This window comes from Anoplopoma fimbria, chromosome 11 (genome assembly GCF_027596085.1).
Source record: "Anoplopoma fimbria isolate UVic2021 breed Golden Eagle Sablefish chromosome 11, Afim_UVic_2022, whole genome shotgun sequence".
In the NCBI taxonomy this organism is placed as follows: Eukaryota; Metazoa; Chordata; class Actinopteri; order Perciformes; family Anoplopomatidae; genus Anoplopoma; species Anoplopoma fimbria.
In genome coordinates this window covers 13,632,932-13,750,934 of record NC_072459.1, presented here as the reverse complement: position 1 = coordinate 13,750,934, position 118,003 = coordinate 13,632,932, and the positions used below count along the sequence as shown (strand labels likewise).

Sequence of the window (118,003 nt, the reverse complement as noted above, 5' to 3'; positions counted from 1 at the left end):
GCCAAATCAGACCGCTGAGTTAGAAACAAAAAAAAAAAATCAACTGCAACAGTGAGACAAAGAAGTGCAAGTCAGACAGAGGAGCGTGACCAGTCTGAGAACCTCAAGCTCTTGTCTTTTTTGGTGGCTGAATGTCATACTCTCCTCCTCTGGTAATGGGATGATCTGGTGTCCTCCTGTATGAAAACGATACACTGTAAAAGGGCCTTCTTTTTAGAACGCAATATACACCCACAAATTGTGTATGAACAGTGTCTGCAGGTCAGGCATGAGTCTTTCACTGCCATAAGACCAGTTTAAATTTCATTATCCTTTTCAAAGGCCAAATGGGATCCAGAGCTTCATCTGCTTATATGAAAGAAGCTGAGGTTTAATGACATGTTTAATGACTCCTTACATTGGCAAATGGGCTTTATTTGAAATCTCCAGCACCGTCAGAAAAAAGCCTTTTTCTGTTCCAATTAGAGGCATCCTTTGGAAGACAGACTCGCTGCTCTAAACGAGGATAATTTTTTCAAAGATTGAGAAAGAAGAGCTGTTGACGCCTGGTCCCTCGCTAATGTCAGGCTCGAACAGGCTGGAAACACATTAAACTATAAAGGTGGGAACATATTCTCGACGGTGGCAGGCAGCGACCGAAGCCTTGTGGGATGTGACAGTTCATGAAAAAGAGAGTTAAATGCGTCTGCTGGATTTAACTCAATCTCCCCACTGTACTTTATGGATGGTATCTTCAATTCACTTTTCATTGGTGTGAATATATTTCCAGTTCCTTTTTTTCGTTGCATAGTCAAATTTGCTTACAGCAAGGGTTAACGGTGTACATAAATGCTGCACTGAAAAAGTTGCATACTTGCAGATGTGTTGCTCTGCATTAGGGCGAATTGTTGTGTTGAAAGTAGCACATTCTTGCTCTGAGCGTATTTTGCCTCAGTGAACCAAATTATTAATATCTTAATTAACAACTACAATATGAAAAGTGTGAGACACGTAACCGAAAATGAAAGAGGCTTGTTTTTTTTTTTCAGAGGCTGAGGCATGCAGCTCAATTTGACTGACTCAAAAAGCTAATTCCCCTCCAGCATTGACTTGCATAGAAACATTTGCATAGTAAAGGGTTGGAAGCTGGAAGTTTTTCAGGGCAAAAATATGTGAAACGTGTGAAGACACAAGTACACAATAAGATACAACGTCTTCAAGACTTTTTAATATGAAATAGCTGGATCAAAGATCAAAGACATTTCTTTAAACCCTAACATTTTAAAGGGGTACTGTTTTTCTACAAAGTTGGGGAACGCAAAAGAGACAGGTAAAATGAAGACTTGTTAAATCTGAAGCAGCAAATGTCGAGGTTTCCTGAGTATTACTGGGTCGTTCATACACACGGACTGAAGCGCCAGAGGCGTTCAATAAATGGGGTGATAATAAATTGACAATAGAATCGACAGATTCAAAGACTAATCATTAAGATCAGCGTAAGATATGATATGACTACATTTACTCAAAAGAGGTGCTCATCTGTGTATTTTTAAACTGCAGTGTCATTAACTTTAACTAAAGTAGATTCAGAGACAGAAAGGACACTGGCTGTCTTTCAAGGCTTTGACACTCTTGGCTCCATTTCAAACGTGTTGCACCATTACTCCATTTCTAATTCAGGAGATAAACAAGGACATGAAACAAAATGCCAAAAAGTCACAGCATGAAGAACAAACCGAACAGCTTTCTATCAACAGACACTCCATTTGTCATTTAATTTAACCACTTCATCTCTGTTCTTATGGGGTATCCTTAAGGGGCTTCATCTGTTAGATAAAATCTAATGCTCCCTGACCAGCAGCCGAAGCACAGTACAAAACAGCCTTATCGGTCTTCCAAACACAGCTGGGGCATAATGACCTCGTGCCACAGGTCGAAACATTTTTCTGTTCTCCATTCCCCAAATGAGGCTGCCTCTGCTCATTAGGGAGCCAGCGTTTTAAAAACACAGAAAAACAACCAGTGCCGTGGCCATTAAGGATGCCATCGACTTTTAAATTAAGTCTCATAAAGGGCCTATCAGTGTGAGGGCAGTAATGTACGATGGCGTAAAGCCAATCCTATCCCATTTCTGTGTTCTTTGAGGCTTTAACAGATCTGTTCTCATTTCACGCTATTAGAGAGGGTCTAAGACTAACACTTAACATCTCAGCAGTCCCGGGCCTAATTTGTCATCATGTGCCATAATCCAATTCCACCATTTCATATTATTTTAATCCCCAACCAACATGGGAAGGATGGTTTATTTTATAGAGCACCTTTAAAACACACCAGCAGGTTAAATGGCTTCACATGGCTGCTCATAGTGACAATAATTATCTCCAAAAAGATCAAGTTATTTCCTCAGGAGAAAGAGATTGTGTTCTGTCTAGATTTAAATGAGTTGGGTCAGGCTATATCCTTTAATAAGCTGCCTCCAAATGTTTTTTTGTGATTCTTTGCAATACTAAGAAAACTAGCCCCAGACAACCTGAGATGTCTGGATGTTTTGTAGCACGGAAGCAGGTCACAGATGAATATTTTGGCCCTTAATCTTTCATTACTTTACAAGCAGGAAATACACATAATATTTTACAGTGAAATAACTCCTTAGGTATACAGGTAGCCTGTGCAGAGGTCAGTTATCTGAGGATTGTAGCCTTGTGCTTTTGCTCTCTTAATCTGAGTAAATACTCCGCTGTCTGGTTGCTGTTTTTCAGAGAGAGTTGTGAAGACACCGTTACACTTCCACATCCAACAGAAAGTAAATCCGTTAATGGAAGTTTTCCTAGTTTTACTGAAATTAAATAAATCCTTTGAACCATGCTTGGTTTTCATGGTGATATTCTAAATGTTGTTGTTAAAGTCTGGGTTTGAGTCAATTACTGTTTCGAACTTTGTGACTTGTTTTTAAGCATTCAGTCTATTTAGATTTACAGCATGGTACAGTTGATAAGTTGTATCTTTTTTGCAGAAAATGTTTGTGTCAGAGACACATGAGTGAGAGTTTTAAAAAAAGAGAGATCAAGACAAAAAATGCATGACCTGGATTGATTACTTCAGACTCCGTGCCACCAAACAGACTTTGAATCCTTCCTCATGGTTCCCTCTGTGGAGGGATCATCCAGAGGGGAGGTGATGTTGGAGAACGTTCACTCACCTCCACATGGGGCAGGTCACAGTGACCTCAAAGCTCCACAAATAAAGTTCTTAAGAGCACTGGGGCTACCAGGGAGTAGTCACAAAAATGACCTCCTTATCTCCAGTCGACACAAGACGCCATATCAAATTCTACATCCCAAAAATGTTGGGAAGTCAGAAAGTCCAACTTTCTACATGGGGACAGTGTTGTGGGACGATGCTGCTGCAAGGAAGTCCATATATTAAACTGGGTCAGGTTCACTGTGAGATTTCCAGGATGCAATTGTCAGATATCATCTCGGCCTGCCAGCGTATACTATCATGTATAACTTTAAAAGTTGTTTCAAGTACTGATAGCCAAGAAAGTAATATGAATTCATATTTAACATAATATCAATCATATTCATCTGATACAGATTGCTAGTACTGTTGATCCCACTGAGAATCAACAACCAGCTCAGCTCATTGTTCTGGTTTGGAGTCATTCGAGCTCTCACTGAACATCCATAACTTCTCAATGATACATAAGCTGAGTAGCAGGTGACAAAAGCTGAATATATTAATCGTTTTCTGCATAGTTTTCAGCCCAAACCATTGTCTAAAACCCAAACGAGTACTGCACTAATATTTGAAGAGAAAGATTTGTCATTAAACTCTACTCAGGCACCTATTTTGCTCTGTCTTCTGCTGGATGTGGAAGTTACGTTAGCAAGAGTTAGCACACATTAGTTGTAACGAGTAGAGAGTCTCTCTCCACCCATATATATTGTTGTCTGGTTTGCAGGATATAATGCTTGTTGGTATAAATTCAGAATCTCGGTCATGATGTTTGACCTCTGCAACTCATTAAAAGATTTTTTTTTTTAGAATGTAAATAAATGTACAGTGCTTTGATGAACACATGCTGGTACGCTCTTTGAACCAGGCATAACAAGTGAGTCAAACTTGTGTTTTGCTTCCATATATTAAAAAAAAAAAAAGAGTATGGAGATTATTCTCAACACATTGTGCTGCTCCACTAGTCAAAGACTTTGACTATGGTCCAGGACATTATCTTCAACCAATTGCATAAAAGCAGGAGAAAGAAGGTAATGAGGTTGGCAATATAAATCAGTGCACAAGAACTCTATTATTGGTAAAGTAATAGGGACCGACGTTGTTTGTAAGCTTCAGCTGTTTGCTTAATTGCAGATTTACGAGCAACATTGGCTCTCATTTACATATGTAAATTCTAGGCAGGCCAGCAGAGCTGTTCTTGGCAATGCTTCTGTTTGCCTGCAGGAGAGGAAAAAAGGGGGCTGTGTGGCAAGAGAAAGAGGGGAGAGAGAGAGATAGACAAGCAGATGGAAAAGAAAATAGAAAAAGGAGATGGAAGGGATTGTTTAAGAAGTGATGAGCAGAAACAGAGGCACGGCTCTGGGGTGAAGTGATGGGCTTGCAGAGGTGGTTGTTGGATGACGAGGAGGTCTTTGTCAACACAAGAAACTCAATGTTTCACCTGAGCACACAGCGACTGTCTCCACTTTCCCCTACATATGGCAGCAGTCAGGACGAGTATATAAAAGGACGTGTGGCTCTTTCCTGTGGGTCAAACCAGAGGGCGCCCCTACAGGTTGTCTGAGGGTCCTCAGGGCGAATTCCCCACTTCGTTCAAGGACTCTCAGACTCACACTGATGTACTCAGATGTGCCCAGATGTTGCGGTGACTGAGACTGTGATCTGCTAGCATTAGTGGCACTGTGTGTTACTAATTCATATAGACAGCTTGGGACAGTAGGAGCAGGTCCCCAGTGCTTTACGTGCCTCCAGACAGCATGCCATCAGCTAATATAGCCGGGGCAAGTGCGTGTGTGTGTGTGTGTCTGTGTGTGTATGTATAGTACAACTGAGGCCATAAATGAGAGAGCAGAACTTTGCAGCAAGACACACTTTGAGCCTCATTATTAAGGATTCGCCCCTTCTTCACTGAGGAGACGGCGCAGGTGCTCATCTCCCGCCTGGACTACTGCAACTCACTACTTGCCGGAGCCCCGGCGTCGGCCATCAGACCTCTGGAGCTTGTCCAGAAAGCTGCAGCACATCTGGTGTTCAATCGCCCCAAGTTCTCCCACACAACTTCCCTTCTCCGTTCTCTACACTGGCTCCCTGTAAGAGCTCGCATCCAGTTTAAGACTCTGGTGCTAGCCTACAGGGCAGTGAAAGGAACAGCTCCTTCCTATCTCCAGGCCATGGTCAAGCCCTACACCCCCGCCCGACCACTTCGCTCTGCTGCCTCGGGGCGATTGGTTGCCCCGTCGCTCAGAGGTCCCTGCGGCCGATCCACCCGGTCACAGCTTTTCTCTGTCCTGGCCCCTCAGTGGTGGAATGAACTCCCCACTGACGTCAGGACAGCAGAGTCGCTGCCCATCTTCATGAAGTACTACCCTGAGCCTTCCTCGTAGCACTTATTGCATTCGTATTAGTTCGCTGCACTCACTGTATTCGTATCAGTTCGCTGCACTTATTGAATTCGTATCCGTTTACTGCACTTATGCTATTCGTAATAGTTTGTAGCACTTATTATATTCGTATTAGTCTGTTGCAATTATTGTTTTCGTTGTAATTTGCTTCTGCACTATACTTTTGCTCTGGTTTATGCTTTTAGATGCTATTTAAGAAAGGAGATGCACTTATGACTTCTGGTGACTAGTAGTTCTCTTGAATACCTATGTTGAATACACTTCCTGTAAGTCGCTTTGGATAAAAGCGTCTGCTAAATGACTGTAATGTTAATGTAATGTAATTATTCTAGGGAAACATCCGTAAATAGGGAGAACAAGCCAACTATGGGAACGTGCACAAAGAAAAGAGTTCAGGTTTCAAACGTACCCATCTGAGAGTAAAACATCAGCTTTGTTTAAAGGACATCTTGGCAACATGTCACAGAAACAAATACTCATCTTTTCTCGTCTCGTCCCTGATTATGAGTAGCAATTTCCATGCCTGATTATATCAATCAGCAACAGAGATGATATAACATAAAAGTGATTCAACCTATTCCCACTTCATGAATACACATTTACTCATTCAACCATCCACTGTCTGGTTAGTGGGAAAACCCTAGTGTGCAGGAACTTAAGCATTTTACATTTACTGTACAGCTTGACTGAAATATAATCTAAGCAGAAATGGATCCAGTCCTGACCACAATATCTAAGTATATCTAATTAAGTGATTACCACCAAAGAAGGATACCATTTTAATTGCAAGGTATTTTTAATTAAACTAAGTTAAAACGAGTAAACATGATGAGTTGGATGCCCGTCTCAGAGGCCTTTCTTAAATAACCATGGTGCTACTTGAAGCAGCATCAAGATACACTGCAGACCCGGGGAATGAAAGCCAGTTACTCATATGCAATTAATGTGACTTGGCAGCAGAGCAGGCCTGTGTCTCTGGTCAATCTCTCTCAATCTTTCCCTCTTTCACACATGCATGCACATGTACACAGACACAAAAGGCAGGAGAAACATCAATAGAATTCATTGCCACGTATTCTCACGTTGCTCTCCTCCTGTTGACAGACTCCTCCTCTCTCACTCTGCTGATCTACAAGCTGTCCTAATTCATAGATCCTCCTGAGAAATCATCAAAGTGCCTATTGTACTATCATTATCTTTCTTCTGCTCTACTCGCTCATTTTAACCCCTTTGTGCACAATTTTACACATTTGGTGCAAGGAATGCACATAATAGTGGAGGTTTAACAACTGTCCAGAAATTAATCCTACTCCCAGATGGTGAAGAGTATAAAGTGCATTTTTTTTTCTCACCATCTCTTCTCTTCAGCGTAGATAAACTTTGTTTTGTTTGGACCTCTGTGTGGGGAAAATTACCCACGAGTAGGTTACACAAGATAATGATATGTTTGGAGCTGAGACGAAGGAGCTTCACTGCATGTTTGGTAAAGGGGAACTCTATAAATTTTACACATTAGAGTTTGTTTTCAGGTCTTAAGAAATACTACTGCATAAATGAAAAAGTTGTATACAAAGCCAGCGTCAGTTGGAGCTAAGTCTGAAAATGAAAAAAATCTCGACGTGTAGAATTAGAAAGCAGTGAGTTTACCAGAACTCTGTAGTCTGCAGGCTGCATTAGCTGCTAGTAGATCACACTCAGACTGAACTGTCTGTAGTCAAATTGCACTGTGGTTAATGTATGCATGCTTAAGACTGAAGAAGAACACGTGGAATATAAAAGTCGATATCTTTGGTTCTGATGAATCGATTTTGATCCATTTGAGTCCAACAATCTTATAGGAGTGTAATATTAAATTGGTGTTGTTCTCTTTTAAGGCTAAAATTAAAGCGCTTTTCCTCCTTGCTGCTTTCAATCTGAAATGGAAATAATATCAGATTCAGCACCACGGACAGCTCCAGTCTGGAAATAGTCAAATGCCAGCATACAAAGAAAATTCTGTGCATTTTATTGGGTTGCAGTTAGGCTGCAATGGGCATGTTAGGCTTTTACAGACAAACGTTGGTCTTTGAAGGGCCTACAATAACACATTCCCTCTTCGAATCAATAATCCAATATGTTCAGTCAGAGATAACAGATGATCAGAAGATAGGTACTACGCGGTGCCAAGGGGAGCCTCCGCTTGGCTCACACATTTCAAGTGAAGAGAGAGCCCGCCAAAAAGCATCTCCTGGGACTGCCAATCACCTCCAGTAATGATAATACCGGAGATAAATGAAGGCAATAACTAGCAATGGGATTAGACCTCTTATAAAAGTGTGAAAGAGGGAGATTTGGGTCATTTGTCTCCTCCACTACAGTGCAAATATGACAGTGCAGTGCAGTGACAGCAAGGGTGAGACTGTTTTTAATGGGCCATATGCAGCTGACATTATCATGGTACATTTGTCGTAAATAGTATGTGCACAAACTTAAAGCAGACTGAAAATTCTAAATTTCATCGAACATTTGGAATCTCAATAAAAACTTGATTACCGTCAGTTACTGTCTATAGGATGTCTGTAAAGAATCATTGATGTTTAACATATTCCAACCAAACATTTTAGCAATCCTGACACAAGATTTGTCCATACGAGCCTCCAGTGTTTATAAACGTATCAGCTGTTGGCTAACAGTAGCCTAGTTATAACATACAGTATATCTGTCTTATCAGAAATGTTCTCAGGTTTCGGAAGCAAACCTTCCTCTCTGATAGACAGCCTATTTTCCAGCCATGTAATTTGTCCTTTGTGTGCTTGCTGTTACCTGCAGGAGAGATCAGATGCTTTAGAACATCTATAGTAGTACCATGTGCCCATACAGGTGTGTTATCACACCTGGGAATACTTATTTCCACCTCATTTGACTTCCACTGATCTTAGGGTATGGGAATCGGCCACATAACAATTATCACTGCAGTGAACATTTTCCAAGGTTTTTGAAAACCTTATGGTTAATTGTTAGAGTGAACAAAATAATCAGCCTGTTTTTGAGCCATTGGTTTCTTTACGATACATGCGATAGGTGCATGTACTCGTCACACACAGTGCTATCGACATTTACTTTCCACTTTTTTAACTGTTGCTATAAATAAGGTCTATAAGTCTTATTACACCAAATTGCAGTGAAAAATGAGCGGTGATGAATTAATGAATACATTCTTTATATGAGGAGTGCATACACACCTTCTGGTCCTTCTGCACAGCCTTTGAGTCCTCATGGAAGGAAACCAATTTATTGCATCTTAATGCATTTAATAAAAAAAATTTATTAAGGATTTGTCAACAAACAACCCGGGTCATCAAACAGGAACCAACAGCACATCTATTAAGGCTAATCATTGTGAATAGATGGACATTGGGGTCCATGGAGAGTTGAAATTAAACCCAGCAGGCACCAGAGATAAACAATTTGTGACACTGGAGCTAATATGCAGACAAAAACAAAACAGAAGCAATATCTTTTTGCACTGATCACTCGTTTGTCTCTTTACGTGACCAGTGATGTTTTCAGATGATGAATTTACATTATATTACACAACTGGCACACTTTGGCACAAGCAACAAAGAACACTATGTCTTCACTCGAAATAAAAAAGTTAAGCGTGTCTTGTCAACTTTTTCTTAAAATTACAGTTGCGTTATGGAAGCAAGTTTGCTTTTAACATGAAGGCATTACAGTATAAAGGACGTCAATTGCATGTTATATTTTGGTAAGCCATTCACCAACTGCTGTTCCCTTTAAAACTCATTCAAAGATTACAGGAAATATAGAGCAAGCTTTTAAATTTGAATCTTCTTCTTTTGAAGGGAACTCAAGGGATGATAGTTACCAGCAAAGACGTGGTAAAGACTATAAAAATGTGTTCATTAGAATACATTCAAGAGGAACAAGTCGTGTCAGTTCAGGAATAATAAGCAAGATTTCAACCAAATTGATACATACATACACAGATCCTGCATTGTTTAGTTCTGTTTTTAAAATGTCAGCATGCAGGGTGGGTAGTGTAACCAAGAATATTAAATTCAGTTAATCTACTGTTTCACCTTGGACTTTAAAACCTTATATAAGTCATTACTGTTTGTCTGTTTGTGGCAGAGCTTGTAAAGAGTAATGTTTCTCTACTACACCTCAACCATTTCATATTTGCACATTAGTTTGTAAGCAAGTGGCTACATCACCATTCAGTAAAGATTTTAGGCCTTTATGTAAGATGAGACATAACAATAAAAAAGAAATGATCTTATGTTATGACGTTCAATGAAATAATAGACTTACAAGCTTTATTTTGCCCTTTTGGTTTTATTGTTTGTCTGCTCTTGAAAAGAACGTTAAATCTGACACGAATCTGATTAAATGTTACAGTGTGGGCATAATTACATTACGGGGCTGACGAAAAGCTCTCCAGTAGGCTAATGTGCCTGCGGTTGCTGCCCGCTCGACTTCAGATGGGAGCCAGTAGGCCTAATTGGCTACATACAGCCTAATCAGACTTGCTGGATTGTCTTGCTTAACATTTTATCCCCATCCTTGTATCAATTTTCAACTAAATTAGCCCGGTCCACCAGAGATGTAGCAGAATTAGGCAGGGGGGGAGAGGAGGGGCTGCTATCACAGCACTTTGCCATCACAGTATTCAGTCTGCCACAGTGAAGGCTGCATACTGTGCCTGATGTCATTCAGAGGCAAAGGAGTAAACACTGAGGCCATATGTCCGGTGTTACATGTCGTTAATGTGTCAAAAGGGCACTGTGGTTTTGCATTACTTCAAAGAGGTTATACCGCCCCCTGTAGGCCCGGCCCATTGTGATGTACAGTACATCCTAATGCCGGTACTAGAGTGTTGGGGTCCCTAGGTGGCTCCCTCTCCATATTATGTGTGCGTGGGAGGGCGTCACCCAGACTTGGTGCCCTGTAAAGTTCTACAGTGAAGTAAGCTATGACATTTTGAAGTTCCTTGTTAGCAAAAGCTGGGGAAATGAAACCCAGAGGGCCTTAATTATCTTTTAAATTGTCTTTCAAAGAAGATTCAATAACACGTGGGTGAAAACAAGGTGAAGATACACTTCCAAAGAGTGAATTTTACAAAAACAGTGTTGATCTCTTCTAAATCATTCTTTTAAAAAAAATAATACAAAAAATAATATATGTTCCCAATATTTGATCTGCTAGTTCACAGAGGGCTTTGGCATTGGTTTCAATTTTTCAAGAATATGATCTTATTCCACATTACGACAAAATTGTTTTTGCATTTCCATCTCAGTCAATCGTCAATTTTGTTCAAAAATGAGCCCCAACCGTGAATAAAGGAATAGAATTAGCATGAAATCTTTTTACAAACCACGGAAAATGAACAGCAACAGATAAGTGGCGATGCATGAAAACATGCTCAAAAACAGGCTTTTTGTCCGAGGCACTAAACATTGCCTGGCTGGGGACTTTTATTTCATGTTATTCTCTATTTTACTCTCCTTATTTAGGGCCGCCTCTCTAACATTGTCTCTCTAATAAAAGGCATTAAATGCCCCAAAATAAAAATACTTTTGAAAATAAATAAAAGCCCCAATATGCAGTTGTCTAGGAACACATCTGTGTCATCTGCATCTGTGCTATTGATCAGATTTATATCTCTGCCTGTATGCATTTTATATCTGTCTAACTTAACTTGCAGCCTTTTTTCACAATTCACGACTTCATATTTGCTCTCATTTATTTAGTTTTGAATCATGAAACTGCAGACTGAAGACGGCAACAGCAGTAAAAGAACAATACTGAAGTAAAATCTTTGATCAAATTTGATTGTAATTTTGCTGGGCCAGACTATACCAGCATATTCAAGGAGTGTGAAAGGTGGAGGGATGAGTGATGGAGAAAGGAGGCTGTGAGCTGTCTGATCCGTGATGACGAGGAGAAAGGAAAGTTGCCTTGGCTGTGGGCAGATGCTGGTTGCAGTGCCAGCTGGTGGGAGGTGGGCCCACCTGTCCCTGGCTTTCCCCGTCTCCCTCTTCTCCACTGTGGAGAAAAGCGACAGATGGGGTCTGAAGGTTCTGCTCCGGGTTCCAGCGCTGCTTCTTCGCTCCGTCCAGCTCTCTCCCGCCCCGACATGAGGGCACCGTGCCAGGGGAGACCGATACCGAACCCTCAGACCGCTACAGGGGTCAACTGCTTACAGAGAGGGGTCGCCCCTAAGCCTCTTTCTCCCACAAACACTGTGCTGCCTCCCCATGGACATAAGCAACAACTACAACTTTGCTAGGAAGCCCTGGCTGAGCAGAAGCATTTCTTTATACAGACAAAACATGCCATCTCAGGGTCTCTCAACAATGCTAGCTTTGAGATGATCACAACTGGAGGCTTCACGTAAGCGGTTCATTTTTCAATAGGACAGAGACGTATGGTGATGCATGTGGACTGTGTGGCAGCAGGTTAAGAAGAGCATCGTGATGCATGGTGGAGGTCAAAAAGGTTGAGTCAAAACCCCTGAAGTACTGAAGTCCATCACCGGGTGGTTTGGTGACCTTTGTGTCACTGCTTTTGTGATAAATCAATGCATGGTCTCGGAATAAGCGCAGACAGCTCATTAGGGATCCTTTAAGACGCGAGCCACCCACACCAGTTGTTCTACTGGACCGCCTATAAACCTGCCGCTCATTTGTTTGTAATGAAGCACAGGGCTCTCCTTAAAAAGAAGTCGTCCACACGAAAGAGAAAGCAGAAAATGTGTTATAGTAGCTCCTTCAGACCTTGTAGCTGTTCCCTATTATCTCTCTGCAAATTAATAAATTCTTCCCTGTTTGGGTTTTACCAGAATTAGCCTTGATATTTGAGCGTCTGTTTCATTATCAGTAGAGCTGAATTATGACTAAGGTCCTCTCTCCAAAGCATCATAACGGGTCTGTCTCTCCTCCCAGCAGCCCACGCTGCTCCCAGAGGAGCCTTTAGAGCACATTAATGGATTATCTGCCATTCAGGAAGAAAGTTATGGTTGAAGCAAAAGCTCCCTTTCAACGATAAACAAATCGGACCAAATCCCAAGGTAGTTATCGATATTTAAATAGGCTTCTCAGATCCGGTGTTTTAATGTAAGGGAGTCTCCTTCGGCCTGTTGCTCTAGAGAGTGACAGAGTGGACGATACAAAGACGACCCAGAGCCAAAAGGGAGGGACAAAATTCCTCGAGAGCTCTCTGATGAACTGCAGGGTATCGTGGGAGATCAATTTATACTCACAAGATAATATAGATTTACAGGTTTCTAGCAAAGCCTTACTCTATTGTGATACATTGATTCAAAGGAAATTATCTGGAGATTTTCCCATTGCACGAAAAAAAAAAGAAATGAGTTTTCCACTGGCCCAAAGAATTGACTGAGGGATGTGTAAAGAAAGTCAGTCCAATGGTTTGATATAATCCAGACGGACACAGCTTCTCAATTATCACCGAACATGAAATGAATCTAAAGAGACCAATTTTTGCCAAATAATCAAGCCATTATCATTCATGACTCAATCACATTGGAAATTACCAAGTCTCTGCCTGTGCCCAGCAGTGGGGAAGAAAAAAAGAACAGACATGCGAGGAAACAAAAAGGATGATAATGGAGCTCGAACCAGTTTGTGGCTCCAGTGGGACCAGTGTTGATGTGCGTCACTGAGGTTTGGAGAGATATTGGCGCTCTGCCATACCTGAACCTGATTAAGTGCAAATTAAATTTTGTTTCATCATTGCAGGCAAAGAATGAGCGAAAATGGCCAACAATCTATTTGGAGGCAATATCTGTAAAGAAAGTCAAATCAAAAGAACATTCAGGGACCATTTTCCCTCTGAGCTGAAAGCTTTTGGTGAGTAAATTCTAATATTTTTCTCCCTAATAGGATGTCGATTAAGGCTGATTTGGAAGTTTTAGGGAAGAATTATATTATATGTTTTTGTGAACTGATGCCCCCTGACAGTGACATTTGCAAAAACGTGGATAACGTTGCGGAGCTGGTCGAGGACATAGAGATCATGGTGATCAGCTTATGGAGAATTTAGACAAAATTTTGGAAAAGTTCCTGCATGTTATTCCAATCCAGCAATCTATCCGCCAATTTTCAGGAAGCAAAGGGTTCAGTTTCCCTAAATGTCAATTTAGAATTTTGGGAAACTAGTGCAGTGCCCATTTCAAAATTGCTTGGCCTCCGGTGTTGCTGCATGCAGCTTTCTCAAGAACCATTCATCTTAACAACTTTACACTCAACACAGGTTGATCGGGGATTCCTCTGAATACACTACATAGTGTGTACATAATGTACTAATAAATCTTGTAGATGGATTTAACACTGCACCTCCTTTGCTTCTCCTCAGTAATTTAAACGCCGAGTGTCAAGTCGATTGGTTGTTGAGAAAGACAGACTTTTCATTCTTGTTGGATTTCGTATTTGCTTTCTTGCAAAAGAGTTGGATGAAAATACAGATAGCACTTTCATACTGTTAAGCTAGCGATTAGCTTAGTTTAGCACAAAGACAGCAACAGGGGAAAACAGAAAATCCTCAAGTTGGAAAACAGTTATGTATTTTCTCAAGTCTTGTCATCAGACTTTAGAAAGTGATTGCTTCAAGTCAAGAAATGTTTAGCACATGGGTGCAAACCCTTGTAAACACTACAAAATTAGTTTTTTACTCCTTGGTTTTAAAAAGAAACCAAACAAACAAGATATAACGTTTTAATTAGTGCGTTTTAGAGGTGTTGCTTGGTGAATTTTGTTACCTTTGAACAGAGCCAGGCGTTCTGTTCTCAGTCTTTGTGCTAAGCTACTTGATCTTCTAAAACTCTCTCTAACTTGAAACATTTCCTCTCATTATCCATTAAAAGCACATTTTTGCTATTTGAGTATCAAACGTTTTGTTTTCTGTTGCATAGCATGAACATGGAAGCTTTTGATTATTATTTTGACAGTTTTAGTTATACCATGTCACCAAACATGTCTTCATACAGAAGCACATTAAGTTTAAATACAATAAGGATAATGTTCATGTCGAGCAAAACTGTCAAATTGAAATGGTTCTCAATGGTGTGTGTCAAGATGTTTCTGGAGGCCTGTGGGACACACGGTCACCGGTTTGTCCTCAGAGGTTGATGTTTGGATGCTGTTTGGATTGTTTGTGGTTGTGGTTGGTGGTGTGTGGATATGCTGTTTGGATAGCGTGTGGATGGAGTCTGGTTGCTGGTGTCAGCGTGGCTCTAATCAGCTGTTGGCAGGCGGATGAGCGGGCGGTCTCTCCCCGCGGCGGCACCCTGGGTCGAAAGCCGGTTTGAAGTTTAATGATGCCAGCTGCCAGCTCCACCAGGCTGTGAGCGCTAACGAGCTGGCACTGGTGGCGGACCGGGCCGCGGCGGCAGCACCTGGAAATGTAGCACACGTTTCAGAGGGGCGGGGCTCCACCGGGGCTGTTGAGGGGCCTGCTGGAGACCCAGGACGGCACCCAGAGGCCCGTGTCTCTTTGAAGAGCGCCCCAATTTCCATATTTCATTACGCACTGCTGACTGACAAGGCCCAGCCAGATGTTCTATTTTCAGCTATTTAAATTCTGACCTGCTTTCCTACCATGGATGCAGAAAGAAAAAAGACAGATTTCATCCAAACGCAGATGCCAATGATGATGGGAACTTGCATCTGGTGTGTCTGCTAGTTTTTGTTACCATTCTTCATGTCTTTCCACCCAAAGGAGAATAACAACACATTAGATGTTGCTCTTTAACTTATAAATCCCTTTTCATTTGGTTGACAATCTATCCTGAAGCATTCCCTGTCTTGATCAAGGACACTTTAACAAGAGACACACTGTTGTTTTAGGGATCAAACCTGAGACCTTGTATTTATGAGACAATCTCTAACCATCCAGCCTGCCCGGCGCAATATTGGCTCCAAAGTGAGTGATGCATGTTCTCAAACACCACATAAAGCATGCTCGCACAGCTTCTCTGTCCCTGAGATATCGGAGAGGATTAATTCCTGTGGTATTCCTGTTGAAATGGCTGTTAAATTGCACTGTCCTTACTCAATCCCTCATGCAAAAATACATCGACAACCCTGACCTTTTTGCTCATCTGCTGCAAATGCCACTTTGTCATCCTGAGTGAGCAAGCTCAAGGATCAATGGGATTTTGTCGGAATGAAACTTCTACGGCGCAGAAGACAAAGAAGTGTGTGACCATGTCTGGGCTTCATGAAACTGGACACTCTTGAAAGAGGAGGAATGACGAAGAGATAAAAACAAAGGACAAAGCAGCGGTGAAGCACAGCGATGACGAGTGGAGAGCTTTTCACTCATTACTCCACACATCTCACAGCAGGGGAGTGTAAGCAGTTTATTCCCTCAGTAATGCATCTGAGAATGTGTATGTCTGTGTATATCTATGACTGAGGGAAAATAGAGAGGTAATCGAGAGGTAACCAAGGCATTACAGAGGCAATATTGACACTGAGATTAAAGTGGATGAAAGCTAGAACTGTTTTTTTTTTTCTCTTTGATTCAGAATACCAGTAAAATAATAAACTGAAGAGGGTGACTTCCTTTGTGGCCATTGTGTTGGACTTTTTCTACACTGTATGTCTAATTGAGACATCATGTGCTAAAGAACGTTTTCCATCAGCAGATCTGAAGTTCACAGCAAGTCGAGAAAGGAGTTAGAAAGATCATCATCTTTTAGTGTTTTGCGACAAGAAGAGCTGTAAAGTGGAGGAGATATCACTAACGGCCCAGACTGTGTGATAAAATGATGCAAAGTGTTTTGTGTACAGCACAAAACAGCAGACGGACAAAGTTAGCGACTAGCAGCTGAACATAGTGGAGCATTTTTTCACCTAAGAGACAGACATTTCCCTCATGAGTTGGTGGAGAGCAAAACAGAGCAAAATAAAAAGTGAATATTGGACTTACATTCACCAGATGGTCAGAAACATGACTCATAATTAATGATTATGTTATGCCCCGTATCTGTTGGATGCATAAATAGGCAACTATTTTCTAACACATTGACCACAACAATTTCACAAGGTGATAGTATGTGAATTTAGTTGCAGATTGTTGTGCTGCCCTCAAGTGGGCGAGAAAATAATAAATACAGGTTTAAAGCAGAAAAACTTGAGGGTAAAGTCGGTAAAAAAATAATAATAAAAAGCAGTAATTTCAGTGAGATAAATGTCCTTTTATTTTTTGCATAATCTTCACAGCGGAACTTTCCTGATCAGGAGTGATAAAATTAAAGAATACTTGAAAAGATGTCCTCACACATAAGACTAGTTGCCACTGGTCCTATAAGCTGAAATTGCACTTCAACATAGAAGAGAAAGTCTGATCTGCCATATAGTGCATTACAATTCTAGCGTGTTAACTTGAGTTATATAATATGGCTTTTTATAAGTGAACAATATTACTGAACAGCCAAGACATCTGTGCATGGATGTGGGTGGAAGATGACACAAGTGTATTTATCACTCCTTCTCTTGCACACACTTTGAAACTCACACAGGCGCTGTGAAGATGCTTTAGTAAGGACTTTGTTAGAATGAATGGTGCGGGATCCGCTGCACTCCCCTCTGTTTCTGGACTGCCTGACCTTTGGCATGACCTTTAGAAGACAATTTGCAGCAGCAATCGCCCTGCGCCTCACCTCGCCTCACATTATTTTCCCTCATTATTTTTTCAATGTTACCTTTGCAGCGTGACAGAAAGGGCTGGATTCAACAGAGGGGTCAGGGGTCAGGAGGAGAAGGGTAAAGATGCAGGTCATATTGGCTCTACAGTTGTGTTCAGCCGATGTCCACAGAGAATTCACCGCCACCAAGTCATTTGAACTCTGAACCCTCTGGCTGGCTCTCAAAAGCTGACCCTCAGTGTTGACTATTGACTGTAGAAAAGCTTCTCGGCCAGCGGTAATGGGCCTCACAATGGCTACAGAGTTTTAATGTGGGGCAACAAAACACAGAACTTGAGCAAGGACAATCTATTTCCTCAGTGCTGCGTCACAATCTTGAATCAACATCTCAGGTCAGCTGTTAAAACAAATAAATGCAGTTCTCATGACTCCACTAATTCATTTTAACCACCAAAACAAAACAATGTTAATCAAATTACCGCTCCAATTATGAGATCTTATGGATTGATATTAAATTTCCTTCAGACTTTCATGGATGAATTCTGCTGACTTCGGTGATCCTCATACTTTTCCTCTAGTGCCATTCAAATTTAGATTTTTGGTTTTGAATTAAATGTCTTTGACAACCACTGGATAGATTGGCAAAAAAAGATGGTAGTGAGATTACGCTCCCGTCTTGGTGATCCCTTTAAAGTTCCATCTAGTGCCAAAGCCTTTGGTTTATGGCCAAGTACTTGCTTAAGTCTCTTATCAGGGGTAGCATTAAATAAGGCAAAGCCACAGCATGTCACTTACTTTTATTTAGCTTTCTTTAAGATGAAAACCACAGGTTACATCAAAAAATAAATGAGCTCAGGAAAATAAAGGCACGTTGTGTTATTTCCATTTTTCAAGAATAGCTGACCTGACAGTGCTAGAACAATTCAAAGGCTGTTCCGATATGAAGCACGGTTACATGCTGTGTCTGAAGTTAATTCTCACTTCCTCAGGTGAAGAAAAAGAGACACGCGAGCGCTCCAGCCGTTGAAAGGGTGGGTGAAGATTTAGACGTGGGCTTCTATTCAAATATGAAGGTGTCCTTGACATTTTCTGCACTGCGCTGGCTGCTCATCCTTGTCGCATTTTCCCCGAGATGCATATAGGGCAGCACGACCTGTTGACATTTACAATCTCATCTGGCTGAGAGAGCGATGGCATTCTATAAGGAACACCTCCACGTGTCCTGCAACTGTTCAGTGTTACACGGGAGCATGTTATTGCTTTAAACAAATAGAAGTCAACCTTTTAAAAAGGGAGAGCGCCACGCTGTCTCACTCTTCCCTTTACAAAGATTTCTTCTGAAAGCTTGGAGACTTCTGCATCAGAAGCTCTGGACAGGCCTCATAAACTGGACTAAATACCAATGAGGTTCCATCACCACATCCTCTGGACTGCCACAGCGACCACCAGAGGGAGCTAACACCTCAGATGCAAGTAAAGGTTAAAGTCTGCCAATGCCATACCAATGAAGCTCTGGACGGCGGCCAAGAACAGTGTGGCAGTTAACTCGCCCGCAGTTGGTTAGGGCAGGACAAGGTGAAATGAGGTGAAAGCACAGCCCATATAGTAACAGCAAAGCATGACGTAATTGTAAACAGAGCGTGGAGCGTGGCGATGCAATTATGTATTTATAATTATACTTTAAAGTGACAATACAAATAAAAACATGACCGAAAGCAGAAGGACATGGAAAACAAAGTTCCCAAAAATGGAGTCAGACTGAATGAGACAGGTTCTTTTCTCTGTATGGAGGAGAAAAGACTCCACTTTATTGACAACAATTGAAAATGAGAAATAAGAGACATGTCTTTCAAATGCCAATTGGATGCAATGAGAAAACTTAAATATGATTCAATGTGCGGGTTTAGCCTCTGCATTGCTGGGGCTCCCAGAGGAAGCTCCAAACGGGACTGTGCGGATCAGCTCATCTTTGTGCTTTTGTTCCAGCAGCTGGGATCTTTAGAAATCAGGGCCTTCCTTCTTCAGCTTGCTGTAGTCCAAGTTAACTGCGTAGAACTGAAAATACAAAATGGCAATAAAAAAAAAGTTTGAGGACTTATAGTTTGTTTTAGGAGGTGTGGCACAGCACAATGCTATGCTCCCCTCCATGTTATAGAATCATTTAAAAAGGTGAATTATGAAATCGTCTTGTAACAAAGTAAAATACTTGTTCCTGAATACAATCAGCGTTCTTCTTGTCTTCAGAAAACTCCTACAATTACTTTTGATTTAGTGTGCAGAGTTAATGACTTAATCAGATTTGTTCCTACAAATCAACGTTAACCAGATTATGTAATTCGATTAATCCAATTCAATGAATAATCCAAGGCTCAGCCACAGGTCTGGCAATGATCCCTACAATGATCCCTGAATATAACGACCAACAGTCTTCAGCGCAGAAAAAAGGTCCGCAACAAAGCACGATTATTAAGATTTCGGAAGAAAAGACGGAGGCACACCTTGTACTGATGAGTTGGGGCCAATTTGTTCCAGGGCTCTGGGTTGTTCTTGCGATCCCAGCTGCAGAGGAGGATCAGGTACACATCGTTAAAGATTAATAAAAGAGGAGCTGTAACTTGACACAGACATTTGTAGGCGTCTGCTACTGCTACTACTCATGCAAATGACATGCGAACAACCCCTCCCATTTATCAAAATAATAAAAGACACAAGAATTGTCCTGTGTCATAACAGGAGTCCTCACCACACATCAGGGTTTCTCAAGGCCAGACGAGCCAGGTACATCATGGACATGGCTGCTCCTCCACCGATGAAGAAGAAAAGGGGGATCAGCTGTGGGTGACAGATAGGAAGATCATGAACCTTCATCCACATAAAGGCTAAATGTTAACCGCTCAGTAAACTCACCAAACCTGCTGACAGCTTGTGTAAACACTAATCATTTCCTGGTACGGCTAGTCAGGGCAAAACGTCTTTGAATTTCACTGTTACGTCCAAAATATAACCTTGAATGAGTCTCTTTGTTTTGCCCTGACAGACTGACACCATAGTTTAGTAGAATTGCTTTACTTGTTTACAACTATATATATATATATATATATATATATATATATATATATATATATATATATATATATATATATATATATCAGTCACCACAAAATAACAAGGTGTACATAAATAGCATGTGTGTGGTTTGGAAAAACTTAAAAGTTCTAGTGAGAGTAAACACCTTGGAAGGCTACATGCTAATGCTAACTAGCCAGCTAACTCGCTAACTAGTAGCTATTTTCAGCCAGGCAGACCCTCCTCTTGGCTAACACTCAGGTGACCTGATTTGACTCCAAACCACCTACTGCCAAAAGCCTTATCACCTGCCACATAAGGAAACTGCGTCTTTATGACTGTATGACTCTATTTGTTACAGCAAACAACACACATGTCTTCATATTCAACATAACTTCTCAAAGTCAGCGGGGTCAAAGTCAGACTACTAGCTTAGCTAAAGCTAACTAGTTTAGCTAAGCTAGGTTAGCAACACACGTTCACAGAATCACAGATGAGCAAGTTTAAAGACAAAACATCCAACACGGATCTTCTTTGTTTGTAAAGGTTGGTATACGTACAGCTGGGTGGCTCTTAAGCTGCTTCCGCACTACGGCGAGCATTGTTTCAGGTTAGTGAAGGCTGTGCAGAAATAATCGGATTTGCGGCTAGTTGTGCCAAAACGGTGCGCGAGTTAATGCTCAAGATCGGGCGGAAGAGGGGACGAGGGAGGCCGGACGTAGTGCCTGAGAGACGGGGCGGAAACACGCCGTGTATTAATAATGACGTGTGCCATGCAGATCCTTTATGTCACACTGGATGTGGTGAATACAGAGACTTTCTCTCGGGTTTCATCAAGAGGCTGCTGGGTCGCTTTAGTTTGTTTTTCCACACTGCTTTTTATTCTGGCTGGATTCTCAACCCCAAAACGAAATCAAATACATAGTTACATCTGTGTTAAGCCTGTATTGTTTTCTCTATTGGGATGAAGTTTCACCCTAAAATGTAAATAATGTGTATAATGTGTCAATTTAATCCTGTTTCAGCTGTTTTTTTTATTCCTGTTATCTTCCTGTGTTTGATCATTGTATTTATTAACTCTACCTTGTGCATTGGTTTACTCCTCGTTAGATGAGTGAAATGCCAGCATTTAACGAACAAATAAATAACAGGTCGATTAAATGAATGGATGTCAGTGACATGATGGAGATCACAGGAGGACACATTGCTCCTGTGTGAGGTGAACTGCATGTGTCATGATGTGACAGTAGGGGGCGCTGTTGATCTCCTTCAGACGAGAAGGACAGTTTTCAAGTAAATCGGTTAGTTTTAATCCTCAGCTAAATTATAGTCATTATTCCAATTTTTCTTTTTCTATTTTGAGGGGACTCATGTAGGAGTTTGCTGTTCTTTCACTCTGGTGATAACAGGAATTCTGATTCCCTGCAATTTTGGGCAAAGATTAACCTTCTAAATCCAGTGTGCTTTGGTGCATCCCTGGTCCCTCATATCAGTTTAAATACTATTAGCAGCCAACACAGACATGGATCTTTTAAAGGAGATCAAAACATTGTTTGAGCCAAATGTTAGTTTCTGTTTTTTCTTCTCAAAAATATAATTAGTTTAAATTGAATTGTGGGAGAAGAAATCAGATCTTTTACTTTGGTAAAAGTAGTAATAACAGTGTAAAAATACTTTGTTAAAAATGTAAGTCCTGCAAAAACATATTTCTTTAAGTAAATGTACATTTTAGCATTACATTATACTTAAAGTACCAATAGTAAAAGTACTCAAATGACTTATTTTATTGTATATAACTGTCTAATAATAATTGATGTATTATGTTTATCACTTTTTATGTTTCAGCTGGTAAAGTTGGAGCTAGTTTTAATAAATTGATATTCTGCTGGATAGCTTGATATATAAAAATACATCAGATTGTATTTGTTCATTTGATTTTGTTTTCATCTGAATCCACTAGTGGAGTAAAGAGAACAATATTTAGCAGAAAATGGAAAGTACAACGACCTCAAAATTGTACTTAAGTATAGTACTAGAGTAAATGTTACTTTCCCCCATAAATTAAGTGATATGGGGTAAAACAAGATAGTAACATCAGTTTTTATTTGTTGGCAAAGAGATACATAAATTGCTGCTGGTAATGGCTTTAAGAGTTTTTGGCTATTTTACAGCCATTTTCCAACAAGCAGAGGTGAGTATCTCAACTGACTGATGTGAACCAATCAAGTGAGGTCTGCATTATAGACAAATAAAGTAACCATGAAATATCACAATTTCCCTTTTATGGCAAGTTATTTTCAACTTGTAAAAAATAACAAAAACAATTCAATAGTAAGATTGGACATAACACAACAGGCTACATACAACCATTTATATTTTATAAATGAAATGATTCTTGTTTGCCAAGAAATAAAATACATATGTGATGATTACACATATTCAAGCAACAATTTGTAAACCAAGCCTTACTTGTTGGCAAGTTCAAATGTTAAATGCTGGAAACATATGTTTTAGGCCTTGTTTGGTTTCAATAACCTTGCAAGGGAGGTGAGCTGGTTTCAGAAACGTAAAAGATTTGTCGAAATACAGTATTTTCCACCTTACGTCTTTCAGCCAGTCCAAATCCTCCACGAAAGTGTGGTAAAAAAAAATGTTAATGGCTTGTCATAGTTCAGTCAGGACTTGATCCCAAGTAAAACGTCACTCTTTGATACATCAACCGTATGTTACAGAAGCTGGACTCTCTTTTATGTACAGTTTGGATAAATATCTGACCATACTTAAACAAATCATAGGCACATACAGTGTGCCTGTACTGGACGTCTTATGATAATAAGATACTGGCTATAGAGTGTTTCCATTTGCAATCTTCTTGTCTTTTTCTTGTGCGCTCCTGATGTTTTAGTGCGTCGTCTTCTTGGGGGTTTTGCCAAATTTAGCATCAAACCCGAGACCTAAAGAGAGAAAAAGCAAAAATGTGTTTAAGGAGCAAAGAAAAGCCTCAGCAGCTAAACAGAAATTACTTTACACTCTCAATTCAACCATTCAAATATTAAACTATTTGAGCATTCCTGCTTCTTCCCCAACTATGTCTTATTATATTCACTGACTCCCCTTCAGCTGTGCTCTCAATGCATAATTTACCACTCAACCAAATGGTTTGCGTGGAAAGCCTAAGCATTCCCCAATTGGACCTAATTGTTTGTTATAACAAACACATACAGTAACAGGGCGACAGAGTGTTCAACCAGAATTTACTCTCACCGAGGAACACCAGGATGGTGCCTAACCACTGCATCGTACTCATGACGTTGCCAAACAGAATAACAGAGCCGAGGATGGTGAAGAACTTCCTCGTGGTGGTGACGATGGAGCAGGTCAGAGGCCCAAAGTACACTACCGTCATGAAGATGAAGGTCTGGGAAGGGAGTTTAAAAAACACACACATTAAAAGGATGTTATTTGTAGCGTTTATAGCAAAACTTTGACTAAAGTAAAGGATTTTGTCCAGCGGTGCAACAACACAACATTACCCATCATCTCATACAAGTGTCCACCCACCTGGCCTAAAGCGCTGGTCAGTCCAAACAGAAGAATGCTATAGACGATGCTCGGGTGGCGTTCGGTAAAACTCAGGAACTCCCATATCTCCCCCGTCGTCAAAACCGCTGAGGGCAAAGAGGAACTGCATGAAAACTTTGTCATTTCAAATACATCTTGGTCATTAAACATAAACTGAGAAAATCTGATCGTGTTCATAGTGTGGGCGTACGACACCACCATGTGGCGTAATACAGTAACAGCATGTAGATGAAGCCTTGGTGTGGGGGTTTTCATTTGTAGTAGTAGTAGTAGTAGAGGTATAAGAATACTGTTATATCTTGGGAAATACCAGCACTTTAATGTCCTGTAATATGAAAGCGTGAAGCATATGTGCAGGAGAGATAGCAGACACTGCCAATTAGTTTAGTAGGAATGATAACAGTCCCTCAGTTCTCCTACTGGCTTTGACCTTTTGATCTTTATATTGCAGCCCATTTGTGCCTCAATTTAGAAAGCATTTTATTGTGTTGTATTTGTTTCATGTGCCTTACTCTTCAGCATATTACAGCAGCCTTCCTCGCAGAACTGCGGGCTTTGAGGTGCAGGATTCCTTATCTATACAGATAACACCGAACACTTCGCCTCGACTGAATAAATGAGTTTTGGCTCCTGCGTGAATAGTGTTTTATCCCAGCAGCTATCCGTCCTGAATGTGTTGTGACTACAAAATCAACACAGCTAACAATGACATTTTACAGCACATTATACAAACAGTAATGATATAATTGAGCTGTTGATACTAAAACTTGTTAAAACGACATGACATGTAGCTGCTGTTTGATAAACTGCTGAGTGGACAAGCAGCTCATGGAGACCAGTGTGGTAATAAAAGACCTGTTTTTAAGGCAAGTTAATTAATGAGTCTTCAGTTCGGATCAGATCATTTCAGACCATTTTTAGTCTTGTAAGGCATTTTGCAGTATATGTGCAGAACTACAGAAAAGTCAATTATCCTGTATAATGTGGCAATGGTGAGCATGTAAACACAATATATGACAAGTTTTAGCTCAAGGACAAGCAGCCATGTGCCTTTGAGTGCCGGTATATACAAACACTATACCAGTTCTATATAAAGACAACAAGCTAATTGTTTCTGGTTGGATCATTTTGTGTAGTTAAAATGTATAAATTACCATTACAGTTTTACAAAAAGCCATTAATGTACCAACAAATACTTAAAACCTTTGCTTTCATCCTTCTCTGACAATTTGCAATTGCTTTGCAGCAGGGCGTTCAGTGCACCAGTGTTTCTGTTTCATTCTGGCATTTTTTGGCAGCACTCGACCACATCAAGGTGATTTTGCTCATTAGTTTCTCCTCCCTGGCTGCAGGTGGGCCAACCGCCTGGCGTAGTTTTGGTTGGACTGAAACCCTCCACGCTCGAGTCTTGGCACTCAACGCCACCTATTCGGTTAGAGAACAGTTTGGCAGAACGCATGGTGGACTCACCGAGCCCCAGCACCAGGGTGGACCACAAGTTGATGTTCAGCATCATGTAGTTGGCACTCGTCTGGAAGCGAGACCTCATGTGGTCCTGGGCCACGCCAGTCAACCCGTCCAATGTCAGAGAGACCAGCTGCGACACAGAGAAACACACCACCAAGCCGTGAGACTAAAGTCATAGAAATGTCACAGTGTGGCTGCAGCAGGGAGACGCAGATAGATACATGGTATATCGGTGAAATGAATGGAACATAAAGCTTTTTTTAAACTCACCAACAGAATCTCTCCAAACCCAAAAACATGGTCATCTGCAACAGCTGAGCTCTTGTTGGGTTTGTAGAGGAACAGCGCTACACCGCTCACAATAAGCAGCACACACAGATACTTAGCCAGCGGGTACTTCTTCCGCAGTATTGTCACACCGAGGATCATCACTGCAACAACACAACAACAGCATGATGGACGTTTTTTTAAGCCATGGGTGACATATCTTGTTGTTTTTGTGCTAATCCTACGCTGGATACAATAATGTCAGGCCTTCACCCCTGAGAGTGGAAAATATGGATTGTGAAAGAGTGTGTGCGCCTGTATTTCTGTATATGTAACGAGATAACCAATCAGTGAGCAGCGAGATACAACCTTCATGTACAAACAGAACATTACGTGAGCTGCCATATGTCGTTAGCTCCACCCATGTGAAAAGTAGTTGCTTGATCAGTTTAGAAAGATTTTAGAATGTTTCTGGTTTGTCAAGTACCACAAACACACTATATAAATATATAAATATGAACATCGGCACAATATATTATGAGACCTGGCAGCTTCTGAGTTGGTCAATATTGAGTTTGAATTTTTACTAACTCAGGGCTCTTTCGGATTTTGTAGGGTTAAGTATACAAACCCAATATTCAGGCATGGTCATTACATGTTACTAGCTTCAAGGAATTGTTTTTACTATGATAATATAATTCCTTTTGTAAAAAAACAAATGATGTATCTGACATTCATGTAACTAGGTGATATGAAGGTGGAAGGCAGAAGGCTAACTATCAGACATTTACCTGGTATGGGCTTGCAGGATTTACCCAACACCTATCACAAAAAAAAGGCACAGCTTTAGGGTATGATGGCAACAAGCAGTAATACATTCAAAATAATCATGTTAACCAACTAACTTTGCCCCATCCAAAAGGGCCGACTCACCTGGGTGGGGTAGTTGACATACTGAAGGGCAGAGTTACTGGACACCATGGCTCCAAGATAGGAGAGCGAGCAAAGCCCATAGAGCCAGTTCTTGGTGTGATCCGGCTTGGAGCCCTCAAAAAAATGGATCACTGATGATTAAGAGGAAGATTTGGCTTTAGAAATAAATTCAGGAGGTATTTTGTTTTCATATTAACCATATGTATTAGTTTTTTATGTCTCGTATGTACAGCGCATACTCACAGATCTTAGCAAACAGAGCACTGACAACGCACTGGATGAAGACCAATGTCCGGGCGAATCTGAACTTCTCCTTTTGGTCTCCCTGACCATAATCACCTCGAGTGCTGGAAGAGTCAAAGTGACAACACTGTGTTATTGAGTGCAACAGATCACAGACAATCTGAATTTAAGACCGAAGAGAAGAGACACAAAAGAGTATTGGGCTTTCATGAGTCTGACAACGCCCCACAGAAAGGAGAGACCACAGTGATTTGAATAATAACTGACAGGGTGAGCTAATGGTGGTGACATTTCCTCAGGGACTAATTATGTTTAGCAGCAGTGTTGCCCGCTTGTTGGTTTCTATGGGCAATATTGCCAATATTCTATAATAACTATATATAAAAGGAGGTCGATCATTCAGGGTTGTAAAAGGGCTGCTGCTGGGGTGCAACACCAGTTTCGAGTCATCATTTTGTAACTGGATATGATCCCTGTCCCCTTTAGTCTCTCGGGCGACAACATACCATCAGTGTCATGCCTCAGTATGTGACATGCAATAGAAACTGGTCTCCACTTACTTCATCTCCTTTTTCTACAGAACCACAAATAACCACTTTGGGTTGTTGTTGTTGTCGTCTTTATTTGTTCACGGACATGTAATCAAAGTGAGAATAATAACCAATCTATAAAGAACAATTGCTTCAGAGAACTAGAAAAAAGGTGACAGCCTGCTCAATGGTATGGGGCTCAATACTTGGCATATGCTAAAAATGAACAGAATGCCAAACTGCATTCCCAAACCTGATGACTTACTGTGAGACTTGCCTTCCTCATTGGTAAAGACAATATGTAAAGATTGCACAACATATAGAAAAAAAACATATGCTCTACTTTGTTGTGCTTTTTTTTTTTTTTTATAGCTGTGTCAAATTTAAACAATAGCTGGTATTGATCCGTGAGCTGTGGACATGCAAGCACACATTAAACCGGAGTCTGGTACAGAAACACACATGTTACATAAACCACACAGGCTGTCTTAGTGTGAGTGACTTACATGGTCTCTTGTAGTATTCCGTAGTAAAAGTAACACACGAAGACTCCGAGGAAGCAAACGATGAACCGTATCCGCATATTGTCCCACATCGAGGCGGGCTTCCCAGATCCCTTCCCAGCGGCCATGGTATCCTCCAGCAGCCCGGGTATGCTGACCGCCACCGCTCCGCTGCTCGCGCTCCTCACGCCGACGTCTCGCTCCACTATACCAGCTGTGACGAGCCCGGAAGTGGCGCTCGCACTCTAAACTTAAGAGTGGTGTCTGTGGCGGGTAGCGTTAAAGGTTTCACTTCTGACCTTCTTGTGCACATTAACTGTCAATTTGCCAAAGCTTGCTAACGTTACCTCGGATGTCCTGCAGCTGCAGTCGGATATCATGTCATTTGTTTGTTTTGTATCATTCTGATATATCTGGATGTTTCCTCAATCACGAGATCATAAACATGCCGTCCCCTCCTGGCTATCTGTAACGGCAGAGAACTGTTCGTGTTTTCATTGAGAAATTAAAGCACACCTATCATTAGGGGGAAAAGCGGATGCGTCCGGGAAATAGGTTTTATGAAAGGACCTCAGTGGTGTCCACAGCTATGCCTGAACTATTAGATTATTTGTTTACTAACCTAAATGTTGAGCACAAACACCTGATGGTGTGTTAAATTGAACTGCAGCAATAAAAATTAATGATAAACATATATATACTACTAAAATTGTAGTATATATATATATATATATATATATATATATATATATATATATATATATATATATATATATATATATATATATATAGTACCAGTCAAAAGTTTGGACACACCTTCTCATTCAATGGTTTTTCTTTATTTCTATTTTTTTCTTCATTGTAGATTAATATTGAAGACATCCAAACTATGAAGGAACACATATGGAATTATGTGGTAAACAAACAAACGCTCAACAAACCAGAATATGTTTTATATTTTAGATTCTTCAAAGTATTTGAATAAGAAGGTGTGTCCAAACTTTTGACTGGTACTATATATATACACTACTAGAAATTTTGTGGTAGGAGAAGTATTCAGAGTATAAATACTCTGTTGGACATCCTAATTCTACTCAGTGAAAGTACAACAGTGTTAGAAACAAAATGCATTCAAAGTACCGAAAAGTGAAAGCCCTGATTATGCAGGATGGCCCATTTTAGATTCCTATATTATACTGCTGGGTTATATTTATTGATGCATTATCATGTTTATCACTTTAATGTTGCAGCTAGTAAAGATTGATCTCTTTGAATTGCTTTATACCCCCCATCCATTAAGTTATTCTCAATTATACATCAGCCTGCAGTATAATTGCACATTATAATTTACATAGGTGCCACAGCATTGTACTTAAGTAAATCATTTGAGTAAATCTACTTAGTTACATCTCATCAGTTCAGAAACGCATATTGTTCTTGTTACATTGTAATACACTTTCATTGGCTGTGGAATGTTGTACGGCAGTTGCTTAGGCAACTATCACAAATATATGAGGTCCTTTTTTGAAAACGTCGCCTGCCTTTTTGTCGTCCTAGGATGTGGATTAACTTCATTGGTCAATGTAAAGCATTAGAGATTCTTTTTTCCTCTCCGACCAATCACAAAGCGGATTGGGATTAAAGGGCGGTGCTTCGATTTAAAAAGCGCAAATCCACGTGTCAAAGGCAGGCAACAACAACAACAACCACCACAGTAATTATAAAAAGCTATTGAAGGCATTTACATGCCGACAAATATGATTATTTAATTATCCTCGCAATGCACACTAAACATTTAAAGTAATAAAAAGGGTGGATATTCAGTTCAGAAAAAAATACAATGTCAACAAATCATACCTATCTGTAGGTTTTTTGGTTTTTTTTATTATTCAGTGTTGCATATGATCATGCTGACAAAGACAGTGTTTCATCAATTTAATTCAAGGAGAGGGAATCAACCTCTTCTGTATCCCGAGTTAATATTGAGGCTTTCTGGCCAGAACCTCATGGGGCAAGAGGTTCAGATTGGACCAAGAACTCCGCTTTGCCCACTGAAATTCTTAAAAAGTTGACAAAATTGCAACAATTTGGTTAGAACAATGCCTGCTGTGGGCAAGTAAAGCTATTAAAACATCCATTCCTGGTTACAGATACAGAAAATATATATCTTCCTTGAAATACATCTGTAAAAAAGTAGGCCATCATTAAACCTTGGGCCAAAAATATTTCTTTCCAACAAACACATATTCAGAAATATAAGGAACAAACACCTTAACTTCTCAAATTAAACTGAAATTTCATCAGAACAGTCGTAGTAGGTAGTAAGAAAGTAATACTCATGTGTTGTAAGTGCTTGGATTTTTGACTCTGAGTTCACTTATTTGGATATTAAAAATGAAAACATCCCTAGTAGGCTTTAGTCTTTGTTTGAGCCACTGACGCACGACTAAAACAAAATTCAGTTTTATAAAAAAGAACAAAATCAAAAATGCATTCAGCTGTAAAACCTTTCCAGCATTTGCCAACATTTCCAGGACTTCAGTCCTGTTTTTAATCCATATTCCATATGGAAGCATACTAAGTGCTGATGATGTAAATATCAGCTAAATGGTTTCCTGGCAGTGGAAATAATCAGTAAAGCAGCCAGATTTTAGGCCAAAATTAATCTAAAGTATGAGTCACAAAGTCTCTTGTTTTTATCACAGTGATTATGGCACAATGCAGCAGTGATGAGCCATGTGACCACATGTATCTGAAGGCATATGAAACATATCCAGTTTCTGTAGGTTCTGGCAGTTCAGTGTGGTTGTGTCCTGAGATTAGGCCCTGCTCAGACATCCACCTACTGCATGCCCAGGTGCCTGGTGGGAGAGGCCTGACCTGGGCAGCCGGTGACCGGAGAGACTGACAGGCCGCGGAAGAGGAGGTCCATGGAGGGCAGCAGGGGCTTCAGAAGGCTGACGGGGCAGAAAGCGGAGCCTCCATGGGGGGTGAAGTTGACTTTATTGGGGTCAGGGCAGGAAGGCTGGAGGACAGGCTCATCCTGACCGGCAGATCTGGAGATAGAGAGATGCAGAGAGAAGATGGTATGAACCGCAAGGTACTGGGTCATCAAGGGCTCCAAAAGATAGACTTTGCACATTTATAACATCATAATAACAATTAAGTCTGCAACTAAAAATATTTATTATCATTCTATGATGATTCATTTGAGTTATGAAATGTCAGAATATAGTGAAAAATGTAGTTCACAAGTTCCCATAACCTGAGAACGTGGCCCACAAGACTATTAAGAGGAGCTTCCACCGATACTGTGACTGGAGAAAAGTATTTGCATATTTTTTCATCTTTTACTATTTACGAATTTATTGGTCTATAATATTTGAAAAATATTGTCTTTAAATGTCTTGTTTGGTACGACCAACAGTTCAAAGCCCAAAAAGATTAATTGGAGAATAATTCGGGAAAAAAAGACAGAACAGCAGCAAATCCTTTTTTCAGAAGCTGGAACCAGTGAATGTGTGATATTTTAAACTAGATAACAGTGATCTTCAAACAACCAATGATATACAACTGGTTAAATAGAGGTTAAAAATGTGTGTGAAGTTTTGATTTGATATGATCTTGATTAAGGGATTTAACGATATGCTCTTTTGATCTGTTGGTACATGGGGCGGGGTCCCATCATAACTTTTTTGCCCTAAGGCCCTCTAGTGGCTTATTCCGACTTGGTAATACATGAGTATACGATCAATGCATGATGCCTTGTTCTAAAAAGGAGTTCACTTACATTCCGTCCTCGCACACTCGTACTCGCTCGCAGCCTTCTGGCGGCTCGCGCTGGAAGGAGTAGGTTTTGTTGGGACGAGTAGCGGAGGAGCAGGGCTGCAACAGAGGAGGATCCAAAGCAAATGAAGGGAGGGACGTCGATGGAGCCGGACACGCCGTCTCACAGTCCACCGGCTCTGCAAGAAAGGACACAAATATCCCTTCTTTTATTAGTAATACAAAAATTATAAATTGCGGTTTAAAAAAAACTCAGCATACAGCTTTAAAGTACACCACAAAATTATTAAGAGCTGTCTCACCTGGCTCGCCCATGGGACAGGGAGACTGTGACGGAGACAAAAGAGATGGGTTCAATGGAGAAGGGGAATTTGATGGAGACAGAAGCGATGGATCTAGAGGACAGGGGGACTGAGAAGGAGAGAGGAGGGAAGGATCCAGATCCAAGGGGCCGGGGGAGGACTCACTCTGAGAGCCACTGCTGCATCGCTGGACAGGGACAGGGGCCCTGTGGCCGTCTGGGATATCCAAAATCTGCAATATTCAGAAGGAAACAAGTGAAGGAGTCAGAGTAGCTAGAGAAACAATGCAGAGTGAGGAATGCTTTCCTTTCATGGAGCCAGGGTTTAATACCAAACTGCTAGAATGGATGTGGTTAAAGATGACTTTTTGGACTCAATTTCCTCACGATTATAATAAAAGTTGTTTCATGACAACAAGCTTGTTATCTTATGATTGCCAATCTGTGCTTTGCAGCTGCTTAGACATTAGGTCAAAATTGTTTTAGTTAGAAAATTAACCGTGTTACTATTGGCGCTTAACAGATGTGACGCTCGATTTGCTCTGTCAGCACTTGCAGGGAATTTCAACAACAGACCAAAGTATATCTTTTTTTCCCTGAGGCCCCTAGAGTGTTATGAAAACAATCTCAGTATCAAAACTCGAGTTAAAAAAAAAGAATGATTTTGTTATTATGACAGAACTGAACTTGATAGTGTTACAAGGGAAAAGGCATTTGTTAGTTTACTAATCCTAACCCCCAGTGGTTGTAACTGTCGCTCGGTGGCCTAACCTCATGCTGATCGTCAGGTTTCTCGGAAACAAACACCTCCTCCAGCTCTAAGTTGAGGCCTTCAACACTGCGTCGCAGCCGGGGGTTCAGTCTGTTCAGAGGCAGCGTCTGGAGAAAAACAAGGCAAATACAGTTAAATAAAGAGGGAGTGAACCTAAAGCAACAGCTCTGTCACTTCTACACTGCTTGGGTTTGATTTGTACAGTACAGGTGAGTAACTGCCACAGGGGACAATATATTGAAAATGGAAATTACCCATCACAATATTTGAAATTACCATTGATCAAATGCCCCAAAAGAAAGCTAATCACCCTCCCATCTGCTATAAAGTTGCCATCAGTGCAGATGTTAAGGATTGTAAAACAAATACTGTAACCTGTGAAAAATACATCTGTGTCTGTGTCTATTATCTTATTCTAATCCTATTTAAACAACTTGTGGTTGGGGGAAATGCTAAAAAAATGGGAGAAGACTAGTATTTTGTAGTGGAAATCCTTATTGTATAGGTATATAAGAAGTTTTTTCTGAGCTGTGAAAAGGGAAAAACCCAGATTATTTATGTTGTTTCTTCATGCAAAAATAAATCTTGAGTTCAAAATTCAATTAAGCTGCTTTATTTTAGGGGTTTAGCAAAGGCGGGTCATTTTTTACCCATAGGTCAAGGGCAGTCAGAATATAAAAATACACACATATACGAGACATCCATATGTTAAACTGTGATATGCTGGTTTCAGATGGTCTTTCTATGACGGCATGGCAGTAATTAGGACAGGTGATGACAGCAGTTACTAAGAAAAACCACAGCTGTGTTTTTTTTGGGGTTTTTTTACATCCCTGTTACTAAGTGCCTCCTGGTCTGCCTGTGTAAGGCAGTTTGTCATCACAAGACAAAAGAGCAAGGGCTACCTGAGTGATGACTGCTGCATGACCTGCTGGCAGCGGGTGGTGGGGCAGCTCGTACCCCGCTGGGGGAGGAGCATGGCGGGAGCGCTTCTGCAGCTGGTTCCTCAGCTTGGCCACCTGAGGGCAGAGTGGAGAGTGAAAAATGATTCAGGCGTCACTACAATTCATTCTGAAAGAGGAGCGGTTACTCGCCTTCCCCTCAGGCACTGATAATATTTCATTCTATCAGTGGGAGAGCGCAAATAAAGGGGTGGGAGTAAGAGAGGAAAACAAGGAAAGCTGATTAATGAACTGCTATAGTAATAAACTCATACTTGCCTCCCTTAGGTGCTCTGCACTGCCCCATGATGCCGAGCGCTTGTGTCCGCCGGCGCTTCTCCTTCCTCGGGTGTCCTCTGACCAGGAACTTGGAGTCTTTGAAAAAAGATATTATTACAGCGTGGTGAATAAAGAGGCCTGTATTTGGGGGGTTGTGGTACAAAAAGGCCTTTTTGTTTTTGGCAGCAATTCTGCCTTTTTGGAGGCCTCTTACATTTTCTGTTAAACCCTGCGCACTCCAGTCATCATTACAACTTGAGAGAGCACAACACAGAAGCAAAGCCCCACAGCTGTGCTGCACACCTGCCCCACAACAGCTGTGCAGAGGGAGGCGATGAGAAAACCACCCAGAGCTGCAAAAACAGCTCCTCTACCACACACATCCAAACCACATCATGGTGAAGACTATAAATACAGTGCAAGTATCAGCATTTAACACATCAGTGACTTACACACACACACACACACACTATCAGGCATTAAGTAACCTTGTTATTCATAAAGTTACAAACTGTAGAGGAAACACAACTAAGACAAACAGAAAAACAAGGAGACTTTTTTGTGCACTTCCTCTTTTGTCACAACTCCTTAACGTCAAACTTTCACTCATGTGTTCGTACCAATTTCTTCACATTGACTCTTGATTTTCTACCAGAAGGCGCCGGGATGACCGCTCCCGGCTGTTTGTTCGGAGCAGGCGATTGGCAGTTCATCGTCACCAGGTGAAACACAGGTTGAGTCGACCCACAGGATCAGATATTCACAGTTCTGCTGCCTCTAGTCCACTGCTTCACACTCTCGCAAACTATCTGATCCCCTCACTGATGTCTATGCCATTCAAAGGGCAGCTTATGTTACACATTTAGCTTTTTAAGTCTGCAGGACGGCTATGTCATGATTTTCTGTCCTCAAATTACCTGACCTGTTCTTTAGGTGTCGGCCTCACAACTCAGGGAAATCTTTCTGGTGCCTTAACTGCCTGCAGGAAAACACAGACACCATCTTGTCCTGTCCAGTCCACTCATACGTAGTGCATCGCCCGGCTAAATAAGTCAGAACGCAGCATGAGTCAGTCATACAGTGACATCGGTGTAAAGTTACAGTTGCCAACCCCCCCCCCCCCCCCAATCATCCAACACCAACAACCCCACCCTGCCCAAAACATGAACAGGGCGGTCACGGGACACAAACCTATAAAAAGACTCAAAAGGTAGCAGAACATTTGGGCTGGCTAGTGTTTCCAGCTTGGGCGACTCATAGTGCTTATTTTTTTTAGGATCAACCAAATAATATTCAACTTAGAATTATATCAGAAGACATTTGGAAGTCTGGAGGCAGAAAGTATTTAGCATTTTTGTTTGATATATGCGTTATACATTTACTTGGTTATTAATGATGTTAGCGATTATTTTCTTTAGCTTGACAGACAGATTTATTGACTAATTATTTCAGCATTAAACAGGAACAACCTACATTGAAATGTTATTTCCTGAGCCTGAAACCAACACTACACTTTTTGGACTGTATTGGTGCCTTTTTTGTCGTCAAATTTAGTTTTTTTTATTGGTTTCCTTTGTATTACAAAGGTGGTTATTTGTTCACATACATGCATGCACATATGAAGCAAATATCTGCAAAATAAAAGCATAGTTAAAAAGGTGGTTAACTACATTATCGTTATTCAGTGTATCATTTATTAGAAATCTTGCACATATGGTTTTTGGAAGTATGTTTTTTTTTTTTCTTTAGATTGTATGTGTTAATGGAGATGTATGTTTGATCTCTTCTGTGTCTTGTTATCCCGAGTAGGATTGACGACATGTTTGGCATGACAAACTGATTGACTATAACCTACTTATCTTAAAATCTCCAGAAATATAAATGCACGTCACAAAACATAAAATCATGCTCAATGAGGAATAACACAAACAATGAGCTATATCATCTTAAGTAATGCAGAGGGACTATGGCAGAAGGAGAAGGAGGTTATGGGTGGTTCTGTTTGGGTGCATGTGTGTGTGTGGTTGAGGAGAATGCTGGGGGATGGGGTGTCTGTATAATGAGGTCAGGAGGGGTTTGTTCCTCACAATGGAGGCAAAGGGGGTTCTTTGGGGTTTAAACTGTGTCATAGGCGAAGACGAAGCCGCAGAGCTTGGTGATGTTAGTCGGGGCTTTGTGCACTAGTTAGGAGCAGATACAGTCGAGGGGGGGAGCAAAAACAAAAGTTTAAAGAAGAACAAAAACGGCTATTTCCAGTTGGCTGGCTTCCACCCGCAGTGTCGAACTGGAACCACCAGACACCTGCAGAGCCAACATCAGATATCTTGTCCTCTATAGACATTCTTAACATACAAGAAAAGCCATGCAGAAGAAAACATTTGGTCTCGTGGCTGCTTTTTTTTTTTCCTGCAACATGAAGCAACAGGTTTTCTGGGGAAAGTGTTCTCAGTAGCACTGGTGTAACAGACTACCACTGATCTAGGCCCAGTTTTGTTGAACTACAGTAATTACACCAACGTGTCACGACTCATTTGACAGTGTCATGATATAGTAATATTCACCTGCGTTGCTTTGTCATTGACACAGGTGACCGCCGTGCTCTCTGCCTCTTTGGGCCACTGTCCCTGCAGATAGGGTCCGACGATGGCGTCCAAAGACAGGGTTCGGCGGATGGTGGGTTTCGGCGGGCGACCCGTGGTCCTGTCAGCTTTTTTGGGAACATAAATAAAACACATTAAGTCAGTGATCATGTTTGTGCTTTGCAAGCCTTAACTCAGCACTTGTGAGAACAATGTCAGTCTTGCAGAAGTTATAAAAACTCATGCTTGTGAGATCACGTTCAGCTTAAACACACAACACTGCATGTGACACATATGTGTATAAAAACTACTTTTTAAAGACGCTAAAACAGTATTTCAACACCAGTGGTAGTTGTTCACAAAATTGCTCCCAGGCTTCCTCCCCACCAGTAAGCATGCAGTGTGTAGAGTTGTGTGTGTGTGTGTGTGTGTGTGTGTGTGTGTGTGTGTGTGTGTGTGTGTGTGTGCGCGTGTTGGCAGCTCTTTGTAATCTCTGGCAGGTGTGGACCATGCCTTTGACCTGGAGCTAAGCCATCCAACTACACAACACTGGCAACAGTCACCACAAGCTACAAGTACGTCAAGCACCTAAACACACACACGGTATGTTGTCATGTTGCAGGGCAGACTGGATGTATAAATAAATACCACTATATGCAGATGTGACTGGCATAGTTACAGTTAAAGTAAAATAGAGAGGCTCTTAAAGCTGCTGCTGTGTGAGCGTGAAGCAGAGATTCAACAGGTCAGAGTGCAAAGAGGCGACTGAGAGTCCAAATAACATTATGAGAGCAGTGTTATGTTTCAGGGTTAAAAGCCTTCGTTGTTCAGTTGGTCAATGGTTCCCTGAATCAGTACGAGAAGCATGGCACTTTTCTTTAAAATAACCATTGCAGTCTTGAAATTAAGCCTGTTCTTTTTTTTTTTTTTTAAATCAAACGAGTTGTTTTACTTTTCAAAAATTAAACGTTGTGATTAATTAAGTTCAAATGTAAGTCTTATATATTCAAAAACAGATTCATCAACACTTTTTTTTTTAAATTTAATGTCTTGAGTACCTGAGGACTGATGATGCATGCTTTCCTTTAGGGCTGCAATTAACTAACGATTATTTGCATTATTGATTCATGTGCTGATCAACTTCTCGAATTATCATTTAGTTTTCCGGAGCCCCAGTAGTTTTTGTCCAAAACCTAAACATTTTGCATTAACAATAGTACAAAACAGAGAAAAGCAGCACATCCTCACAGGGTACAAGCTGTAAAGAAAATGTTTACTTGAAAAATGACTCAAGCGATGAATGGGTTATCAACATATCTGTTGTTTAATGTTCTGTCATTCATATTTTAGGCTCTAATTTATTTTGTAAAAATAGGGCAGTAATCAATTAGTCGATTTGATAGACAGATTTGTAAAACTCTTCGTTTGATTTTTCCATAGAGAATCACACTGAAAGTCACCACTTTAAATCTTGAGTTTACTAGACATATGCTCATAAGTTTCTTTGAAATAAGTCGATCAGCATGAAAAAAAAAGCATTAAAAAAATAATTATTGGCTGAAGAAATGTTAATCGACCAAAAGGACCGATTAGAGGTCAGGGCAGCCCTAAAAAATACATTTAGTAAATTAAACTCAATATTAAGTGTCAGTTATTGATCATAAAGTGGCACCAAATGAACTTTTTAAACACTGGACCACATGGAGGTGAATGCAGCTTTAACCCTCCTCCTCCTCCTCCTCCTCCTCCTCCTGAGTGCGTATTTACCCGTCTTGACCTCCCTGCAGAGGAGAGCTGAGCCCCTCTGGAGCTGGTACGGGATCGTGGCTCTGAGGGGCTGCAGGCTGGGGTTGCTGCACCCCCGGGGCGCTCCTCCACTTCTACCCGACATCCCCCACTCCGAGCACCGCTTATGGACACACACACACGCACACACACACACACACACACAACACACAGAGAGAGGACTCTGCCTAATTTCCTTCTTCACTTCTTTTTCACTGCAGCTCTGCGCGGCGCTGACTTCCCCTCTGCTCACACTCAGTTCACATCCACGGTGATGATCCAGACCTCTGATCGGGCCTCTTGTTGAGCACCCAGCTTGAGCTTTCTTTTGTGATGATGATCATGATATTTTTTTTTTTTTTTTTTCTTGCTTACTTTCGGGTTTGAGTGCGCAGAGAATGCAGCTTTACAGTTGAACGCATCCTCATAAACAATCCTTCATGTCTGAAGCGGACTCTGACAGAGACTACTCGCTGTTTCTCTTGTCTGCAAACTGACAACACCACAGCTCGCTCAACCTGGAGCAACTGTCTCGTGCAGTGTATAGTTCCGAGGGGAGGGCGATCCGGTTGGTTGCTGCAGAGTACTACTGAGCACGTATTGGTGTTCACACCCGTCTGTTTCCTGAAGGGAACCCCCCCCAACACCCCCTCCAAAAAAAAAAAAAAAAAAAAAGCCAATTTAAAGCTCCCATCCACTTTTTGAGATTTTTTTTTTTTTGTCATATGGCCCCTCCTCCCCTCCTCTCCTTCAAACCCACATCCAAACCCTGGGGTGTGTGTGTGTGTGTGTGTGTGTGTGTGTGTGTGTGTGTGTGTGTGTGTGTGTGTGTGTGTGTGGTCTTAAAAGTGTGGTTCAGGGACCCCTAAAGGTCACTACAGGGGCTCAGAGGGTCCAAACTTATTAATATAGGATGATATGGGAGAAACTGATCACTTTCCTCAAGGTGCATATAGATGTGTGGCTATTTCATGTTCAAGTTATGACAAATTGAAGCTTTTCATTCAGTAAAATAAACAAATTCGAATAATATTGAGTTTGATATCATGTCAACATCTATTGTGTAATTTCCCGACCTAAATATACACATTTGTGCAAAACATGTATTCACCGTGAGTTTTTAACTTGTTTAGCTAGCATAAACTGTATTTAAGTCAGGGGTGTCTTCTGTATTGTTTACACTACTTTAAACAATGCCTTTTTAGCTTAGATTTTTTACAATTGCTGTAAAAATAATCACCAAAAAGGCCTTAACTGTAGTCAAAGTTACAAACATAATTGAAAAAAAGTATTTTTTCCCAAACAACGCAAACAGCGCACAAAAATAATTGCAGTAAAACAAACCTCATCCATATTATGCAATAATACTTTGATGAGCTAGTGTGACTCTCACACGATCTGTTGCTCTGTTGACTGTGGGGGATGTGGTGCTCTTTAAAGGCGCTGTGGCTAGCAAGAACACAAACTGCAAGAACACAAACACAAGAAATTGAAAAAGGTCTTTCACTTAAAAAGCCACGTATGTGGGAGGTCCGAGGTCATGGTCTGTATCACGGCAAAGCTCTAAAACTGGGAGGCAAACGGGTATACTTAACAAATAAAGTGATTTATTAATGAAAAAGTAAGTAAAAAAAAGTCAAACAAAAGAATGGGTGGGACCAGTAAACTTTAAATGCATGTGGCACCTCAGGCCCAGGTGTGTCCAATCAGGTCTGCAGCCTTGGAGATAGAAAGCACAGACACAGCATACACACCAAACAGAGCAGCCATAACAGCCTGCAATAAAAGTATATAGAGCAGCCATGCAGGTGGTACGGGGTTCAGCATCTTGGAAATGGACACTTAAGCAGGATGGGTGAAAATAATATTTTGTATCCATCTGGAGGAATCATTCATACAACCTGGCCTAGTTTGTGAAAATAAGATTTATTTTATCTGTATAATTTAGCCACCAATATGTTTAAGGTTGTTCTTCAGAATTAAAAGCATTTTGGGCATTTATGCATTCATGTTAGCCCCTGATCATGTTAAACCACAAGATGGAGCCAGAGCACACGTGTCCCATGCAACCTGCTCATCCAACATCTCTGTTCACTTCCTGTTTTGAAGCCTTTTTTTTTTTTAATCACTGCTTTCGGCATGGTCTTCCTTTGCCTCGTCATACAACGTTGTAATCTACAGAAACAGACACTCATAATGGAAAAAAGGCAGTTTATTGCAACACAAACCAAACAGAAATAACTCAAAGAACACATTTAAAAAGAACATACTGCTGCATTGGATAAAATAAGATAAGTGAACATATGCGGTAGCTTAGGATTTGATCGATTCAATAAATAGCTGCACAGATTTAAACAGTGTTTGATTACTCAAGCAGGAATGATCCCAGATCAGTCACACCCATAAAACATACTTCTCAGTGCTATGTCACTGTGGAGACAGTCTGTAAAAACCCATCCTCTACCTTATGTGGATAATCTGTATCTCTTAAAATGATCATCACATCTCTCGTTGCAAAAGGCTGCATCCAAGGAGCTGCAAGTGCTGTTTTGGTCACTTTTTTGACAAGAAAATCAAATAAAACAGGCGCACAGACACACAGACGACGCCATGGGGAAGAATGCCGATTATCAAATAAGAAGCAAGATTGGATAACTGTTTAAGGAAATATATGGATGCTTTGGAAAAAGTTCTAACAGGAGTTTGCAGAGGGATTGCATGATCTTGGATGAAGGAATTCACAGATAGTACAGAGTGGTTGTGGGAGAGTTGAGCAGATAAGGCGAGGAGAAGGGAAAAAACCAAAAGGTGATGGATCCTTCCAGCTTTGTGATGACTTCACTCTCATGTGAACAAATATCCAGAGATAGTGTAATTGACTTCCCCCTTCTAATGGAACTGTGCATGGTCTTGGTGGATTGTGGGATCAGGGTTTTGGTCGGGTTTATGGTCAACGCAGCATCACCAGGCAGACGGGCTGGGGGTTAAATCTCTGTTGTTGGTCTGTAAGCTCCTAGCTGGGAGTGAGCGCAGGGCTGGGTTCAGTGCTGATGTTGACCAAACACTCACTGGACTTGAGGCTGGCCAGGGACTTGGAGCTCGGTAGAGAGGCCAGAGAGCCACACAGACCCAGCATGGAGGGAGTATCGTCTTTTCCTACAGGGAGAAAAAAACAGAGGAAAAGCACAATAAAAATGAGCTTGCATACTTCAAGCTGCCCACATGAAACACCATAAACAGCCATCAAGCCTGTCTTTGTATGAGTATGTATGTACATGTGCATGGGTGGCTGCCTCTGAAAGGCTTTTATGTAGCAGTGGAAAGAGAGCAAATGTATTCCTACTCAAGTAGAAATGTTGTAACTTTACTACTGAGTTTAAGGAACTTGCAGCAAAAGTACAGCAAAACATTAACAGTACACTAAAAAACACAGCAGGTTTAAATGTGGTGATTATGTTGGGATGAATGTAGTTACAGTGAAAAACCTTTTTACCTGCTGAAGTCCAAACAGATTCTCCGTTCTGTCTCCCATCAGTCCTCTGGGAGTCAGAGTTCAGACTGAGTTCAGCAGAAAGTTGCTCCAAACTGTGGAAACTCCTCCTGGATGGACAAAAACATCATCATGCTACGAATATCTGACATTTTTGTACATCTATAAGCATCTGCTTATTTGTGCTGTGTGTTATTAACCACTAGGGATCATATATTTAGATTTATGGTTATATAAAAATACAAATAAAATAGAAACATACTGTTCATGTAAGTTTACCTGCGGAAAAGCTTGACATTGCCCTGGTTGTTTGCGATGGCGGACCACTGGTTGACCAGCGGGATGGAAAGATCTTTAGCCAGATGGGAGGAATCACAGGGCATGAGGGCAGAGCTGCATAAAAAACAGAGCACAAATATGTCAATAAAGTAGTGATACTTTTAATTTTAGCAAACAAATAGGAACTGAACATCCTAAGTGGCGCTCAAAAAAATAAAAAGATCACCCATCTCTTGTGAATTTCAATGAGCTACTTTCTTGAAGTCATTAAATGACTCTACTTCCTGAAACATACTGTAGTCTTGAATTCAACACACAATAAACGTGTAGCCTCTAAATGAGGCTTTGTATTTTAACAAAATTCTGTTTATTTTCGTCTTCTTTGAGGAAAAATGACCAGTAACATTAGGTAGATTCGGAGAGCAATACTTCATTTTCTACTTAGTAAAAAGTTCCATCAAAATAACAACCGTTTCTGGTTGTATTGTTCTTTTTATCCCCTGATGAACATGCACACACTGTATAATGCTGGAAAGAAGAAAACAAATAAATATATGTAATCCAAACAGGATCTTGGTTGATGAGGACTGGAGCACATGTTATACTTTCCACATGTTGAATTTTTAATGTGAAGATGTCGGCCATATTATCTGCCCAGAGAATTGTTTTTGTTGCTGCTGTTTACGTTCCTTATGATGCAAATTCAAAAAAATGCACAACAGGAGTATTGCACTTTTTTTGTTTGTCATGTGTTTGTTGTGTTACAAATGGGCTACAACTGAATATGGTTGTGCATCCCTGTGTTGCATAATGACAATAAATGATCCTTGAATCTTTAAAAGAATCCTATAGTCAAAATGTGATAAATGTAATCCAAAGTTTGTGTTTGTTTCTCACAGTTGTGCCTGCAGCTCGAGCACGACAGCCTCCAGCTCCTTCTTCTCCTGTAGGCTCTGGACCGTCTGCTCCTCCATCTTTGCTCTCAGACGCTTATTCTCCGTCTCCACGTTCTTCAGCTGCGACTCCCGCAGGCGCACCAGCTCCTCCAGATAACCCTGCAACATAACAGTAAGGAGACAGGGATTCATGTGCAGAAGCCCGTAGTAAAAAAACATGAATTTAAACAGCATTAACTTCGCTTTAGCTGCTGTTGTATGTCACCTTCTGGGCATAGACGATCTTAAACCTCTGCTCCATCTTGCGACACTTGTTGCTCCAGCTCTCCTCGTCGGTCACCAGAGGGATGTAGGGGTGCTCGGGGACACTCTCCTCGCTGTTACTGCTGTCAATGCTGCGACGGTCCTCCTCATCGCTCAGGTAGTCGTAGCTACAGAGCAGAGAGGCAACAGTGTTGGAACATGCACACAAATGTGTTGCTAAAATTGGAGTGACAGCTTCAGTCTCACCTCTGAGTGAACTTCAGGTACGGTGTGAAGTCGATCACAGCTGAGGATTTCCCATCCAGAGTCTCCCCCTTCAAGCAAAAACTGCATAGAGACAAAAACATTTTTACATATACTACAAAATATCAATAATAACAAGACAATTACATATTAATCAAATGAAATATGTTAATCTTGTTCGGCTTTGTTGTCCCTGTTTAACCAGATGTATATTGCTGTGCATGTACATTGAGAGCAGCAAAATACTAAAGTCAAATTCTTTGTTTGTGTTCACACTTACTTGCCCATTAAATTGTATTATTCTGATTCTAATTATTTCAGTATATTCTATTAATCTGTACTCCTAAAGTAAAATATGCTGTACTCAAATCCACTTCAGGACTCGTTTAATTGCTAAACAAACGCCTAAAAACAACGGAACAGGTCAGAAAAGGTTCCCAAAATATCTTGCAAATACATAACACCTAACTGTGTTGATTTGGGTTATGTGCTTATGCATTTTAAACCTCTGTATATATGTCTGCAGCATGTGTCTTCACCTGAAGTCAATGGCACTCAGTCCAATCAGCATGCCAGTCAGGACCTGGGCCTCTTCTCTCAGCATAATGGCCCCATCATCATAGAACCTCCTGTCAGGTGAAGAGGTAGTTAACATCTCTTTAAGGTACATTACCGATACATCTGTGATTCTACCTGCATTTTACAGTACATTTAATGTCAGACATTTGTAGCAGGCATGTACTTTCCTCTGGTTGAAACTTTTACATTGAAACTGAGTGCTTGACAACATGAGGGTTTAGCTTAGAATCAAAAACTAAAATAAACAAAATAAGAAATTTGGTTATTGTCCCTTAAAAAATCATTAGTCTGACCTGGTAGTTCTTGTGTCCCTCAGAGCAGTGGACACATATTCAGACAGACGTTTCTCCATCAGCGCCACTCGAATCCATGCGCGCCCCTGTAGGACAGCGTAAGAAGTGAGTAGGAACAGAGGCCTTTCTTTGCATACTCTCTCTTGTAATTTCCCACACACAAACACACTCTCACACAATTCTGCATACAAATATCCTTGCCTTTGCTCGGGATGTGCTGATGTTCTCTATGTTTTCGATGCTGGCGATGCAGTTGTTCTGCACTTTGCTGCACGCCAGCCGGATATATTCCCAGAAGCTGCGCTGTCCATCCGAGCTGAACCAGCTTCCTGAACCTGGTCCAAGATTTAAACACAGCAAAGAAGCACTTCTGCTTTAGCAACGACCCGTACTGAGAGCATGCAACCGCCGTTACAGTGCAGCTAACTGTATATTCATGCAGGTTTTTTGTTTCCATGCTTAATGTTTGCAGTGCAACCTATTCAGTAGATTCATATGCCAGTTTAATATAAAATCTTTAAGTTTTACCGCCACAAACTCAGAGTCATTTTACCTAACTTGACCATATTGTCCCGTGCTATATGTTACCTGCATTGTTACCTTTGAAGCGGTGGCTGAGGATGTGCTCTAAAATGGCGGCAAAGTTAATAAACTCCTCGGATGAGTCATCTATGGGCTCTGCTGTGTACTTTTCTAGGAGAGTCTTCACAGAGAATCTGAAATAGAAGAACACAGAGAGAAAGAGGAATTAGAATAACAATGCAATGGAAAAGCATTCAACTTCGCATGTCTATTCTTCACAAGCCGCTGAAATGCCGCCGTGCACTGTACCCGAGCAGACAAATGTACTACTGTATTTGAACCCTGCAACAATAGCAAAGAGAAGCTTTTTTTTCTTTTTTTTGGGAACCACGCCATCTTATCATACTGAGGTCACCCCAATTGTCTTGTGTACTGCACAATGTACCCCTTCAGTGCTTTGACAGTGTTATCATGAAAACAATACAATTAACCCCCTGTCCTCTCAGCCTTTGTACATGCTGTGCTTCCAGGTCCCTTTGGGTCTTGTCTCTCTGAGGGAGCGGCCAGTATCAAAGCATGATCAAATAATTCCCTCCTCCCTCATCTATACACGGTGGTGTGATCTATTTAGGGCAACCGCGGTCCCAGCTTTAGTTTTGCTTTTGACCCTGCTGCACCCGAAGCAGTAATGCAGCTCGCATGTTAGGAGCCGGCAACAAGGCACGGGCTCGGGCTGACTGGCTCCGCTTCAATGGGCAACACTAGCATCACCGAGGGCAAGACTGCCCTGGCAGTGGGAAGCACCTCCATAGCCAGGGGAAAGACGACTGTAGCCATGGGCAAGACCTCCATCTTCAGGGGAGTGACCACCACCTCCATGGGAGACTCCACCATCCAAAGGCAAAAGACGACAGTGGCTCTGGGGCGGGCCAGCTTCAGCCGGGGAACCACAACCACATCTTTCCGCAAAGCCTTGATGTCCAAGCGCAGGACCACCTAGATGGAAAGGAACCCTGAAGCCGGGTCAAAGACACCCAAGGGAGTCAAGCAGTCCAAAAAAGACGCTAACAATGAGTGGAAAACCACATTCCTGTCAAGCAAGACCTCCTTCACCAAAGGCAGGGTTTCGATCCTGAGGACTAAGTACGCCATCTCCTGGGGTAAATTCTCAATCTCCTGGAGCAGAAACACGATCACTTTGGGCAACACCAACATAGCGTTTGGCAAAACCTCTGTTACACGAGGGGAGACCACAAGCTCTCTCAGCACGCTGACCTTCTCCCATGGGACCAAGTCTGTGTCTGTGATCAAAACCACCCTCATCAGGGGCACAGAAAAGCACAGCAACATCTACTGGGATTTTCACACATGATTCCTGCACACACTTTAAAACCACAAGGATATTTCTATCTGGTCAGTTGTAGCAGGTCAGTAGAAGTAAGAGTCAACAAATAATAAGAGCTGCTATGTTTGTGATCAATGTGCGTATGTGTTAATGATGCATGCTATCCGTCTGTTACCTGTTGGCCTAGGTGGATTCGCAAGTAAGAAAGTGCTAAGTGAGTTGCACATCTAATGGGTTTGCAATCAAGAGTGAGATTTTCCAAAGCCACGCTGAGCGTGTTATGCTAATGTGACAGCGAAGAGATGACGGTTTATGGTGTGTTTACTTGGCAGGGAGGGAACGTGTGAAACAGCCGTGTGGGATGTATGTGGAGGGACACAAAAGAGTGTGTGTTTTTCACCAGCACTGTTCTCCTATATAATGTGCATGTACAGTGATCACCATGTCTACATCTTTGGTACAAATTTGGTATTTTTGTGCATGCCAATAAGATTGGCTGATTGCCTGCATTTCCATAACTATGCTGCCGTATGTCCACCAGAAAACACAGTTTTAAACTAGGAAACTGTAAAGGTGGTTGATGTAACAATGCTTATAAAAGTAACATGCCTAAACACTGCTTGGCTTGATTGTTTTGTAAATAGAGTTTTTGTGAGATACTATAGGATCCCAACGACATAAATGGTAGAAATTAAAGACGTAATTGTTGTAATGAGTTGAAAACAGTTCGGCAGGGACACATTTGGGTGGTAAACACCAACAAAAAGAACCACACCCATATTTCAAATGGAGGCACGATACACATATAGGAGAGATGCAATCAAAGCCTAAACTACATGTTGAGAACAGGAACACATTTGTCTTTTCTCTTATCAAATCTGACACTGAGCCACCAATTTCACATATGGTGTATACAGTGGTACACAGAGGTTATGTCTTACTATCAGAGGCTATAGGGAACAATGGCTCAGAAGAAAGTGATGTCACCACAGATTGCCCCCTTTGCAACAATGTGTCCTTCAACCGGCCGGTGTCGTCGTGGAGATGGGACAATCGCTCCACTGTCCCTGTCCCCCCAGATAGGCTGTGGCCACCTACGGCTGCCTCTGTCCATTCACAGGCACACATGGGTGGTATGTGGCCTTCCAAAGCCCACGTCGATCATCTCAACGAAGGCATTATGTGACACGGGGGTCGTGCTATCCACGCTTAGCATTCTGGTCTTCTCTGGATTGTTGCAGATGGTTCTATTACCCCCGAAGGGCAGAGCAGGACGTGCTGCATGAGTGTGCGATGCTTTGCGTCGAGTGAGCCCCGAATCCCGTCGTCGAATCTGGGTCTGGAAGACGAGCCTCTCCTCAATGGGCAACACCAGTTTCACCGAGGGGAAGACGGCCTTAACCTTGGGCAACACCACCATAAAGAGGGGAAAGTCCAAGCTTGCCATGGGGGCATCCTCCATCACCAGGGGCAAGAGCACAACATCATTGGGCTCCTCCACCATCACCAGTGGAAAGACCAAGATTGCCCTGGGGGGCGCCTCCTTCAGCAGGGGCTCCACCACCACCTCTTTTCGAAAAGCCCTCTTCCCCAAACGCAAGACGCTCTAGATGAGAGGGGACCTCATCGAGCAGTGGGGGGACTGGCGCAAAATGTCACAAGAAAGAAGAAAGAAGCACCATAACAGAGAACATTTGGACACCACTACAGCATTTGCACAGGGTCTGTTTCAACTGAGAGCCAAAACTGGATTAGATTTACCTGGAGCCTTAATTTCTTATTTTCATGCCGGATTTATCAAGGAAACAGGTCAGTGGCATCAAAATTCTGTATCATAATGTTATCTGCAAAAACCAAGTAGCTCAGTCAGGTTTCAAGTTAAAATAGAGCTACAGGATTTTGTGAGCTCTACTCTCCACCAGGACCCACAAACTAAAAAAAATCCCCTGAGCAGGTGATGCCAGTTTGCCAGTAAGCAAATTCAACCTTCTCAAAGAGATCTGCTATAGAGCGCAGGTGCTCCTTTTACATGATTTTGTCTAAAGAAAATGTTATTGGATATGATTTTGTAGAGACTTGTTGTATTCTGTCTGCAACTTAAGATGAAGAGTGTGTAGAGAAACATATGGTCAAATCTGGTCAAATTTGTAAAGACATCGGATGACAGAAACATTTATAAACCAAGCGATTGCTCATTATGCAGAGTACCAGGTCCTTGGAAAACCACCAAGTGCCCCCGGTGGTTCCCAGGGTCCAGTATGAGAACCACCGATTAACAGCTACCTGTTTGTTGATGTAACAGCATCTAAAATCATAAGAGAAGAAGCTTGACTGTTGCAGACGACCTCTTTGCCCCGATAGAGCGGCAGCCTTATCTCAAGAGAAACATTACAGCAGATAATTTCAAATTAACTGAAGTCCTTTGATCTGAAGGGGAATTGCTGGCGTGCCTCAAATGCAAATGGATGGAGTGGAATAGCAAAATGCTCTTGGTACGATTTGACACTGAAAAACAACTGCAGGGCCTTTCTGACAAGCTTCTTTTGTGCCCACTCTCACTCAGGCTGGATCGTCGCCAAGCCCACTCTCAGCTCTCTTTTTAAAAGGCCCTCTTGTTCTCCTTTCTCACCCCTCTACTGTACTTACACAAGTGTGTTTGATCCTCAGTACCACCTAGGATAAACCAAAACTACATTTATCAGCAGTACACAGAATCTAAACACACAACGTTTCATATTAACCCTCTCAGATTGATCTTTTTCTTTTTTTCCTAACCCCTATCTCTCTCTCCCTCTTCCTCTCTATGTCCGTCTCTTTAGTCTTGGCATAACCAGCAGGATCCTCACGGGCTGCAGCATTGTGTAACCACCAGCCAGTGCTGTTGTTTATCGTCCTGGACTGTCGGGGGAGAAGTCCTGTCCTGTGCTGGATCTGCACAAACAGCCAAGATAAAGAAACGCCTTACACTTTAATTAACATTTAGGAAAGAAATTGACGATTTTGGGCCAAATCCAAATAGACCAAAAGACATGAAAATGCAACAACATCAGGGTGTGTCTCTCTCTCTCTCTCACCAGCCCCATCTGTGAATAAGCGTTAAGGAAAAGTGTTTCATGGTCAGAGGAGGTGTAGAGGGATTAGTGGGCAAGATGGACAGGGAGGGTGTTGGGCTGAGAAGCGATGAGAGTGTAAAGCAGATGTTTGAACCTGACAGTGGGGTAAATGTAGAATAACAGCGTGGTGAGAGAGAAGGCTGATCCGCAGGAGAGAGAGATGCCCAAATGTTGAGTCAAACCTACTGAAACTTGTGCTGTAATTTCACATACTTGATGGTACTTGACCCTCTACTATTGTTCAGAATGTTCAAAAAGCACAAAGAGCCACCCACTTGCAGAAGCATGTCCATGAGATTTGAATACGTGGTTGTGTTTACTACAGCACAGGACATTTTATTCTCTACTCTCGAGCCACGCCCCGGAAAAGCTCAGGCCTCAGCCGAGATGCACCATATCTCCAGCCGCCATCCTTTCACTCCCCTTTCCTTTTGTCTACAGGAGGCAGCTGAAGCTATCGCACCTTACATCAGACCTGTCCAATCTCACTCATCCTATCTATGTTTTCTTAGGTTCACCGTGACCACGGCAACACCATTACCACCAGTCGTGGATGACGCCATGAGAGCTCTTAGCCAGACTAAAGCAACAAAACAGTAAATGTTAAACAGTACAATGTTACCTGTAAACAAATTGCCTTGTGACTGTTAACAATATTCAGGCTCAGATAAACAAACCGGAGTTATATGATATTTCCCACTGACTTCAGAGAGCCTGAGATCTGCCATGTTAAAATAAAACCTGTTGCTAGTGGCAACAGCACAGAGACACAGTAGATCACGATGACACTGCTGTCACTGTGGACATGATAAACATCACCCAGTGTCTTCAAAGCCATTGAGACAAAGAAACTTTGGGTTTTCTGATGCTGTCGGCCGGGGTTAAAGAACATTCCAGTTTTGCATGCATTCCCCTCAGTCTTAAGGCTGATACAAGCCACTGCAGTATTCTTCTTAGAAGACATTTTGAAGATGTACATTTTTCACCTGACCACAGCAGACACTGTTATTGTTTTTTTTCTCTGCCATTATTATTCTTAATTTTAAGTCTTTACTGTAATGCCTTCAAGTCCCTGAAACAGGCCTCTTGCAGAAACTGTTCCCTGTGGTGGTGCAAATGTTTGATCAGGTTTTCCTTAATTATACACAAATGTCTATTGCTGTACATATGTGTTTCTAATTCAAATGGGCTCCTTCAGTTTGGTATGACACTGTTAAACAAGGCATTGAAACATTGAGCAGACCTATGTGCCTGATACTGGTGACCCACATCATGCCAGATCATGTGAATACACAAAAACAAAAAAAAAAAAAAGGACTGTGATTATTATTCTTTGTTATGCCCCCCGGTAACAGACGGGAATAAACAAGTGCATTTCTTGATCCCATACCCAAACAGAAACAGCCCCCTTTTTTGAAGTCCCAGCAAAAACTTCATTGAACGACCTGTTGTGAGTTGTAAACGTTAATCTCTGTGTGTGCTTGTATCCTAAACATGTATGATGTGACAGTGAAGAAAAAGAGGTCAGACTTTATACGTATATGCATTAGGGGAAATTAAAGGCTTGGCCTGGTGTACTAATGTTGCACTAACGTCAGCTTAGTTACTGTAGCCTGGCAGCAGTTCAAGCTGTGGAAGTAGCTGTGTCTCAGCAGCAACAACAGATCCTGGATCCTGTATCCTGCACCAACATGACGCCCCCGGCCTGATTCAATACACAGCCAGGGGCACTCCGCTGATTCAGGATCTCTCTCAACAACCTTTGACTACTTGAATCAACTTTCACTAAAATGCCATCAAGAAGAAAAACATTTTTTGAAAAGAGGCAGAGAGATACAGATCTGACAGCGACACACATGGAAGAAGTTGTCCTCCAACTGAACCTAATCAATGTCATGTTGTTCATTAGAGAATGGAAAGAAACTGCGTAGTAAGCATTACTGATGGAAAGCTGTTTGAGATTTATTTCTGTCTCGTCCTGTGTGTTTTGTCATTAAAAGCGCTTAAATTATTAAATAGTTCTTAGCACGGTCAGGCCAACCTGAAAAACAACTGTGTTTTTGTTCCCTCGCTAATCTTTCTCTGTGTTGTGAGTCTATCGTGAGAACTTTTCTTTCTTTTGCAGGCATGTACTGTGTGATGTTGTGTTGTTTTGCTTCGATGTACGTGACACTAAAAATGCAGACAGGACCTTGAACAGAAAGGTACTGGAATAAAAATGCTTTATTGTGTGTCTATTTGAGAGTCCACAATTTGTTTTTTTTTTTTTTTTAAGGGGATTTATTTAGTTTTAAACACTTTCACTTAAAAAAAGGCCAAAGAGTTTTTAAATTCCTAGAAGATAAAAAAAAAGAGGTAAGAGCAAGATGTGGCAGAACAAATTGGCAGAACGCCTGCACAATCTACACAAATAATTACGTCCCTCTCTGCAGTAGCATTTATGACTATAGTCCATTTGAAATTCAAGACACATAGCAATGCTATAATAGCCTTTTACGAGAGCAATTGTAAAAGTATTGAAGTAAGGCTGTAACTTTTCCAACAAGCCTCTGGTGAAATCCCAGAATATAAAATACTATATAAGCAGAATAAATCACTATAAAACAGCTCTATCAGCTTGGTTGGACAGTTGGTTGTATAAAACAACTATTGCAGATGTCACCTCAGGCTCTTTGAAGATATATTTGTTTCAGTATTTTTCAGACATCAATTCAATAAGAAAATAATCTGCAGATTAATTGATAATGAAACAATAGTTAGTTGCAGTCTCAAAATAAGTTGGAGAATTGTAACAACAAAATTGAAAACATTACTATGTACAACACTTAATATGTATTTTCTGGAGTTCCCTTCATGACTGCAGTTTATTTTCAGTTCAATAACTATAGTCATCCTGCAGATAATATCAAAGGGCCATCCTCAAAACAAAACAGCTACTCAGTATCATATCCTAGAAGAGCTCATTATTAATTTAAGAGTGATTATCAATGCAAAACATTAATGCCCTACAATGCTAATCTTACTGAATGACTGATTTCATATTAATTCATGAAATATTATATATATATGAATAATTTTTAAGTGCACTTACTCTATATTAGACCTCACACAGACTATTAGGATTGGGGTCTCCAACCTCAGGGGTCACACAATAAATCTGAAGGTCAAAAGATGAAGGGACAAGAAAGAAAACATCCTCATCTTACACTTAGGGGTGGCAATAATTCAATATGAATATTTGTCGTTTTTCAATGGAATTGTATCAGGATTAAATCATATATCAAGATCTCGTGACACACAATTATGTCACCTAAACAAAAAATCTGATTATTTTGCACTGTAGTTATTAATTAAATGAGAAAATACTAGTATTTAATTTACACAAGAGTAAACAAAACCATGTGGTTATTTCATAAAGACTATTTCTTTATTGAAATAGCAGAAAACAAGCTATATTGTGATATATATTGTTAAGAAGATATTTAATAACCCTTATCGTGATAGAAGATAATGGCCATATCACCCAGCCATTCTTACACATTCACAACCTCTGGGCCAATGAAAATCATTCAAATAAAGGAAAAAAAATAAAACTCTTTGGTCAAACTACACACCAATCATGTTCACATTATGTACAAGTAGACCACCCTTCATTTTAGAGGGTCAGAAGACGAAAAGGTTGGAAACTATACTTATTTAGATCTCACTGAGACAAACAACAGATTATTTTAAATGCCAATTATAGGCCTAAAAATAACACCACTGTGAAATAAGCCTCATAACTCGCAGAGTAACATTTTAACACTAAATTCAAAAGAGAATATAAACCGGACATCTCATCAGGTGAGCTCACTGATGCGTGTGACTTTACAGCCCTAAGAGAGAGATTTAAGAGACTGCACATCACAGTCCATAAGCACTCGCTGTACTGTGTAGGCTGGGGGACAATGATGGAGGGAGGAGTCCTTGCACTGCTCCCAATGCCCTTGTCCCATTCAGTCACTCAACCTCACCGTGATGGAGGAGGAAGCCTGCTGTTGTATTTTCTCTCCAGCTTTATTATAAACAATAATATCCCACTCGGTTTTGTTTCCTCTTTGAAGCTGAATCTATCAGCATAGACAGGAATCAAGCAGGTGTATCTACCTGTTAAATATAAAATAGACATTCCTCTGAGAGATCCTGCATTAATGTCACACCAAAGACATGATCTATAAAGGAATGATACAGTAAAGTGCAGCCAGGAAATGCACGCAAGGCATACATTGATAAGTGAATGTTTTAGGTCTATAGAAGAGTGTGTGATGGCAGGGGAATCTGAAGGTGAAAATGCACATGCCTCCTCTTCATCCATTTATTTCCAGAAATATGTCAATCAAATGTTCAGCATTATTGTCCTTTTATATTGTGTGTCCTGCTTGTTTTATCCCAGGGACAACTAAATACCCTCCATTATGGTAAGATTGTTCAAATATTAACTGAACCGCGTGCAGGGACTGGTGGGCTATTTGCAGATGATGCTGTAAAATCGATGGTGTCGTGATCTATACCTGCAGACCGTGATGAGGTTTTTCCGCTCCACACCGACGCTCCGAGCAGACGCCTTTTTCGATGACAGACCCATAGCCATTGCTGTGTGAATGCAGCCCGACTCCATCCAGCGGCGGCCCCGGGGCCTCTTTGGGATCCGTGCCCAGGCCAGGACCCCTCCCTCCGCGGGCCCAATGTCCTACAAACACCCGCTGTCCTCTGCGGGGAGCCGGGGAGGATGCTGCTGCTGCTGCTGCTGGAGGAGGAGGATAGGACAGCGGCGACCAGCGTCAAAATAGAGATGATTAAATGTGCAAGTTCCGGTTTGATCTTTCGAAATAAAATCCCCCCTCACTTATTTGCTTTTGACTGTGCTGATTGCCAAATGATAATACTTTTATTTCCACCTTTATTTCCGGTTTTATTCACCATACGTCATGCACTTGGCACAGCTGAGAGAAATGATGCCTTCACGTACCTATGTATACTCGCACAAAATAGACTCCAAGATGTAAACTTCAAAACACCATCGAATACAGCTGTTAATCCTTTTATTTGATGGGACAACTAATCTTTCTGAATGCATGGTTTTTGTTGTATATATTTAGAATAGCATATTCAAAAAGATATTCATAAAAAAGTATTTTGTGGGCCTGATAAACTTTCGTATCCCAAAGGGAAAGTAGTTAACAGAGTGGTCACAAGATTGAACATACGTGATAAAATATACACAGAATAAACACATTAATCACATTGATTAACAGAATAATCAAAAACATAGTCCACACATGACACCAGCGTCAACACATATGGGGCCATACCACAAAGACAAAGGGAACACAATGCAGCAATAAACAGCACACTTTTTTTTTGTTTAGTTTAGTTTAGTTTAGTTTAGTTTAGTTTAGTTTATTTGCACAATTGAAACATAACAAATAACATTGATAAATTATATTACAGTGCAGGAAGAGGCAGAAAGCCCACTGGGCTTATTTGAAGCCTCCACCTATATAATATTTAAAAAAATCACAATACTATAACGAATACAAAAAGGAATATACATATGGTATGAAATATTGTTGAAAAAGCATTTTTACAAGATATGATTTATAATAATAATACATTATAAACAACAAGAAAACAAAGGGAAAAAAATGCAATCAGTCAAGATGTGAATGAGCATGAGTGTGTGTGTGTGTGTGTGTGTGTGTGTGTGTGTGTGTGTGTGTGTGTGTGTGTGTGTGTGTGTGTGTGTGTGTAAGTTCATATGTGTGCATTTATGTGCGTGTGAGAATAAGTCGGGTTTGATTTTGATAAAGGGGATTTGGGTTTGTACCCCTGCATTTACTCCTACACAAAAGTAATGCTACAAGTCCCTATGAATGCAACAACTACAGATTAAAAATACAAACTGAAACATGGAATACATATAATACATAAGGAAAGTAATTACAAAACAGGGGTAAGATTGTCTTTTAAGCATATTTTGAAACTTTAAAGACATTATACTCTATTATATTAATGCAATATTTCCGTAAGCAGTGAAGTCTTAAGTTTCAAGTTGTTTGTTGTCATTTGCACATCAATTAGGGAAAAGCAGCTGCTGGTTATGTCTCTCTCTCTCTCTTGGATCTCAGGCTCCCTCCAACAATGCTCAATAAATATTCATCAAAAGAAAAAGAAGATATAAAATAGTGCATATACTAAGATATAGGGATAAGATCAAAAATAAAGATAAAGATAAAGATATTTTTATTGTCATTGTAGTGATACAACGACATTTCGTTTGGTAGCCCTCAGCCAGCCAGCAGCAGCGAACAACAAACACAATAACAACAATATACAACACAATAACAACAATATACAGATACAAATACACAAAAGGAATGAAAACTTTACTATGTACAGCAGGTGAGTATTTACAATTTAAAATTTGTGCAAACAGTGCAGTGCAAACATTGGTTTTGGCAGTGCAAACAATAGATATTTGTGGCAGCCAAAGTGTACAATAAATGAATACAATAAATGTAAAGGCATCATCAACCGTGTGCATCTTCTGTAAGGACAAGTATATTCAATTTAAAGTACATTCAATTCGGTAAATGTTTAATATTAAGACCATGTTTTAGGTTTAGATTAAATATGGACTAAAAAGGTTTTCATTCTGCCCATCAGGAGGCTGCTGGCAAAGACTCCCAGACACCAGGGGGCGCTTTGTTGACAACCACGCTTATTTATTATATTTGCAGTGAGGGGGAAGATGGCGGAGTCTGAAGAGCCAAAAGCGGGTCCTTGCACTTTTCTTTTCAAAAAATCTAAAAAGAAATTCTCCGGACGAAAAAGAAAAGCAAGCGACAGTGATAAAGGTAAGGGTTTATCATACAGCTCATGTTTCTTGTGTTTTTCAGCATGATAATCCGCCGTGCTGCTGCTTTCTCACAAACTAGCCTAACTGGGAAGTGTTTTTTTTGTTTTTGTGTTCATGTCTTTAAAAACAACAATGCCCTTTACCTAATAAGAGCCACACGGGCCAACACATGAGAGTCTCTCTGTAAACTGGGAGCAGGGTTTGTGTTTTTCTCGTCGCAATTAAATACCATTTCCCCTCATTTGTGTTGCGTTCCTGGTCCCTCGGAATTCAGTGTGCTATGACATGTTAGCGCAGCCTGCATTGTTGTTTTAATAACACTTAATACATTCATTGGCAGTAGTTGAATAAGTAGCATATTCACAGCCTTTGAATAATAATAATAGTAATACCACACTGTAAAAATTCTCAAGTAAAAGTAAAAGTCCTGCATTCAAACCCTTACTAAGTATGTAAGTAAAAATCTGCAAAAAATATTCACTGTGCAGTAAAATTTTCCCTGTTGATGTTTTACTATTGATGTTTTTTGTTGCGTTTTACTGCTGTAGTTGTTCATGGTTGTGCTAATGATAACCACACTACACACTGTCGGGTGGTTTAATCTACAGCAATGCATCATATTCTATAAGATCATCATACATTGTGTCCTGATAGAACCAAGTTAAAAGTCTACTTTTTATAAGATCAGAAAAACAGCGCTGTATTCAGCTTTATATTGGTGCATTTTCCAGCTGATCCAGGAGGGTAATATAGTTTATTTAGCTTAAAAAGTATTATAAAACACACAAAGGAACACTTCATCCTTTAGTTTATCAGACACATTCTATATCATATATGTGTGGTTTTAACTGGACATGAAGGTGATGAAAAAATGGTAATCTCAAAAGTTACTAACAGAAAAACAACTACCTAAAATGTGTTGTCTCATCTAGGGTATTAGCCCCTGTGGGCTTGAATGCTTGCTTTTACCATTTATGGAGAACAGCATTCTGAATTTCAACTTTTTATTTTTTTTTGGCTTTCAGATGAAAACAGTGACGAGGATCAGAGCTCTGTGGTCAGAAGAGGAAAGAAGGACACTCGCGTCAACCCCATGATTCAAAGGGTACCCGACTAATGATGAGAACATTTCAAAATCCATATTTAATTTTTGAGTTAATTAGTGAGGTTAAACCTGACCCTGGTCTTGTCCCCGTTTAGACAAAGAAGGCGGAGAGAGAAGCATCTTCCAGTGAAAGTGAAGGAGAGAAAGAGGAGAAGAAGATCACTGTTGCCTACAAGTCCACACGGTCAGCGGTGAGTGGAGACTTTTTCTTTCATATCGCATTTTATAAGAGCGGCAGGAACCATTAAGTGCAATGTTTTAAATCCCCATCTCAGGGAAAGGGAATGAGAAACACATTTTTCCTTCATTAACTATTGTCATGGTGCCAATTAACAAGGTCAGTAACCTCCGAGGTAGGGCTGAAAAAATTACTGAAATTGCAACTACAATATCATTTGAGTTATCAGAGGGAAACATCATTTTTACATTTTTTTTTGCAGGGATCTGTACCAAACAAAGATGTTTTCTTAAGTCTGTAGAATACAATGTGTTGGTGCAGCTCAACAATATTTAATTTAATATCACATTCATACATTTTGCTGTTAATTATTGCTGCATTTTAGGGTTTCAAAATTGCAGTCGTCCGTATTGCGATTTCAATAAAATCTTGATTAATTGTGCAGGCCTACTCCTAATGTGGAGCTGCTCATCTGAATCCGTTTGTCAGAGCTCTGATGATTTGACGATTTTTGTGCATATATAGTCTGGTATGTTTTTCTTGAAGTGGCTTGACAGGAGTTTTGTAGAAATATTTCTCACTCTCTGCTATTCTCTCAATCTCGCCCTAAAAAAAGAAACCAGAGGGACCCGATGACATGGGAGCAACTGCCACCTATGAGCTGGACACGGAGAAAGACAATGACGCTCAAGCGATCTTTGAGAGGAGTCTGAAGATCCAAGAGGTATAGGAGATCATTTTTCATGGCACATTTGTGCAAAAAGCTTAAATTTAATCAACATTTATGAAGTGTTTCCTCATACATTTAAATATTTTTTTAGCTAAATACTCAGTATTATAAATAATGTTGACGTTCCTTACTGACTGGCTGATCATTATTTTTCATTCAACAGGAGCTGACGGGTAAAGAAGACGATAAAATCTACCGAGGCATCAACAACTACCAAAAATTCATCAAGCCCAAAGATACCACCATGGGCAATGCCTCCTCTGGCATGGTCAGGTGAGTACGAGGGCCAGACACATTTAGCACATGCTATCATAAGACACTCTTCACCTATGAATGTTATAATATAATCCATTAGTGTTGATACATGACATTTATTAACAGAAAAGGACCAATCAGAGCCCCTGATCACCTGAGAGCCACAGTCAGGTGGGACTACCAGCCAGACATCTGCAAAGACTACAAGGAGACTGGTTTCTGTGGTTTTGGAGGTGGGTCTGATGTTTGTACCATTTAAAATATCAAAGTCATCTGCTGAATGGCTAAAACTTAATAACTAACCATCTTCAGCATTAACTTTTGCACTTTTCTCTCCTGCTTCTAGACAGCTGCAAGTTCCTCCACGACAGATCGGACTACAAACATGGCTGGCAGATTGAGCGGGAACTGGAAGAGGGCAGATACGGAGCAAATGGTGAGTTCAGGTGGGGGATTTCATGTCAGTATTTTGTGTCTGTGTCAGCATTTTCCTGAACAATACTCTGCTGTCATCTAGATGAGGAGAACTACGAGGTGAGCAGCGACGATGAGGATTTGCCCTTTAAGTGCTTCATCTGCAGGGAGTCCTTTAAGAACCCCATCATCACAAAGTGAGCCTCGTTTCCTCTGCTTCTTCACTGTTTACTACCAGTTGCCATGTGTTGACCAGTTAAATATCTTTCAGGTGTAAGCACTACTTCTGCGAGGTCTGTGCTCTTCAGCATTACCGCAAGTCCAAGCGTTGCTATGTGTGCAACACTCAGACCAACGGTGTCTTTAACCCCGCTAAGGGTAAGTCGATTCCGTTACCTTTGAGATGGGGGAATAAACTCATTTTAAGAAATATATGTGATGGCTGGATCCTGATGATTCCTTTCAATCTGTTATTTCCCCCCCGTAATTCCAGAGTTGATGGCCAAGATGGAGAAACGTATTGCCGAAGCAGACCAGCCACCATCAGATGAGGAAGATTAGCCGCTTCTGGACCCTTTTAACCCCCCCCTTATGTGTTTGTCTATGTACATTTGGAATAAAATCACTTTTTTTTAAGACAGTTAACTGCCTCACTGCGTGGTACCATCAAGTTAAAGCACTAAAGTGAACAACGTTTATTGTTAAAAGTCAAGCTTAACATTTTTCAACACTAATGCTTTGCCCCCAACTTTCAAATGTCCATGCAGACAAAACAAGCACCAATGCAACATTCACTTCTGACTTAAGTAACATCACACCCCGAGTAAGTTCAAGAAAATACATACTGCTATGCTCTGAAGGTTAAACTTAAAACAGATGTCATGCTCAACCTCTGTGTAACAAAAGTGATGTGTAAAGCATGAGATGTAGTTTACATTTAAACACAGGCCGAGAGCTAAGAAATGCGTGTACATGCTGTTAATTTAGCTGACCCTTGGGACAAAGTTGGAGCTTTCCATCTGGTGTGCAGAAGGTTGAGTGAGCTGTGAGGACTGGTGTTCACCCTTAAGGTGGAGAGTATCCACTCTGAATATTTAGTAGCAGCTTCCCACTGATCCATTTTATGAGAATCTTTAGGTCTCCGCTACATCTACACCCATAGATTCTCCTCTGAAACCTCAGCATCGGCATGAGGAATAGAGGAGAGCTGTTATGTTTTCTAAACGTATGTGTGTGAAATAGAGAGAGGCCATCAGTGCAATGCAAGACTGAGCATATCTAAAAAGAACATAAGCGTGTGAGAGACTCCAAAAAAAGAGGCAAGATGGCTGCTGGCTTTTAACCTTCGTCTCTGAACAGCAACTCCTTTTAGTTTGAGATTTAAATTATTTACAACGGGACCATTACAAAAACACATCTCGTCCAGTATGCTCAGAGAGTTTTTCCCCATCAGAATCCCATGAGCATCTCTCCGCCTCATTCTCCACTGTCAGAAGTCCCAGTCGTCCACGTCCAGGTGGCTGAGACCCGACTCCAGACTGGCCAGTCCAGAGTGAGAGTCCTGCGGCTGGGAGCTCTCGAAGCTGGTGATCGGGGTTATGGGTCGCAACAGCTCAGGCAGCGCCTCTGAGGGCCGCCGTTTGATCTGAGAGGGGGGAAATTAAATAAAAACATTTGGAGGACAATCTTTAAATACTACTTTTTCAATTTTATCACATAGTAAATGCACAAAACAAAGCTGTTCTGTGTTCTTAACATCACAAAGTCCTGTTTCAACTAGAAGTACAGCAAGTTACAGGATCAGACATTGTCCACACCTGTTTGAAGAATGGATGGCCTATGAGAGTGGTAGCAGACGGTCTGGAAAGCAAAACAGGGAAAAATAATTATTAATCTTTAACAAACTACATGTCCTATACAATATTTAAGCACTAAGGAAGAGAGAGGCCGACCGTTTTTCTGGGTCTCGCTGCAGACACAGCTCGACAAAGGCGTGGAAGTGCGAGGAGAACGTCCGGTTGTAGGGGTGTCCGCCTGTCGAGGTGGAGGGCTCCCCGTTGGAGTGGCGAACACTTCCGGCTCCTGGACCCTCGCAGATGCCGGAGTCGGCCCCGGAACGAGACGGTTTCATCGACAGCTCCTCTGGTGGGATAGTGGTGGTGTCCAGCAGACACGGCACCGTCCCATTCAGCTTCTCCAGCAGCATCTGTGGGAGTGAAGAGGATATGGAAAGGGATTAGATAACCTAGCGTTTGATTTTAGGAAAATCATCTTAAAGACCTTTAGCTATCAATTTAGTAGCTCTATTCATCAATGTAAAGTTTTTAAAACTCAGAAAAGCTTAATTATACCACAGTTTGTCTTATTTTGTCACTACATTTCTTGCTACAAACAGATACTGTGATGCAGAGGAACAGGTAGGGAGCTGCTAGACATCTTCTGACCTGTGTAGCTGGCATGTCTTTGAAGGGCACGTGTCCATTGGCCAGCTCACAGGCTGTGATGCCGAGGCTGTAGATGTCTGACCGAGAGTCGTAGCCCTGCAGGTTCTGAGAAAAAGAACATTCACATGTGATATTTACTTCTCTATTTCACTTCTATTTCCTTTTAATTCTGCTGCTAAATGTATCATGGAGAACTGTTACTGTTGAACTTACAGTATTGCCTCAGTATTATGTAACACTTGATTTTAGAGGAATGCAGTACGGTACCTGCTGCAGCACCTCTGGGCTGAGCCAGGGCAGCACCTTCACGCTGTACTGGGGGAAGTCGTGGACAACTCTGGCCCTCTGGCCATGACGGATCAGACTGAAGATGCTCCGCAGACCCGACATGCAGACCTGTCCGCTGGCTGAGATCAACACATGGCTGGCCTTCACACTCCTACACGTATCCAAAGACATTTAAGACACTGAATGTCACATTGATCTCTATTTACAAGTAGAGCGGCATGTTGGTTAATCAATATTGTCAATTTATTGAAACCCAGTGTAAGCTTAGGAGCAGAAACCAGCACAAAAATAAATAATAATGAACTACATTATGTAAGACAGAGGTAAAGTCTGTAAATATGACATATGACTAAGTAATAATACAATGGGTGATTACCTTATGAAGTCGTTTTTTGTAGATTCCTAGTTACTGTTAGAATGTGTTTGTTGTTTTATTGTTGTAGCTCAATGTGGACTAGAACAAGGCTTCCATTATCACATTGGAGGATCTTATGCAATCTTTAAAACCTTGCAACCCTCCCCTAAACCTTATAAAAATAATTAGTTTGTCTTTCAGGGGAGAGTTTTAGTGTCCCACGAGAAACATTTAATACATTTTCCAAATATTTTTGATACAAAAAGACATACAAATTTATACCCAATGTGGAAGTGTATCTTACCGGTGCACATATCCCATGTGGTGGATGTATTCAAGAGCTTTGAGCATACCCAGCAAAATGTATGCGATGGTCAGCTCAGTCATCCCATCAGCGAAATGTGAGCAGATCAGATCTCTGGCTGACCCTGAAAGACCATCAAAGACAGAAAACCACGATCAGAAAGCTGGCCTCTATAAATACAGGCTACTTCTTAACTGTTGTTTATGACGAAAGGTAAAACCCAGCAGCAGCTTAATTAGATTTCTTACCATAAGCCATGAAGGGGGTGATGACCCACAGCTCATTCTCGGCTATAAAGATGCTCTTGTAGGGTACAATGCTGGAGTGGTGAAACAACTTTGACACATGTAGTTCGCTCTGGGAGGCAGAGAGAAGGAAATTATAAGTCAAGATGACAAGCAGAGAGAAAAAGATGATTCTGAATCCAATTAGGCTTAAGAGGTTGAACATTAAAGGAAGGGAAGTTAATGAGAAGGTTACATAAGTATTCCCTATGCATCAGTGAGATGACAGAAAGGGGATCATATTTTAAAGAGGAGAGGGGCAAAGACTACATAGGAGCTGAGTCATGGCAGAGTGATGGAATCGAATACAGACCTGCAGGTAGATCACCATGTCATTAGTGCATGGCTCCAAGTCAATCCGTCGGATGGCTACATGCTCCCCAGTGGGTCTGTATCGAGCCAGGTTCACCGTCATCAAGTCGTCCAAGCCCCGGCCTAAAACACAGACTTCATTTAAAAAAGCTTTCATGTCATTGTGACACAAGTGTCCTCAAGTCAAAGATGTTGTAAAAAAAACAATCAAATCTATAACATGGCAATAGTGCTGCGTAACCACTGTTCAGAAACTACACTGCAAAATGAAAGATCAACATTTGTACCATTTGGATACCATCCACCTTTGTGTCCTTCATCTTTTAATATAGGAGGTGCAGTGAACTCGTTTTTTTAAAGACAATATGTCATGTCACAAGCAGCTGTACTTTAACCAATGCTATTATATTACTAATGCAAATTTCTGCTAGTAAAAAAACGGAATCAGCCAAGTCCAGGTGTGTCTTTGCCTTCACATACCGATAACAGTGAGGAGCTCGTAGGAGCTGCTGTCAGGGAGGAAGCTGCCCATGGTGTCCCAACGTGGGAGAGAGGTCAGACTCTCCTCGCTGTCCTCATGGGCCTGGAGGTAGAGGAGAGGAAACAGAGCGACTGAAGATGGGCTGTGACACTTGACTTCACTTTACTTCAGTGCAGGACTGTGTTCAGGAGCTTGTGAGTGACTACCGGGGAGGGGGGTGGTAATACAGTATGTGTGAGAACTGTTACAAGATCAACCAAGGAAAGGACGAGGTGTGTTATCAAGGTGTGTTAAAGGGGGAAAAAAAAAACAGGAATTGGAAGACATCGGTAACACATACGGTCAGTGTCATAGTTATCAATATTTGTGAAACAGTAATAACAGATGAACTACTGCTCCTATAAAAACAGGATTATAAACATATTAGCAAATACATAAAGACAAAGTGTTGCCAAGCGTAGACATGTGAATCACAAACACACGTAAAGAAAAGTTAATAATCCCGGCAGGGAGGACTCCTGAATTCCATCAATTTATCGCCATTTAAATGATGTAAATGGACAGATTGCAGTAGCAAGCTGTGGAGGCAAATGAAGGCAAGCTGAATGAATACTTGGATTGTTTCCATGGTGACCAGAATGAAGACGCACATTCCAATTAGAATAGTGCACTTCATTGTGAATAATCGTATCCTACTGGCCGGAGGTAGCTTCAAAATCAAGATCAAGATCTGAGACACGCACAACTCTGAAAGAATCCTGACAGATAAAGCCAAGAGTTGTTCCATGTGTAGCCAGTTCTCTCTGGATTTCAAGTCCAACGGTGCTTTTTGCCACACGTTAACTTTACTCTACATTAAAGATGGCATGACGGCAAAGCCAAACATGCTGTGTTAGCCATTAACTAAGGGAACATCTGTAAATGTTGATCGAATAACTGTACAAACTGCTGGCGTGATCAGATTCAGAAGGGGTTGCCATGCCTTGTTACAAACTGAACACAAGGAACTCCATTAATCTACAGCCTGACATTAAAGTGCAACACTATCAGTTCACCATCAACACAACAGGCCGTCAGCAAAGACAGGCAGTGTCAAAACGCAAAAGAAAAACACTAGGCACAAAATTAGAGTCTTAGTGAGGTGACAAAAAGACCCCAAAATCCAAAACAGTACAGTTACCTGGAGCACAGCAAGTTAACAGCACACTGCGGACTCAGACAGGACTATTTCGATTAGACTTGTTTATTCTTTTTAAATCCCCAACAGAAGCAGTGGTGAGTGAGGTGACCTTCTGAGCTACGGGCGTGTGAAGCGTGTGTCATGAGCTAGACACTCATGCATAAGTAAATGTGCAAAGCCTCGGGGAGGAGGGGGTTGTGGATTCCGCTACATAAAAATCTTTGTGCGCACATACACATGCATGCACGCACATACACAAAGGGCATATTGGGGGTGATGAGGACAGGAGTACCACACTTACTTTCCTGTGAGAGAATCCCTGAGCTTGCTCTGGGGTAGAAAAACCACATCAATGACATAAAGACATGTACAAACACAAAACAAGAGAAGGATCTGTGTTTAGAGCAGCTCTTGAACTGGGATGTGCAGCATCTGGCACTGGGAGTTTGCAGCATGCTGCAGAATTTGATGGATGACCGAAAGCAGCTTCGTCTTTCAGGTGACCACCCACAAAGAAACGTAGAATAACCAATACAAACATTTCTCATGATAACTTGTGGGAATATGTTTAAATTGACACTGCACTGCAACCAAAAAGTGCTTACATCAGACAGTAAAATATTTTCTTGGTAAAGCAAAGAGATAAAAATTTAAATACAATCTAGCTATGCCCTGCAAGCTCTTTCCAGATGTTATGTAAGGCAATGGGAATACAGCATTGCCAAAACAGAAATGATCCACTTGAACAAACATGCAACATTGAGCAATGATCTGCCAGAAAGAAAATTAAAAAGAGGCAAAGCTTGCAATGAAATAAAGCACCCCGAACCGTTCCATAATACGCAAAAGCTTCAATAATGTGCCACAGATTAAACAGATTATTGTTGAGGCGAAACATGGCACTAAAAAGGATAAACAAACCAATATCAGCAACAAAGTTGATATCAAATAACATGATAAATGTATTTTTTTCAGGACACATTCTCTTGATCTAGTCCAAGACTATCCTAATTATTTATGTTTACTTTTAAGAACAGACAAACAATCAAATTAGCCCTGCAGTAGTCTACAGGACAGATTTATGACTGGACGGTTGATGGTTCAATTCACAGGCTACTGGGAAAAGCTTAGTGGCAAAAAGTGAATAAGAACCTCTCTCACCTACAGTGGGTACGGAAAGTATTCAGACCCCTTTAAATTTTTCACCCTTTGTTTCATTGCAGCCATTTGCTAAAATCGAAAAAGTTCATTTTTTTTCGCATTAATGTACACTCAGCAACCCATCTTGACAGAAAAAAACAGAAATGTAGAAATTTTTGCAAATTTATTAAAAAAGAAAAACTGAAATATCACATGGTCATAAGTATTCAGACCCTTTGCTCAGTATTGAGTAGAAGCACCCTTTTGAGCTAGTACAGCCATGAGTCTTCTTGGGAATGATGCAACAAGTTTCTCACACCTGGATTTGGGGATCCTCTGCCATTCTTCCTTGCAGATCCTCTCCAGTTCTGTCAGGTTGGATGGTGAACGTTGGTGGACAGCCATTTTCAGGTCTCTCCAGAGATGCTCAATTGGGTTTAGGTCAGGGCTCTGGCTGGGCCAGTCAAGAATGGTCACAGACTTGTTCCCAAGCCACTCCTTTGTTATTTTAGCTGTGTGCTTCGGGTCATTGTCTTGTTGGAAGGTGAACCTTCGGCCCAGTCTGAGGTCCTGAGCACTCTGGAGGAGGTTTTCTTCCAGGATATCTCTGTACTTGGCCGCATTCATCTTTCCTTCAATTGCAACCAGTCGTCCTGTCCCTGCAGCTGAAAAACACCCCCATAGCATGATGCTGCCACCACCATGTTTCACTGTTGGGATTGTATTGGGCAGGTGATGAGCAGTGCCTGGTTTTCTCCACACATACCGCTTAGAATTAACGCCAAAAAGTTCAATCTTGGTCTCATCAGACCAGAGAATCTTATTTCTCATAGTTTGGGAGTCCTCCATGTGTTTTTTGGCAAACTCTATGCGGGCTTTCATATGTCTTGCACTGAGGAGAGGCTTCCGTCAGGCCACTCTGCCATAAAGCCCCGACTGGTGGAGGGCTGCAGTGATAGTTGACTTTGTGGAACTTTCTCCCATCTCCCTACTGCATCTCTGGAGCTCAGCCACAGTGATCTTTGGGTTCTTCTTTACCTCTCTCACCAAGGCTCTTCTCCCACGATTGCTCAGTTTGGCTGGACGGCCAGGTCTAGGAAGAGTTCTGGTCATCCCATACTTCTTCCATTTAAGGATTATGGAGGCCACTGTGCTCTTAGGAACCTTGAGTGCTGCAGAAATTCTTTTGTAACCTTGGCCAGATCTGTGCCTTGCCACAATTCTGTCTCTGAGCTCCTTGGGCAGTTCCTTCGACCTCATGATTCTCATTTGTTCTGACATGCACTGTGAGCTGTAAGGTCTTATATAGACAGGTGTGTGCCTTTCCTAATCAAGTCCAATCAGTTTAATTAAACACAGCTGGACTCCAATGAAGGAGTAGAACCATCTCAAGGAGGATCAGAAGAAATGGACAGCATGTGAGTTAAATATGAGTGTCACAGCAAAGGGTCTGAATACTTATGACCATGTGATATTTCAGTTTTTCTTTTTTAATAAATTTGCAAAAATTTCTACATTTCTGTTTTTTTCTGTCAAGATGGGTTGCTGAGTGTACATTAATGCGAAAAAAAAATGAACTTTTTCGATTTTAGCAAATGGCTGCAATGAAACAAAGAGTGAAAAATGTAAAGGGGTCTGAATACTTTCCGTACCCACTGTACTTCAAAACAGGCAGAATGTCAGACACTAAACCTTCTGAATCTGCATAGTTATGGTGTTCAAGGTTTCAAGAACACTGTCAGTCATTTTCTGTGTGTAGTGATAGTCTTTGGATCCACCCCACAATTTTCAGCAGGAAGAGCTTTGACCTTCTCTTCATGGGAGTTTCGTAGATGTGAAGGATTTGTTTTGCGCTGTCTGGAGCTGGTACACTACATTCCAAACCATAATAGGTCAAAATAAGCATAGACACATGTCTTGTGATAAAAAAAATGTTATGTAAATACTGTAGCAACAAAAATGAGAAGCCAATGATCATGAAAGAATGTGCCTCAGTGATAGTCTTAACCTCTAACAACCGGCTCGCTTTGCACTATTTCAGCACATAATGACGAAAACTGTTGTATGTGAACAAGTTAGTAGTGCAGAGGTGAGATTAATTCACTGAGAAAGTTTAATACTGATTAAAACAAAGATGCCCTGCTGCTTCTGACAAAAGTATGGGATATAAAACTCTCGATTTTGATTACCTGAAACAGCATAATAACACTGTAGAAGTTTCTTACATCATGTGTAACTCTTGATATAGATTCTTGTCAACTTGGACTGATATTATGCTGAAATTACATGGTAGCATGTAGGAGATACATACACAAATGTATATCCTATTTGCATTTACTACTGATGTGAAAGGTTTTCCCAGTTATCAGCTCACATGTATAGTAATTCCAATATAGCATCAGTGCAAAAGTAAAGCTCGAAAACCTGCACAAACTGCTATCTCTATAGCTCTGCAACAACCTGAACTCTATACTTTGTTGTATCAAAATATTATATCAAACTCAGAATTTATAGCCCCAAATCAAATGTTAAAACACATAAGTTACCACAAGAGGGATGAACTCAAATTTTGGTATAATGGCAAATTAAATATATTTGACGGACAAAAACAAGTATGCAACCTTTTCACATGCAAGTTAAACACATTCAGAAGAAGCATTAAATAAAATGGCACAGACCTTTTATACAAGACATTAATTACAGACTGATTTGTTTGTGCCATCCTCTGATAAATCATTGTAGCTAACAGAAAGAAGGCTGCAGTAACACTTAAGACTTTCAGAATTGTAACCCGAGGATGACATCTGAGAAGCAAAGCAAAGCACTCACTTAGATCAAAGCTTCAACTAGAGCAGATATTTGTTTTCAGTTTGTGCTCATTAAGATCCTAATGTGTAAGCAGTGGCTTGGGAATGTTGAACCATTTTGTTGTATCTCAGTATGCTTTGGAACTCACCTCCAAATAAGTCCAAATCCCGCAGGCTCTCCACACTCAGTTTCTCAGATACCCAACGCTGACAGACACGGAAGGTTATCAACAGACATGGAGAGAAGAGAGAAAAATGCAAGCAGGAATAAAGAAACGTCCCACAGAAACACATTCAAAGCTGTTGAATGATTATAATTCATGCTGATTTCTTAATTTCCAGCTGTTAAAGTTTTCTGTCTCTTGTGTAAAAGAGAAAGTCATAGAAAGCTAAAAATTAAAAAGGTCCAGCAATATGCAGCCTGTCTAAGCAGTGCTGAGTGAATAGGAAAAGTGGTCCCCATAAGAACTTTTTAAAGATCACTGTATGTTATAGTCTTGTCATAACAAAAAAAAAGCTGTCATATATATGTGATTATAGTTTGATTTCCATTATACGGATTAAGTTTCAATTAAAATATTGATTAAAAACCAAGAAGTAGTGTAGATGTAATCCTAGCTTTAGGATTACACTTGCCTTGAAAGCCTATGTCTAAAATTAGAGGTACTTGGCAAACACTTACAAGAAAAGACATGGATCCTCTTGAGTGGGTTACATATGAAAAGCTGAAAACACATCCACGGAAATCCTGTAAAGACAGACGAAAAAGCTATATAAATCAGAATTTTACAGAATATATATCCACATACATAACAAAACAAACAAAGCAAATACTACAAGAGTATACCTTCTATCATTCCTTGTTTATCTATTTGTACTCCATTCGTAACACATATATTGGTAGCACTGAATCTGATGAGGACTAAACTCTAGCTGATTCATCAGTGCCGATGAGAGCAATTACAATTATTACACTTTTAGAATTATTTAATTGAATAAAACGATAGGCTGAAAAATAGCACAAATCTGCGTAGAACAAAACATACTTGAAATTCTCAGTGATAATCACTGAAATGACGGAAATTATTGTTTTGGCACATAACCAAACACATTATCTCTAAACCTCGTATTTTAAAGTATAGTCTCTTGTATATCAAAGTGGAGTCCATCAGCCAGATAATCTCAGTAGTCAGTGTTGGCTTTGGGTGATGATCATCTGTATTCATGCAGACTTGGAGGTTGAAACAAATCAACATTCAATGTATTATAATGTTGGCTACAGAGAGGTTGACTTCCAATGATAGCAAGCGAAGTAACGTGGATCCAAACACACCGAAAAACAACCAAATATCTCATTGATAGCTGTTAAATCACACATTTAGCTCGGCTATTCCTAATGGCTTGCTAATGAAAGGGCGCAGCATGGCTAGTAGATTAACGTTACCGTTTGCTAAAGCGCCTTTTTTTTTAGCAAAATGAAATGGCATTATTTTAATGTCTTAAGAACTCACCTATATAGTGTTCAGAACAGCAATGCCTGCCTGGAGAAAATACTATATTTTAGGATAACTTATTCAGCTAGCATCCCTTCCCAGCGGGTTGTTTTTGGCAGCTCTCTCCGATACGCTTTAGAGCGTCGTCGTCGCGCACTGACTGACGTAGACGGACTCTTGGCGCGCACTGATGACGTAGGCGCCTCTTGGTCTTCTGAAAACATTGAAGGTTCTACTGGCACAAGTAGCAGGTAAATGCGCCCTGTTTGCCCCTTCAACGACATGATTGATACATCCAGCCAACGATTATTGTTATCGTGTACTGCGCATGGTAGTGAAGTGCAGCCCAACTACAACCCATTACCGGGGTATCGAGCCTAGCCTCGCACACCCCTCTCTCGGCCTCATTTTGCGGCCTTGAGCTAACGCTAACGTTATGTGTAACGGGGGCCAGTGTGGTGTTGTTATACGGTTACTGGGACAAAAGTAACCTCCCCCGAGCCCTCGGCTGAATGCTAATGCTGTCATGATTAGTAAACGGTTAATTAGCTTTAGGTTGCCAGTTTCGCCGCCTGATAACGTTTTGTCCTGCAGAACCTGACGTCAATTATACCTGAATAATGTAGTGTTGCTTTTTTGGCAAACATGCGTGCCTCCATGCACATTAATTAAATTGTCATTTTCTAGCTTTTAACGTTATATTGCAATATTCGTTTTATGTTTTTAATCTGCACAGCTACGACAGTTAGATGTATGGTGTTGTTTATGATGTTAAGGTAATGCTGATCTTCAATGTTGTTGCAAAGGAGAAAGTCAATAAAAACTATGCAGTGGGTTATTCTGCTAATTTGAAAAGCAACTAACTAAAATTAAAAAAAAGGGAATGGCAATCAGGGCTAAATTAACTAATAATCGGTCTAATTTCTAGTGAAACACACATCGTTTCTCAAAATACACCTGCTTATGGTGTCATTGCTGTGAGATAGTTCTGGCTGTCTGGGACTAGCTGAAGAGAGGTTTCCATGATTAAGTGCTGAGTCATATTTAATTGGGAGCATCCTCTATAAAGAACAAAGGCACATGGATAGATGCCAGGTGTTTTAAAACAAGATTTGGTGTTTGTTTTTACAGCACAGCCATGAACTGGAACAAAGGTGGTCCAGGTGTGAAGCGAGGGTTTGGATTTGGAGGATTTTCCCTTGCAGGGAAAAAAGAAGAACCTAGTGTTCCTCCGAACCCAAACACATCATTTGGAGCCCCTGGATCAAGTGGATATGGGAAGGGCCAGCAGCTCCCATCTTTCTACAAAATAGGGACAAAAAGAGCCAATTTTGATGAGGAAAATGCGTGAGTATTGCACCTCTCCCATACAAATATACACTCGTTCAACCCCTTCAGAAATGATATGATTTGTGGTATTGAATAATTAAAAAACTGCATCTTTGTCATTTTCAACAAGGTATTTTGAGGATGATGAAGAGGAGTCCAGCAGCAATGTTGATCTGCCGTACATCCCAGCTGAGAACTCGCCCACACGGCAGCAGATGCAGTCTGGTGGTGGGTCAGACAGTGAAGATGACCCACTGGACGCCTTCATGGCAGAGGTTGAGGTGAGAAGAGAACTATAGTCCGGCAGAGCAAAAGTAGAAAATGCTTCAAACTACTTAATCTGCTGTTTTTCCTCAAACAAATATTATTTTCTTTTTTCTTTCCAGAGCCAAGCAGCTAAAGACATGAGGAAACTAGAGGAAAAGGAAAAGGAGAAAAAGTCAGCCAAGTAAGCCTCAAATGTTTGATTTTTAGTCACTTCAGAGGTTATCATGTAGGTGCTTAGATTAAAATTTGCCTAGAATGGGGGAAAAAAATATGATCGCCCACATGATGTAATATTTTGTGAGCGAAAGTGTAAGCCCCCTAATTTGAGCTAATAATGCTGTTAATTTGTATGTAACCCCTGCACTATTTACTATCTTCACTACCAATAGCAGTTATCTTCATGCAGAAATTACATCTTACATTTTCATTGATTACTGGCACAAAGCATGGCACATCCAGCAATGTTTTTGCTGGCTTAATACATTTTATCAGGTAAGCACCAACCTTAGTCATAATGGGTTGTGGGCTGTCTTTGGTGTATGAACGAGCCGCAGGGAAGTTTTTTTTTTTCTCCACTTGTCATTTCAGGGGTATTCGTGATGACATTGAAGAAGAAGATGAACAAGTGAGTGAGCCCTCCAAAGTTCTTCATCTACTACATCGTTGATCAAAGAGAGGTCTCCAGACCAAACATCCCCTAAATCCTCTCTAATGTTATAAAGCCCCCTGCCCTTCCCTCTATCTGACCACGCAGGTTGCATTTAGGATTATTATGATGGAGTTGTTTTTATTGTGATTATTCTTGCTGTCTAGAAAGTTTGAAAAAGCATGTTTAATTGTTGATTTTTATATTGACAAGTAGTATGATGATGACAGACTGTAATTAATCTTTCCATCTGTTGAGCTGAATGTTTCCTCAGGTTGTGAGTTACCTGGACGCTGTAGTAAGCAGCACACCGGCTCAGTTTTTCACATGAAATGCTGTGCTCTCTGCAGGAAGCCTACTTCCGCTACATGGCAGAGAATCCCACAGCCGGGATGACCCTAGAGGAGGAGGATGAAAATATTGACTATGACAGTGACGGGAACCCAATCGCACCCGCCGCCAAGAAAATCATCTTGCCGCTTCCCCCCATTGACCATTCTGAGGTACATTTGACACTACTGTTTGAGCACAGACAGTTTAAGAGTATTGTCTCAACTATGGATTCATATTTTATGTCTTTTAACGTGTCTCGTATGAATGATTTTGTTGCAATTCTTTTGTCTTTTCGTCTATAGATTGATTACCCACCCTTTGAGAAAAACTTTTACAATGAGCATGAAGAGCTCAGCAGCCTGAATGGAACTCAAGTGTTGGAGTTAAGGCACAAATTGAATTTACGGGTAAGTCAGGGATTCATGCAAACAAGTATTTCAATGTTATATAGCTAAAGTGATACAAATGTAATAGTAGTTATTCCTCTCATTCAGTCATTTTGTTTGGCCCAAATCCAATTTTTATCCATATGTCTCGCAGTGGTGACTGTGAAAAAAATCTTTGGAGACATGGGTCTTTGTCATGTTTACGTCATTAACATCCTAATAACAGTCTTTGGATTTTTTCTTGTCTTTCTCAGGTATCTGGTGCCGCCCCTCCAAAACCTTCTACTAGCTTTGCCCACTTCAACTTTGATGAGCAGTTAATGCACCAAATCCGCAAGTCCGAGTACACTCAGCCCACACCGATTCAGTGCCAGGTATAATGCAAGTTTATCTTAAGGTTGTAATTTTGTTGAGTATTAAAAGTTGGGTGGTTTTTTTGACGATTTTTATGAGGAATCTTTGTTGTTTTTGTTCTCAATCTTGGTTTTAGGGTGTGCCCATAGCTCTGTCTGGACGTGACATGATTGGTATTGCAAAAACTGGAAGTGGAAAAACTGCAGCTTTTATCTGGCCCATGCTGGTTCACATCATGGACCAAAAGGAACTGGAGCCAGGAGAGGGGCCGATCGCCATCATTGTGTGTCCCACCAGAGAGCTTTGTCAGCAGGTAAGAAATGGGAAGGAAGTGAGTCGGACTTTGTGAATCTATAGAGGATATTTGCTTTGCTATTTTCTAAGAAATGCATTGTTAAGGGAGTTGGTTCACTAATATGTGTCCCTTTGCCAGATCCATGCAGAATGTAAGCGTTTTGGGAAAGCTTACTCTTTGCGTTCTGTGGCAGTTTATGGAGGAGGCAGCATGTGGGAGCAGGCCAAAGCTCTGCAGGAGGGAGCAGAGATTGTGGTGTGCACTCCGGTAAGAGAAAAGACTACCAACTTTTGTTTTCGACCTGCCTTCTAAGAATAAAATGCACGCTCCTCTGCTGCAACAAATGGGAAATTTACAGTTTTTGTTTTCGCACAGGGTCGCCTGATTGACCATGTGAAGAAGAAGGCCACGTCCCTTCAGAGAGTGTCATACCTGGTGTTTGATGAGGCGGATCGCATGTTTGATATGGGTTTCGGTGAGTGGGCATTATATGTGTTGTATCAACAATGTTTTAAGCCTGTTTTGGACACTACATCTTATTTCTGTTTTCCCTTTCAGAATATCAGGTTAGATCTGTTGCTAGCCATGTCCGCCCAGACAGACAGAGTAAGTGTGTTTCCTTAAGTATTAAGACAATGCTTCATTGTCATGGATAGCGGGGTTTCAGAGCATTTTTTTATTTACTTTTTATTACTTAATATGATTTCCTTCACAGCGCTTCTGTTTAGTGCTACTTTCCGAAAGAAGATAGAAAGGCTTGCCAGAGACATCTTGGTCGACCCTATCCGTGTGGTGCAGGGAGACATCGGAGAGGTATGCAGCGTCATAGAAATACAGTTACAATAGTCCTAATTAAAAGTTTCATTGAACAATAAAAACTTGTATTTAAAATAAATGTTTTTAGGTGTACACTATTCACACTTTCATTAAAATGTAACAAAAGGAAAATACAGGTTTAACATGCCGATCCCCTGTTTGAAATCCCCTTACTTCTCTGACCAGGCCAATGAGGATGTCACCCAGATTGTGGAGATGCTGCACAGCGCGACAGATAAATGGAGCTGGCTTACCCGGCGGCTGGTGGAGTTCACCTCCTCCGGATCAGTCCTCATCTTTGTCACTAAGAAGTCAAACTGTGAGGAACTGGCTACTAACCTGACCCAGGAGGGCTACAGCCTGGGCCTCCTGCACGGAGACATGGACCAGAGTGAGAGGAACAAGGTCATCAGCGACTTCAAGAAGAAGAATTTGCCTGTTCTGGTGGCCACTGATGTAGCTGGTGAGTTCAAGAGGAGGTGGTGATGGAGATGGGAGAGGTTTTCTACTTCCCATTTCTTTATCTCTTTGTCACTTTCTTTTTTAGCTTTTGCATGAATGTATTTTTGTCACATTTCAAACCTTGGCTTTGTGACAGTTTAGTCTATTTTATATCGAGATATGAGTAAAAACACTATAGGATCTTAATGACCCCAAAAGATTAACATTGCATAACATTTTCCTGCTTTCCCCCCCAAGCTCGTGGTCTGGACATCCCATCCATTCGCACAGTGGTAAACTACGATGTGGCACGAGACATCGACACGCACACACACAGGATTGGTCGAACTGGTCGCGCTGGAGAGAAGGGCGTGGCTTACACTCTCCTCACCAACAAAGACACCACGTTCGCTGGTGACCTCGTTCGAAATCTAGAGGGAGCCAATCAAGCCGTTTCCAAAGAACTGATGGATTTAGCCATGCAGGTGAGATAGATAAGTCAAAGAATCAAAAAAAGTTGTAGAGTGCTGTTTTTTTCCGGATTTAATGTTTTTAACTTGATGCTGTTCACATCTTTTCCCAGAATCCCTGGTTCAGGAAATCCAGATTCAAGAGTGGGAAAGGAAAGAAGCTGAATATTGGCGGAGGTGGTCTTGGTTACAGAGAGAGACCCGGCCTGGGGGCTGAAAGTTCTGTGAGTAAATAATTGCCTCACCCTAAATCTGCTTTTCTCCCATAATGTGGGTACAATCATAGGAATTATTACACACTTTTTAATGGACATTTTTTAACAAAAATACCAGACCCCACCGGTAAACTTCAACCTTCTGACAGCAATAAATGCTCTATGGTGGCGAAGATACTTCTTTTATATCATGGAGATTCATGGTGATATTAAGGGAAAATTCAGAGATATGTGAGTAACTCTTGGTTGTTTCTACAGGAACGCAGCGGCAACTTTTTGTCTTCCACTAGTAGCTTTGAAGGCTACAGCAAACCAACCAGTGGGGCAATGGGAGATCGCATGTCTGCTATGAAACAAGCCTTCCAGGTAGAACTCTACCTAACTAGTTCTGTCTTTAAGTATTATGTCTTTGTTAGATCTTTAACTTTATTTCACAGCTATTGATATGAATGTCTTTTTCTTTCCTGTTTCTTGATCTGAGCGTGATACTGAAATACTATTTTATTATTACTTGTGTTATGGCTGAGAGGGCAAAAATTCTCATGACATCTAAGACTGGTGTGTTGCTGTCACTCATAGCACGAAGTCTTAACATTTTCAAACAAACACTGTGGAAGTGAGTGACTTCTCAAAAGCAAAAGTTGCAGCACCTGGCCAAGAAATGTTTAAGTCTACTATATTTAAATCAGCATGCTATCACCACCCAGCATTCCTTGTTTTGCTTTCCAGACAGCTAATCTCTTCCTCTCAATGTCTCCTCTTCTTCCAGGCTCAGTATAAGAGCCACTTTGTAGCTGCGTCCAGCGGCCCTCCGAAGCTCACCACTAAGTCCAACAGCTCGTCATGCTGGACTAGTGCCGGCAGCTTGAGCTCTGTGCCGACCGAGTCCGCCAATGGCCCAGAGCGGTCCCAGAGCGCCACCTTGTCCATGTCCATGCCCATGCCTGGCTTCACCAGCGCTGGCTCCCTGAGCTCCGTGCCCACCAGTCAAACCAGTTCACAGCACAGCTTCCCTCCTCCCGCACCTCCCCCACAGAGAGACATCCCTCGGGAAAGGCACGGGGAGGACCGGGGGCGCCAAGACAGTTACCGCCACAGCGACAGGGGCGATCGACACGGGGGAGAGGATCGCTACGGAGACCGGGAGCGCCACGGAGACCGAGATCGCGACCGCCACGGGGACCGGGAGCGCCACAGCAGCAGCCGCAATAGCGAAGGTCGTAATGGAGAGGGAAGCAGGAGGGACAGAGAGGATCGTAGGAGTGAGAGGGACGGGGGTGAGGGGAGGGACAGAGAAGATCGTAGGGTTGAAAGGGACGGGGGAGACAGGGGGAGTGCAGAGGGAAGGGAGAGAGAAGATCGGAGGAGTGAGAGGGACGGGGGAGACAGGGGGAGTGTAGAGGGGAGGGATAGAGGAGATGATAGCTTTGCTGTCCCCGAACCACCAAAGCGTAGAAAGAGTCGGTGGGACAACTAAAGAAACAAAAAAATAAACACATCAATAGAATAATATGTTGAAATAACTGCTCCATGGTGAGCTTGTCTGTTGGGTAGGCAGATAGCAGAGCATATCAGAGGCTGACACAAGCACAGGACCATAAGGGGGGATTTTGTGGACTTTGAATAAAAGTGTACGGTGAGGTTGGAAAGGGACCTCATGATTTGGTCAGAGCTCAAAGGAGCAGTGCAGCTCAGAGACAGTCACTGTACATTTATCATCAAGACTGTTGTTGTTATTCAGTAGGATTAAACAATAGAGTGGTAATGAATCCTGCTGTCGATAAACAATTCAGAACTAGGATTATGTTGGTTATCGCCTTGCTTCATCTCACTGAGCTCCTAAAATGCTTTTGTGCTTGTAAACCTGAGGGTTCATTTTTTTTCCTAATTCTTTGCCAAGAGTGTTTTGTGTGTTTTGCATTTTGTCAATGTACAAAGATAACTCTTAAAATTGTTTCATTTTTCAAAAGCGCTCTGTGATGATTCAGACACACACACACACACGTATGTTTAAACTATGTAGCTCTTTTTGTGTCTTGTATTCGAGTTCTAGTGAAGTGCCTTTTATTTGGCATTTAGTCTGTCTTTGCTTTTGAAATGTTTTTCAAGAAAGAAATTTGTTTGTATGAGAGGAATTTGAAGTGTTCATTCACACATGGAACATGAGGTTTTGAATAAAAAGACACCTTTGACATCTACTTTTGTGTCTTCTTTTTTTGACAGTCAAAATATGTCACTCCATTGATTTCCAACCAAAAACGTCTTTACAGTTTAAATTTGTTTTTTTATGCAACTACATCAAATTGATGTTTTTGTATTGTGTATTTCCTCACTGTCACCACTGGGGGGCAGATTTCCATTGCCTGAATCAACCGTTAATTCCCCCCTTTGTTTCTGTCTGATGACAAAGGGAATGTTATTAATAGTGATAATTCTAATAATATTGAGTTGTAACCTCCGACAGTGATCACGAAAGAACGATTAACGTCATCATTTCTGATTGCTTCAGTTAGATTTATTTTGAAAGTATTGGCCAGAAGTGTTATTGTGTCTGTTATGTTTGTATCTATCATTATCCATCAGAGACTTCTTTTGTAAGGAATTCATGTTTTTTTGTGTGTAAAGGTAGTAACTATAGCGGTGAAATAAACGTAACGAGTCTACTTCCCTTCAGTTCAGAAGCAAATATTGTATTTTTACTCTACTATTTGTATTTGATAATTTAATTTACCAGTTACGCTGTTTGTTTGAATTAATACAAAATGTAATAGAAAAAAAAATCAGAAAATGTGTACTAATTGAAAATAATGCAAGTAAAACAATGCAAGACAGAAGCACAGAAGTTAAATATAGGGATAAAATATAAGGAATATTATATAATCATATATATTGGTCGTAGACACGTAGGTTAAGCTCAGACTTTAATCACTAGCTATTAGATTATAAAACAAATACATTATCCCCCTTAAAATGATGTACCCATTAATGCATCAGAAAACGCTAATGAAATTGGCCATTGTGCACCATGAGTAGGCTACGTTTACGTTCGGTTCTGTACGTATATTCTGATATCAATACTTTTGTATAAAGTCAACTTTTGAATGTGGAACTCAAGCTAGTACTTTTACATTGTGGTAATACTACTTTTTACTGTAAAATATCTTCGTACTACTTCCAGCACTGAAGCTTGTTGTGGGGTGGGGTAACATTTATATAAAAGCTTGACAGTGACATCCCTGTTCCACTATAAGTAATCATTTGTCCGACAGACGCTGAATGCATCACGAACAGATGCGAACCAATAGCGTGCGACATCCTGCCGGAGAGGAAAAAAAAGAGAAAAAACGTTCTGTTGAAAACCGAGACGTGAAGCGAAGCGGAGGCTAGAGGCAGAAACTCACCGGCACCGGGGCCAGCGACCGCAGACAAAAGCCTCGCAGAAAACTGAATGAGATAGCAAATATCCATCTCCAGCCTCTGAGTTAACAGACGTGATCGGCCAGCGAGTCGCAGACAAGAAGCACAGATGGTGAGCGTGTTTTTTTAAATCGTCTGTTAGTCTGCAGACTCCCCTCCCTCCGCTGCTCTCCTCTCTGCTCCTTTTTGTGTGTGTGTGATGAGATGAGGTGAGGTGATGATGTCCGTCCACCCCGCTAACGGGGCTAGCTAACCGGGAGCCGGGTGGCTGTATCCGCCGTGGTCTCCTTGTTGTATTGGGATATATAATAATATTAAATCAGGTTTTTGTGTTGCATTTCTATGTGCATGTAAACGCCCGCCGTCGTGCTCCTCTAAAGGCCAGCAGTGTTTTAAGGTCTGTTAGTTAGCTAGCCTGCTGGCTAATTAATATCAAAGGGGATTTAAACTCACTGAATTATACATTTAACAAACCAAAAAAAAAATTTGTCCCTCTAGTTTTGGCCATGTGCATTATGAATAATTAATTTAATTGCACTCCCTATCAGCCGGATTCTTAATTGATTTGTGGTTTTGATATTATGTGCCGTGATTTTATGTTTCTTGTTTTGTTCCAGCAGCAGTTCAAGTTACAATCCAAAACAGATTAGTGTGGTGGTTGTTGTTGTTGTTGTTGTTGTTGTTGTTGTTGTTGTTGTTGTAACTGGCCTGATGCAGTGTTGCATTAAAAAAATTGTCACATAAAATAAAGCAAAAAAAACCAAAAACATTTTGGGATTAGTTTTAATTCAATTAAGGTGGAGGTGGAGGTGGGGAGTTTACAGCACAACTTTGACCATAAGGTTTTCCCAAATGTATATTATTGCCATTCACATTAATATCCTGGTCTTATTTGAGAAATGCCGGTTTGCAGAGAAAAATGTGAAATCCTGGTTATTCCTCTCCCCATATGCATGATCATAACCGTATCAAGGTTTCTGATCATCTCTCTCAGCCACTCCCCTTCGTTCAGACTGAGCAGAAACCTTAATGGGGTCTTTACATGCCACATGTCCTCCAGCTAGCATATGCAGGTTTTCTCAAAACTTATCCAGGTTTTATCCCATGATAAATGACTGGTCAACTCCAAAAAAAGAAATCTCCACTGGGATACCAGTGGACGAAATGTCCGCTTCTGTTTATGAACTTGCTTACAGCTGCTGAGCATCTTAGTTGTACAAAATGGATGAGTAAGTGGATTAAACCTGTGTAAATCAGCATTGTATTTAAAACTCTAAGCCAGTTGTAAGAAAATCAAATCGGATGCCTGTGTTTGTGTTGTTGAGTAGTTTACAAACTGCTCTGTGGTCTGGTAAAACCACTTTTTATCCATCCGGGGCACCACATTTACAGTAGTCTGTCATTATAGCCCTGGCATATGGCGACAGGGCTTAAGTAAGTATATGGTCATTTTCATTTCCTGCCGCTGTCAGTCGGCTGCCTGACTGTAATTTTAGTCAGCGTTGACAGCACGGATTGACACGCCGCTCTGCTGGCTGATTTATGTCAGTATTTTGATGGATTTGAGAGGCTTCTGCTGCAATGTGAGTTTTCTCACAATAATGCCGATTTAGACAAAGTGCGTTGTCCAAAGCAGCAGTAGGGACATTTATTTTGTTAGACCATATGCTCTTTTGTCAAACAATAACAATTAACGGCAAAAAACCCTGAATTGTTGGGCATGACAGAAGTGCCATATGTTGCTTTCCTGCTGTCAGATGTGCAGAACAGTAATAAATGAGTCGCCAGCAGGTCCAGGCGATAGAGCTGCAGGCTGAAATGGTCAGACTAATAGTTTTAACTAGCTGCATACCTGTTCCTTTCTTTCCCATTCCCAATCATTTACTGTGTTACAGTGTTTTTTTTGTTATATGAAAAATATAGTCCGGGTGATTGTGTAAACAAAGGAACATAAAGCTCATTTCAGGCCACTCAACCTGCTTGTGAATATTCTCAGTATTAATTGTCACAACAACAACAACAACAACCATGTTCTCGCATTGCTTTGTATCTCTGTGGCTCTCTACACATGTCTAATGCAGGCTCTGTCACATTTTGAAGTCTGCAGAGCTCAGTTGGAATCTACTCACTTTGACTGAAATGATCTGCCTTTGATCTTTGGGAACTAACTACTCTAGGTGACCTATTTAGTGGGAAAAAGTCTAAAACATTTAGTCCCTTATCTCTTATTTCTTGAGTCGACAACGTCTCAGCTTGCAGTTAAGGAGCCTTCAGTGTGTGATGTAAATTTTCTGCGATCACAAAGCAAATATTTGCATGTGAATTCTTTTTTTTTTTTGGGAAGATGGGATGGGGCATGTTCTCCTGAATTCTTGTCCTGGAGGAGAATTTGGTTGTGAAATGTTCCCCCTCTTCTAGAGTATGCGATAACATCTGATCAGAAGAAGCGTCTGTTTTTATTCTACCTTCAGCAGGTAGCAGAAGGCCACAACATCGCTACGTCAAGTCAACACAGGCTCCATGTCTTCAACACATTCTTTCACTGGTTTTGTTCTTTGCAATTTTAAGAGGAAAATATAAACAGACCAGCTGCTGCAGCATACCAGCACCAAGCATTCTTTTTTATTATCATTGCAGGTTTGAACACCATTTGGTTTAGGGATAAAAAAAAAAAAAAATAGATTTAATACAATTTTTTTAACAGACATTGTAGTTGGCTTTCTGACTTTCTTATTAGAATCAGATTTTACGAGATGTCTTAGCTTGGTATCAGATAGATCTCTGGCACAAACGATCAGAGTACTTAAGTAGTTTTAATTATGCCCTCTGGAAACTTCTTTAAAAGGAGTGACAAAGGCCTGTTTTTAAGTTAGACAGGCACACATAACTTAAGGTTATCCGAGTTGCTGGCTATTAATTACAAGTTTAAAATCAGTATAATCTTTTACATCTGAAAGGGCAGAAGTTTATTATAATGGTATAATGTGACCGTTTTGGATTTTTACGCAGTAATATTTTTAAATGAACAAAACCACAAGGGTAAAAACACTTCTTAAATACACCCTTTTTCCATGGTCTAAAAGTAACCTAGACCTGATTAGTTGTTTAAACAATAAGTGGGTCAACAGAAAGATAAACGTCTACTATTTTGATAATAGATTAATCCTTAATGTCATTTTTCAAGTACACATGTCAAACTTAGTCCTAGTTCTAGTTTCTCTAATGTGAGGATTTTCTGACATTTAATAGACAGACGGGTTAGTTGTTAAGTTCAACAAAATTATCAGGTAATTGAATATAGATACAAGCGGTAGTTGGAGCCCTAATTCTTCCCTCCTTCCTTAAGTTGACATAAACAGCAACATAAACACATATTCATTTAAAATGTTTTATCTGGATCTTTACAGCCTCCCCAGACAGGAAGTGAAAAAACAAGTGTCCGTCTGGTTCCAGCTGACTAAAGAGACATGCAGACATTTAATGCCCTGTTCCTTCAAGCAGAGGAAAAAGTGCCCCGTCACTTTCTCGTTGCATACAGGAAGCAGAAAAAGGGAAGAGAAGTAGTGGCTGATCAAACGCCCCAACGATGTGATTACTCTGCAGACTGGTGTAAACCTCCATCTGCACTTTGAAGGATGTTTCATCCTACTTTCATCAGTTCCCCAGCCAGTCAAGTGTCAAAACCTCAGCTAATACTTTTCCATCACAGAATTTTTTTTTTTTATTAATCCTCGAATTGGAGGTTTTTTTTTCTTCTTCTCAGGCATCTTTTCCACATAACTCGCTTTGTCTCGTCATGTTCAGAGTTATTGATTTAAAGGCTGCAGTCAAAGGAAGCCTATATATCTAACCTGCAGCAGCTGCTTTAGTTGTTGGTTCAGTGCCCTGACCTGCAGGTCCAGTAAGTGCAATATATAGTAAGATTCTTAAAATACCCAAAATGTTACGCTTAACACCCATGGTGCGCTCATTAACACTTTTAAGTTGTGTTTTGAAGGATAAGTTTCTTCATGTGTTTTTTTTTTTTTTTTTCCTCTCCGGTGTCCCAAACGATTAAACAATGATCACATTTCTAAAAATAAGGGATGAGATAGAGTAAGAGCCTCGTTTTGGAATTAATGACGTAAGACGTTTGTTAACATAGCACCTGCCTTCCCTTCTAGGGGCCTGTTGCAGTGAATGGTGCACCACAGTGTGTATTCAGTGATGATCGAGTGTGAAGCAGGGAGGGTTTGTCAAATTGTCTCGTGTCCATCAGCACTAGTATCAGAAAAAAGAGGAGTTACCTCTTCCCATCTGAACTCTTTATGAACGTGTTGACCTTTTGCCCTCGTAGTATTCTTTAGAGTTGTTGTAGCTGTTCTAAACGGCTGTGATTTACTTAGCAGTTAGCTCTTGTAAACAATGAGATTTAGACAAGACGGGTCTGGTTTGTAGTTTTGGAGCCTGTTTGACTTCAATAATGATTTTGATTTCTTTACCACATCCTCACATTCTCTCTCTTTTGCATTTTTCCTGATTTTTGAAAGACTAAGGACATTTCACTTCCCTGTCTTGTGGGCGGTCTGTGGCCTCAGGGGCCAGAATGCAGTGCGACTTGTGACAGGAATGCTTTGAATGTTTTACACAAATGGTTGAACCCGAACTCGTCCTTCAGTGTACAGATGTCGATGCGCGTTTTGAAGAATAGCCTACACTTACTTGCTTTTTGCTGAGAGTTAAATGAGAAGAAAAACTGGAACAGGGGGAAGCAGCTAACATGGCATGACATGACATGTCAAAGGATAAAACCAACCTACAAGCACCTCTAAAACTCACTTATTGACAAGTTCTATCATTTGTACAAACATAGCTTTATATTTACCATACAGACAGGAGTGGTATTGATCTTTTCATCCATTTCTCAGCAAAAAAGCAAATAAACAAACAAGATGCCAAACTACTCCTTTTAAACAAATTCAAGAGAAAAGGGCAACCTGGCAATATCCTTGAAAATCATCTGGGTCGTTGCCAAGAACACAGAAACACACACACATAGTGAATTGCAGGTGTGGTTCAAATTGAAGCGAGGGATTGACGCTGTGAGGTAAGAGTTGAACTTTTTTCTGGTGAGAAGATTTCACCACTTCTGTGAAAGTGTTCTTTGTTCGAAAAGACACAACTCTCCAGCTGGCTCTGGCTTCTCACACACTATGTCAAATTGCTTCACAGTTAAAACAGTGTTTGTCTGAGCAGATCTAATTGACTACACTACAAAGCCTCTTTATTTATGTTTACATTGAACACCTTGTTCTGTGTTCATGAAGGCCCTTAATTTCCAACCCCTCCACGTATTTGGTTACCCTTTGTCTCTTTTTATTAGCCAGGAGGACTCTAGAGCTAATGTGTGAGTTGTATGCCTCTGGACAGAGATCATAAATCTCCTGTAGTTTATTAACTGTGCAGCTAAAGCATCCAAACAGAACAAGTAGTCGTTAGCAGCAGTCATTCATTGGGATGAAAGTCAGTTGGGGCTTGAAAATGCAGCCTTCCCCATTGGGACTCTGCAAGACAGAGGAAGCCAGATGTGTCACATCAACTTCCTGCCACATTGGTGCTCTTTGGTGACAATTGAGTCTCATGCACATATAAGGTAAAAGAAGACAAGATGGCACAAGCTAATCTGAATTCTTCCGGGAAGCCTGTGTGTGTGTGTGTGTGTGTGTGTGTGTGTGTGTGAGTTTGGAATGCATGCCTACCCCCTAACATGGTCACTTATTTTGCTGCGTTATTTTTTTACAACAATCCAAAAAACACTTGCAATACTGTACCTTCACATTAGACATTATTTGTGTCTGCATTATTTTTCATGATTTCATTATTTCATTAGTGACTGCATTTTCCTGTTCTTACAGCTGACATAAACCTCCCCTGAAAATAGTCTGTGAGAACTTTTACATATTCTACGTTTTCAACAGTGTTAAGTAATGCTGAGAAGATCAGAACCATGTCGGCTCATCAGCCCTGCTGCAGCAACAGGAAGTGGTCTTGCATGCAGTCTGCTCGATAAGCAGCAAAGTGTGAGCTGCCTGCTAGCTTAGCCTCAACACATTATCTCAGCTCGAGATGAAGCAGGGATGAAGGGGAGACAGTTGGGATGTGATTGCATCTACAGGAAGCTGCATGGCCTCACTTAATGAGCCAATCGTTCCTAAAAGCATGTCACGCGGTTCTCATAAGTGCAGAAAACGGCCTCGCTGCTTTTCCTTCTCTGTTGTTAAGTGGTGCATGAAAGTAAAAGGGTCCAGATTATTGAGCCAATATGCATTTGTCAACTGATCTCTGGTTGCATTAAGTTAGGAGAGATGTTGCACGTCAGTGAACAGGACGTCTTTGTCAGCATGAGTTGTGTGCTTAATACAAACTAAACCGAGGATGACTGTACACTAAGCTTCAATGATTTCATATTATACCTTTTTAGTTTTGAATGTAATTGGTCTTTTTTTTTCATGGCAAGTAAAACTAAAGTGTCAGATACAGGCTTGAATATACGTACACCACCTGGTGGCAAACAACAATGGGTACCTTTGTGTTTTTTGTCCTTATGAAGTAGTACCTTTTGAATGTTAAGGTGTTAAATCTGCTATACTAGCAAAAACAGCAATCCCTGTCCATATCTTTTTTCTAGAATCTGCTTCTCTGTGATTGTTTTTTACATATAGATATCCTCATTGCAGACGTTGTGATACTGCGGTTACACTGTGATGTTTTTTTTAAAGTGAAACACACTAATCATTGGCCATTTAACTACCTTTCGCCTTTTAACCATCGTCGGGCAGGTCAACATTTCTATGAGGAAGATGGAGGCAGATACTTCATGTGTCAGACTTCATGCTGTCATTTCCATCAATGTGGCGGACTCCTGAATTTATTTTTGCCTACTAAGCAAGCCAATTTTGCAAGTCAAAGAGTAATTGACCTGGAAAAAAAAGAGAATCAGCAGTTGTCTCTGATGCCAAAGATCTCCTTCTCTTAGCAATTCTGGTAGCAGCCTCTGACCCCCCCCTCCCCACTCCACCTCCACCACTTCCTCCAGCTCCAGCCAAACTGCCTTACATAACAGGGCTTTAGCAAAGTCTGCAGTGGACTTTTCCCCCCCTGCCTAAACAGAGGCTGCCCTTCTTCCCTGCACACTGGCTTTTCCATGGCAGTCACTGTGTACACGTCTGAATGTCGCTGTGTCCTGATAATTATCCGCCTGAACTACCTGTTAGCCCTGCTTAAAGATGTGGCCGTGCTTGTTGCTCCTGGGAGCTGGACAAGCAATACTTGAGATTGCAGATACGGTCCTATTCTTTTTTACTGTGTAACTTCCTCAAGCTTTAGATGGTGCAAGCATTTTTTTTTTTCTGTCTCCTTAACCATCTGAGCGCCTCGGGGGGAAGTCTTTAAATTCCTCCTGAGAACCTTCAGTGTGCTCGGAAATGTGGTGACCTATGTTGCAGCCAGAGAGTTACAGAGTAAACCTACGATTGTGCATGATGGTAGTGTGTAATCCATAAACGTTTATTTCAAAGTTACAACGATGAAGACTGGCGGTCGTGTTGTAATCTCCCCACCACTTGTAAGAGACTTCATGTGATTATTTTTTTTTCTTGTGAAGTTTCCGAACTGGATGTCTGGTGTTGAGCTGCTCTGCTATGTTGAGGTCTGCCCCATGCAGAGCGTCCCACAGCTCAGCTCACATGACCAGACAGAAGGCACCTGATCCTCTCCCAGGGGTGCAAAGAGACAGATGGAGCAAATAGAAAGAAGGGGGGGTTGACAATAAAACACACTGGTAAAGGTAATAAGAGGACAGTGAAAAACACATTCTTCCAGCCTTGTGACGTCAGTTGCTTGTAATCCCAAAGCGCTCTAGGGTGATTTCTCCTGATATTTGTTGTAGCCTCTTAGAGCATAACAGGACGCTGTACACACATCCGAATACATTTGTTTAAATGTTAAGTTTGTTTGTCTGTTTCCTTATCCAGGACACCAGGAACGCCACTGAAGAGAAACCTGTCCAGCGCTCGAAGGTGAATATACATCGCCTGTTTTTACTTTCTCATCCCTCGTTCATGGTTCCCTGTTCTTCTCCTGTGTGCGTTACTCTCGCCCCACTTCACAGTCCTCAGCCTTTTGATCTCAGCAAAGACCAAAGGAAGTCGCTCCTGCATTTTTCTGTCTTTTTGTAAATGCCAGCTTTCATCTCAGAGGATCACGGAGCAAATCACCTGTTTCACTGTCGTGTAATAAATCTGTATGTTCATGTGCTCAGTCTTTCAGCTTCAAGACCCAAAAGGAAGTGTGCTCATCATGTGAGAAAACGGTCTACCCAATGGAGAGATTGGTGGCCAACAACCTGGTCTTCCATTCAGCATGCTTCTGCTGCAAGCACTGCAACGCCAAACTCAGGTGACTATATGCATTGTTGTTTTCCTCCGTGTTTACTTGACTTTCTCCATCTCCTTTTTAGTTTGTATATAACTGGTTCATTCCTCCTCTCGCCCTCCGCAGCCTTGGCACCTTCGCAGCTCTTCAAGGAGAATTTTACTGTAAACCCCACTTTCAGCAGCTGTTCAAAAGCAAAGGCAACTACGACGAGGGCTTCGGACGGAAACAGCACAAAGAGCTCTGGGCCTCCAAGGAGCCGGATAATATGACAAAGACGGCATAATCATGCCCGCGTCCCATCCCAGCCATGCCTCTTTCTTTTTCCTCCTCCTAACACCTCCGATACATCACGATGAACACATGCCTCATATGCTGAGGCACTGTTTAATCTCCCACGCGCTCACTCGCTATTTAAAGGCCATCAGAACAGATACATGCACAAACAGCTTGGAAATGACTGGCCAGTCATAATCCATACCACTTATAAAAAAAGAAAAATATTTTGTGGATATATATTTTGGATTCAATTTAATTGATATCTCTATTTTCTTCATTTTATTTTCCAATTTCCTGTTTGGAATTGGTAGTTGATTGTGACCAAAAGCCTTCTCTAATATGGGGAGTAAAATAATAATAATAATCACTTTTATTTCCTTTTTTATTCTTTTTAATAATTTGCACCCATTTTTATTTTTTTTAAAAAGTAAACTGTATGCTCAGGCAAACATATCAGAGGGGTTATAGAGCATCCATGTTTCGCAGTAGAGCATACACTCAGGTCAAATTTCACCCCAGGATTTAAAGATAATATTACATAGTTTTAACAAAAACAACAGAAATCAAAATAACAGTCCTCAGTATTGTTACTTTGCTTGTCAGACAGTTATGTCAGTTTGTCAGGTTTCATATATTTGAGGAACATACAGGGTACAGAGTACTGTAAAAATAACGGCACACATCAGCAACAGCTCACCTCTTGTTTTAAATTTTTGTGTTAAGTTGAATTATTGTCCGTTTCATCCCACGGTTTGTTCTTATTTTATTGACCACTGTGAGTCTTATATCCTTGCATGTATGGATGACTGGGTCTTAATAGCCTTATCTAATGACTGTATAGATCTTTGTGTTGTAAATGATTTGTTTCATTTATGCATAGTAAATCACTTTTTTAAAGGTTTTTAGAAGCACTTGGGTTTGGATTTGATGTCTCGGCATAAATTGATCCTCTGAGCTTTTATCGATGGTTGAAATTTTACTGAAATTCTCAGATTGTGTTTTGTATACTATCTGTACGTAGAGCTGTAGTTCGTGATTAGTGAACATTCCCCACCTTACTGTACTCTCTCGTCTTGCACATATGACCACACATGATCACCAGACAATATAATCACAGGGAAACTGAGGCCTTGTTCGTTAACATCCCTCACTCCGTTGGATGAAACATCTTAAGAGGAGCTGTTGGTTAAATTGACCACTACGACTACATTTCTGTGTCACTAATGAAGTTGTCGTTGGACGTAGCTTAAGCCTTGCAGGAAACCATCCACTTGTGTTCCTTCGTCATTTCACGCTTTGTCAGTTGGTGGTGTCTTGTGGTGATTTTTCCCTGCTGTATTTGAGAGTGTTTATATAGCTGGACAGTCTTTTTGGGTGGACGTAGACGGATCTAATCCAATCACAGTGACTTGAACATCCATCGTTTTGTTAACCCCCCCCCAGTCCCCCCAGTCCCATCGAATAAGTGTGGACAGGTTTCTTTTTTACATAAATGCCTTCCTGTTCTTATCCCCTGTCTTATTAGCTAATTACATCTTAGCACCTGGACCTATTTCTTAATATTGAATTTACAGTAGGGGGCTTAGGTAGGGTTTGTCACTATATTAATCCCCTGATGTGCTCCTGCATGCTGCATGGAAAACCCGGTGCAGAGCACCCCCTGCTGGGGAAAGCGTGACGGTAGTGTTTAGTGTGAAAGGAAGAAAAGCGACTCGCCCCTGAACTCAACATAGCCTTTATTCAAAGTTTTTGAATACGTTGCCTAGGTCCGCAGTGCAGCTGCTGCACTCCAGACACTTTTTGATTTTATTTTATTAACACCTAAGATAAATTAACCCAGCTAGACAAGATTTCCTCCATCTATATTTCATTCTATTCAAAGAATGAGTCTAAAGCCATTCAAATATCTCGTTTTAGGAAAATGTCTGAATACCACTGAGACTTGACTGACACTTGAATGACACAAAGTACTTTTGTGACTGAAGGTTTTACTGTGAATTCGAGCATGCTGTGCAGAGGAGAAAGCTAAACTTGAACAGATGGATATGTGCTACTTTTTTTAAAGAGAAGCCTTAGAAATAAATAGCTGATCTTATTCCTTTTTCAAACAAGTCCTTTTGAGTGCACAGATCTTAACAAAGAAATCTCCTGATAAGGCCTTTTCAAAACAAACCTGCTTAGTTTAGAGCCCCACTCTTTAACATAGGATTACTTCACTCAACCAGCAGCCATTTTCCCAATCCAACCATATTTTATCCACAAAAAGTAATTCTAATTCTGTTTGTGACATTCTATATTTTCCTTTTTTTCCCCTTTTAAAACGGTCCCCTTGATCCCTGAGAAATATGCTTTAAAATCAAGAGTATTGTATCTAGAAATGCTGTCTTTGTCATTCTCCGTTAGCAGTTCGCCAAGGTACAACTGCAGAATCTGTGAATCGCAACTTCTAAGTGTAACAGAGCAGGCAAGGTACACTTAACGCTGGTGCCAAGAGGCTCAGGTGAATGATTGCAGTGTAATGTTCTAAATGTTAAACCTGTGAGTCATTTCATTTTTGTGCTTATCTTGATGTGGACTTACTTTTCCAATGCTGTTGTCATCGAGACATCTTAAATGTATGCATCCTTGAAAATGTATTCTGTACAGACTTGACCTGTGGATTGAGGTGGATTGAGGTGGCCTTACAGCAAAAGGACGCTCGGACTGTGTTCTCAGTCGTTCTCCTCTATTCTCCCCTCTCTCTGTTGCTTAGTTGTGGTATGGAAGTGTAACATTTTAAAATGTAAGCGCCCCCACCCCCTTTCTACGCCAATATACACAATCATTTTGTGCATTTTCTTTCTTTTTTTTTTTTTTTTTTTTTTTACATGCTTTTGGAAAAAAAATAAAATGCTGGTGTTGATTTAATGCAGTGGTTTCAGTGTGTTTTGTGATGTTAAGATAGCTGAATCCTTGAATTCCCTGGAGATTAATGACTGCATGTCTTTGGTCAAGGATATCAAAATGTTTAGTTCTTGCATGGTTATATTATTATCTGTGTATTTCTACTTCTACTCCACTACAATTCAGAGGGAAATATTGTACTCTACTACAATTATTTGAAAGCTAAAATTGCTGTACAAATGAAGTTTTTTGCAAAAATATGTAATGGTTCCAGTTTCACAAATTAGAGGATTTGCCTTATTTTCTTTTTAATCATTTTTTATTTATTTCTTATAATTTTGAGATTTGGACCTATGTGGAGAACATAGTCAGCAGATGAAAACAATGATTGGTTGAAGTCTTTACTAAATTGTTCACAATGAACTTCACCAACTGTAAAACCATGCTTATAATAATCAAATAATATGCATCAATAACGGGGGCAGTACTTGCAGGCCCAGATCCACACGCACACAAACCAAAAAGCTTTTTCCCCAGACCCGTGGACAGACTGCTTAACCCGTGATTTTGAGGTACTTGTACTTTGCTTGTGTATTTTAATTTTACACTACTTTCTACCTGTACTCCACTACATTTCAGAGGCCAATATTATCATTACTAGTTACATTACAGATTAATACAATATATAATCAACAAATATGATATATTATAGATTAAGCTACCCAACAGTATATAAAATGAACCCCACCTTTACCAACTGCAAAATGAATGTGATTACACGTTAATACAATAAATATAATCAAATATAACATTATTATGAAATTAGCTTCATAATGAGTACCATTTCTAACAGTATTTTAATTATATTTTGATGTAGACCACACGACACTAATACACTGTGCAATACAATAGTTATAATAGTTTCTGTCTGTATATATAATATTTCAGTGACTGTGGATTCTTTACTGTTTTTTACTGTTTTTTTTATTGCTCATTTGCTTTTTTTTTTTACTATTCAATTCAATTCAATTCAATTCAGTTTATTTTGTATAGCCCAGAATCACAAATTTGCCTCAGAGGGCTTTACAATCTGTGCACATGCGATGTCTCTTGTTTGCACTTCCCTCTATGCTGCTGTAATCTTGTAAATTTCCCCGCTTCGGGACTAATAGAGGATTATCTTATTTTATCTTATCTTATGTTACCACATATATTTTTTTACTTGAGAAACATTTTAGTGCAGGACTACTACTTGTAACAGAGTATTTCTACACTGTAGTTTAATTACTTTTACTTAAGTAAAGGATCTGACTACTTTCTCCCCCCTTTTGTTTATTGCATCAATTAAGTGGCAAAAAGCTGGGTTCAAATGGACGATTTTCTTTTACCCTTGAAAGCAGCACAGAATCACGTCACAGTTGGTCCGCCCCATATTGTGCGCGCTCCTACAGAAACACTTCGTAACAGCGCGTGCACGCGAACTGCACGGCTTTTTTTATTTCGATAGTTTAGTACCCAGAAATCCCCCCGAGAATAAGTCCGTGTTATTGCACACTTATGGACGACGGAGAGTGAAGCACTTACAGAACATGGACGCGGCCGTGGAGTGAAGTTTTCACGACTAGTTTGAAGCCTAAAAAGCGGGTTCCGGTGGCGATATTTTCTCTGTCAGGAAGTTTGACGCACTCGGCTGAAGATTAGGAGTATTTTCTTACTTTGTTTTGGTTTTGGGGGGGGGGACAAGTTGTGGACTGCCTTTGGCTAAAGAAACCGCACAACTACTCGGTGACTGAGGAGAGACAGCGTTTCTTTCGCATCACAGTCAGTGTGGATCTAACATGAATGCTGGGGAACTGTAGTTTGAGAAGTTTGTAAAAAGTTTATCCAGCTTGGCCTCGCTTGACATGCATCGAGGTTAAGTGTATAATAAGAGTAACGTTATACATATAGTGTTTCTTTCTGCTAGTGTCATTTTTTTAAATAAAGTTTTAAGTTAAAACTCCAACATGTCGCGCGCTTAATCAAAATGCATTTTTATTCATAGGCCTTTATTCTAATGTTAATTACCACATTCAAGTTATATTGCGACGTTGTTGTATTCAAACATAAAGATATCTGCAGCCTAGACTATTCTGGACTCCAACCTGGCAACCCAGAGAAGGAAAATCCGCAAACTTAGCAGGAAGAGAGGCTCTCAAAACCACGGAAACCGTCCGGTCTTTTCCTCATAAATGGATTTCATTCGGGCCACACGGTTGTTGTTGCACCTTGTTTGGTAGAAGAATGTGAAAATGTTTTGGAAATTTAAGTTTTCCAAAGACCCGAGGCTGGAGCGGAGCAGAGGTTTGTCTGTGGGCCACAGCTGGAGCAGCAGCCTCATGTAGGCTTGTTGTTGTTTTTTTCCCCCCATCGGAATATTTTCTCTGTAAACTGTTTTACAGTTTTACTTTTTTGTTGTTGTTTTGTTTTTTACTACCTGGAAAGTATCCGTTTTGTGCGCGTGCTTTCCTTCCCCGTTGAAGAGGATCATCACCTGGGGGGGTAAGCCCCGCCATGGCGACCCCACTCACGCGCTCCCCGGTGTGTCGGTTGGACTGAGGGCTCCGATGGACGTGACCTACTGCGTCATCCCCGCCGCGAGACACCGGTGACCACAGTGGGTTGCTCGCGGGAAAAGTCAAGGCGACAGGTGAGAGGGTTGCGCACGTGACAGGGATGACAGGTATACAAAATGAGTGGATTATGCTGCATTCAGGTCGTGTGGGGAAATTGTAATGTGAGGTCTCTTCAAAGCAACCCAGTACCTCAATTATTACATATTTTTCTTGTAATAACAAAAATAAATCCCAACATGAATGTTTATATTTAAGAGACTCCTTTAGGTATAATTGTTGGCATCAAAGTCGTCAGATTCAAATAGACAGAGGGTCTAAAACTAGTGTATAAGTCCTTAAAAAATGTTGAAGCTGAAGTTAAGTCCTTTGAATTCCCATTCAAAGGACTTAACTTCAGTGTCCTCTATAATCATGCACACACCTGAAGAGGCCAGTTTGACAGCTGTGTTTGCATTTACTGTTGTAAATGCAAACACAGCATAGTATGTAAACAAACATACTACAGTATCAGAAAATATAAGATAACTTTAATTTAGTTGTTGTTTAGTGTTTGTCCTCGTACCAGATGAGCAAACAGATGTGCACAAGTTAAAACTCTGTACATACAGTGAGTCGTTGCTTTCAGTCTTTTTAAATTGCAGTTACAGTTTGTTCACATGCGAGACATGTCACATGTTACATGAATGCAGCTCCATATGCATGGAGTCAACTGTTGGATGTTCTCATGTGATTGTTTTGTGTTAATAAAAGAAGCAAAGAACATAAATACACACGATTGTTACCATCATATCACACTATGATATATATCCTTATCTTGTAACGTGGTTTCAATACCAGTGGCTTAATGCTTCATTCATTATTCTTTATGATATCTGTACTAATGCTTCCAATCTACTCTCTAACCCACCATAATTTCCCAAAATGTAAAAAGGTCCTTTATATGATACTGTCATTGGTTGTAAAAGTCATCTTTTCTGGATGCCAAAAGATAGCTGTTGGTAGTTTTTGTGGTTGACAGCTGAATAGGCATCGCAGGTATGGACCAGAGATGGAATTTCTATGACCTTTACTTATTGTAATGTTGACACGCAGAATATTCTGCATTTTCTAAACCAATTAAGATTGTCAATAAGCTTACCTTTAGAAATGTTTATTTGAAAGTTTGTGTTTGTATGTATGTTTATTAAAACCCTACAAAGGGCATTTGAAACTGTGGCCACGGCAAGAAACAGCGACTTGTCGAGATTGCAATATTTAAATGTGGTGGGTTACCCTAAACCCAGAACACGTGCACCTGAAACAGGAGAGACATCGGGCCAGGACATTTTGCTGTGAAGCACTTAGTCCAGATACATGGCTGGCCAGAGACAGAGAAAGAACCGTGGCTGGGAAAAACGGCCTCAGACTAAACACCTCTCAAAGCAGACAGAGAAGAGAGAGGGAGGGGGGGGGAAAATCCATGTAAATCCTGCTAGTCCTGGAAATGTGATACAAGGAAAATAAAGCAGGCACAGCTGACCGGTCCGGTCGAGCACAGCCTCCTTCTCCGTTGAATTCCCCACATTCCACCTGGGAGGTTATTAAAATGAAGAGACGTAGGGGAAAGAAGAGGTCAATTGTTGTGTTGTTTACTTCAGGGACCCCTTGAAGTACACAGTCTGAGCTGTTCCTCTCCAGATCCAGCACCTATGATGTTCTCTTTGGAGAACAGGTTGTTGGTAGAGACAGGAGATAATGGCTGACCTGACGTGACTCCGCATCCATGCAACTTGTGGGCAATTATATGGCCCTAGCATGAAGCACGAACGGTTGAAGGACAAAAGTACTTGGCAACTTATCCGTTGGCAGGGGGAACATGAAAGTGGCGGAAGCTTAAAAAGCAACGTGGCAACGCTCCGCCGACCACGGACGGACATGCCCGGCATTCCTGTGGGTGATTATTACCCAGAAATCCACAGAGTCAATGAGTTGCCTCAGGTACCGATGCTGCCCATTTTTCTTCTCAGACAGCCTTCTGACTGCAGATCTACAACTCCGAGAAACGCTGGCAACCTCCTCTGTAGGCTCCATTATCAGACGCTGTTCATCCCGCTCTCTGTTATTTCCCCGTCTTGGGGTTTTGTCACAGTTTTGTTTGAAAAATGTAACAAGTGATTAGTTTTCTAAGCTTAGCGGGCACCTACTGATGGATCTAATGTACATGGGTTGAATTGCTACAGTGTGTTTCTGGGCAAGCCGAAGCACATGTCAAGGTGCAGCCCTCGCTTCGTTAACAGTGGACTCTGGTTTATATCTCTCTTTTTAGACCTGTCAGGGGAAATTACTGAGAGGCTAATCTTATTTGCATTGACTCATTATGGCCATATAGATATATGCTTTGGCTCATGGGCAGACTAAACATGTAGTTATTATCGTGGCACACTTAAAACATATGCTGTAACCTAACAAGGGTTGTTATGGTTTAGAAATGGGATGCACCAGTCCAGTTCACTGCAGCAGCATGCGTGCAGATACTGATCTTGTTAAGCTGATCAGTTTCTCCATCAGTGTCAGTCACATTCGTTCTGTCTCAATGGGCAGCCAAATCAGCATTTAGCGGCACACCGGTCCCTTTGCATTAAGTTCCTGTGCATAACTATTCTTTTATGTTTGATTTTAAACATCGGATTTTAATTGTTTGAAAAAGCTCTGGTATTGGATCGAATTAGGTATCAGCAGTTACCTGAGTTGAGGTACTGGAATCAGGAAAGAAAATATCTGATCAGGCCATCTCTGGTTGAGATGGTTTATTCGAATAAAGTCTCTTATTTGATGCAGTAATTGTCTTTTGGTTTTGTTATTTATTGTATGCTTTTGTCAGTCAAGTCGAGTTCTCTTTTGTTGGATTAGTTCAAATCCAACGTTTTATTGGGACAAATTTAGGGGGAAACCCTCTCCATTGAAGGAAATGCCTCAGTTTATAACGCTGTTGACGCCTTGAACTGGCCAGATAATATTGCCCTGTTAACAGCAACAATGGAGCTATAACACAGCCGAGCTATGGTTTCTGCAGCTCGTGCAATCAGACAAGTTTAAAGCTGGTAGATATTTAAAATGGCTAAAAAAACTAAAAAAAAAACTCTCATTCTTCCCGTATGAACTGTGCCAGACTGATTGCTGCCAGTGCAGCTTGAGTTGCAGCCGTTTTCAATTGTCATTCGTTCTCATGGGCAAAACGCTCAGCACACATTCTCACACGCACTGCACACTTTCTCATTCACTCAGGGTTCAGGGCACTCAGTCAGGGGAATCTTGAGGTATGTATTCTGCAGGCTTGGGTTACATGTTGTTTTTTTCATGCCTGCAAGGAACCATGAGTTGTACATGAAAGATACAGCACATCTGATTAGTGTCACATTAAAATCATGTATATAATTACCTTGATGCCATGTATAATAAGAGTGCAGTGTAGCCATCAGCTTGTAGTTTTCCTAATGACCTCCTCATCTCAGTACTGTTTACCACCAAGGTGATGTTTTATGTCCTGAGGTACTTACTTGCACGCTGACAAGTTTTCTGGCTAATAACCTTTTGTCCTGTGTCATCTCCTGTCCGACTCGATGACTCACATCCTTCTGCTCTGTCGCTAAGCAAAGTAATATGAACAAAAACAGGGCCGCACTTTCCATTTTTTTTTAACTAATTGATTTCTCTTCTTATCACTACAGGCTGTGTGTGTGTGTGGGGGGGGGGTTCGGCACAACACAGACAAGTTTTCTGAAGACTGGTTTGTAGACCGCGTACGCAGACATCGCCACAATGAGTAAGTCCTCTAAATTCTGATGCTAGACAGACATTTCAGAACATGTATTCCTCACAGCATGAGATAAAAACAGACAGACACACACACACACACACACACACACACACACACACACACACACACACACACACACACACACACACACACACACACACACACTCGCAACAAACACCATCTCTGAGGCCAGAACCCTGTGCAAGCTGCTTCTCCAGACACTGTCGAATGAAGGATCTGTTGTCGGCGTTATGTAGATGGGGGTCTGGTTCTCTCACTGCTCGGGGCTGTATGATGTCTGTCCAAGCTACACAAGGAGAATATTTTCTCTTCGGGAGCGAGTCCAGCCAAGGCAGAGCTTGCCCTGAGATCAAACATGGGAATAGGCATATCGAAAACACTGCAGTCCTTGCCTGCCTCTCATACTCTGCCACAGGATGGTCTCAATGTGGATGTAGTTAAAAATGTCTGATTATCTGCTTCACACACCTTTGAGTGCAGAACTAAGTGCAAAGGGCTTTTTCTGCCATACACGCACCCCAAGGTCATCCCTTATCAAAGCCACACTCTTAATTGTGTATTTTTCCCAACCCACCATCCTTCTCAGATGAGAGGCAGGCTCTCCACTCTATAATGAAGGACCTGGTTGCCCTCCAGATGACTCGCCGCCAGCCTGTGTTGTCGTACGACAGCAGCAAACCCAAGACGCCGGCCCAGGCCAACAGACAGGTGCGGTACAGCTGCAAAATTTAACCATTTCAGAAGACGGTTTGGAAGCTTTGGCTTGTACAAAGTTTTCCTCATAAACCAGGGTTTACACCCAGAAATACTGGAAATGTTGTTATTATCCAGGCTTAAAATAAGTCAGAATAGTAGCTCAAACGTCTTGGTCCCATGCAGAAACACACATTTAATGAAAGTTATCTTAAAATGAAATACATTTAAAATGCTTTCAGTTTTATATTTCTAAAGAGGAAATGTAGGAGGTGAACAGCTTTGATTTTTGTTGAAGTGTCCCTCGCCTGTAATGGAACTTCTGCTCAAGTCCTCAATAGTTAAGTCGAGAATAAAGCTTGATAAATCTCACACGCTGCAGGCAGTCTTCTGTCCACAGCATGAATCCTCACTATCCATTTGCACACTGTTGCATCACCGTGTGGGAAAACTCACCACACAGGCGGATATTTGCTCCAGATTTAAATAGTTTACAGTCTTTAGGTTGTGTTCAGTTTAAATTGTGCTAAATTTAGAAATCAGGAGGGCCTTGGATGCTAACAAAATAATGTGTAATTGGTTATCACCCATATAGTTTCTAAGTACTTCACCTAGCCCACCCAGTTAGCTAATTTAGCAAAACAAGAGACACATAACCAAGAAAGCCACCCACAAATGTATAAGATCCAGTTATGTTCAACTTCTTCTCTCAAAATATATTCTGCCTGTGTGACCATTAGCCCACCCACCCTCGCTTTTTTAACCACGGCGGCCTGCAGCCACAGAGAACAGCCAAAGCAGACAACTTGTGTGCGATGCAGTGTTTGTTTAAAACTAGAGATTGTCCCCCTGGGAAAGACGGTCTCCACCATTTTCCCACCTCAATAACTTAAGTTTGGACTTGCTATGAGTGGAAGAGTGTTTTTTACGATGTAGCGATGGAGGAATGTTTTCCAAGCAAACAATCTTTGTGTTATGCCAATAAGTGAAGAAAGTGCACGTGCAAGTCTTTTCTTTTGGGTAAATCACATCATCACATATCTTAGAATATCAGCACAGCCTTTCTAATTGCACTTTGATGACCTCCTTTGTCGGCTTTGACCTTCCTGTTTCTGTTTACTCTCAGGACGATGTCAGGATAAAGTTTGAATTCTCAGGAGAGCGGAGGTGAGTTTTGTTCTTTAGCAGGTTTTTTTTTCATGCATGTCATGTCTGTGTAGGCAATTTACATGCATACATGTTTATACTTAAACGCAAGTGAGAGAGAGCACTCGCACAGAGACATAAACACATTCACTCAGGCATGCTGTTCTTGTCACATGTTCCAGTTCATGAGAAAGAGCACATCTCAGGCTCCACTGCAGCACTTATTCCAGACTGGTATGTGAGCTGGAGAATGAAGGAGGGAAAAGTTTGTGGTTAGTTTGTGGCTGCCAGCACACACCACAAATATGCAGAGGTGTACTTAGAGCAACCTTCACACACTACAAACAGCAGCGTGTGTGTGTGTGTGTGTGTGTGTGTGTGTGTGTGTGTGTGTGTGTGTGTGTGTGTTTTGCTTGCACATGTGAATGAGGGTCAAACGCAGTTTCCTCAGCAGCCGGTACAGATCCCTTCATAATTTGTATTTCTGTGTGATTTCTTGCTTTTCTTTATGTGTAGGATCCTGGTGTTTGGTCGACCTGTGCAGTTCGAGGAAATCCAGCAGAAAGTCACGACTGTCTTTGGCCAGCAGCTAGACCTGCATTATATGAACAATGAGGTAAGTGATGAATCAATCATCAAAACAGTTGCCAATTCATGTATTATCAACCGACTAATGGACTAATAGTCTCAACTATGTCTTAAAATGTCCCTATATTCATGTCTGAATATATACGTGTGTGTTTTTTGAGATTGAAATCTTATTTTATTTTGGAAATAATTCAACCCAAATGTCTTCATTTTTTGTACAATCATTTTTTAAAAAAAAAACATTTCACAATGTTTCCTAAAAGCCTTTGCAGGCTCGTGGATCCTGATGTGAGTGTTTGTTCATCTATATTATTGACTTCGTATCCTCGCAGTTGTCCATCCCTCTGCGAGATCAGGACGACCTTGACAAGGCGATCGACCTGCTGGACCGAAGCTCCAACATGAAGAGCATCCGGATCCTGCTGCTCAATCAGGAGCACAGCAATGTGAGACACGCATGAACACAAACAGATTGGGCGTGCATTCACAGCGTACCATTGCACCACTGCTGTTTCTTCACCACAGAGCACTGTTGTGTAAAATCAAAGTTCCTCAATTGCATTACACTAACTGGATTGCAGACATGAAGCGGCTGTTTAATCCTGTGTTAAAGCCTTCTTTAAACCTCGTTGTCTCTTCCTTGTCCCCACTGCAGGCCTCCTCCCCCTCCCACCACGTTCCGTGTAAGCAGGTGAGGATCAAGTCCTCCCAGTCCACCGGAGACGTTAGCACAGTGTACCAATCCTCTGAGCCCAGGGGGCGCCACCTATCTACTGGTACCTTCAACTGTCATTCAAACTTCTCTCTAATCGTATCTGTAACAAGATGTTTCACACACTGATTCACAGGAGGAAATTTAGAATCTTTATTTTTCTCAGAAGCCTCAAACATTTTTGAAAATGTTGCCACTTCTTTTTTACTACCTCGTCAAAATCTCTCTCTCTCTCTCTCTCTCTCTCTCTCTCTCTCTCTCTGTGGCTGGTCTTTCTTTAGCTTCCCCTTTTGAGCAATGGGTCCACTTCCTTTTCCTGTTCAACATCACTAGACGATGCCTGCTGGATAGAAGCCAATCAGATTACAGAATGCTATTAGTTTGGTGAACCAGTGGCCTGGTTTAGGATGAAGTGGCTGCAGGAGGTCCATAAATGAAAAAGCCTGCTCTCTGCTGTTGCTCCTTACATTTATTATGGAGGCAATCAGCACTTTGATATGTCTTTTTTTTTTTTTACTTAATATTCGTATTTATTTCACGTCAACAGTATCACGAAAGTTACTACATGTGCTGTGTTCTCCACTACTGCATGTTTGCTTTTGTGCTACCTGTGCTAAAAAGAAAATAAACAATGAATCTCAACATAAATGAACAGGGCCTAATATTTAAAAAAAAAAAAATAGAATATGGAAAACATTTCTCAAACAATATTATCATCACAACTGACGTCCTCCTTCACATTTCAGTCCTCAGGCCTGTTGTTTCCTCTCACATATCTAATGTTTTCTGTCTGCTCATACCTTCTGTCTAATCCCAGGTTCTCAGAACACGGGGCGTAGCTCGCCGCCTCCTGGTTACGTGCCTGAACGCCAGCAGAGGATCGCACGCCAAGGTTCATACACCAGCATAAACAGTGAGGGGGAGTTCATCCCTGAGACCAGCGATCAGTGTGTGAGTCATTGCTTCACTAGTAATGGGGAAAATCCAACTTAAAGCACAAATCGCATGATGTGTTTGTTTATGACTTTTGAGATTTGAAAACATAAATAAACTAATCCTGTTTGAATCAAGACCTTTTCGGATTTCTAAATTGTTTTGCTTATTAATGGAAGTCTTATTGACATTATAAAAGTGTTTTTGGGAACGGTAAGTGGTAAAAAGTAAATAGATTTTGGAGCAAAAGGTCTAACAAAGCCGTCAGTAAGTCCTGAGAGTTGTCTAACTATACATGGCCAGTGTAGCTGTCCTAGGAAAAAAAAGAAAAAATGGGCTTATGCTACCAAAGTTTTCAAACATGAATTCCGTTTTTTGGATGGATTTTTTTTTCTGAAATGGGTGTTCACAAAGAAGATGTGCATACACACCCTTTATTTTCCACTGTGCCCTTTTACAGGTGCTGGATCCCTGGAGCAGTGCAGAGAACTCAGTCTCTGGAAGCTGTCAGTCTCTGGACAGCAACTCAGACAGGTGAGGAGTAAAGCCTGCTAGAAACTCACTACTCATTACATGTTTTATTATTTTTCCATTGCATTTCCATAATTGGTGTTTGCAACCAAAAAAAAACTGTAACCTGTTCTATGTAAACACCTCCCATATAAAGTCTCACTCTTCTTCCTTCCTTCTTTTTGCACAGCCCTTCACTGAGGAAGTCCCGCATGCACAGAGCCAAGAGTTACCCTGATAATCGTCTGGAGTGCTCAGGTGAGAGCAGCTGCAAGAAAAGCTCCTTCTAACAACCTCGTCCATGTCCCACATCTTATTGGCTAACGCACTGTGACAGCCTCTTTCAAACTTCCTTTAAAGCATCATGGACGCAATGGTGGAATATTTCTATAGACTGCTGCAATTTGTGAGGGATGCAATGAAGTTTGGGTTTACAACAAACCAAACAACGCAATATCAAAAACATAGATACCTTTCCGGCCCAGGCCCAAGCAGAGAGCACAACATTACTGATTTGATAAAGGCATCTACATAAACAGGAATTTCAAGTTCAGATTAGCCTTGTTCTACATAAGTATAAGCTACAAAGGAGATTAGCTCCTGTTTTTGTTGTGTGAGCAAAACCGTTTGAATTACGGAGTAATCCTGCTGACCTTTCACCTTTTGGGTATTTGCTTTCAGACAGGGAAAATCATGTGTATGACAGGGTGGCAGGGAAAGGAGGCACCTATCCTCGGAGGTACCATGTCTCCCTGCATCATAAGGACCACAGTGAAGGTAAGACGATCCGTATCTTAGCAACTCTTCTTCTATTTCCTTCCTTAAACACTCCTGTTTGTCATGTGATATTTAACCTCAGCCAGCCTCTTTCCTGCTCTCCTTCAGGCCGTCGGACGTTTCCGCGGATCCGTCGCCCCCAGGGGAACCTGTTCACTCTGGTGCCCTCACGCCGGTCGCTCAATGGCAGCGAGGAGAGTGTGGGCAGCTGGCAGCTGGTCGACGCTCAGGGCCGGCTCCGTCCCCAAGATCGTTCTGTCGCCCATAAGTGTGAGTTTTGATCTAGAAGAACTATAAACAAATGTACTTTTAAAAATACACTTCACTTTTTAGGATGACAAGAATTCTTAAGAGATAAATAACTGATACACTGTAGGGTTAAAGGGCCAAGATGCTTATATCATGTAATGAGAGTTTCCACCAGAATTTACTTTTAGCAGGATGAAAAAATCTCATCAATATTTTAAAGGTGGGTCAGTATAATCTGCTTCTGAACCCCTCGGTAGTAAAATCAAAGTAAAAATTGATTCCTATGTAAACTGTAACATATTAATTGCTGTTGTCTTTTTTTTATTTTATTTTTATCAGCCCCCAGTGCTCCGAAGACGTGGCGGCGGGGGAAGCTTCTGGGCCAGGGAGCGTTTGGTCGGGTCTACCTGTGTTATGATGTGGATACTGGGAGGGAGCTGGCTGCCAAGCAGGTCCAGTTTGATCCTGAGAGTCCTGAGACCAGCAAGGTGAGACAGTAACATGGATAGATCAACTCTTCGTGTTTAGACAGAATGCTCGGTTGTCTTGTGCCTTCCTATTATCTCTTTTTGTTACTGTCGAGAATATCTCCACTGTTGCTTATGGACATGTAACCTCTTGTTGCAGCTTTAGTTTGCTTTGCTGACATCTTGCTACTTCTAAATGCAAATTAAAAAGTATTTTGCCAGGAAATGGTGTCATCTCTGCTCTACTTTTGCTTTTATGTCATGGATGTTGACATGACAATCTTTTGTAAAACCAAACCTAAGTTTGTTGATTAATAACAAATCTGCAACTCTGCAGTACTGCCCAACTGTAAAAGCTCCAAGAATGACCTCATATGTTGTGCATGTTAATCTGTTCAAGCCATCGTGCTGGAACGCAGGTATTTAGCATAACTGAGCTTTTGTTTAATCCATCAACTATTTAAGTTTCGTGGTCTTAGTTCAGGTGTTCAGCCACACAAACTTTATTTTATCCCCTACCGTATAAATTAAATAATCAATCTGCAAGAAAATGATAGAAGAAAACTTAGTGTAATGTATTAAAGAGGTTTTCTTTCCTCCCTCAACCCCCCTCTTTCCTATTTTAATGTCTTTTCCTGTCTTCCACGGAGAAAACATGCGCTGTCACTTCCTGTATCTGAAAGGAGCAGACTTTTGTGGGGGAGCGGTAGCAGTGAGGGGTGACGGGTCAGCACTGCCTTGGCCTCCCTTCACCCCTTCACATCCCGCCCCCAGCTTGTAGCATGTCGGGAATCAGTTGTTTCTATTAAACCGGCTCCTGTGCCAGGACTTGGACTTCCCTCTGTCTTCCTCTATGTTGTGGCCTCATTATCTGAAGTAAACACAGGAACTGCATTTAGGGAACTGTGCTAATGGCGTTCACTTCATCTCTGATTTAGGTTTCACTTTTGGCAGACTTCACATGCAGCCATAAATCACGATGTTTGTGGTAACATTTGTTTGTCATCAGTGGTAACAGATATGATGCAGCCTCAGGCATTTTGTTTACATGTGAAAACCGTAAATCAACAGAGATGCATTGTTCAGAAATGACAGCTTTCATGTTTAATGTCTGAGCGCTTGTTTGAATGTTCAGTGTTTGATTTCCCTGCTTTTCTTTGTCTCCACAGGAGGTCAGTGCTCTGGAGTGTGAAATCCAGCTGCTGAAAAATCTGCATCACGAGCGTATTGTTCAGTATTACGGCTGTCTGAGGGACCACAATGAGAAGACTCTCACCATTTTCATGGAGTTCATGCCGGGGGTGAGTCCCAGCAACATTTAATGTCACAGCTTCAACGAGGGAGCACAGGAATGGGAAATCTATTCAATGACCTCAGTCTTTGGGATCAGTCTTATTGCATCTAACATTAGGTCAGTCACATAAGAGCATAAAAAAACTAATAAAGTATACAACAGTCACTTCTCATGACTTAACATTTTGATTTGCTATAAAGTTGGTGGTTTAGGCATTCAGAAGTATAGTTGGGCATGTTTCCTCTATCCCTCCTACCTGAGTTTAGGTTTAGAAAAGTCAAATACTTTTTTTATTTCAACCGCAGGACCTATTCCAGGAACCTTTTTTAGGAACTCAGGAACTTACCTTTGAACTCAGTAACATTCTTTCGGTTTGGAATCTGGGCAATAGTTGTGTAACCAACTTAGTCTAAAAAAACAAGGCAGATAAAGAAACAGACGAAGTGATGTACTAAAGCAGACAGCCAGCAGTAAGATCTGATTTTCTGTTTTAGGTCTTCAAACAACTAATCGTAGAGCAGATTAACTCTACTCTGCCTCTGTATTTCTGGCACCTTTCGACCTCTGCCTGTCAATTCAGGCTTCACACAAATTTGCTAAACATTACATTACAGTCATTTAGCAGACGCTTTTATCCAAAGCGACTTACAATCAGTAGTATATTGCATATCATTCACCCATTCACACACTGATGACAGGCTACCATGCAAGGTGCCACCATCAGACTCTAACTAACATTCATGCAACATCCAGTCCACACCGATGGCAAGCCTTCAGGAGCAACTTGGGGTTAAGTGTCTTGCCCAAGGACACATCGACTGTATATTACTCCTTGGCTTAGTTTGATAGTTAAGTCCCTGTGACTCAATGGTTTCTGGGACTAAAGCCCCTTTACATTACATTTCCCATACTTTGAATGCATAACACAAATCCAGATTTGAGCTTTACTCCCTGTGTTCCGGGCTCAGACTTTTCAGTGATGAGGGAGATTGGTGGTCTGTGTGCTGTTGTGTAAAGCACATGTTTTTTTTTTTTTCTATCAGGGTTCAGTTAAAGACCAGCTGAAGGCCTATGGGGCGCTGACAGAAAACGTGACCAGGAAGTACACAAGACAGATCCTGGAGGGCATGTCCTATCTGCACAGCAACATGATCGTACACAGGGACATCAAAGGTAGGCCGGTTAAACTACAGAGGCTTGAATATTAAACCGTTCACACATTAGTTCTGTTTTTAGACAGTGTTTACAGACATAGATGTTTGTGTTTCACAGCAGGTCAAAGGTCAATAGCGAGATTAAATATTTACAAGTTCCATGTCAACTCAGGTGCCAACATTCTGCGGGATTCAGCGGGCAACGTGAAGCTCGGAGATTTCGGAGCCAGCAAGAGGCTGCAGACCATCTGCATGTCTGGCACCGGCATCCGCACTGTGACTGGCACCCCCTACTGGATGAGCCCGGAGGTGATCAGTGGAGAGGGCTACGGCAGGAAGGCTGATGTCTGGTGAGACACACAGCCGTGTAGTTTAAAGCTTGATCCCTTTTTTTTCCCGAAAGGGTTTTTAGGGGTAGATGTCATGCTTATGCTAAAATATTAGTTGATAAACTAATACTTGGAGAAGCATCCAACATTTTAATCCAGTATGAATGGATTTCCACTGTAGATTTTCATGTTTTGCCCTCTTTGGCAAACATATCTGATGATAAGATAATGACATCTCAATAGTGTAATAATTAAAAAGCCTTAATGGTATCAGTAATACCAATAGTAACCTGACGTATAATAATAGTAACAATAGTAGCAGTGGGTGTCATCCGGCAGAAGGTATGACCATGTTCCAGCTGTAACCAGGAAACATTGAAACCTGCGAGGAGAGAAAGCACAAAGACTCCGGGGAAGAAGGAAAGTCAGTAATGTGCATAAATGGGACATGAATACATACAGAAGGAGATAGAGGAGAAGAAGAGAGAGGAGCTCAGTGTATCCTAGGTAGTCCCCTGGCAGTCTAGGCCTATAGCAGCTTATCTCGGGGCTGGTCCAAGGCAAACCTGAGCCAGCCCTGACTATAAGCGTTATTAAAAAAGGAAAGTCTTCAGCCTAATCTTAAACGTGGTGAGTGTGTCGGCCCACCAGACTGAAACTAGAAGCCGGTTCCACAGAAGAGGAGCATGATAACTGCCCCCATTCTACTTTTTTGAGACTCTCAGAACCACAAGTAACCCTGCATTCAGGGAGAGCAGCTCTCTAGTGGTGTAATAGGGCATTATAAGCTCCTTAAGATATGATGGTGTCTGGCCCCCTAGGGCTTTGTAGGTGAGGAGAAAGATTTTAAATTAAATTCTTGATTGTACAGGGAACCAGTGCAGAGTAGCTAATACAGGAGTAATATGATCTCTTTTCTTAGTACACGTGCTGCAGCATTCTGGATCAACTGGAGAGAATCAAGATACTCATTAGAGCAGCCTGATAATAATGAATTGCAGTAATCTAGTCTAGAATAGAGTTAAAGGACAGATCCTGATTAAAGATAACTCTGAGATTCTTTATGATTGTGCTGGATGCCAGGGCGATGCCATCTAGGGTAACTCTATCATTAGATAATTGATTTCAAAGGTGTGATGGGCCGAGTAGAACAACTTCAGTTTCGTCTTAGTTTAACAAACTCATTTTGTGTGTGTGCAAAAATACACAAATACAAACACAGACATCATGGCTTTTTGCATCTGTGGTACTAGCAACAATTTGATAGAATTTCATATTCCACTGAAAATAGTTAAGTTTGAAATGGGAATGAACGTTAATTTTATGTGAGGTAGTATGTGAGGTAGTAAAACCTTCATTCAACAACATCATTTTGAATAAGATCCAGTGGCGCGTCTGTGCTCTCAAAGGGAAAACTTTTTAATAAATCTAGGAGACTGATCCCAGTTCCCACACACAGAGCAGACAACATTCCCTTATGCAATCTGATTGGGTGGTGACCTACCAGTGGAGTGATGTGATTGGCTGAAGGCCAGTCAGACAGGTCGTAACAGAGGCTGGTATGTTCCAGGTTCTAAGGCTGGGTTGGAGGGGGAGTAATGCTCCCAGGAGGGTTTGTACCTCCCAAAAAGGTGGAGGCGGCCCTCTGCAGCCAGCAAGTTTCCACTCAAAACATTCCTGTAGAGCTTTAGTATCAAGCTGCTAATATGTGGTATTTGTTTCAGCATGTTATGAGACTCCACCGCAGATTAAAGTAAAGCAAAAAAATCATGCATTTCTGTTACAGGAGCCTTGGTTGTACGGTGGTAGAGATGCTGACAGAAAAGCCTCCGTGGGCTGAATACGAGGCCATGGCGGCCATTTTCAAGATCGCCACCCAGCCCACCAACCCACTGCTGCCCTCGCACACCTCCGACCAGGCACGGGACTTCATAAGCTGCATTTTTGTGGAGGCCAAACACAGGCCCAGTGCTGAGGAGCTGTTCAGACATCCCTTCTCCCAGATTCTGTGCTGAAACCTGCCTGGTTTCTGAACTTCAACCACAGAGTAGCCTCAGCATTATCTGTAGCTTCCTTGACACCCATCTATGGCAGAAAATCTGGATGTGGAACTGAACTAGAAGTCAGTATTGAACCCAGAGCTCAGATGCTCCTCCACATAAATCCAAATAACAAGACAGTTAGTAAACAGCAGTCATCGGTGCCTTGAATACTGTGCACTTACAAGAGTGACCACCAGGGGGAAACAAAACACAGATTAAGTATCTGGTTGGCTGCGGATTCTTCTCAGATGCAAACGCACGTATGCTCGCACTTCAAATGATGCAGTCCGAAGGCAGCATCCTTCAAGTCAGTCCTGTGTTTTCAGTCTCTTGTCAGGCAGTCATGAGGAATGTCAGGAAGCCACACAGTGTTTGAAACATTCAGCTGAGCACCGTTTTTAAGCTAAAGCACAACACTGGTGCTCAACAGTGTTAATCGGACAGCATTGTTCTCTTTTTTTTTTATCCACCTTGCCTCTGTCTTGATTCAAACAAGGAAAACTCCACCTGTAAAGCTCTTTGTGATGCACTTTGCATGTCTGTGTAGATTGGCTGAAACACAGATGGAGCGATGTGTGTAGAGTAGCTACACCGGTGTTTAGTAGAAGAATAATGTTCAGCTGCACCGATATTAAACAGACCGAGGCATGTTTTGGTTTAAGCCCTTCAGAATTAAGACATTCTTCAAGTCTTTTAACCATTAGTATAATTTTACAGGTAGAAATGAATAACAGGACCTAATAAATTTCTCCACTCACAGTACCCTCAATCGACCACCACGGCAGCTAGCAGCCCCAGTTTGTGTCTCTTATGTATTGCTGTTAAGTTCAAGTCACATCGGTTTCACTGAAAAAGAATTACCTGGTGATCATTGAAAAACCCAGAGGGTTGTTTGACAACACTTACTGCTACTTAGAAGACTCTTCTAATCATCTGGATGTAAATACGTTAAGTCTGCTGCACACAAAAAAGTGTCAACTGTAGACAAACATAACAGATACAATTCTTTGGGGTTTATGTTGTATAAATTATGCAAAGACCTTTAATTTCCGGCTGCCATCTGTGTTTTGATTTGGAAACAGAGTTGCAACTTGGGTGACTGGTCAAAAAACATGTTGACTATTTTGATACCTTTATGCAAAATAAAATGGTTTTATATTTTTTTCTTTTGTTATACAAAAAGAGGAAGGGTACATGTCATTTCAAAGTACTTAGAAAGAAAATACAGTCACAACTCATATAAATAAATATTTTTTATTTTTTATTTTAATAGAGCAGCAAAAACATTTTCTTTTCCATCCAGATAGTTAGAAGAGCTTTTGAGGACTTTTGTAATTCCTTCATAGCAGCAGTGAGTTAATGTTAAATGATCTTTGGGGTTTTAAAAGGATTGCTGGTTGATTCTTTTTCAAAGAAAACAAAAGCTTAGCTCTGTCAGATGAATGTGATTGTAATACATGAGAGGAACAAACCAAACTGGCAGCTACGCAGCTAGAATACCATATTTTAAGATATGACGATTCATTTTTCTTCACAGAGAAAAACACTCCCTCCCCTATCACTATTGTTTTCCTTCTACCCGTTAAACAAATTCATGCATGTGAAGGAATCAAGTTAATTAGTTCATTTCTGTACAATCTAGGAATTTAATTTGAATAACATACTTATATGGAGAGGAACAGAGTGTGGATTTTTTCATTTTAATTGACTCTTCCAAGTCTTGTTCTACCTTCTGCCATAGTGTGACTTATCCTTCTACGTGCCATCCTCTTTTTATAGCTCTTCATTATCACAGATGCTCTCAGCCAACAAAGTGGCAGAAAAGGGGCAGATAAAATATTATGCTATCAGTTATATGTGAAAGTCAAGCAGGTGATGCTTTTTATGGTTTGAAAATACAAACTTAGGGCCTTAATTTGGAAGTGGTTTCCATTGCCTTTGCCTAAGATCTTACTTTTGATTTCTTGTCTAGACCAAACATCCCTGATTGAGAAGCCTTGGCTCTAAATCAGATGCACTTTTGATGTAAAATGAATGTTGAGGAGTTTTTGTTCTTGTTACCAAATTTGATTTCTTTTTTTTTTTTTCTTTTTTTACTTCAAATGTGAAAATTGTTTCATTTTATTTATATTCCCATGTCCATCCCAATTAGATTTTTATAAGCAAAAATATATATATTTGTATTTAGACTGTGTCAAATCTAATGATACTTTCACGACTTTGTGTCTTTAAAAGTAAATCATTGAAAGCAGCTGGTTTTGCAGACATTACAGAATTGAGGTTTATAAATGAAAAAATTGGGTGGAGAACGAACTCTGGCCGCCTGGTTCTTGTTCCAGCTCCCAAATAAAAACCTTTCCACACATGCTTAGCTTTAGATTTAGACGACAGTGTTACCTGACAACCCTTGCATCATTTGGCCATACTGCTTTGACAAATTGACGAGGTCTCATGAATCAAACCTTTAAAGGTTTAGCTGCTGGGAGTATTTTTATTTGATCTCAGTGTTACTGAAATGTAATTTAAATGGTGTATGTGAACCAAAGACGAGCAGGATTGGAAACCAGTGCTGGATTTCAGAGTTCGTTGTTCAACCCAGAGGACGACTTTGTCTTTCCCAGGGTTCAGACGAGTCCAGTGTCGAATGATTTTCTGGGCAAAGGGCTTACTGCTGCCTTAAGGCTAACATGAGAACTTTCTATGGGGCTGCTTCTGGCTAACGGCAGCTTAAAATGTGTACAAATGCAAATAATGCATCTTTAAGGAAAAGACGGTGAGTTAAAGGACCCTGTGGTAAGCAAATGATTACAAAGTAGTTTTTTAGAGATCTATATATGTAAATGTATGATTATGTATCATGACGGGACTTGCAGTGCAAAGTCTAATGTATCGACTTTATTTTACGGTAAAGAAAAGAATAGTATGTTGCCCTCTCTCCAAAACAAATAAATTGTTTTTTTTAAAGATTGTTTGTCATTTTGTTGTGCATGTGTAGGAGGACAGTTGTGGCTTGTCCAGACTCAGTGAGTCCAGTAAATGAAAGACTGACCTCATTGTTGGCAGTAAGAAGCTACTTGATTAATGCACTCGTTTTTTTCCCTCTCTCCCCTTCATGTTGTTTTTCTCTCATGAAGGAAAACAGGAGACAGAAACAGGAAGGAGAGATTTCTACAACCGTGTCTGGCAGTGAGGTGGAAAAGCAGATTGAACAAAGGGCCTTTTTGACGCAGAGATTCCTTGCTTTTGACATTTTTTTTTTTTTTTTTTTTCTTGCCTTTATGTTAATTCTATTTTGCCCTCTTATTTACAGCACACAAGACTGATAATATGGATGTTTCAGTACTTTTCTGTCCATTTTCTGTTTATTTTCACAGTAAAGATGGAGGGTTTCATGGAGGGTTTCATGTACAATGCAGCTCGCATGAATACATGGATGACAAGATTTATTTTCTCCAAATAAATAATTTCCACTCTACTTGGTAAAAGACTTATTGGGGAACAGAATTAAATTCTCAAAGAAAATTTACCCAACATGCTAGAGGATGACAATTGCAATGATCTAGTTGTATCATGTCCCTTATATTGAGGCAGAACAGATAATGCTCATGGCTGTTTAACATCCAAGCCAGTTGAAAATGTTTGTGTCTCCCTCTGCTTCCCTCTTGCTCTTTAACCTTTAAATGTTATTTGTCAGAGAGGATTTTCATCCAAACTCAATATATTGGGTTTCTGTTAAACATGAAATATACTGCTTTGGTCCAGACTAAAATAACTTCATGAATCCTACATAGTTCACATAATTATTGGGAAATTTCTTTGCAATTTTTGGGATGGATTGCAGTGAAATTTGGCAGGATGAACTGTAATCTCTTTGGTGATCCTTTAACGTTTCCTCTTGCACCATCATCTGGTCGACATTTTATTTGTCCAATTGTTTTTTTTGTGACCAAATACCTACAAAACAAGTCACACAGTCTCAGGTCAGAATGTAATATTTGGCAATATCTAGCGGTGAAGTTGCAGAAAGCAAAATGGCGGTTTAATAATATTTTCCATTTCTGCCAATATATCCCTCTAAATGCTAAACACTGTACCTTCAAGTGCCAATTAGTCAATTTTAGCATGCTAACACGCTAAACTAAGATGGTAAACATTACACCTGTGTAATATAAAATAATCATGACAGCAGTATTAACCAACACACTTCACCTTATTACAGCAGTATTAACCAACACACTTCACCTTATTACAGCAGTGTTAAACAACACACTTCACCTTATTAGTGATATAGGATAGCCATGACAGTTGTATTAACAAACATAAAGTAACCATGACAGCTGTCTTAACAAGCACGTTTTACTTTATTACACGTAAGCTCAGGCACTCAGAAAGAGTGGAAAGGTGCTGCAAAAGGTCAGAAACGGCGTGGGAGCATCCCCGCGTCTACACACCAACTTTGAACAGCCACACCAGGCCAGGAAGGGCCTGAGACACACACATATACAAATGATGAATCAGTCACACCAGGCCAGGGAGGGCCTGACACACACACATATATAAATGCACACCAGGCCAGGGAGGGCCTGACACACACACAAGATGAAACAACCACCTGGCTTAAGGAGTAGGCAAAGTCGTACTCTACGAGGAAAATACCCTCTCTGTAGAAGACAGGCAAGTAATAAAGATAAGGAGATAGAACAGATTGCCCAATAAAACCCGTCCACACCAGATTCGCACATGTGCACTCGACAACATACACACACACTGAAAGATGACAGCAACCAATGGGACGTGAGCCAGTGTGGGCGGATATGCCCAGAGCTCCAACCAGGCCGCTTATAGCTAAAACAAGCACCGCCTGCTACTTTAATATTTGACCAATAGGCTCCCTAAAGGAGAACCTATGAAATCCGCTGCGCACCGTGTGTTAAGCGCCTTTTTTACTTTGGTACTCTAACTTTGTTAGACATCCATAATTAGGACCGTGCACGTATAATTGCCGGAAATGTAATACTCTCACAAAGCTTGCAATAAAGCGTTTTGACTTTAACTCAACTGTTTCTCTCTGGTGTCTGACGAATCCTAAACACAACAAATTTGGTAGCAGAGGATGGTTTTCGGAAAAGGATTCGCGACAAGGAGAAGTTCTTAAACTTATTTTCTTGTCTTGCAGACGCCGGAGAAATTCCCGAGCGCTCGCCGACAAGCAGAGGGATTCTGCTGACCTCGGGAAACTGATCACAAGCGCGCAACAACTAAAGGTAAGCAGAAGCCTATTTCACTGAAATTCTGCATATCGTAGACAGCTAAAATCTAAATTGTGTGATCAGAAGTACCGGGTGTGAGTATGAATACCTTAGTCTAAATTTTAAACGATATAAAAAGTGTTTAACTTTCAAAGACAACTGAGTATTGCATTTCGTAAAATTTTCATGCCATAGTGTGTACATATGCGTGAATGGGTCTATCAGAAAACGCTGGATGACGGACGAGTGAAGTGTTCATAATACTCATGTGTAGAGTGAAGTAGAGGACGCGTACACACACGCTGAATTGAATCATTCGAATTCCATGAGTATGTAAACAATTCACTAACGAGCATAACGCGTTTTGGACCAAGATAGAATTGTATGTGTAGTACTGTGTGATCATCATATATCGTGACTTAAAGGTAGAAAATAGATAGCTCCTCCGGGACTAGAGTTGACAAGCGTGTGACCATTAAAAAGCCCACGGGCAGTGTCATAGCAATTGTAACTCTAGCAGTGGCTATAAACAAGGTATAAGAAAAAGATAAAGTTAAGAGATAAAATACGTTGGAGCTCACAGTTAAATTTGGAGACTGATTCAGACAACAAGGCGGCTTCCTCTCCCGCAGCAGCACACACACATCAGACACAAGCAACCGCACCTTCACACCAACACACAGACATGAGTAGCTACGGGGAATGGTTAAGAGATAGGATAACTAAGGGGGGAGGAACAAAGAACGGAGATGGGAAAATTATGGCAAGGTTGACAGACAGGTGGAAGACTAAAGGCTGGATGACAGATTATGGACCCCCAACCAAAGACGATATGAGACACATGTTGGCAGATGTAAAAGACAGACTGCAGAGAGCCCAGGCTGCAGAGAAAGAGGAGGAGAGAGAAAAGAAAGGGCTCTTCTCTGGGAAACCTGAAAAAGCAGCAAGAGAAAAGCAAGAACAGGAAACAAGGGTGGCTGACCTCATGATATGCGGCATGCATAAAGACAGAGGAGCCTACATGGAGAAGGCAACAGCTGAGAAGACAACACCAACCGCGGCAACTGGGAAATATCCGATCCTACCACAAGAGGGAGCCACTGGGAAATATCCGATCCTACCAGAAGAGGGAGCCACAGGAATATACCCTGCTCTACCAGGAGAGGGAGCCACTGGAATATACCCTGCTCTACCAGGAGAGGGAGCCACAGGAATATACCCTACGCCACCAGGAGAGGGAGCCACAACCCCAACAGCACCACCACCATATTCACCAACCAACCCATTCATAACAGCCCCATCTACACCATCCGTGGCACCAGCAACCATGGCACCACTGAGAGAAGTGAGAGGACTGCTTGTGGATGTGGAAGACAGCGAACAAGAAAAACAAGTTCCACGGAACACCGAGGCATTGCTGGCTCTGAGACAAAGAGTGGCCTACCTGGAGGCAGAGGCCCGGTGCAGAGAAGAAGAAATGACAGAGAGAGGAAAACCAAGGACAGAAGGCATCAGAACATCTTCGCCTCGACCAGGCCCCAGCCGTTCTACCCCCTGCTACAGAGAAGAAGATATGATGACCTTCACTGACACCAAAGGGCGAAAACCACCCAAGACCACCTCAACACGACAAAAGCCTAAGGATGAGGAATATGAATCCTTTTTTAAGGACCGCCACCGTAATTGGTTTCCCCCGAAAGGACACCAAAGCTCATCAAAAGAGGACAGCGACAAAGAAGAACGACCATTACTAGACGACGACGATGACCAAGACACAGAATTAGAAATAATAACCCGTATGGAAGAACAAATGGAAAGGACACGGCAATCACTAGAACAAATCATGTTCGAACTGGAACATGAACGGGCGGAACCCCCGCCACCAGCACCTGAAGAAGGAAGGTTCGCCATGGCAGGCATATTTGAAGGACAAGTCGCACCAGTACAACGGCGTTCACAACGGCTGTTAGAGAAACACCAGAAACAACCACGTCAGATGGTCTCACAGAAGGCCACTGTTCTCCCACTGCGCCCAGTCCCTCACGGAGGAGGCACCGTGATGTTTAACCCATTTACCTTCGGCGACCTGGAAGCCCTCTGTGCTAAACTCCCCTCACTCCATGCAGGAGCAGTGCCCTGGATGACAGCATTCCTGGTAAACACAGCAGGTAACACTCTTGCATTAGGAGATATAAGAGCAATCCTAGGACGATGCACAGATGGACACTCGGCCCATGTCATCCTGACATCCTGTGGCGTTCAGACTATGCCTGACGCCATCCCGTTCGCCCGATTCTGCAACCACTTCTGGACCACGCTCAGACAGTCCTACCCCACCCCAGTGGATAAGTCTATTGTCACCTCTCTGAAATGCAAACCAGACGAATCAGCGGACGCGTATATGGGAAGATCCAAAGTGGAGTGGCAATCGGCCTTCATGGAACCATATGACCAGTCCGCCACCACTCTCGCTCTGTGGAGACAGACAGTGTTAAATGGCCTACCAGAAGGGGCCAAGACACAGTGTGAAAATGTGGTGGGAATGTCAGACATGGATAACAACATGTGGGCAGCACACGTACGTCATCACCATGCAAAACATGTCAAGGGACTGAAAGGACAAGATGACGAAATCAAAGGACTACAGAAGAAGCTATTGAAGAAGCAATTAGCAGACCTGGAGGCCAAAGAACAGAAGAAACCCACAGCCAAGCAAATGCCAGCTACACCAGAACCAACCCCAACACCAGAACCAAACCCAACCGAGGCCCTCACTCAATTGGCCCTCCAGCTGTTCCAGCAGAACTCTCAGACTCAGTGGCAACCAAGAGGACGAGGAGGAGGGGGTAATAGAGGTGGCCAACAAAGACCTACGTTCTGGTGTTACAATTGTGGAAAACCAGGTCACTATGCTCGTGACTGCCGCAGTGCTCCTAACAATACAGGCGCCACACCTAGAGGCCGTGGTCAACAAAGAGGGAATGGACAACACCGAGGACACCAAGGTGGAGGAGGAGGACAGGGAGGACAACATCAAGGAGGACAGCATCAACAAGGATTGAGTGGACCGCCGCAACACTCTCAGGCACCAGCCAAACTGTGTCAGATGTTGTTCCCTGAAGCACATGGACTAACCCATGAAGGACAAAAACAAACGCTGACAAATGTGTCGGCACTATGGTGGCATCCACACATGGAAAGCATGGTAAAGCTATTTTGTGAGGAGTGCACCATTTGTGGAAATCACAACCCACGAAAACCATTTCAAACTCCAATGGGATCCTACCCTGTACCATCAGCCTGCTTCCAAGACATTAGCATAGATTATACAGACATGGGGGCAGAAAATGTAGTACAGGGAAAGAGATACATGTTGGTAATGGTAGACAGATTTTCTAGATGGGTGGAAGCAATTCCCACCAGACACGAAGACGGAAAGTCAGTGGTAAAGTGGCTAAGAAATGAGCTAATACCTAGATACGGGGTACCTAGGCGCATTAGATCCGATAACGGAACACATTTTAACAACAAAATGCTGCAGGAGGTGGAAGCCAGCCTAGGCATCACACATAGTTTCGGATCAGTCTACCATCCACAGTCCCAGGGACTGGTGGAACGAGCTAACCAAACGTTGAAAGCTAAGATAGCTAAAGTATGCGCCGGAACAAAGATGACCTGGGTTGAGGCCCTCCCTTTGGCTCTCATGGCAATGCGAGCCTCTAAGGGGGCGGGCACTCACCTATCGCCTCATGAACTCTTGACCGGTAGAGAAATGCCAGGACCACCCAGGGATGGAGGTCATATGCCATCCCTGGATGTCAGTCAGATAGAGAAGTCTGACTATATACGCGAGCTGACATCTCTGGTTTCAGCCCTCTCTAAGCAGGTGGTGAAAGCCTATGAGAAGAAGCCAGTGGAAGGAGAAGAAAAGACCCTAAAAGTAGGTGACTGGGTCAGGGTTAAGGTTCACAAGCGGAAGTGGACCGACCCCAGGTGGACTGGACCGTACGAAGTGAAGGAGGTTACTTCACACTCGGTCCAGGTCAGAGGAAAATTAGGAGCCCCTTGGCACCACCTGACACACTGTGCCCCAGCTCATCCACCGACACGCTCACTGACTGAAGTGAGAACCAATTTGCAAGACAATGCCGGTCAGGGCGCCACCTAGGCGCTTATTTGGTGATCCGTACGCCAACCCCGCAGATGCAGCCCGCCAAGCTCCTTATATAATAACAAAGCCCTGTGGCAAGAAGGTTAGAGTTGGACTAGGCATTTTTGGGTTTGCACTGTTAGCCCTACTGATATGGGGTTTAGAAACCTACTATGAAAAAACTCACTTCCCAATCAAAACTAATACCACAGTAAATAACACCACGAACACGTCCACTCGACGGACAAAACGCTCTGTTTCAACCCCAACGGCGTTCACTCCACCAAAGATAGCCTGTGGAGCCAAATTAGTGCTAAACTACACTGCCGGAGATAAAACAGCATTCACGTTTGACTTATGTTCGGTCATAAACTGTGGAGGAAATCACACGGGGTGGAGAAGGTATGATGTTTACCTCTGTGACCTACCCGGTAATTCCAGAATATGTGAAATATATGGTGGAGTGACCGCCCTATACGGATGGTGCCCTAACTGGGACTCCGTTACTAAATTCACCGGGAGATGGCAGCCTACTATGCCCATGGACGACATCCCCGGACGAAATGAATGGTGGGGCAGAATTTCCTTACAGCGGGATTTTAGCACCACCTCAAACCCATTAACTCTGTCCATAAATAATATAACAGCAAGCTCACATGGCCAAAACCGCGCTATGTTCGCCCTAGGGGTGGACGTCTCAGGAAAAGACTCGGTAGT

The 118,003-nt window shown here is 41.3% G+C and overlaps 10 protein-coding genes across 14 annotated transcripts; 5 read left to right on the top strand and 5 right to left on the bottom strand.

The window, feature by feature from the left end:
* Positions 1-19,051: 19,051 nt before the first annotated feature.
* On the bottom strand, positions 19,052-21,088 carry ndufa4a (NDUFA4 mitochondrial complex associated a). The gene is made up of 4 exons (XM_054607609.1): positions 20,919-21,088; positions 20,036-20,124; positions 19,791-19,851; positions 19,052-19,347 (listed from the first exon to the last, which is right to left on the bottom strand). Exons 1-4 carry the CDS (start codon positions 20,958-20,960, stop codon positions 19,291-19,293), a joined length of 249 nt encoding a protein of 82 aa, XP_054463584.1. The 5' UTR covers positions 20,961-21,088; the 3' UTR covers positions 19,052-19,290.
* Positions 21,089-22,185: 1,097 nt separating this feature from the next.
* Positions 22,186-28,439, bottom strand: slc35b1 (solute carrier family 35 member B1). Its single transcript, XM_054607414.1, has 10 exons — positions 28,231-28,439; positions 27,887-28,147; positions 26,851-26,954; positions 26,608-26,738; positions 26,466-26,496; positions 25,678-25,838; positions 25,411-25,537; positions 23,920-24,026; positions 23,623-23,776; positions 22,186-23,312 (listed from the first exon to the last, which is right to left on the bottom strand). Exons 2-10 carry the CDS (start codon positions 28,009-28,011, stop codon positions 23,260-23,262), a joined length of 993 nt encoding a protein of 330 aa, XP_054463389.1. The 5' UTR covers positions 28,012-28,147; positions 28,231-28,439; the 3' UTR covers positions 22,186-23,259.
* A 1,306-nt stretch (positions 28,440-29,745) lies between these two features.
* On the bottom strand, positions 29,746-38,872 carry fam117aa (family with sequence similarity 117 member Aa). The gene is made up of 8 exons (XM_054607871.1): positions 38,309-38,872; positions 36,524-36,669; positions 33,963-34,058; positions 33,648-33,761; positions 32,742-32,849; positions 31,972-32,203; positions 31,674-31,848; positions 29,746-30,939 (listed from the first exon to the last, which is right to left on the bottom strand). The coding sequence occupies exons 1-8, from the start codon at positions 38,430-38,432 to the stop codon at positions 30,726-30,728; spliced, it is 1,209 nt and encodes a 402-aa protein (XP_054463846.1). The 5' UTR covers positions 38,433-38,872; the 3' UTR covers positions 29,746-30,725.
* A 1,731-nt stretch (positions 38,873-40,603) lies between these two features.
* Positions 40,604-54,007, bottom strand: rundc3aa (RUN domain containing 3Aa). 3 transcript variants are annotated; one of them, XM_054607420.1, is made up of 11 exons: positions 53,901-54,007; positions 44,959-45,086; positions 44,572-44,705; positions 44,371-44,456; positions 44,038-44,127; positions 43,502-43,582; positions 43,257-43,422; positions 42,993-43,150; positions 42,096-42,209; positions 41,820-41,926; positions 40,604-41,482 (listed from the first exon to the last, which is right to left on the bottom strand). In XM_054607420.1, the coding sequence occupies exons 1-11, from the start codon at positions 54,005-54,007 to the stop codon at positions 41,340-41,342; spliced, it is 1,314 nt and encodes a 437-aa protein (XP_054463395.1). In that variant the 3' UTR covers positions 40,604-41,339. The 3 variants fall into 3 exon arrangements, with proteins under 3 accessions (XP_054463395.1, XP_054463394.1, XP_054463396.1); XM_054607419.1 differs by having other exon boundaries at positions 44,971-45,086; XM_054607421.1 differs by having other exon boundaries at positions 40,604-41,476; positions 44,971-45,086.
* Positions 47,599-47,847, top strand: zwi (zwilling). Its single transcript, XM_054607422.1, has one exon. The coding sequence runs from the start codon at positions 47,599-47,601 to the stop codon at positions 47,845-47,847; it is 249 nt and encodes an 82-aa protein (XP_054463397.1).
* A 2,069-nt stretch (positions 54,008-56,076) lies between the features above and the next one.
* Positions 56,077-59,573, top strand: rnf113a (ring finger protein 113A). The gene is made up of 10 exons (XM_054606803.1): positions 56,077-56,246; positions 57,274-57,353; positions 57,449-57,544; positions 58,148-58,255; positions 58,425-58,534; positions 58,643-58,749; positions 58,863-58,952; positions 59,034-59,127; positions 59,202-59,308; positions 59,424-59,573. Exons 1-10 carry the CDS (start codon positions 56,141-56,143, stop codon positions 59,489-59,491), a joined length of 966 nt encoding a protein of 321 aa, XP_054462778.1. The 5' UTR covers positions 56,077-56,140; the 3' UTR covers positions 59,492-59,573.
* Positions 59,574-59,609: 36 nt separating this feature from the next.
* On the bottom strand, positions 59,610-70,146 carry strada (STE20 related adaptor alpha). Of its 2 annotated transcripts, XM_054606801.1 has the most exons (13): positions 70,037-70,146; positions 69,208-69,273; positions 68,675-68,732; positions 64,880-64,908; positions 63,398-63,500; positions 62,919-63,040; positions 62,570-62,678; positions 62,322-62,445; positions 61,642-61,813; positions 61,375-61,479; positions 60,883-61,136; positions 60,748-60,790; positions 59,610-60,575 (listed from the first exon to the last, which is right to left on the bottom strand). In XM_054606801.1, exons 2-13 carry the CDS (start codon positions 69,217-69,219, stop codon positions 60,420-60,422), a joined length of 1,287 nt encoding a protein of 428 aa, XP_054462776.1. In that variant the 5' UTR covers positions 69,220-69,273; positions 70,037-70,146; the 3' UTR covers positions 59,610-60,419. The 2 variants fall into 2 exon arrangements, with proteins under 2 accessions (XP_054462776.1, XP_054462777.1); XM_054606802.1 differs by lacking the exons at positions 64,880-64,908; positions 70,037-70,146 and having other exon boundaries at positions 59,611-60,575; positions 69,208-69,238.
* Positions 70,147-70,164: 18 nt separating this feature from the next.
* Positions 70,165-77,761, top strand: ddx42 (DEAD (Asp-Glu-Ala-Asp) box helicase 42). 2 transcript variants are annotated; one of them, XM_054606800.1, is made up of 18 exons: positions 70,165-70,269; positions 71,150-71,365; positions 71,478-71,628; positions 71,734-71,795; positions 72,203-72,239; positions 72,611-72,763; positions 72,896-73,000; positions 73,234-73,353; positions 73,470-73,646; positions 73,767-73,895; positions 74,004-74,103; positions 74,187-74,234; positions 74,344-74,441; positions 74,631-74,907; positions 75,144-75,370; positions 75,469-75,579; positions 75,829-75,936; positions 76,340-77,761. In XM_054606800.1, the coding sequence occupies exons 2-18, from the start codon at positions 71,157-71,159 to the stop codon at positions 77,045-77,047; spliced, it is 2,820 nt and encodes a 939-aa protein (XP_054462775.1). In that variant the 5' UTR covers positions 70,165-70,269; positions 71,150-71,156; the 3' UTR covers positions 77,048-77,761. The 2 variants fall into 2 exon arrangements, with proteins under 2 accessions (XP_054462775.1, XP_054462774.1); XM_054606799.1 differs by lacking the exon at positions 70,165-70,269 and adding an exon at positions 70,329-70,349.
* A 1,128-nt stretch (positions 77,762-78,889) lies between these two features.
* On the top strand, positions 78,890-90,536 carry limd2 (LIM domain containing 2). The gene is made up of 4 exons (XM_054607311.1): positions 78,890-79,099; positions 87,000-87,044; positions 87,287-87,423; positions 87,526-90,536. The coding sequence occupies exons 1-4, from the start codon at positions 79,097-79,099 to the stop codon at positions 87,683-87,685; spliced, it is 345 nt and encodes a 114-aa protein (XP_054463286.1). The 5' UTR covers positions 78,890-79,096; the 3' UTR covers positions 87,686-90,536.
* Positions 90,537-92,017: 1,481 nt separating this feature from the next.
* Positions 92,018-110,284, top strand: map3k3 (mitogen-activated protein kinase kinase kinase 3). The gene is made up of 17 exons (XM_054607442.1): positions 92,018-93,250; positions 96,884-96,978; positions 97,580-97,701; positions 98,813-98,853; positions 99,349-99,448; positions 99,753-99,866; positions 100,076-100,196; positions 100,950-101,083; positions 101,526-101,599; positions 101,766-101,833; positions 102,257-102,352; positions 102,461-102,622; positions 102,941-103,089; positions 104,238-104,369; positions 105,406-105,535; positions 105,689-105,866; positions 107,632-110,284. Exons 2-17 carry the CDS (start codon positions 96,975-96,977, stop codon positions 107,858-107,860), a joined length of 1,854 nt encoding a protein of 617 aa, XP_054463417.1. The 5' UTR covers positions 92,018-93,250; positions 96,884-96,974; the 3' UTR covers positions 107,861-110,284.
* Positions 110,285-118,003: the final 7,719 nt, after the last annotated feature.

Excerpts from the sequence above, each read along its gene's own strand:
- ddx42 (XM_054606800.1), top strand. The coding sequence starts at position 71,157 with ATGAACTGGAACAAAGGTGGTCCAGGTGTGAAGCGAGGGTTTGGATTT. Across the intron at positions 71,366-71,477 it reads AATTTTGATGAGGAAAATGC|GTATTTTGAGGATGATGAAG; the intron begins GTGAGTATTGCA and ends ATTTTCAACAAG. Across the intron at positions 75,580-75,828 it reads GCCTGGGGGCTGAAAGTTCT|GAACGCAGCGGCAACTTTTT; the intron begins GTGAGTAAATAA and ends TTGTTTCTACAG.
- fam117aa (XM_054607871.1), bottom strand. The coding sequence starts at position 38,432 with ATGTCGGGTAGAAGTGGAGGAGCGCCCCGGGGGTGCAGCAACCCCAGC. Across the intron at positions 36,670-38,308 it reads CTGCAGGGAGGTCAAGACGG|CTGACAGGACCACGGGTCGC; the intron begins GTAAATACGCAC and ends TTCCCAAAAAAG. Across the intron at positions 32,204-32,741 it reads AACCTGACGATCAGCATGAG|ATTTTGGATATCCCAGACGG; the intron begins GTTAGGCCACCG and ends TGAATATTGCAG.
- zwi (XM_054607422.1), top strand. The coding sequence starts at position 47,599 with ATGGGCAACACCAGTTTCACCGAGGGGAAGACGGCCTTAACCTTGGGC.
- rundc3aa (XM_054607420.1), bottom strand. The coding sequence starts at position 54,007 with ATGGAGTCGGGCTGCATTCACACAGCAATGGCTATGGGTCTGTCATCG. Across the intron at positions 44,457-44,571 it reads TCAGCACATCCCGAGCAAAG|GGGCGCGCATGGATTCGAGT; the intron begins GCAAGGATATTT and ends GCTGTCCTACAG. Across the intron at positions 41,483-41,819 it reads ATCTGTTTGGACTTCAGCAG|GAAAAGACGATACTCCCTCC; the intron begins GTAAAAAGGTTT and ends TTCTCCCTGTAG.
- map3k3 (XM_054607442.1), top strand. Across the intron at positions 105,536-105,688 it reads CGTACACAGGGACATCAAAG|GTGCCAACATTCTGCGGGAT; the intron begins GTAGGCCGGTTA and ends ATGTCAACTCAG. Across the intron at positions 105,867-107,631 it reads GGCAGGAAGGCTGATGTCTG|GAGCCTTGGTTGTACGGTGG; the intron begins GTGAGACACACA and ends TTTCTGTTACAG.
- limd2 (XM_054607311.1), top strand. Across the intron at positions 87,045-87,286 it reads AACCTGTCCAGCGCTCGAAG|TCTTTCAGCTTCAAGACCCA; the intron begins GTGAATATACAT and ends TCATGTGCTCAG. Across the intron at positions 87,424-87,525 it reads CACTGCAACGCCAAACTCAG|CCTTGGCACCTTCGCAGCTC; the intron begins GTGACTATATGC and ends CGCCCTCCGCAG.
- strada (XM_054606801.1), bottom strand. Across the intron at positions 62,679-62,918 it reads ACATGGTGATCTACCTGCAG|AGCGAACTACATGTGTCAAA; the intron begins GTCTGTATTCGA and ends TCTGCCTCCCAG. Across the intron at positions 61,480-61,641 it reads GCCCAGAGGTGCTGCAGCAG|AACCTGCAGGGCTACGACTC; the intron begins GTACCGTACTGC and ends TCTTTTTCTCAG.
- ndufa4a (XM_054607609.1), bottom strand. The coding sequence starts at position 20,960 with ATGCTCGCCGTAGTGCGGAAGCAGCTTAAGAGCCACCCAGCT. Across the intron at positions 19,852-20,035 it reads TTGAGAAACCCTGATGTGTG|CTGGGATCGCAAGAACAACC; the intron begins GTGAGGACTCCT and ends CCTCCTCTGCAG. Across the intron at positions 19,348-19,790 it reads CCCCAACTCATCAGTACAAG|TTCTACGCAGTTAACTTGGA; the intron begins GTGTGCCTCCGT and ends TTGTATTTTCAG.
- slc35b1 (XM_054607414.1), bottom strand. The coding sequence starts at position 28,011 with ATGGCCGCTGGGAAGGGATCTGGGAAGCCCGCCTCGATGTGGGACAAT. Across the intron at positions 26,955-27,886 it reads GGAATACTACAAGAGACCAT|CACTCGAGGTGATTATGGTC; the intron begins GTAAGTCACTCA and ends TGACTCTTCCAG. Across the intron at positions 26,497-26,607 it reads ATGTCAACTACCCCACCCAG|GTGTTGGGTAAATCCTGCAA; the intron begins GTGAGTCGGCCC and ends TTTTTGTGATAG.
- rnf113a (XM_054606803.1), top strand. The coding sequence starts at position 56,141 with ATGGCGGAGTCTGAAGAGCCAAAAGCGGGTCCTTGCACTTTTCTTTTC. Across the intron at positions 58,535-58,642 it reads GCCTCCTCTGGCATGGTCAG|AAAAGGACCAATCAGAGCCC; the intron begins GTGAGTACGAGG and ends ATTTATTAACAG. Across the intron at positions 59,128-59,201 it reads AAGAACCCCATCATCACAAA|GTGTAAGCACTACTTCTGCG; the intron begins GTGAGCCTCGTT and ends AATATCTTTCAG.